The sequence below is a fragment of the Ovis canadensis genome, chromosome 20 (genome assembly GCF_042477335.2).
Source record: "Ovis canadensis isolate MfBH-ARS-UI-01 breed Bighorn chromosome 20, ARS-UI_OviCan_v2, whole genome shotgun sequence".
Taxonomy (NCBI): domain Eukaryota; kingdom Metazoa; phylum Chordata; class Mammalia; order Artiodactyla; family Bovidae; genus Ovis; species Ovis canadensis.
The window spans coordinates 65,057,801-65,179,696 of NC_091264.1; the positions used below are offsets into that span (position 1 = coordinate 65,057,801).

The 121,896-nt window shown below is 51.7% G+C and overlaps 4 protein-coding genes and 9 long non-coding RNA genes across 48 annotated transcripts; 5 read left to right on the top strand and 8 right to left on the bottom strand.

The window, feature by feature from the left end:
• The first annotated feature begins 11,145 nt into the window (after window positions 1-11,145).
• LOC138425285 (uncharacterized) lies at window positions 11,146-13,890 on the top strand. Its single transcript, XR_011251150.1, has 2 exons — window positions 11,146-11,445; window positions 12,393-13,890. It is a non-coding gene; the product is annotated as an uncharacterized lncRNA (long non-coding RNA).
• LOC138425284 (uncharacterized) lies at window positions 12,513-13,097 on the bottom strand. The gene is made up of 2 exons (XR_011251149.1): window positions 12,984-13,097; window positions 12,513-12,828 (listed from the first exon to the last, which is right to left on the bottom strand). It is a non-coding gene; the product is annotated as an uncharacterized lncRNA (long non-coding RNA).
• Window positions 13,891-18,583: 4,693 nt separating the features above from the next.
• Window positions 18,584-39,201, bottom strand: NQO2 (N-ribosyldihydronicotinamide:quinone dehydrogenase 2). 35 transcript variants are annotated; one of them, XM_069562965.1, is made up of 10 exons: window positions 29,513-29,742; window positions 28,816-28,865; window positions 28,679-28,717; window positions 28,257-28,387; window positions 27,025-27,186; window positions 26,129-26,293; window positions 21,708-21,838; window positions 20,986-21,099; window positions 20,091-20,192; window positions 18,584-18,847 (listed from the first exon to the last, which is right to left on the bottom strand). In XM_069562965.1, exons 6-10 carry the CDS (start codon window positions 26,166-26,168, stop codon window positions 18,671-18,673), a joined length of 564 nt encoding a protein of 187 aa, XP_069419066.1. In that variant the 5' UTR covers window positions 26,169-26,293; window positions 27,025-27,186; window positions 28,257-28,387; window positions 28,679-28,717; window positions 28,816-28,865; window positions 29,513-29,742; the 3' UTR covers window positions 18,584-18,670. The 35 variants fall into 35 exon arrangements, with proteins under 35 accessions (XP_069419066.1, XP_069419068.1, XP_069419069.1 ...); XM_069562967.1 differs by having other exon boundaries at window positions 28,526-28,735; window positions 28,816-28,979; window positions 29,513-29,727; XM_069562968.1 differs by having other exon boundaries at window positions 28,526-28,717; window positions 29,513-29,697.
• A 4,671-nt stretch (window positions 39,202-43,872) lies between these two features.
• On the bottom strand, window positions 43,873-46,397 carry LOC138929793 (serpin B6-like). Its single transcript, XM_070289418.1, has 2 exons — window positions 46,149-46,397; window positions 43,873-45,966 (listed from the first exon to the last, which is right to left on the bottom strand). Exons 1-2 carry the CDS (start codon window positions 46,281-46,283, stop codon window positions 45,562-45,564), a joined length of 540 nt encoding a protein of 179 aa, XP_070145519.1. The 5' UTR covers window positions 46,284-46,397; the 3' UTR covers window positions 43,873-45,561.
• A 1,835-nt stretch (window positions 46,398-48,232) lies between these two features.
• On the bottom strand, window positions 48,233-53,369 carry HMSD (histocompatibility minor serpin domain containing). Its single transcript, XM_069562782.2, has 3 exons — window positions 53,205-53,369; window positions 52,890-53,039; window positions 48,233-48,899 (listed from the first exon to the last, which is right to left on the bottom strand). The coding sequence occupies exons 1-3, from the start codon at window positions 53,367-53,369 to the stop codon at window positions 48,696-48,698; spliced, it is 519 nt and encodes a 172-aa protein (XP_069418883.2). The 3' UTR covers window positions 48,233-48,695.
• A 15,609-nt stretch (window positions 53,370-68,978) lies between these two features.
• On the bottom strand, window positions 68,979-75,795 carry LOC138425087 (serpin B6-like). 2 transcript variants are annotated; one of them, XM_069562709.1, is made up of 6 exons: window positions 75,631-75,795; window positions 75,320-75,469; window positions 72,503-72,617; window positions 71,406-71,548; window positions 69,862-70,017; window positions 68,979-69,687 (listed from the first exon to the last, which is right to left on the bottom strand). In XM_069562709.1, exons 1-6 carry the CDS (start codon window positions 75,793-75,795, stop codon window positions 69,283-69,285), a joined length of 1,134 nt encoding a protein of 377 aa, XP_069418810.1. In that variant the 3' UTR covers window positions 68,979-69,282. The 2 variants fall into 2 exon arrangements, with proteins under 2 accessions (XP_069418810.1, XP_069418811.1); XM_069562710.1 differs by having other exon boundaries at window positions 69,862-70,004; window positions 71,396-71,548.
• A 6,211-nt stretch (window positions 75,796-82,006) lies between these two features.
• On the top strand, window positions 82,007-83,088 carry LOC138425118 (uncharacterized). Its single transcript, XR_011251106.1, has 2 exons — window positions 82,007-82,460; window positions 82,815-83,088. It is a non-coding gene; the product is annotated as an uncharacterized lncRNA (long non-coding RNA).
• Window positions 83,089-88,221: 5,133 nt separating this feature from the next.
• LOC138425119 (uncharacterized) lies at window positions 88,222-89,458 on the bottom strand. The gene is made up of 3 exons (XR_011251107.1): window positions 89,360-89,458; window positions 89,180-89,270; window positions 88,222-88,634 (listed from the first exon to the last, which is right to left on the bottom strand). It is a non-coding gene; the product is annotated as an uncharacterized lncRNA (long non-coding RNA).
• A 5,457-nt stretch (window positions 89,459-94,915) lies between these two features.
• On the top strand, window positions 94,916-95,995 carry LOC138425089 (uncharacterized). The gene is made up of 2 exons (XR_011251097.1): window positions 94,916-95,367; window positions 95,722-95,995. It is a non-coding gene; the product is annotated as an uncharacterized lncRNA (long non-coding RNA).
• A 5,133-nt stretch (window positions 95,996-101,128) lies between these two features.
• On the bottom strand, window positions 101,129-102,398 carry LOC138425091 (uncharacterized). The gene is made up of 3 exons (XR_011251098.1): window positions 102,267-102,398; window positions 102,087-102,177; window positions 101,129-101,541 (listed from the first exon to the last, which is right to left on the bottom strand). It is a non-coding gene; the product is annotated as an uncharacterized lncRNA (long non-coding RNA).
• A 5,309-nt stretch (window positions 102,399-107,707) lies between these two features.
• Window positions 107,708-108,787, top strand: LOC138425094 (uncharacterized). Its single transcript, XR_011251099.1, has 2 exons — window positions 107,708-108,159; window positions 108,514-108,787. It is a non-coding gene; the product is annotated as an uncharacterized lncRNA (long non-coding RNA).
• A 5,133-nt stretch (window positions 108,788-113,920) lies between these two features.
• Window positions 113,921-115,190, bottom strand: LOC138425095 (uncharacterized). Its single transcript, XR_011251100.1, has 3 exons — window positions 115,059-115,190; window positions 114,879-114,969; window positions 113,921-114,333 (listed from the first exon to the last, which is right to left on the bottom strand). It is a non-coding gene; the product is annotated as an uncharacterized lncRNA (long non-coding RNA).
• Window positions 115,191-120,609: 5,419 nt separating this feature from the next.
• Window positions 120,610-121,689, top strand: LOC138425111 (uncharacterized). The gene is made up of 2 exons (XR_011251104.1): window positions 120,610-121,061; window positions 121,416-121,689. It is a non-coding gene; the product is annotated as an uncharacterized lncRNA (long non-coding RNA).
• Window positions 121,690-121,896: the final 207 nt, after the last annotated feature.

Sequence of the window (121,896 nt, forward strand, 5' to 3'; positions counted from 1 at the left end):
TCATTATTAGTGTATAGAAATGCAAGGGATTTCTGTGTGTTGACTTCATATCCTGCAACTTTGCTATAGGCATTGATTAGCTCTAGTAATTTTCTGGTGGAGTCTTTAGGGTTTTCTATGTAGAGGATCATGTCATCTGCAAGCAGTGAGAGTTTTACTTCTTCTTTTCCAATTTGGATTCCTTTTATTTCTTTTTCTGCTCTGATTGCTGTGGCCAAAACTTCCAGAACTATGTTGAATAGTGGTGGTGAGAGTGGGCACCCTTGTCTTGTTCCTGACTTTAGGGGAAATGCTTTCAATTTTTCACCATTGAGGATAATGTTTGCTGTGGGTTTGTCATATATAGCTTTTATTGTGTTGAGGTATGTTCCTTCTATTCCTCCTTTCTGGAGAGTTTTTTTTTTTTTTTATCATAAATGGATGTTGAATTTTGTCAAAGGCCTTCTCTGCATCTATTGAGATAATCATATGGCTTTTATTTTTCAATTTGTTAATGCGGTGAATTGCATTGATTGATTTGCGGATATTGAAGAATCCTTGCATCCCTGGGATAAAGCCCACTTGGTCATGGTGTATGATCTTTTAAATGTGTTGTTGGATTCTGATTGCTAGAATTTTGTTAAGGATTTTTGCATCTATGTTCATCAGTGATATTGGCCTGTAGTTTTCTTTTTTTGTGGCATCTTTGTGAGGGAACCACCTTGGAAGTGACAGGTGCAGTAGATTAAAATCCTGTCATTAGTACCCACTACATAGGAAGGGGCCTATAGATCTTGAGAAATATAAGCCGGACCAAGGAACTATCCAAAAATGAACTGACCCCACACTGCCCACAATACCACCAGAGAAAGTCCTAGATATATCTTTACCATTTTTACGATCACTTTTTTTTTTGATGTTTGTGTTTTCTTCTTTTCTTTTTCTTCTTTTTTTTTTAACACTTTTTAATTTTTAAGTCCTCTATTTCTCCTTTAGTTTTCATTTTTATAACCTACTATTAATTTTTAAAATGCTAAAGAAGATCAGTTGGCTGTACTTGTGTGGGTCTATCCCTCTCTCTTCTTTAGTTGATCTTGTGTTCATTACTGCAGCTTTAGGGTCAGTCTTCAAGCTGGGCAGTGTGAATCCAAATGTATGCTTTCTCAAAACTGTTATAACTATCCCAGCTTTTTTGCCTTTTTCTATCAGCATACATTTGAGCATCAGCTTCTCTGTATTTACCAAAAATCCTCTAGGATTTTGACTGGAACTGTATTAAATGGATGTATAAGGGAATGTGTAAGGTGGGGGGTGGCTGGGGAGAATTGACTTACTATTGATTCTTCCAATCCACAGTTACGGTGTGTTTCTATATTTAAGGATCTACTCTAATTTTTTGTTATTGGTGTGTAGTTTTCAGCATAGAGACAGTGTATGTGTTTTGTTAGATTATTTCATTTTTCTCTCATAAATATTTTAGTTTCAGTTTCCAACTGTACATTGCTAGTATATAGAAATACAGCTTGCTGTTGTATCTCGTGACCTCACTAAACTCTCTAATTTGTTCTAGAAGTTTTTTTTGTATATTCTTCAAAATTTTTTATGCAAGCAATCATATAATCTGCAAACAGGGACAGTTTTAGATTTTCCTTTGCTGTGTGTGTAACTTCCATGTCCCTTCCTTGTTGCCTGACTAGGTCTTCCAGTGTGATGTGGAATAGGAGTGATGGGTGGACATCCTTGCCCTAGTCTTTATAGAAAAAGTTTAACATTAGCTGTAGGTTTTTGTGAAAGTGAAAGTCACCCAGTCATGACTCTTTGCAACCCCATGGACTATACATATACAGTCCATGGAATTCTCCAGGCCAGAGTACTGGAGTGGGTAGCCTTTCCCTTCTCCAGGGGATCTTCCCAAACCAGGGATCGAACCCAGGTATCCTGAATGCTCTGTATCAGCTTAGGGACGTTTCTTTCTATCCAAATTTGCTGAGAAAGTTTTGTTTTTGTTTGTCATGAAGGCTTCTATTGTATAATTAACATGATTATTTACTTTGTCTGCATTAATGTATAATGGATTACATTGATTTTTAATTACTAAACTGCCTTGCATGCCTGAGATGTATACCCACATTGTCATGCCATTTATAAATTTGGCCTTGGAGTACAAAATGAAGCAGGTCAAAGGCTAACAGAGCTTTGCAAAGAGAATGCACTGGTCATAGCAAACACCCTCTTCCAACACAAGAGAAGACTCTACACATGGACATCACCAGACGGTCAATACTGAAATCAGATTGATTATATTCTCTGCAGCCAAAGATGGAGAAGCTCTATACAGTTAGCAAAAACAAAACCGGGAGCTGACTGTGGTTCAGATTATGAACTCCTTATTGCCAAATTCAGACTTCACTGAAGAAAGTAGGGAAAACCACTAGACCATTCAGGTATGACCTAAATCAAATCCCTCATGATTATACAATGGAAGTGACAAATAGATTCATGGGATTAGATCTGATAAACAGAGTGCCTGAAGAACTATGGATGGAGGTTCGTGACATTGTACAGGAGGCAGGGATCAAGACCATTCCCAAGAAAAAGAAATGCAAAAAGGTGAAATGGTTGTCTGAGGAGGCCTTACAAATAGCTGAGAAAAGAAGAGATGCAAAAGGCAAAGGAGAAAAGGAAAGATATACCCATTTAAATGAAGAGTTCCAAAGAATAGCAAGGAGAGATAAGAAAGCCTTCCTCAGTGATCAGTGCAAAGAAATAGAGGAAAACAATAGAATGGGAAAGACTAGAAATCTCCTCAAGAAAATTAGAGATACCAAGGGAACATTTCATGCAAAGATGAGCACAATAAAGGACAGAAATGGTATGGACCTGACAGAAGCAGAGGATATTAAGAAGTGGCAAGAATACACAGAACTATACAAAAAAGATCTTCATGACCCAGATAACCATGATGGTCACCTAGAGCCAGACATCCTGGAATTCAAAGTCAAGTGAGCCTTAGGAAGCATCACTACCAACAAAGCTAGTGAAGGTGATGGAATTCCAGTGGAGCTGTTTCAGATCTTAAGAGATGATGCTGTGAAAGTGCTGCACTCAATGCCAGCAAATCTGGAAAACTCAGCAGCAGCCACAGGACTGGAAAAGGCCAGTTTTCATTCCAATCCCAAAGAAAGGCAGTGCCAAAAAATGTTCAGACTACTGCACAATTGCACTCATCTCACACTCTAGCAAAGTAATGTTCAAAATTCTCCATGCCAGACTTCAACAGTATTTGAACTGTGAACTTCCAGATGTTCAAGCTGGATTTAGAAAAGGTAAAGGAACTAGAGATCAAATTGCTAACATCCATTGGGTCATCGAAAAAGCAAGAGTTCCAGAAAAACATGAACTTCTGCTTTATTGACTATGTCAAAGCCTTTGACTGTGGATCACAACAACTGTGGAAAATTCTTTAAGAGATGGGAATACCAGACCACCTGACCTGCCCCTTAAGAAATCTGTATGCAGGTCAAGAAGCAACAGTTAGAATTGGACATGAAACAACAGACTGGTTCCAAATAGGAAAAGGAGTATGTCAAGGCTGTATATTGTCACCCTGCTTATTTAACTTACATGCAGAATACATCATGAAAAACACTGGTCTGGATGAAACAAGCTGGAATCAGGATTGCTGGGAGAAACAGCAATAACCTCAGATATGCCAGGAGAAGGATATGGCCACCCCATTATTCTTGCCTGGAGAATGCCATGGGCAGAGGAGCCTGGCAGGCCATGGTCCATAGGGTCACAGAGAGTCAGACACGACTGAAGCGACTAAGCATGCCCGCAGACATGCAGATTACGGCACCCCATGGCAGAAAGCGAAGAACTAAGTCTCCTAATGAAGGCGAAAGAGGAGAGTGAAAAAGTTGGCTTAAAGCTCAACATTCAGAAAACTAAGATCATGGCATCCGGTCCCATCACTTTATGGCAAATGGATGGGGAAACAGTGGAAACAGTGACAGACTATTTTCTTGGGCTCCAAAATCTCTGCAGATGGTGACTGCAGCTACAAAATTAAAAGACACTTGCTCCTTGGAAGGAAAGTTATGACCAACCTAGACAGCATATTAAAAAGCAGAGACATTACTTTGCTAACAAATGTCGGTCTAGTCAAAGCTATGATTTTTCCAGTAGTCATGTATGGATGTGAGAGTTGGACTATAAAAAAGCTGAGCAGTGAAGAATTGATACTTTTGAACTGTGGTGTTGGAGAAGACTCTCGAGAGTCCCTTGGACTGCAAGGAGATCCAACCAGTCCATCCTAAAGGAAATCAGCACTGAGTGTTCTTTGGAAGGACTGATGCTGAAGCTGAAACTCCAGTACTTTGGCTTCCTGATGCGAAGAGCTGACTCATTTGAAAAGATCCTGATGCTGGAAAAGATTGAAGGCAGGAGGAGAAGGGGACGACAGAGGATGAGATGGTTGGATGGCATCACTGACTCGATGGACATGAGTTTGAGTAAGCTCTGGAAGTTGGTGATGGACAGGGAAGCCTGGTGTGCTACAGTCCATGAGGTGGCAAAGAGTTGGACATGACTGAGAGACTGAACTGATAAGTCACTGGGTCTGATTTGCAAACTTTTTGCTGAGAATTTTTGCTTTTATGTTAAAAACACACAGGGGTATAGTGATATGCCACAGGTATCATGAGATAGAATTATTATTTATTTACTTAATTGCTGTTATGGTAACGTTAGCTTTGTAAAAGGAGTTGGGAAATATTCTGTCTTTTATTTTCTGGATCAGATTGTGTAGAATTGATTTTTTCCTCATTTAAATAGTTGGTGGAGTTCACCAGTAAAACTATATGGACTTAGAGACGTCTTTTTTGAAAGGTTGTAAATTCAGTTTCTTCAGTAATCATAGGACTATTAATTCTGTCTATTGCAACTTGGGCACATTTTAGTGGTTTGTAGTTTTCAAGGAACTGGCCCATTTCATCTAAAGTTTATGTGTGTAAAGATGTTTGTAGTATTATTGGCAGCTTAGGTTTTTTATTGTTTGCAGGTTTGTAGTGATAGCCTGTCTCTAATAATTATATCAATAATCTGTGTCTTTTCCTGTGTTGCTTTCTCAGTCTTTCTAGAGGTTTATCAACCTCACTATTGCTGTAGAGAACCAGCTCTGAGTTTAGTTGATTTTCTCCACTGTGTTTGGTTTTTTATGTCACTTCTATCTCTATTATTTCCTTCTTTTGTTTCTGCTGGGTGTGTGTAGCTCTTTTCACTATTGCTTCTTAAGGTGGACGCTTAGATTGATTCAAGACCTTCTTTTCTAATATAAGCACTGAGTGCTATGAATTTCTCTCTAGGCACTTCTCTAGCCGGATCTCACAGGTCTTCATGTTGTATTTTCATTTTCATTTAGTTCAAAATACTTTCTAATTTCCCTCAAGTCTTCCTCTTTGGCCCATGAATTATGACTGTCTTTATCTATTTTTGGCTGTTCTGGGTCTCTTGCTTTGCACGGCCTTTCTCGAGCTGTGTCGCGCGGGGCCTGCTCTTCTTCGCAGTCTGCAGGCTTCTCACTGTGGCAGCTTCTCTTGCTGCGGAGCACAGGCTCTGGGCTGGGGGGCTTCAGCAGCTGTGGCTTCCGGGCTCCAGCGCAGAGGCTCAGGAGTTGCGGCACATGGGTTTAGCCTGCAGCGTGTGGGATCTTCCCCAAGTGAAGTCTCTGTGTCCGCTCATCCTCACATCTGTGTCCTCTTGGTGTTAGCATCTCTTGATTTTCTTTTCCATGCAATTTGAGATCTTCCTGGTTCTTTGAACGCCAAGCAGTTAGTTTTGAACTGTGTTCTAGCTATGTTTCATATTACGTCAGGAAACCCTGGGTCTTACTGAAATCCCATGGAGAATTCTGTTAGTTTTTTGGGTTTTTTTTTAAGCAGGTAACAACCTGCAATGAGGGAGACCTGGGTTTGATCCCTGGATTGGGAAGATCACTTGGAGAAGGGAAAGGCTACCCACTCCGGTACTCTCGCCTGGAGAAGTCGGTGGACTGTGTAGTCCATGGGGTTGCAAAGAGTCAGACACGACTGAGCGACTTTCACTTTCCCTTTAAACCTGGTTAGGTTCAGCCCTGTAGTCCCGGTGGGCTGTGGTTCCAGGCCTGCGGGTCTTAAAATCTCGGCCGGGCTGTTCCGACCCAGCGCGTGGGCGCCACCTAGTGTCCAGTCTGGAACCCGAGCCGTGCTCGACTCTCAGCCCTGGGTCAGCGGTCGGGAGTCAGAGCTACAGGGTGGTAGCTTGCAGGTGAGCCCAGGAGTTCACAGGCAGCCTGAGGGTATGAATTTCCCGTGCTCCTCTCTCTGCCTCTCCATGGTCTCCCCAGGACTCTGTGGTACTCTGGGACCTTATTTCCAGTTGCAGACAGGAAGCTGGGACTTTAATTCTCACAGACTCTGACACGTGCCCCACTAAGTGCGCCCCTGGCTGGAGTCAAGAGATGGGAGGAGACCAATGGAAAGAGTCAGGATCTGATCCCAGCGTCTCGGGGCTGTGGTGTCACTGACTGGAGAGGAAGGCTTTGGGATATCACAGGCTTCATTAATTGCCAAGGCAGGACTGCTTGCAAGCTGGATTGCCAAAGAGAAAGAACAGAATATTTCACACTTTCCCTGAAAAGGAGCAGTTCTCATTCTTGCCATTCAAACCAGAACCAGAGGGCTTTTCCTGGAGATGTTCTGTCTTCAACCTACGCCTACTTCAGGGTCTGGGGCTGCGGTGAGTTCAGGGGGATTCTGGAAGGAAGCAATGGTAAACCCATTGCCAGGCTGGTAGGACTTCGAGCGCTGGCCGTCCCCAGTCCGTCTGCAACTTCACTTGCTACACTCCTGTAATAGTTTCTTTAAGCATCTCTCCCTGGTGGCTCAGTGGTTAAAGCGTCTGCCTGCAATGTGGGAGACCTGGGTTCAATTCCTGGGTCAGGAAGATCCCCTGGAGAAGGAAATGGCAACCCACTCCAGTATTCTTGCCTGGAGAATCCCATGGTTGGAGAAGCCTGGTGGGCTACAGTCCACGGAGTCCCAAACAGTTGGACACAACTGAGCGACTTGACTTCACTTCAAGCATCTCTCCAGGCTTTACAGCTGCACTCAGCAGGAGAGACTGGGTGAAAGGCTGTGCCTTCCTCACCTAATTCAGAGGCATACAGTCAGGTCAGAACTTCCCATCCAGATGGCTCTACAGGACAGCTCTACCAGACATTCAAGGAACAAACAATTTCACTCTCAATCAAGTTAATCCAGGATACAGAGAAAGAGGCTGCACTCCCAACTCATTTTTTGAGGTTAAGTTTCATGTTAAAATCTGACAAGGAACGAGGAAAGAAAATTACAGGCTAATCTTAACTCATCAACATAAATGCAAAATCCACTATTAGCAAACATAATTCATGGAGATACAAAAAAGCTAATACACGATGGCCCAAGTAGGTTTCCCAAGAAAGCCTGGTTAGTTTACAATCAGGAAAGCAATCCCTAAAATTTACTGAGTCAACAGATTGAAGTTTAAAACATGCTTACCTTAATACATACATACAAATAATGGAGAAATTCATCAATGATTCCTCATACTAATGGTGAATCCGTAAAAGCATTCACATTAAAATTAGTAATGAGATAAGGATGTCCAGCTGTGGTATAGGAAGTTCCCCTAAAAACACAAGAAGGCAAAAGCGGACAAGAGTTGGAAAAGAAGAAACAAAGCCATCCCATCCGCGGATGAATGATGCCTCGGGGCGGGGGCGGGGGCAGCTCGGAGCTGGCGCTCACAGGGTGCCCCCGGGAGGTGCCGAGCTGTGCACCACGGGGGACGAGGGGAGACGATGTGTCCTCCCGGTGGCCTGCAGCGAGGACAGCGACGCCCGCGCGCACCTCGGGCAGAGGAGACTGGCAGAGGCGGCGGTGGCAGGAAGAGCTCTCTTGCCTGGTTTTCTGAAAACAGACGGACAGCGCTTGTTGCCCAGTCCTCGTACACAAATACGCTTACACACACGTGCACACGTATCTGTAGGCAGCAAGCCCAAGGAACAATGCCAAAGGAAACAGGACCACGTCAACAAAACTAGTTTTTCGTGCCTTTTTCATTCTGACTCCGTGCTTCACGCCTGCTTTTCACTCTGCTGTTGGGAAGGGCGAGGCCCCAGGCACTGAGCCTGCCGAGCGCTCCCCGCGCTCGAGTCCCTTCTCTTCACCCAGGGGCTTCCCAGGGCCGCGTCTGCAGTGGGCGGCCGCAGGAGGTGCTAGCATCCCTGTCCAGGAAACGGCAGGCTCGCCTTGGCTTCCTCTAAACGCAGTGACTTCTCTCTTTTTTTTCTTTCCTGTTCAGGAAGCATAAGCTAGGGTTCTGCTCCTGTAGAGCTGCCCTCTGCCGGTGGAGGCACCCGCGGGGGGGCCTTGGGGGAGGGGAGGGGGCCCACCACAAAGGAAGGGTTAGCCCTAGCACGGCTCTCTCGCTGTGGGTCACAGGGTACTGTGTCTCGCCCAGAGTCTCACGACTCCTGCCGAAAGAGGATGTGACAGGCTGGCTTGTCAGCCCTAGGAGCTGCCCCTTCTTATGGGGGGGGAAAAAAAAGGTGAAAATGTTAGCCACTCAGTTGCGTCTGACTCTCTGTAATCCCATGGACTGTAGCCCGTGAGGCGTCTCTGTCCATGGAATTTTCCAGGCAAGAATACTTGAGTGCGGTGCCGTTCCTTTACTCCAGGGGATCTTCCTGACCCAGGGATTGAACCTGGGTCTCCTGCATTGTAGGCGGGTTCTTTACTGTCTGAGACACCAGGGAAGCCCATTCTTCTTCATCTTTTTTCTTTTTTAATATATTTCTTTTTCACTGAAGGATAATTGCTTTACAATATTGTGTTGGTTCCTACAACAACATGAAGCCCATTCTTAATGATTGCATAATCCTGCTTCACCTGATTCCAACTCACAGTGAGCAGATTTCTAGGCCATGAGTAGCACCATGTATTTTTCCTCTCAGTTTATGCCGTTATATCAGTGTAATACAGTGAAACTTGCTTCATCAAATAATACTTAGAATTTTCTTCATTAAAAAAAGTGTAACTTGGTGATTTTTAAACAATTTTCTTCAGATAAGTCCTCAAGAATGAAGTTAAAATATTAAATGTAAGCAATATTTTCTTCATAAATTCTCATTACTTCCAGAAAGGAGAAACAGCAAGGGTAGAAGAAAACACGGCTCCGTACACGCATCTGTGACCAAAACTCTCCGTAGCGGAGAATGAGCCCCACGAAAGCAGCAGACAGCGTCACGGGACGCGCATCCAGGGGCCTCTGGAACAGCTTCTGAAGACGTGGGGAGGTTCGGCTTCACTGGAGATCAGTCACCCTAATTCATGGAAGCTCCTGGCCATGTGAAGCCTTTACGTGCACCATGAAATGGAGCTGTCCCGGTGCTACCAGGAGAGCTGGACCATAGAGAAGGCTGAGCGCCGAAGAGTCGAGGCTTCTGAGCTGTGGTGCCGGAGAAGACTTGAGAGCCCCTTGGACTGCAAGGAGATCCAACCAGTCCATCTAAAGGAGATCAGTCTTGAATATTCGTTGAAAGGACTGATGCTGACGCTGAAACTCCAATACTTTGGCCACCTGATGTGAAGAGCTGACTCATTAGAAAAGATCCTGATGCTGGGAAAGATTGAAGGCAGGAAAAGGAGGTGACAGAGGATGAGATGGTTGGATGGCATCACTGACTCGATGGACATGAGTTTGAGGAAACTCTGAGAGTTGGTGAAGGACAGGGGGTCTGGCGTGCTACAGTCCATAGAGTTGCAAAGAGTTGGACGAGACTGAGCGACTGAACTGAACTGAACTGAGGAGTCAGAAGGCACGTAGCAGGTTAAATAGGAGTTTAACATGAGGAATATATCAGAGGAGCGATGAAAGAGTGCATGGGAGACCTCAGCAACTCTCCAGGCGCCCCCGGGCTGAGGGACCCAGCCCGCCAGAGCACAGCTGGCGGGGGGTTCAGGCCCGGTGGAGAAGGCATGCCTCAGGCCGGCGTGGGTCTGGAGCTGCTGGGCAAGCAAGAGGCCACCCTGGGGAGCAGCCCCCAACACCCCAAGTGAGCAGGGCCAAGGCCTCCAAGCACGGGCTACATAGGCCCTCCCCCTCCCAGCCGCAGATGGCTGGGTGCTACCGAGGGTCTGGTTCCCCTGCAGAGGGGGCTGTGCTGGTGGCGGGTTCAACCTCCTGCTGGCTAGGATGCAGTGGGGGTCCTGACCCCATGCTGTGGACCCCTGGCCTCCTTGGAGACTGCCCCAGAGCCAGTGGCCCCCTCTGTGGGCTGAGTGCCTGGCTGGTTACTGCCCAGCTTATTGGTTATTGTCCTCAGAGGACTGCCAGCCCCTGGGCCCATAGTGCCTGTCACTTTCCTTTCTCTGAGGCGGCCTTGGGAGCAAAACTCATGTAATGGCAAGGACCTCAGATGCACAAATGTGCAGCCCACAGCACAGACATCACACAGGACTGTCAGCTGGAACCCACCCCCCGCATTCACTCAGAGAAACGAGCATCCCAAAGCCCCTTCAAGACAGACTAAATGCCCCTAAGCTCAAAGCAGACACCCTTATGCGGCCTCACCAAGCAGACCCCGAGCGGGGTCAGGCCCGGTGCACAGGATGTGCCGGAGTGATGCTGCGGTTTTTCTGCCTTCTGCCTGCGGCTGAGGCCAGCTGCGGTCCAGGGCCCACGGAGCGAGAAGGCAGTTTCCCGTGGTGGCCATCACACTTCAGAATTCCGCTCTCAGAGCCTTCAGCCACCCCCTTTCTGAGCAGACACGCTTCCTCCTGGAGACACGCTTCCTCCTCTCTTCGGCCTTTGCTCCACGTAGACATCCTGCATCTTGCAGGAAGCAGCATGAGACAGCTGCGCTTGGTGCCAGATGCCCTGGGGGCACCATGCTGTGCGTGTCATCCCGCCGCAGCCTCAGCCTGGGGGTGCCTGGTGCACCGCACGACAGAGAACGTGACCCGAAGGGCTGCCCTGGGCTCTGTGCCGAGGATTCAGGGGGTCAGCGCTCAGTGGGCATTGCTGGAAGGTGCTGTCCTTTATTAACACAGCGGTCCCCAGCCTTGCTGGCACCAGGGACTGCTTTCGTGGAAGACAACTTCTCCATGCGTAGCCGGGGGATGGTTTCCGGATGATTCACATGTATTATACTTATTGTGCAGTTTATTACTACATCAGCTCCACCTCCGATCATCAGGCATTGGACCCCGGAGGTTGGGGACCCCTGCTTTAGCACAAAGCGTCACACAGCGCCAGAGAGGGGGCCACGAGGGCAAAGTAGGTGATCACGTCCCAACTGGAGTTTCGTCTCTATGTTCAGATTCAGCTCTTCAAGCTGATGACTGTCCAGGCTGACTGATCGCCAGGGCTGATGGAGGAGGGCAGGTCAGGACCAGATGCGGACGCGTGCGCTCGGGGAGGGCTGGCTCACACCCCTGCTGCGGGGAGCAGGGGCGGGAGGAGGTGAGCTCAGTGGGACCCGCTTGGGCAGGGGCGTCTGCTGTGCTGCACCCTGGGAATGAAGGAGCAGAGGGAACCGGCTGGGTGAAGAGCTGTGGTGACACCCAGCACAGGGTGTTCATGACAGACTGGGCTGGGAGGAACGCGGGGGGCAGGGGAGAGTCACGGAGCCCCTCCAGGGAGGCCACCTGGTCCCTGCTCCCTCCAGCACCCGCCACCAGAGGGAAGCAAACGCCCAGCCCAGCCCGTCCCCCTCGGTACTGGGGAGCGGGTCAGAGGGCCAGGCTTGGGGCTTCCTTCCCTCTGAGTCACTGGAGACCCAGACGCCCTGGGGCTCGTCTGCTCTTCCACAGGCCCAAGGCCAGGAAGTGCGGTAAGGGGCTTACCGTGGGGGGCTCCACGGCTCGGGGTGGCTGCACCTCAGATGAGAATCGATCTGTGGGCCGGTGTTGACTCTCAGGCCAGTGTCCATGTGTGAAGATCACAAGTAGGGGACAAGCATCAGGGTGCACAGAGACAAGGGGTCTCTCCTCCAACCCTCCAGCCTTGTTGGGCAGGGGTCCTGGGATCCCAGGGACCAGGACAATGGTGGCAAGGCCGGGTCCAAGCTGGCCGCAGCGGGGTGAAAGGAATGCGGTTGACTGAGGAGCCCCAGCTGTGTTTGGCCTGGGGACTCAGAACATCAACTTTGTGGTCCTTGTGGTTCTGACTGAGTCCCCAGGACCACCCTCCCGTGGACTTGGACGTCAGTACCAACTAAGTGTGGAACACGTGTCAAGTACCAGGTGCTGTACGACACGGACTGCCTGTGGCATAGAGACATTTTTTCTGTAAAATACACAGGCTTGAAGCTTGTTATCTCCATCCTACAGATGCTGACACCAAGCTGCCGAGAAGATGGCCCACTCAACATCCCAGACTCAGCATCTGGCAGGAGCATTTTTTTTTTTTTTGGACCTGTTATTTGGATAGGAAAGAGAGGGAGAATGACGGAGCATGAGGTCTTGTATTTATGAGAAAACCTTCCCCTGTGAGAGCGTCCAGTCACGTGTGGCTTACAGGCTCATGATACCAGGTAGTGCAGTGTTAATGAACCACGTCGTGTGCGCACAGACTCCATGCAGATGTCTGCGCTAGGTGCTCCATCTTCTGAGGACAGCAAACAGAACCAGTACAAGCTGTCGGGTCAGATGGGCCTGGTCTAGTCCAGCAGCGCCGAAAGCCCGTCTCAGGCCCGTGAGCTTGGTCAGTCGGCAGCTCAAAACACTCGTCTGTCTGCACTTTGACTGGAGGTGGGTGTTCATGGCTCTGAAATGATGAAGGGGTGCCACCAGCTCCTCCCTAAACCCCACTCCTGGGCCTTGTTTCGCTGTTCAACACGTGGTCACAGCTGGATAATTTCTTATGAAGAAAAAGAAGGGAAACCTTTAGAGAATGGGTGTAAATATCAACCGTAAACTCACCGGAGGCATCTTCCCTGAGGCCCTCAGCTCAACGTTCATCACACAGAGATGGCACGGTACGGCCGCGGCTCTGCCGGCTCAGTTCAGCCACTTCCGGGGCACTTCAGGGATCCACTGAAAGACACAGACAGTGACCACCTTCTTACCTAAATCTGGACAAGAAAAAAATCCTGGGGAGAAAACTCCTCTCGGTGGTAATTCAAGGAAGAAGAAAAGCAGCAGCATCACTGCAGCCCAGCTGAGCAGGAAGGCTTGCTCAGTGCACACTCTGTACGCACAGAGATCACTCACACTCAGCGGCAACTTGCTCGGTTCACTGCCACTCGACTTCACAACGCGTACAGCTGGAAAGTAGGACAGGGCGAACCATGGCCTCGCACGATGAGACAAGCAGACCACTAGAAATCGCGTCTGACTGTGTTATTTCAGGTGATCAGTTTTGTGCTCCTCTGAAGATAAAAGAAGTTCACATTGTAGACCCAGGCTGATGGGATACTGATTCTGCCCTCACCCACAGCCACACCCCGACAAGTATCGACCTGATTGTAAGAATGGAATTTTATTTCCTCTCCTCCAGTCCTCGACTCAACCCACAGCGGGAAGGACTGGCCTAAGCTCCTCAGACTGAGACCCATTACCCTCCGATGGCAGGGTGACCAGAGAGGCACAGGACGTGGGAAGGCCTGCAGGCTCGCCCGACCTGTGCCTCACTGTCCCAGGCCAGGAGCTCTGGCCTCTCGGACACCCCGTGAGGATGTTCGTCCTCCCGGGAGGTGGAATGGGAAATACCCCTCATGCCAGGGGGCAGCGCCAAAGGCCAAACGCTGGGCCAGGGGACAGAGCAATGCAATTACATCATCAATTCTTGTTCTGCATCAGACCTTAAAAAGATAATACATAACACAAATATGTTTTAGGTCATTCTTCCAAGGAGTCTGAGAATCAGGTAAAGTTCTTGTCAAGGCTTTTCATCCTCATCTCCGACAACCCATGCTTCTAAACTTGCCACCTCTTGGAAAGATGGTTTTCTTCTTCCTGAAGAATTTATTCAGGGCTCCCATATGGATGTTGCAAAAGGGGGGCCTCTGTAAGCTCTGGGCTGTCTGCCAGCCCTGAACCCTCCTCTCTGAGGGGCCGTGGGCCGGGAGAGGACAGTCCTCAGAGGAGGGGCGGACAGAAAGGCCCAGGTTGGCAGGGCCCTGCTCCAGCAGCAGCTCGGGCCACCTGCAGCACCAACTTCGGGCACGAATCCTTCGTGTTCCTCCAGTCAATCCCTTGGGTCCTTAAATGCCCTTATTCACTGGGCTTCCCACTTCTACCGAAACTGCACAAAATTCTTGGTGGTTTTCTCGGGGTTTTCACTTATGACCCCTAAGAGGTCAGGGGCTTAGGAAGTCTGAACTGCCTATCAGCATTGTGCCTCTGACCCAGCCATCTGGGGGTTACTGTCAGATTTGGACTTAGCACGGCCTCTGGGCTTAGTCCACTGACATAGTCATGTCTTAGATGGTTCAGAGCCCACCCGACCCCTGGGGCCCCCATGGCAGGCTCTGAAAAAGCAACTCTCTCAGCTCATTCCCTCAGAAGGCTTCATAACAGTAAATACCTAGACTGACGCTATTGTTACTTTCTTAAATGATTTCGAATATATAGCTGTCATAGACTGATTTCCCAAAGGTCAGTAAAGACCTGTGTGCCCCTCCCATCACACTCCTATTCTGAACATTCCATTACCATCCTACCACCTCAGTAGAGTCTCCAGATAAGCTTGCATTTGCGTGTTTGTGCACTTAGTCAAGTGGTCTTCTGCGACAGTCAGCATTATGACTGAAGTGCATGCACCCATCCTCTGTATCCGTTTCTAACCTACTGTTTCACCTATTCGCTGAGTGATTTTTTCAGATCCATTTGGTCACTTCTGAGTGTCTCTTGTCTGCTGCTCAGGTTTGATTCCATTTCCATTTCTTTAAATACTTTATACGCTGTTACTTTGTGTTATCTATCTCATAGCAGCGATATCTGAAACTCCTGGGTGGTAAAATCTACCACCTGGTGTTTCTGCTGATTCTTATCTCGTGCAGTCTCTGCATGTATTTGGCCATTTGGGGGTTTCTGTGAGGCAGACTTGCTCAGGGAGCATCCTCACAGGCGTAAGATGACGTTTTTTTCTCTGGAGCAAATCTGTTGACTTCTTACTCTACTGAGGACATTGTGAAGTGAAAGTTGCTCAGTTGTGTCTCTGTGAGCCCATTTGATTGTACAATCCATGGGATTCTCCAGACCAGAAGACTGGAGTGCGTAGACTTCCCCTTCTCCAGGGAATCTTCCCCGACCCAAGGATCAAATCCAGGTCTGCCGCATTGCAGGCAGATTCTTTCCCAGCTGAGGCTCAAGGGAAGCCCAAGAATACTGGAGTGGGTAGGCTGTCCCTTCTCCAGGGGATCTTCCCAATCCAGGAATCGAACTGGGGTCTCCTGCATTGCAGGTGGATTCTTTACCAGCTGAGCCACAAGGGAAGCCCAGGATACTGGAATGGGTAGGCTTTCCCTTCTCCAGGGGATCTTCCCTACCCAGGAATCGAATCGGGGTCTCCCTCATTGCAGGCAAATTCTTTACCAACTGAGCTATCATTTGGGGCCACTTAATTTCTTTAGATTTCCCCTTGCTCCGTAGATGCCACCAGAATCAGTCCCACTCCAGGACCCCACAGTGCGGGAGAGAGACTCTTCTACCCAGAGATGAGACGGAGACAGCTCAGCTTCCTGTCTTCCTGTGAGAAGGGCCTCCTTCTGACAGGAAGCCCTCTCTATGCAAGGTCTCAACTGAGCTGCCCACAGTGCACAAACCCAGGGTCTGGTCTCTTGCTTCTTTTCGTGTTGGAATACTGGTATCATACTGGGGCTTCCCTGGTGGCTCAGAGGGTAAAGCGTCCGCCTGTAATGCAGGAGACCTGGGTTTGATCCCTGGGTCAGGAAGATCCCCTGGAGAAGGAAATGGCAACACACTCCAGTACTCTTGCCTGGAAAATCCCATGGACAGAGAAGCCTGGTAGACTACAGGCCATGGGATCGCAACGAGTCGGACACGACTGGGCGACTTGTCGCTCACTTTCACTGGTGTTAGAGCGCTGGTGACAGAGTGCTCACAACACAGGGTACTGGCATCAGCATGTGGCCGGGGAGGCCCGGATTTCTGTCCATTCTGCTGCCAGCAGCTCGTTAGGTGTTTGTTGTTATGGGACGAGGCTGCTGTGTGCGTTGGTGGGGGGACACTTGGACATTTCCCCGTATCCCACGATGTGTTTTTAGAAGTGTGTTTCTTGTGACTTAAATAGCCTCTGGGGGCAGTGCCGCAGGAGGCCTTTAGAGAAATCTCATCTGCCATCTGCCAGAAGGAACTGGAAGTCTCAGTAGGGTTTCAGTCTCAGCCAGAAACTCTGCAGAAGCACCCGTGTGACCCACAAATGGGACCCTTGCTGGGCCGAGCACTCGGCTCAGATTCCTCTTTCCCCACGATGACCTCGCTGTGGGGTCTCTGCACGTCATGTCTCAAAAAGGGCCTCTGTTCACTGCTGCCCCGACCTCTGCCAGGTTTCTGAACCTGAGTGGCTGTAAGCCTAGGAGATCCCAGCAGAGAAACCCATCTCCTGGGCAGCAGCCAATAACACCCCCGGAAAGAAGGCTGGTTCCCCGACACTGCTGAAGATGTCAGCTCCGCACATCAGGCTACCTGGCTTCTCCGTGATGGCACGTCGGTCAGGTTCCTCTGCAGACACACACGATGGTGCTAGCAAAGCCGAGACACCTCTGCAGAGAAAACCCCAAACCCCCAACCTCAGAAGCAGGGGAGCAGGGGAGAAAGGCCTCGGGCTGATGACTGGCTTGTCCCCAGACATCGCAGCGAAGCCTTCCACACCCTTTCTATCCAATGCAGCACGATCACCAAGGAGATGATCTTAGGAGATGGCGCTGCCGTTTTCTGAAGCGGGGATCTGTGGATCATGAGTGAGTATCTCTGCATGGAGAAGAAATCAGAAGCGAGGGCCTGGATACTGAAGGGCAGAACGAGGCTCAGGGGAGGTGCAAGCTCCCCAGGAAGTGGTCTCTTGATAAAAGCCGAAGGACTGTCCCGAGTGAGATGTGACTGAGCTGTGACCAAGCCAGCGTCACCAGAGATGCTTTGTGGTGCAGATTTTGAGGACGGTGCACAGGCGCGAAGGGGCAGAGGAAATCTCCGAGGGGTGTGTCCACGCTCTGGGCCAGCTAGGAAGCGCCTCCTCGTGGACAGATGTCCAGACACAACCTGTGTCCCAAGGACACAGAGGAGGCTGGTGGCTAGATTCAAACCCTCCACGGGAAGGACGTTTGGTCATTCTCACACCTCTGTCCCAGGATGGGACCAGGCTGAGGAGACCCCCAAGAGAACGAGGGTCACTTCAGTGTCCTGAGGCCACAAGGGCAGTCAGTGTTCAAGCCCCATCTTTCGAGCACACCAGGATGAAGGCTGAAGAAGCCGCAGCAAGCACAGCATTTAAAGAGCTGACACGTGAAAGATACAGAACGTAGGAGATGGGGGAGGTTTTGAAGAAGGTGTGTCTGAAAAAGTTGCTCAGGAAGAGGGCCCAAACTGCGCCTGAAGAAGCCAGTTCCAACGGTCGAAGGAGAGCGATCTCGAGAGAACTGAGGCTCAAAAGGGATGATGAAGAGTCTGGAGGGGACCCTGAGCAGGCACCTGGGGGGACGGCCCCGGAGAGGGTCTGGGATGGTGGCGCTGAAAGAGAACGTGGGGACGCTCTGAAAAAGCCTGAAGAAAATGGTGTCGAGAAAGTCAGAAAGAAATGACCCTGAAAAATCAATCTGATTCGAAGATGGCAGCTCTGAGAGAGGGATGAAGATTCGAGGGAAGCTAAGAACAGGGAACGCGATCTGGCGGTGGATCAGGTGAAGAGGAAGATAATGAGGGTGGAGGAGGGTCTGAAGACGCCTGGGGGGCCGGGGGGCGGACAGGGAGGAGGCAGGTGAGGGCGTGTGAACGGAGGCGCAGCTGCGAGCGTGATGGGGGTGGGGGGGCTGCTGAGGAGAAGGGCCCGTCCTGGGCAGTGACGACGACCACGAAGAGGAGGGGCGGGCGGCGGGGAGACTCTCCCGCTACACGTGCCCGCAGCCCGGGGCCACGGCCAGGCCCGCTCCCGAGACTCTGCACGCTGACGGGACGCCTTCTCACTAAGGCCGGCGCCCTCACTGTGACCGGCCCTCAGGGATTGGAAAGATACGCTGGGTCGTGCTCAGTTAAAACCTAACACTCAAGACAGAAAAAGAAAAAGACACAAGAAGTGTGAACAGAGCGCTGCAACACAGGCTGTGAACAGATGACGTTTCCTCGACTTTCCAGAAAGTCCAGTCGCGCTGCAGAAAAACAAATACCTAACATCCAGTTTTGTGCCAAAACTACAACCATGACCCGCGAAAGCTGAATAAAGGGGAATGAAAGGCATGAGAAACGAACGCAGGGCTGGGAGAAGGACCTGCCAGAGACCCGGGGACAGCCAGCGGGGGACGGGAGCCGGCCCGCAGGACCCGGAGACACAGTCACACCCTGGCTGTTGTGACGTCCTTTATTACAAGCGCCTGCACAGCATTACACGTCTCACACCTCCTGCGTGGCCCCTGCAGTGTGGCGTGGCCCCGTCACTGCCCGAAGTACCACGGGGGCGAGCACGGGATGGGCTCCTCCTCCCAGATGGTCTTCAGCCTCTGCGCCCAGGAGGCCACCATCCTCTTTCTTTCTTCTTCGGACGCCATTTCAGGACCAAAACTGATCTGAGGGGCAAGGACTTTAAATCCGCAGAAGTGCAGTGTGCCGTGCTACAGTGCAAAGAGGGGAGCGCGGTGAGAAGCCACCCGCTGCTCAGTCACCCGGGGAACGCACGCAGCTGGCCTGCAGGGAGCTCAGAGAACCTCCCACCACCAGCGAGCCGAGAATGCGGGCGCTGCCCTGCAGCCTCAGGACCTGGCCGCTCCTGGGGGGCAGAGCGCGCTGGGAGGCTCCGACACAGCTCTCTAATCTCTGCTGCTGAGTCACACACTAAGTTTTATGGTTTTGATTGCTTAGGTAAATTGTGGCAATTCATGAAAGTGAAAGTCGCTCAGTCGTGCCAGACTCTGCGACCCCATGGACTATACAGGCCGGAATACTGGAGTGGGTAGCCTATTCCTTCTCCAGGGGATCTTCCCGACCCAGGAATCAAACTAGGGTCTCCTGCACTGCAGGCGGATTCTTTACCAACTGAGCCACCAGGGAGCCCTGAATGAGTTTATTCCAGCTACGTGTGCCACCATGGAAGGCTGCTCAAGACACGCATTAGGTGTAAACAACAAGGAATGTGAAGCGGGATTTGTGGCGCACTGTTCACGTAAAAAAAGAAATAGATACGGCAAGCTGAGTCATAACATGTGCATGTGTGAGAACACAGGGCCCTCCCTGGTGCAGCCAGTCCAGTGGCCGGCACTGCGTGCCCCCGTGCAGGGCGCCTGGGTTCGAGCCCTGCGCAGGCACCTGGGTCCCATGTGCTGCAGCTAAGGGTGAGCACGCCACAGCTGAGGAGACTGCATGCTCTGGTGGAGACCTGGCTCAGCCAAATAAATACGTGGATAGTTTTTTAAAAAAGAATATACATGGGCTGTAAGGAAATACATTAAATCATTGAAAGTGATTGTTTTCAAGGGCATTAAGAGAACTGAATTTCTATTTTTCATAGTCTCTGTGTTCCCATATGTACTTTTGCAAACTGAAACAAAGGTGAAGAATTTTTAAAAGCAGGAAGAACTGAAGCTCATGACGCACAGAGCCACCTCAGGGCTCCCGTTTACCCAGAGCGGACATCGGCCAACCGGGCTCGGCTTGGCCTCTGGCCAAGCAGCATCAAAGGTTCTCATAATCACAGCGTTTTCTCCATCAGCCAGCCTCTCCAGGGCTGCCAAGTAAAACATCCAAAAGGCTAAGAGCTTATGATATCCTGTTTCCGGGGGAGTCAGCACGGCCTGGCCTTCAGGCCCCCCTCACACCTGGGAGGAGCTGGGAGAGCTGTGTGTGTGTTGGGGGGCATACCTGGAGGGGCCACAGGAAGTACCGGAAGTCTCCGTTGACCCCAGTCTTGGAGAACATGCTGGCTGTGCCGCCTGTGGTTAAGGACAGGATGGCCAGCTTACCCTGTGGAGGACAGCATGGGATTGGGCGTGGACCCCAGGGAGGGTCGTCAATAGTGACTAGAGGGAAACCGAGGCCAGCTCCCCTGCCCCTCCCCTAACGGACAGACACACACTCCCATCTCTGTCCGGCCCAGCGGCAGGTGACAGCGACATCCGACGGGGCGGGGGAGGGACAGCCAGAGGGAGTGGGCCGGATGGACAGCACTGACGGGCCTGATGCTGGGGGAGCGGGCTTCGGAGGCGTGGGTGCAAGGGGTTGGCTGGGAGGGTGCACGACGCCCGCGGCCAGCAGGGCCGGGCTCCCGGGGCTGGTCAGCAAAGGGCGGCGTCTCTTCGCAGCCTGAGACGCCTCTCACGTCTCAGCGCTTTGTTTGTGCACACTTGTTTTCTGAGGCTTTTGGAACTTGACCGTCGTCTGCTCGCACGGGAAACCCACAGCTACGACATGCTGCACAGCGGCTGGGTCCACCATCCGCTCAGGTTATCCTGCTTTCAAGGTGGGTCCAGGCACTCAGAGGCGAACAGGTGCGCGGCCAGGCACGAGTCCACGCTGTGGAGCAGGCGTCCCCGGACCCCTGGCCGAGCACGCCGCCGGATGTGGACACCCTGCACCCTTTGCTGGAGGAAAGAGCCGTGACCCCAGGAACCATGCTTTCTCACCCGTGTAAGCCTTGCACACGGATGGTGCTCTGTGGGAGTTTGGTTAACAAAGGTAAACCAGAGATGACTTGCTGAGATGCCCCTTCCTTCTCTGGTGGACAAGGGTCCCTCATCCTGGGGGGTGGGGGTTGTACCTTGAGGAAGCCGTCATCGTAGGAGCCAGGGAAGTCGAAGGCAAAGCCCTGGCACAGCACCCTGTCCATCCAGCCCTTCAGCACGGCGGGCACGCTGAACCAGTACAGCGGGAACTGCGGGGGAGCAGGAGGGGGCGCTGGGGTGTCCGTCCACCTGGGGATTCGGGGGTGCCGCCTCCTCCCTGGCCTGGGCAGGCGGGTTCCCCCTGGGGCCGCAGGTGTGGGCAGCTTCTCCCCCTGCTCTGAGGTGTACGGAGTGGCGGTGGCAGTGGGCTGGGCGGGCAGGGCTGACAGCATCCTGGTGGCTGTCGAAGGTGGCTTTGGGTCCCTGTGACGTTGTGACTGTGGGCCCCTGACTGAGCCCGCTCTGGGGCAGCAGAACTGTGACCCCAGCCATGGGACCAGGGGGAGGGTGCGGGAAGGAGCCTGCCCCTCTCCCTGCCTGGGGTGAGACGCGGCGTCTGGGAGTCGGGCCTGGAGGTTCCGAGGAGCTGAGCCCGACTCCACACAGCAGCAGGGAGGTCTCCCTGGAGCCGCTGTGGCCCCCACAGAGGCCCCAAGACCACGTGCAATGCTAGTGTCAGGGAAAAGGGACGGGCACAGGCAGCGATCCGTCCCCAGAGCGGGAAGGGAGCCCGCGCTGGGGGCCGCACACTGCGGCTAGCAGCGTCTCGGGAGAGGGTCTGCGCACAGCCAGCACCGCAACGAGAGGGAAAACCAACCTGGAATATCACCAGGTCGGCCTCCTGAAGCTTCTTCTGCTCCTCAATGATGTCGCTGCTCAGAGACCGCTTCTCGTAAGCCTTGTGGGTCTCCACGCCGTAGTTGAAGAAGCCAGGGTTGGAGAGGGTGCCTGGGGGAGCAGGACAAAGGCTCTCGCTCAGGGGAACGTCCATGGCTCGCCAGCCCTGCAAGGTCACTGAGACCTGACTGGGGCGCGGGCCCTGGGGTCAGACTGCGGACACAGAGGAACAGCTAGGGTCCTCAGCTTCGAGGAGCCAGAGTCCAGGAGGGACAAACAACCACACGGTTAACATGGAGCATGAGAGGGCAGCGAGCTCAGGGCAGCCCCGTGGCACACAAACCCCACAGCCCCGACGCGGCGGCCTCGCCCACGTGGGCAGCAGGCGAGCAAAGCGCCCTGGGGATTTGACGGCGGAGCAGGAGTCCCACCGGCGGTCTAGAGGACTGGAGGGGAGGGGCTCCAGTGGGTGAGGCAGAGGCACCGCCGCGCTGGCCAGAGGAGGGCCTCGGGGAGCTGCCGAGGGCCAGGGCGGGAGGCCGGGGGCCGCACATGGCCCGGCTGCAGGGCTGCAGCTCGGCCACGGGGGCTCAGCTCTGCGTGCACATGGGTTGCGGTGGGGGCACATGGTTTATGCAGGAAACAGCCGTTTTCTCAATTTGGCTCTGAAAAGGCTGTGGCCTCAGCGATTATGGAGCAGGCCTGGTTGAGGCGGTGGGTTCAGGCAGCAGCAGGGCTGGGCCCTGAGGCAGGACCCCCGCAGTTAAACGGAAAGACGAGGCCTCGGTGCCCAGTGTTAACAGCGGTCACCAGTGGTTGAGGGTCTCCTTGTACCTCGCTGGGCTCTAACCTCATCATAACAGGCTGTTTCTACCTTTCATAACAACACGAGGGGCCAGGTAATTCCCAAGCGACCAGAGAGGAGTGGGGGGCTCAGGGTGGCCCCCCAGCACACAGACCTGCAGGGTGGCCCGAGTAGAGCCGGCCCCACCCTTGGGCGCCACGGCCGAGAGCATCCCGGGGCCCAGACTCCCCGGGGGCTTGCCTTCACTCAGAAGCTCGGCTGGGACCCTTCTGTGCGCGAGGCTGTGTGCTGAGCAGAGAGCCCGAGGAGGAGAGCCTGTGTCTCAGGCAGGCTGCCGCCCCCAGGTGTGGCGCCCACGGTGGACTCTGCTCCCGAGAGTGGTGAACAGATAGTGTGTGTGTGGGGGGGCACATGTACTCCAGGTAAAATATAAAAGAACAGAGCAAAGCAAAGGTCTGCAAATATCGGGGAAATGGGAATATTTTTATCTGTGTGGGTGTGGACGCACTTTCTTAGTAAGGCAGGAAACCCACAGTCATGCAGACACACCGACTCAGAGACTGAGACAGAAGATGGAGACAGCTGAGTCAACACGGGAACTGGTAAGTTACAACATGCGCCACAACGCAACAGTTGCTAACAAGACTCCTGAAAGCTCCAGAGAACAGAGCGCATCCCCATTCGTCCCTGTATCTACAGGGCTCCCGAGCTCTACAGGAACGCGTGCTTTGTTAACATCTGGAGGAGGACCTACCATGAGCCACACCGAAGAGCTCTGCCTGCTTGACCCTGGGGCCGCAGGCCAAGGAGGGTGTGTGAAGGGGCTCTTAAGAGTTCACCCTCTGCCCACTGTTCACCACACTTGAAATGCTGTTTCCGCAGAGCCCGTGTCTCACCTGATTCCCTGAACGCCAGTGGCCCCATCACACAGTACTCTCTGCCTCCCCAGACCCTGCTCTGTTGCTTTTCAGTGAAAAGAGCTGTTTGGTTTATTAAAAGAGAAAGACAAGGAGAGGCAAGGATACAACCATTACCACCAGTACTAAATGCTAAATCTGGGGTCTTGTTAACACAATTGCAAACAGGAGGGACCTAAAGGCATTTAATTTACTGGGAATTACTGGAAAGGCACAGGTGAAATTATTAGTTGCAGATGGTTTGACTGTGTATCAGGAAAGACCCAGAGAATCGGCTTAAAACTACGAACAGTGAGAAAGCCGTAGTGGCTGCACGCACGCGTGCACACAGACATGCACAGACCAGTCCTCTTCACGCAGAGAACAAAACCCAGTGAGAAAGATTTACGCAAGATCTGCATGAGGGAAACTCGTAAATGCACCTGGAGGATCGTAGAAGAACGTGGACACATGAGGAACCACGCCTGTTGCTGGAACAGCAGGGAGTGGCACTGAGAGTTCCGCTGTAAACAATCCGTTACCTTCAGAATCTTGCCAACTAAAGGCTGGAGCTTGCCATCTGCTCTACAGGGATTAAGTCACAAGCTGCTGTAGCCACTGATCTTCAGCACCCCCGGAAAGGAGTTCAGGGTGGAGATCAGGAATGAGACGCTCTATGCTCCAGGAAAAGGTAGAAAAACATGCCTTCAGATAGGTATTTTCAGAAGATTTTATGAGCCCAATTCTTGCAAGTCCTCATGTCTCTAAAGCACTGAAGTCACTAATGGTGACACCTGCTCCTCACGGCTAGCAGCAGCCTTCCGCCAAAATGTGGGCCTGACGACCACATGCCCCCCTCACCTGAATCCCACCCATCCTGACCTTCCCTCCAGCTCTCTGGAGCAGTTCCAGAGATAGCTGAGAGGCTGTCTCCCAGGCCACAGTCCTCACTTTATCCCGAACAAAACTTAATCACAACTGTCTTTCCTGGTGGTTCAGCCAATAAAGAATCTGCCCACAGTGCGGGAGGCCTGGATTTGATCCCTGGGTTGGGAGCACCCCCTGGAGGAGGGCATGGCAACCCACTCCAGTCTTCTTGCCTGGCGAAGGCCATGGACAGAGGAGCCTGGTGGGCTACAGTCCCTGGGGTCACAGAGAGTTGGACACGACTGAGCGACTCAGCACAGCACAGCTGGCGTGCTGTGCTTTTTATTTTTTCAGTCCACAATCTGGGAAGCTAATTCAAAAAATCTTTATGGGAAAGTCCAAGTAGCTGTAAAAACAATAAGGCAAATGAAGGTGCCCTGACTCTCGGAGATGGTACACGATGCGCCGAAATAGCGAGAGCCATGCGGTCCTGAGTCAGGGCCAGGAAGACAACACCGGAAGACAAAGTGCAGGAGACTCTGAGACGCGTGGGATTCAGGGCTCGACAAAGGCGGCTTTCTAAGGCAGACAGCTAGATAATGTAATAAGTGGGGATGAGAGCTGAGCGCGCACTTGGGAAAACCTGGATCTACACCTCACATCACACACTGAAATAAACTCTGAGTAGAGAACGTGCTTACTTGTAAAAAGGGGAACCTGCCAAACACTATAGCACCTTCCAAAAATAAGCATAGAGTTTGTATGGCACAAAACGCAAGGTCTAAATTAGCAACTAAGCAAAAGTAAACAGAAGCCAGCACAGCAAAGCCGAAACTACAAATAAACTGGGTAAAAATGCGTTTACAATTCATGCTTCAAACTCTACACCAGAGGCCGTTTCCCACCTGTCAATTGGCAGTTATCAAAAACTCCGTAAAACAAGGAAACGAGCACTTGCGAACACTGTGGGTTGGAGAGTGAACTGGTACAGCACTCACGGAAAGCAGCTCAATATTGTCGATGAAAATTCAAAACACACGTTCCCTCTGCCCAGCAACTCCATTCTAGATACACTCGCACGCGTGGGAAAGCATGCGGCCGCCACTTTTGCTGCGGTCCTGTTATCACAGCAAAAGTGAGAAGCAGCCGGAACTGCACGAGCGGGCACTACTGAAGCCTCGGTACCTCCAGACAACGGCAGAAAGAGGGAAAGCACCACGCAAGGCGGCATACAGGAGCGCGTGCTCCCATTTTTAAAAAGCGGAGAGAAAAGCCGTTATTCTGTTAACTGCTTTAGGTGCCCCCAGAGATGGCACAAACTGGCCCCAGAAAGATGCAGAGGCAGTGGGAGACCCCGGTTCCTGTGGGAGCCGGGAAGCTGGCTGGCTGGGGCTGCGGGAAAAGCCGTGCGCTGCAGACCTTTTCGACATGAGAATTGTACACCACCTCCAATGATGAGTTTTGTTTACAAACTTTTTTTTAACTAAAAAAAAAAAAAAAATTCCAAGAAGACAAAAAATACTCCTAACAATCTGATTTAAAAATGGGCAGAGGATTTGAACAGGTATCTTTCTGAGGAAAACACAGATGGCCAACAGGCATGTGAAAAGAAGCTCAACATCACTGATTATCAGGGACACAAAGCAAAATCATGGTGAGACACCACCTCTTGCCGGTCACAATGGCTGTCAGCAAGACAAGACACCCAGTGCTGCCGAGGACGTGGAGGAAAGCGGACCCTCGTGCGGCCAGTGTCCAGTGAAGCCACCGTGCGGAACAGTGTGGAGAGTCCCCAAGAAAGTTTAAAAAAAACCCAGAGCATTTATGACTCACCAGTGATATCCTTCCCTGTGGCCCTGGGCTCAAAGTTCATGGCATAGAGGTCAGAAACGGTGACGGCGCAGCCCTGCTGGCTCAGCTCAGCCACCGCCACGTCCTTCAGGGACCCGTTCAAAGACCTGGGCTCTTGGTGTGCGTAGACGATGAGCACTTTCTTACCTAAATCCAGACAAGAAACCATTTCTCTTGAAGAATACTTCCTCTGTCAAAGCTCCACAAGGACCAAGCTGATAGGAGGACACACACAACGGCTGAAGCTAAGTGAGAAAGACCGACGCTTTTTGCGGGAGACGGCGGTAAACCAAGGAGCATTTTCAGAACCTGGCTGTATCAGTTCACCACTGCTCGAGTTTACCAACATAGGAGTCAAGTTACAGTTCCCCAGGAATAACACGACTGCATTCTTTTAAAGCCCAATCTCTTCTGGTTATCCACTACGAGATGTTTCAGCCATGTGGCCTAAGCTCAGAATAAGAAACTACTGTGACTCATCTTTCCTGCTAACCCCTTGTTGGCAGGTCAGTCGCTGACACACAGCTCTGCTTCCTTCCTCTCCACTGAAAACTGACACATACATATATTAAAAAAAAAAAAAAATCAGATCCTGAGTCCCATGGGGAGGCAGGGCCTGCATGAAGCCCGGCTTCGGTGGAAAGCCTAACAACAGAGGCTCCACCCACTGCCTGGCGGTTGTCATTCATACCAACAGTCTCTGAAGCTGCACGGAGAAGGCAATGGCACCCCACTCCAGTACTCTTGCCTGGAAAATCCCATGGACAGAAGAGCCTAGGAGGCTGCAGCCCACGGGGTCACAAAGAGTCAGACACGACTGAGCGACTTCACTTTCACGCAGTGGGGAAGGAAATGGCAGCCCACTCCAGTGTTCTTGCCTGGACAATCCCAGGGACGGCAGAGCCTGGGGGCTTCCCGTCTATGGGGTCGCACAGGGTCGGACACGACTGAGGCGACTCAGCAGCAGCAGCAGCTGGAGCCGCACTGTCCTCCTTCAGGACATTCTCCAAGGTCGCGTGCCAGTTCCTTCTAGAAGGCAGCTGTAGGGATGTGTTTAAATTTTCTGTGGGAACCTCTTAAGACTAAAATATTTAAACTCTTGATCCATATTATTCTGTTTAGGCCCTTAAGGAGAAAATATAAATGTTAGTTTGAAGCAAAGAGCTTTGGGGCACTCAGCAGAGTGTAAAGGTTGAAATGCACGAGTGAAATTATACAAATGAAATATCCACAGTGATGGTTCTCAACCAGGGAGTGTTACCTCCCAGGGAGTGTTTCACAACATCTGGAGACATGTCTTGCTTGTGGCATCTGGAGGGAGGCGCTGCTGCGGAACACAGCTCGGGTCAGGACCCCCCGGCAGAGCACTCTCTGGCCCCAGATGTCAGCAGTGCCACAGTTCCCTGGTGGCTCAGATGGTAAAGTGTCTGACTACAATTTAGGAGACCTGGGTTCGATCCCTGGGTCGGGAAGTTCCCTGGAGAAGGAAAAGGCAACCCACTCCAGTACTCTTGCCTACAAAATCCCTTGGATGGAGGAGCCTGGTGTCCATGGGATTGCAAAGAGTCAGACATGACTGAACGACTTCACTTTCAACGTACAACATATGCGTAAAATAACGTGAATTTTTATGTTATGAAATGCAAGGATTTTCATGCTATGGTGCTGAACAAAAAGATGTCACAATGTTTCCACGTACAACATATGCATAAAATAACGTGAATTTTTATGTTATGAAATGCAAGGGTTTTCATGCTATGGTGCTGAACAAAAAGATGTCACAATGGGATGCATGCGTCATGCGGCATTTCTAACCATGGTCACTCCCGGGGCTCAGTCACTCAATATCTATTGATTGAGCAGCTATTATGTCCCAGGGGGTCATCCCAGAGGCTGGAGGCAAAGCAAAGACAAGATAAGCATTCTATTTTGGTGGGGCTGAAACGAACAATAAAACAAGAAAATACAAAACAAGATAATTCCAGGTAGCAGTCCACATTATAAACAACTTTTATACACGAGTGTTGTCTGGAGTTTTAATAACAAAGTATTCAATTTCTAATAAATTTTTCATTTAACAAAGTTTAACTCCCCCACAGCTAATAGTCACCTGCCATGTCCCAGGAAGATGGATATTCTTCTCTCTGAATCCTGCCGAGAGGAGGGTGTGCTGTTTTGTTAGTCCTGGGTGCAGGGGGCCCTGAGCTCTCAGGCACGGTCACTCTCAGTGATGCCAGTGACCTAGAAGAGGAAACAAATGCTGAGGGAGGTGGGGAGACATGGTGGGCAGCTCGACGTGCAGCCGTGGGCAGGCTGAGGCAGGGGAACAGCAAGCGTGAGGCAGCGTTGGGACTGGCCTGGGGAGCTCAGAGAGCCTACACGGGACATGCGGTTACAACAGAGCTGGGTGGTGGGAGATTCCGTCCAAGGGCTGGGCGGGTCAGAAGTGCACGAGTGAAGACTTTATCCTGAGCCTGGCAGAAGCCCCGGGAGCATGTCCGGAGAGTGATGGGCTGCAGACTCAGGGAGCACCTTCTCCTGAGGTCCCCGGGGTCAGGGCCCAAAGACAGTCTAGTTTAGGAAGAAAAGCTTTCATTTCAGTGCTGACAGCAGGGGAGGCATCCCCTTATCTCTCTGCCTGGTCCAGTGTACCTAGTTACATCACCTACCAGGCCGCTGGAGGCCTCGGAGTTCTGACTCCTCGTGGGGTCCAATTCTCCTAGTTGTACAGAATGAGAAACTGAGGCCCAAGAAGCAGGCCACTTGTCCAGCACTTCCCTACTGACCTTGCGCCACAGCAGGGAGAGCCGTCTCCTTCCGTGAAGAGGGCGCCCTTATCAGGCAGACAGGAAAACAGAAGCGTGCCGCTGTTAAACTACATACATCACCCCACACCAAACGGACTCACACCCTTTATGCACTCTATTTCGTTCCAGCCTCCTCGACCGCTCCTCTCCCGGGCTCCCTCCATCCCCCCTGGAACCGTAAAGAGCGGCGCAGGAAGCACACACCACATACATGTCCCACTTCTTGGATTTTCTGGCTGAGATTCTCAGGGAACTAAGGTTGGAGAAGCTGAGTTTCGGGTCCTGGCACCCGGGGCAAAGGCCGAGCCGGAACCCCGAGAGCCCAGGCCAGGCCTCCGAGCCGCCTGCTCGCGGACCCCAGGCGGCCCCTTGCCGTCCGCGCGTGGCGTCAGCGCGGGCCGAGTCCAGGGCCGAGGGCAGCGGCTGGGGGCAGCGACGGGCCTGCGCACACCTGCGCCCCAGGCCTCGCAAGTGCAGGGGGAAGCTCGGGCACGCGGGGGTGGAAGCCCGCGGAGACCCTGGCCCCGGGAAGCGGCCCCCGGAGAGCGCGGACACTCACCTCGGCCAAAACGCCCGAGTACGACCGGCAGGACGAGACTTCCCTCTGGGAGAACGTCCAGCGTCCACGCCACGATCCGGCCGCGCGGACTACGCACTCACAGGCGTCGCGAGCGGACAATGAGGGCGCGCTCCGCAGGCCTGGACGCGGGGCCCTGCCGGCGGAGCCCCGCCCATGCCCCGCCCACGAGCGCCGAGGCCACGCCCCCCGCCTCTGTCCGGAGCGCAGCCCCGCCCCCGACCTGTCCGGACCTCTCGTCGCGCTCGGCGTCCCGCCCCGGCATAAGCCCCGCCCACACGCCCTTCGCCCCGCCCCTGCCCTGTCCTCGCCCCTGGGAGCCGGACCGGGCTCCGCTCCGAGGCAGCTGAAGGGATGGCAGTTCTGGAAAGGGGGTGCGCCGTGTCCGCCCCTCCCGCCGCCTCCGCCCCTAGGCCCACTCAGGGTCAGAGCACTCAGCCGTAAAAAGGGTGAACGATCGGGGCCTCAGCAGCCGGGGCAAATTTGCAGAGAAATACGCTGCAGGAAAATCGCCAATCCCTGAGGGTCCCCCCTGAAAGATCACGTTTATGTATCATTCTCGAGATGAGATTCTAGAAACGGAGAGCAGGTTGGTGGTTGCCGGGTTTCTGGTGGGCAGGTGTGATTCTAAGGGGCCTTGTGCTGATGGGAATGCGCCGTGTGTGACCGTTCAGGCGGTGGCGCTGTTCTGTGGTCTGGCCTGACGTTCTTATTGGGGAGGCTGGGGGTAAAGGGCGCACAGGCAGGTTCAAGGCCAAGGAGATCCCCGGAAGGCAGAGAGACACCGAACTGGAGCCTGCAGACGTGTGCGGGAGGGCTTCTGGTGGGCACTTTGGGCCAATTGTCTCTTTTCTCTCTCTCTAGCACTTTCTGGCCTGCACCACCTCATTTGTAGACCCCCTGCCATTGGGACTCACTGGAGGACCCTCCCAAACTCTGCCTTGATTTCTGGTGTCCCGGGATGGCCCTTGGGGCTCTCCTGGTGGCTCAGACGGTAAAGAGCCTGCTTGCAATGCAGGAGACCCAGGTCTGATCCCTGCGTCGGGAAGATGCTCTGGAGATGTTCATGGCAACTCACTCCAGTACACTTACCTGGAGAATTCCATGGACAGAGGGTCCATGGGGTTGCAAAGAGTTGGACACCACTGAGTGACTAACTCTTTCACCTTCAGGATGGGCTGAGAGAGCGAAGGCTGGTTCCCCTTCGAGCATAACATTCCTGATGCAAACAACTGCAGCGTCTGCAGCGTCTGGGCGGTCTGTCCGAGGCTGCCGTCTTTCTTGGGTTCATAGTGAGGACGTGGTCTCTCTATGCGTGACATGCCTTCATGCCAGCAGCAGACAGGCCACCTTATCTTGTGAGCCTGGGAGGTGCTGGGGGCCGTTTTCATTTTAGAATGACCTTTGCCTGAGGGAAAAGCTGTGGAGGCATTTCCAAATGTACCAGAATGTCCTCAAAGACGAGATCTGGCTTAGTTTTCTTCCCTCTTTCTCGTCAGACTGAGATGATGTCCCCAAATCCTCTTTGAGTCACATGAGATGATTGCAACTAAGAAAGGAGGATGCAGGGACTCCGGGGTAACCTTCCAAGGGGGGGGGTGACTGACCCTGTTATCCCTTGGGAGGGGGTTGTTCACATCTTTGGTGTCATGAGGTTGTGGTTGTTTATGCAAAGTCATGTTCAACTCTTGCGACCTCATGGACTGTATAACCTGCCAGCCTTCTCTGGGATTTCCCAGGCAAGAATACTGGATTGGTTTGCCATTTCCTCCTCCAGGGGATCTTCCCAACCCAGAGATGGAACCTGCATCTCCCACTTGACAGGCAGATTCTTTACCACTGAGCCACCAGGGTGCTGTGAGGACCAATAGGGAAAACAGCCGGGCCTCCCGGTGACTGTGGAGCCGCAGGCAACCAGGCTGGGAGCCGTCCAGACCCTGGTGTGGAGTGGAAGTGCTGGGCCGGAAGGGAGATCAAGATGCGACCCCGCCTCTGAAAACTCGCAGGTCGGGGGAGCTTCTGGGTCCAGCCGCGCTTTGATCCTAGTCCGCGAAGAGGCAGCACCATCTGGCGGCCGCGCGCGGGAATCGCAGGTGCGGAGGGGACGTCGCCCTCTGGACAAGGTCAGCTGGCCGGCGCTCCCCTGGGTCTTCAGGATGGTGAAAGCGCCAGCGGTGGATTGGATAGGGGCCCGTCTGGCGAAGAGAAATGTGATTCCCTGCTAATCTGGCGTTTACTGCACACAGGACATTGCTACTGTGAGCCTACGGAGGAGGCGGTGCTATTAAAACGAGATACAGCATCGACAGCAAGCATGACCTCTAAGGGTCGTGAGTGGAGTGTTCACCCCTTGCAGAGGAGAAAGAGGCTTAGGCTTCCGGCGGGTGTCGGGGGGGAGGGGGGAGGCAGTTAAGCCAGCTGCATACTTCTTTGCCTCAGTTCAGTTCAGTTCAGTTCAGTCCAGTTCAGTTCAGTTCAGTCGCTCAGTCGTGTCCGACTCTTTGCGACCCCATGAATCGCAGCACGCCAGGCCTCCCTGTCCATCACCAACTCCCGGAGTTCACTCAGACTCACGTGCATCGAGTCGGTGATGCCATCCAGCCATCTCATCCTGGGTCGTCCCCTTCTCCTCCTGCCCCCAATCCCTCCCAGCATCAGAGTCTTTTCCAGTGAGTCAACTCTTCTCATGAGGTGGCCAAAGTACTGGAGTTTCAGCTTTAGCATCATTCCTTCCAAAGAAATCCCAGGGTTGATCTCCTTCAAAATGGACTGGTTGGATCTCCTTGCAGTCCAAAGGACTCTCAAGAGTCAGCTGCCCCTTATTTTGTGTTTCAGATGAAAATTAATATTGAGGGTTACCTCAAGACTAATCGAAGTAGCTTGAACGTTTTCCTAGAGAAGTAGTTCCTTTTGGTTTTATTTAACGGCTTTTCTTTCCTCTACGAACATCATCCACCTTCTTTTGGGAAACAAACTTCCTGAGAACTCAGGTTGTGTTTGTAAATATATTTATCCACCTCTCTGCCTGGCCGCACTGGGTCTCGGCTGGGCGTATGGGATCTAATTCTCCCACCAGGGATCAAACCCCGGGCCCCTGCATTGGGAATGTGGAATCCTATCTCCTGATCACCAGGGAAGTCCCTCTAGTTAATCTTTTTTTTTTTTTTTTATGGTGGTAAAATCTCTGTAACAAAAGATCTGTCGTTTCAACCATTGTAAGTACACAACGGTATTAATTATATTCAGTGGCATTAATTACATTCAGAATGCCATGCAATGTCACTATTTTTACTTCTGAAAATTTGTCATCATCCCAAACAGAAACTCACTAATCCTTAAGCAGAAACTCCAAACTCCCCACTCCACCCAGGCTCTGTACCGATAATCTTTCTGCTTTCCATGAACTTGCCTGTTCTCGATGTTTCATACAACTGGGATCATGCAACAGGCGGCCTTTTGCTCTGGGTTTCTTCACTGAGCGCAATGTTTTCAAGGCTCATCCGTATCATGACATGCATCAGAACTTCACTCCTTTTTGCTGCTGAATAATATTCTACTTCATGCACATACCACAGTTTATCCTTCCATATGTTGTTTTAACCTTGCATAGGTTGATGGACACTTGGGTCATTTGGCTGTTGTGAATAATGCTGAAATAATTATTGGGGCACAAGTGTCTGAGCCCCTTTTAAAAAAATCTTCTGGGTGTATACCAAGGAGTGAAATTGCAGCATCGTGTAGTAACTGTTTTGCTTTTTAAGGAACTGCCAAACTGGTTTCCACAGTGGTTCCACTGTTTTGGAGTAGGATATGGCAATCCCCTCCAGTTTCTTGCCTGGAGAATTCCATGGGCTGGCTACAGTCCATGAAGTTGCAAAGAGTCAGACACGGCTGAGAGACTAACACGCCACGTCCACTGCTTTACGTTCCGACTGATTTCTCTACATTTCTCATCATCTGCTATGTTGCTTTTCTTTGTATTATTGTTTTAGCTGCGCTGATGTTTTTCCTAATGTCTCACTGTGGTTTTGTTCAGCATTTCCCTGGTGACTAATGATGTTCAGAATCGTTTCTTGTGCTCACTGGCCATTTGTTTACCTTTGATGAAATAGCTATACAAATCCTTTGTCCATTACGTAATTGGGTTGTTTGTCTATTTGTGGTTGAATAATAGGAGTTCTGTATATACTGTGGATGTTATCAGATTTATAATTTGCAAGCATTTTCTCCCGTTCTGTAGGTTGTCTTTCACTTTTGGGGGGAGGGTCCTATTTCTCTAAAAGCAATTAGCCAGAGTTTCCCTTAGTTCTCTCCCATAGTTACTCCTTGCTTGCTGCTGCGTTCCCGAGGAAGAGTTGGAAGATGGTTTGGAGGCATTGTCTTTGCTCAGGGAATAGGCTGGTTGTCTGAGTCTTTTCAGGTTTCTTTGGACATTTCAGGACGAGCAGATGTCTCATGTTTTCAGGGTGTCCCTTGTCTCCCTTTGAAGATCATCCAACCCCGGAAATCTCAAGAAGCAACACAGCGGCTTTTCTCAAATGTAACTAGAAGAGATCGACCTGGCCAGTTTCGTTAGGAAATTAGCTATTATGATGATTCCCATACAAAACCCCTGGTTTCTGAGAACTTTCACTTCCTGTGGTATTTTGGGAAGACCTGCTGCTTGTCAAGAGTGATTGAGCTAGATTCCTCAAATGCTGTGGCTGGAATTCTAATGGCAACATGTCGTGAACTGGCTATTTCATTAATAAATCGGAAATGGATAATGTGCCCACAAAATGGGAATCTGGAGACCAGATTCAAGTAAAAAACTCCATGACTAAATAGGTTTTCGATGTTAAGTGGCCAGTCAGGCCATGAATAATCGACTCATTAAAAACGAGAATGCAGGCATCTCGTATTTTAACTTATTTTAAATCATCGACTCAATGGACATGAGTTTGAGCAAACTCCAGGGAAGTCTGGCATGCTGCAGTCCATGGGGTCGCAAAGAGTGAGATGTGACTGAGCGACTGAACAACAATTCAGCAGTTAGTTGACAATCCAATACTGGCAAATTCAACATGCTTTCTGAAATTACTTTTGCATGTACTTACTTGGACCCAAGCAAACCTATAACTCCGTTTCTACCCCAAACCAATAAGAGTGTTTTGGCAACTGTGGGAATACAGATATTAAGCTCTCACGGCACACAGTGACCTATGGTGGGTGAAAGTTTGATTAAAAATTAGAAGTAAAGGGTACTTTCAAGACTGTACTACTGGAATTGCAAATATATTTTAGCAAAATTCTGTTCTATGACTTATCTTCCTACTTCATGATAAGTGTTGGATGAGAGGATATGAACTGAGTAAGTCTCGCTGCTATTCAAGGACAAGCTAGAATGGCACTTGCTATTTCTGGGTAATTACCAGAAATAAGAATAGTGTGGGTTTGTGCCGTTAGCACTAACCCAGCGCTTACTGAGTGCCCGCAGTGTGCTATGTTCCTTATGTGGATGAGCTGACTTAGTCCCAACGGCAGCACCGTAATGCAGTTTCTATTGCTATTTCCATTTCACAGATGAGAAAACTGAGGTCCAAAGAGTCTAGTAAAGATGCAAAGCACCCTGGCTCCAGAGCCCACCTTAAACTATGATACTGAATTGAAGATAAGTGTCCCCAGTGATAGGGCTGAAAGGGGGTGCAGGGACGTAGGAGGTTGTTCACTTCTCATAAGGTTAAGAAAAAGAACATAAGCCGAAACCACATTCCCTGCAACAGTAGAGTCTGTTTCTGAAGGAGCTGAGAATCGAAGGTGTGCTGAGACGTGCGGTTCTCTGACTGCTCAGCGCTGCACACAGCAGCGGACAGCAGCGAGAACCCCAGGAAGAAGTCCGCCCCCTCGTAGGGGCGGAAGCAGCCTCTGGCGCACGTGTACGCGGCTCAGAGCGGTGAGTACGCAGAGCAGTGAGTATGCAGCACTCCTGAGCCTGTGTGCATTGTGGGTGGCCCTTAATCCAAGCTTGGTTTCCGGTGTTTCTTTCTTGATAATGTCCTTAGACACATACAGTTTTTCAATTTTGATGAAATCCAATTCATCTATTTTTTTTTGTTTTTATCTTGAACTTTTGGTGTCATATCTAAGAGCCCATTGCCAAGTCCAAAGATCCTGGACATTTACTCCTGTGTTTTCTTCTAACAGTTTTATAGTTTAGTTCTTATATTTAGGTTTTTGATCAATTTTGAGTTATTTTTGTAAGGGGAGAACTTCATCCTTGAGTATGGAAATCCAGTTGTCCAGGATCACCTAGGGAGAGAACATCTGTCCCCCGTTGAATGAAATCAGTTGACCATCGATGTTTTAAATGAGGTTTCTTTTATTTGTTTTCACAAAATGATCGTGTGTGGTTTTTTTCCTCTTCATACTATTCATGTGATGGGCGACAGGGATAGACTCTCTTATGTTGAGTCACCATTGTATATCCTTGAACTAAGGCCCTCTTGGTCATGATGTGTAATCCTTTTGATATCTTGTTGGATGCAATTTGCCAGTATCTTGCTGAGGCTTTTGCATCAATATTCATACGGAATATTGTTCTATAATTGTATTTTCCCGTGGTGTCTGTGTCTTGCTTTGGTGTTGGCCTATGAGTTCACAAGTCCCCCCCTCCAACTCCCCCCCCCCCACCAGTTTCCTGTAAGAATTTGAGAAGGGTTAGTGTGAGAATTTGCCAGGGGGCTACCTGGTCCTGGAATCTGCTGGGAGGTTTTCCTTTTCCTTTTTAAAAAAACTTAACATTAAAGTGAGATATTTGGTTTGTGGGGAGTCAGTGAGGGAACTTGAGGAGTTAAGAATTATGTATAATTTAATTCAGGCCCATACGACCTCATGACGATGTAACAGTTTCTTAATTCATTTCTTGCAATAGACTTTCCCATATTCTGGTCATTCCAAATATTATGGTAATTATGTTTCCTAAATCATTGCTTTTCCTTGTCACACAATACTCAAAAAGTGCGAATGTCTTCCTGTTGCTTGTAGAATTATTCATAATTTTTAAAAATTCACGAATTTTAAACTGATAACTTAATTTAAATTAATAATTTTAAAAGTGTAAATAATTGTAGAATTATTAATAATTTCAAAAAATTTTAGCATTCTACTCAATCTTCCTTTTGACTCTTTCTCACCTAAGCTCTAAATCAGCTGCTTCTCCTGCGCTTATGGGAATTGTGTTCCAGGGAGACTGGTTCATTCATTCTCATTTCTATAACTGCTTCTTTCTGGCTAAACCTGAAATGAGTGTTTAAGAGCAAAGCCCTACCGATGATAAGCCATGATCTTGAGCAGTCATCCCAAAGATACATATGTGTGCATTTTCAATTCATGTTGGGCTTTTAAATAAAGAGGCTTTAAGTGGAGACTCGCATGCTGATGTGGCACGTTCTGCCTCAGTGCAGATGTACATGGCCCGTGTTTTTCCCAGGCCTTAGGAGCAGAAGCTAATGATCAGGCTCTGTGAACGCCTTTTGTTCCAGGGAGAAGTGAAACAAATTTAGTGTAGTGTCTCTGCTGTTCATCTCTGAAAGTCCCGCTGGAGCCTCCTTCCCCTCCCTCCTTCCAGCAACCCCGGGGCCTGACCAGGTCGCCCTCATCAGCTCTTCCTTCCAGGCCCCAGCCCCAGGCACGGCCCTGCCCACCGCCTGCCGCCTTTCCTCTGGAGCACCGCTGCACGGACACCCCGCGCCAGGGAGCAAACCTCCGCCTCCCACCCCTGCGCTGCTGCAGAGCCATCTTCCCGGTGCACCGCTCTGCTGTGTGACCCCGGCGCTCGGAATCCTCCAGGGACTCCCGCAGCCCGTCAGATAACACCCACACGTGGAGGCCTGACAGACGAGGCCCTTCGTAGGCGTCCGGCCCGAACGGCCTCGTGTCTGTGGCCCAGCAGCAGTAACTTGTGTGTCTCCCCGGCCATGCCCAGGTTTTCGTTTTCCCATCGCTGGTTTGGAAGCCCCTCCTCCCGCGGTCCTCTGGGCTCATCCTCCTCTTCTCATCTCCGCCGAGGGCAGTGGGTTCGGGACCCCCTCTCCGAGTCTCCAGCCAGGCTTCTTGCTGTGTCTACTCACGCTGCCCCTCAAACGCAGCGTCACCACAGCACTGTGGTTCAGTTGCTAAGCCACACCACGTCAAACGCCATTTATTTGCATGTCTGTGCGGGAAGAAACCTCAGTTCTGTCTTTCCCCAAATGGGGAAGAACCCAGTTCCTCCCTCCCGGGGTCTCTCTTCCTTATTCCTCACACAAAGCATTTCCCTGCTGACTCTTCTGGTGGTGAAATGTGTGGGAGGCTTTCCCACACCAGTCAGTTCTCACGACACCAGCTAGGTGTCCTACAGTTTAAGTTGATTCCGACGCTTTGTACCTGGAGACAGGGTCAGATCCCAGAGGCTAAGGGCTCAGCCCCGCAAGGCCGCTCGCTTGTCCCCCAAGTACCAGTCTGTCACAAGTGACCCAGAGCTCCTGTCTGGTATGACGACAAATCGGAGGTTCCCAGGACCCCCTCCTCAGGTTTGATTAACTTGCTAGAATGGCTCCTAGAACTCAGTGAAAGGCTTACTCATCTTCACCTATTTACTAAAGGATGTGATAAAGGACACTAATATAAAGAGCCGTGCAGGGCGAGGTCTGGGTGTGTCCCGAGAGTCTCTGTCCCCATGGACTTAGGGTGCGTCCCCTCCCCGCACATCCACCCGGAAGCTCTCCAGGCCCCACACTATTCGGATTTTATGTACAGAGGCTTGATCAATTATTAACTCCATTTCCAGACCTTCTCCCTTCTCAAGAGAATGCAGGGGTGAGGCTGAAGTTTCCAAGCTTCTCATCATGGCTTGGCCTTTCTGGGGGGGAGCCCTCATGCAGGAGCTCCACCCAGAGTCAGCCCATGCGAACCGAAGACACCCCATTTCCTGTCACCCAGGAAATGACACAGGGTCCAGGAGCTCCATGTCAGCAGCTGGGGTCAGAGGCCAAATTCTAGAACAAAAGACTCCCAGTGTTCTTATCACTTAGAAAATCAGCAGAGTTTCAGGGACTCTGTGCCAGGGGCCGGTGGCAGACACGAGTCGCATTTTTTTCTACTCTCTCACAATATCTATCAGGTATCCCGAGGCCGGGACTCTGTCTCCTACCGTGACGTCCCCAGACCCCAGTGCAGCTTCTGGCCTACAGCCGGTGCTCAATAGCAGGCTGTGGAAGGGGGCCTTCCCTGGGGGTCCAGTGGTGAAGAATCTGCCTTCCAAATGCAGAGAATGCGGGTGCAATCCCCGGTTGGGGACCTAAGATCCCACCCACCCCGGGGCAACCCTGCACACAGCAACTAAGACTCCATGTGGCCGAAGACATAATAAATGAAAAAGAATAAAAGAGAAGTTCTGTAAGTTACACATAAAAAAAAAAAAGTTTCTGGAACGAATGAAATAATTAGTCATCTCACTGGCTGGTGTTGTCACCGTGGGCATTTCATGAATTCTGGGTGTTCAGGTAAAAAGCCATTCAGGGCGATCGCAGTCATCACGTCATCTGAGAATGCTCTGTAGACGAGCCCAGGGCTTGCCCGGCCGCGCGGCCCAGATGGCTCACAGGAGGAGCGGCCCCAGGTCCTTGTGCAGGTCTCCCGTTGCCTTTGGAGTCAGGGGCGCCCCGGAAGGGCGGGCAGTGTGTGCGCTGCTGCGACCTGGCGGGGAGGGCAGGGCGGAACGGAGGCCGAAGGCAGAGTGCTTCCCTCCCCCCGCGTGCGCTCTGCCCCCTCCTGATGAGGGGCTCGGGTGGGCGACCTATGGGCGGATGGACACCTAGAATGTGCTGAAACTGCTTGCTTTCTTTAGAAGAAGGAAAATGTTCTGAGCACGCTCCCCAAGCAGGAACAAGGGAAAATGCATATCTCATGTCCCTTTTGGCTTTCGTCCAGACGCCTGTGGGACATTAATGAATGGAAACCCTGGGTAAACAGACAGGGGACCGGCAGGGGGCGCTCTCGCCCTGCAGCCACAGCGGAGCCCCACGGTGGAAGGGAGAGGCCCCTTCCTTCCCGCCAGGACTCGGCCGTGAGAAGCCCAGGCTCTGTGTACCCAGCCGGCCGGGCCCGTGTCCCCTCTATGAAAGCTGCTCCTTCCCTTGCCGGGTGGGGTCTTGCATGTGGCCGCCACGGCAGAGAGCCTTAACTGCAATTCCCTGCTGATCCCGAATTGAATAAACCCAACTTTGGTGATTGATAGGGAGGCCTGGCGTGCTGCGATTCATGGGGTCACAAAGAATCGGTTGCAACTGAGCAACTGAACTGAACTGAACTGAACTGAACTTTGAGGCAGAAACACCTGCAGTCTGTTTGCTTCAGGTCAACAGACGCAAGCTTGCATTTTGGAAGGTAACCTCCTACCCTTCGTGAGAAACCCAGCACGTCGTCAAGGCCATCTGGCTCCCGGAACACTAGGCCTGGCCAAGAAGGCACCCTCCTAAACCTCCAAGGCCATGCCCTACAGAGCAGGTCCTATTTCAGGCCCCGTCCCCCAGGCACCACCTGCCAGGGTGGCAGCATCTGGGCGGTCTTGGCGCGACCCGGGCAGGACAGACCAGCGGAAATCGGCTGCGTAACAGCTGAGCCCTGCTTGCCACAGTTTTTGTTTGTCTCGTTTTGGCAGCTTCGTTGCCACAGGGCCCAGTGAGGACTGACTGCTCTGATCAAGCCACTAGGACTCTCTCGGCATTTGAGGAGGCAGTTCCTGGGGCTTCTCACGAAGATTCACCCAGCTCCCTTCCAGGACGCTGCACGGTGGCGGGCCCGGACAACAGGCCCTGGCTCATCTTGCTCTTCACTTCTTGAGACATGAGTCACCCAGATGATTCCAGAGAAAGTGAGTATCTCTAGATGAGAAAAAAGTAAGGCTGGGGGAACTTCTATTCAGTTATTTCACTATTTCTTAAAATTTTATGATCAGCAATGTTAAAAAATTTTGAGTAACAAGATTCCCTTAATTTAACTCAGATTTTAAGTGAGAGCATAACTGCAAAATAAATAACAACTAACTAACTGGGTCCAGTAAAATGACTGAGACCCATATTCTGAAGAACGTCTTCCAGGTTTCAGGTGATTCAAGCTTAGACGGAGCCCCTCCATGCCTCACAGACCTCACCTGTAGGCACCTGTCTTCCAGGTGCTGGGTTGACATGTGCAGCTGGAAAGAACAAATTTCATTGGAGCCACTAGACTAAAGACCTAAAATAATAACAAACACTTACCAAGCTAGAAAAAGCAGTGTTACTTTGCTTCGCTCTTGTGAACGTGGAAGTTGCTCAGTCGTGTCTGACTCTTTGTGACCCCATGCATTGTAGCCAGCCAGGCTCCTCTGTCCACGGAAATCTGCAGGCCAGAATACTGGAGTGGGTAGCCATTCCCTTCTCCAGGGGATCTTCCCAGCCCAGGAATATCAGGGTCTGCTGCATTGCAGGCAGATTCTTTACCAGCTAAGCTACCAAGGAGCCCTCACTCTTGTACTCTTGACAAAATAATCGTTTTCCGGTTTAGATTTTCCTAATATTTTACAGTTGTTTCTGATTGCCACCATTCAGAAGGCATGCGACACGCTCATCTCCATTCTGTCCTCAGAACACAAACTGCCTTCCAGTTCTTGCGGCTCGGGCCAGCACCCCGCCCTCCTCCCTGTCCCTCTGATTCCCTCGACTCAGGCTTGTTAGGGCAGTGTTGATCTGCGGGGAGGAGCAGCTCCTCACCCTCCTAACTCTCCACTTCCTCGTCAATCAAAGCAGACAGTACCGGCCCCTTCTGGACACTCCAGTCGGCTTCCACCTGCCCTTCTCCTCCTCAGTCTTCCTGCCTAGGAGCCCTTTTCATTTTGTTAGTGCTGATTAGCTCAGCTGATAAAGAATCCGCCTGCAGTGAGGAAGACCTGGGTTCAATCCCTGGGTTGGGAAGATCCCCTGTAGAAGGGAAAGGCTACCCACTCCAGCATTCTGGCCTGCAGGATTCTATACATGAACCATACAGTCCTTGGGGTCGCAGAGTCGGACACGACGGAGCGACTTTCACTCTCCCTCTGGCGGGGCCTCAGCCTCTGGCCCCAGCTATGACTGACACACAGGCGCAGCTGGGCCGGTGAATCCGCCTGCGGCTCCTGCGCCTACGTCCCCCATCCTGCTCTGTTCCTACTTGTCTCCTGGGCACCTTCACTTCATGCTCCGCAAGCACCCGAGTCCTCTTCGACAGGAGATGCGGGTTTGATCCCCGGGTCAGCAGTTTCCCCTGGAGCAGGAAATGAACATCCTATGAGTGGATTTCCAGTCCATGGTGGGCGACAGTCTGTGGGGCCTCAAGGAGTCCGGCACGACTGACCACTAAGCGCAGCAATGCTGCATTAGACCCCTGACCCTCCCCTTCCCCAGCAGGCTCTCTTTCAGTTAATCACATCACAATGAGTACAGTTACCCGAGCTAGACTAGGAAATGGCTCCTGCATCTCCACTCCTTTCCTGGCCCCTTGCCCCCAGTCCGCCTGGTTCTCACATCCTGTGATGCCCGCCCTCATCAGCTCTGGGCAGCATCCCATCACTGCTGCACTGCCCAGGCTCAGGCTGGCCTGGCTGTGCCCTGGTCCCCAGAGCCGAGTCCTAGGGGCCCCTGGGGCCTCTCCCCCTGCACCCAGTCCATCCTAAGGGCCGGTGCTGGAGTCAGAAAGGAAACGGGAGGCAAGGAGGGGAGGAAATGGATGAATGAAGGAATCCTGTTACTCGCCCAGTTTCAGTCTTAGAATGGTTCCCCCGTTCTTGTTCAGTCCCTCAGTCCTGTCTGACTCTTGAGACCCCGTGGACTGCAGCAGGCTAGGCTTCCCTGTCCATCACCATCTCCTGGAGTCTGCTCAAACTCATGTCCATTGAGTCGATGATGAATCCAACCATCTCATCCTCCGTGGTCCCCTTCTCCTCCTGCCTGCAATCTTTCCCAGCATCAGGGTCTTTGCCAATGAGTCAGCTCTTCACATCAGGTGACTAAAGTTTAGAGCTTCAGCTTCAGCATCAGTCCTTCCAATGAATATTCAGGCTTTATTTCCTTTGGGATTGTCTGGTTTGAGTGCCTTGCAGTTCAAGGGCAAGAGTCTTTTCCGACACCACAGCGCCATGACTGACAGATAAAACCCCAATTCCTCAGAGCGGCCTCCAGGTTCTTACCAGTCCAGCCCTGCCCCATCCTTCCAGCCCTGCCTGCCTCACCTTGGCCGCTCCCCGGCCCACACCCCCTGCCCGGTCCTGAGTGTACCTCCCGGGAGCGGGAGCCCTTTCCCACCAGTGACTCCGCCTGGTTGTTCCTCCTCCAGCCACCCCTGGACCTACCCCTCCGTCGAGCCCGGCTCCGCTGTCACCCCGGGAGCCCTGCCCAAGCCCCACCGCATCACTAGCTCCGACCTTCTGGCCCCATCCGGCCCGTTACGTGCCCATCAGAGCCGCCACCCGCTGCACCCAGACACAGCCTCTTTCCCGTCCCTCTGAACCCACAGAAGAGGAAGAGCGTGTTTGATCCGTTTTATCCCTCACCTCCTTTGTGACCTTAGAGTCCTCCGTGCAATCAGTTTCCAACCCATAGAGCTTGGGGGTTTCAGCTCTGCTACGGAGTGGGGCTTCGGGGTAGGAAGATGCTGTTGCCCCCTGGGCGGGTCTAACTGTTGCCCCGCCCCCCGGCATGCCCGGTCCGCCCCGCCCCTCCCGCTCTGCCCCGCCCTCCGGTCGTCCCGCCCCGCCCCGCCCCGCCCCTCCAGCCCAGGTATTTGGGCCCCAGCACCGGGGTCCCTGCCCAGCCAGCTCCTAAGGGGGGGGGGGGGGGGGCGGCTCCGTACATGTGGGGCTGTGGGGCCGAGGCTCCGGCCTGCGCAAGGCGGAAGGCGGGCGGGCCGGGGCGGGAACTCGCGCCGGGCTGGGTTTCCTTTCGGACCCGGTGGCAGCGGCGGACGTCAGGACGCTGTGAGTGTGGATCCTGGTCCCCCGCGCCCGTTCGGGGTCCTGTGAAATGTGTATGCTTCTTACTGGCATGGGCATTGAATGGAGAAGCGCTGTCCCTTAATGTGAAAGGCCCGCTAGATTGTTGATCGTTTTCTTTGATACCTGCAATGTGTTTATGATAAACTGCTTAAATTTGGTCCCATGTTTTTTTCAAGATTAAGACTTCTTTAATCTTTATGATTGACTGGTAAGGATTTTTATGTTATTACAAAGTGATCATGAAAGTCAGCTTATGATTATGTGACAGGTTATTTTCAAAGTCACGGCTCAGGACAAATAAGGAGGATCTTAGTAAGTGGTACTCAGTGTTTGGACATTTATTTCACAGTTGACGGAGGAACCAGGTAATAAGCGAAGAAGTGGTTTTTAAACATGAACCTATCGTTTTGCTCTGCTCATAACAGTAGTTTGCAGACGTGTGACCGTGTGTTTAGCTTCTGTCTTTCGTGTTGTCCATTCGCTCAGTCGCATCCGACTCTTTGTGACCCTATGGACTGCAGCCTGCCAGGCCTCCCTGTCCTTCACACACTCCCGGAGTTCATCCAAACCCAAGTCCATTGAGTCGGTGATGCCACCCAACCATCTCATCCTCCGTCGTCCCCTTCTTCTCCCGCCTTCAATCTTTCCCAGCATGAGGGTCTTTTCAAATGAGTCAGCTCTTTGCATCAGGTGGCCAAAGTTGGAGCTTCAGCTTCACCATCAGTCCTTCCAACGAATATTCAGGTCTGATCTCCTTTAGAATGAAACCTTAGCCGCCTCTTTTATTCCAGAACCAGCGGCACGATGGAAAGTCACCCGGCGTGCCTCCATGACGTGGTCTGAAATGCCCCCATCTCGTGAACAGGGCCTGTCTGCTCATCTCTGACCCCGGGGGCAACTGAACATGCTCAGGGAGTGTGGATGGTCAAGCACTTGAACAGGCCTCTGACCACAGACCCTCTAATGCAGACACAGTGGCTCGGGGATGGACTTCTCCCGGTCTGGGTCCACGGCCCTCCCTTCTTCTCCTGGTTTCTGGAGGGCTCACGTTCGGGGGTCTCTGAGGCCCGCTCCCCCTCCCCGGGGCTGCTGTAGCCTCTGCTTCACTCTGGTCTCAGGAGCAGGGCCACTGAGCAGAGGAGACAGGGAAGCCCGCTCATCCTTCCAGGCCCGGAGCAGAGCGCGCTCCCCGAGGACCTGGACGGGGCAGGCGGAGGGAGCACCCAGAGAGCAGGAGCCAGTGCTCCCCACCGGCAGGACCACTGAGCGCCTGCCTCCGATGGCAGCTGCAGTTCCGAGAAGGCAGGGGACACGAAAACACACACACACAGACACACACACACACAAACACAGACACACAGAGACACACAGACACACACAGAGACACACAGACACACACAGAGAGACACAGACACACACAGAGACCCACACACACACAGAGACACACAGACACAGACACACACAGTCCCACACACAGAGACACACACACACACACAGACACACACAGACCCACACACACACAGAGACACACAGACACAGACACACAGACACAGACACACACAGACACACACACACAGACACACAGACACACACAGAGACACACACAGACATACACACACAGAGACACACACACAGAGACACACAGGCACACAGACACAGACCAAGACACACACACAGACCCACCCGCACACACAGTCCCCCACACACACACAGACCCACAGACCCACACACACACAGTCCCACACACAAACAGAGACACACACACACAGACACACACATATACAGACACACACAGCTGCGCGCACACACACACAGACACACATACACACACACACAGACACACACACACAGTCCCACACACAAACAGAGACACACACACACAGACACACACACAGGTGGTCTCGTTCAGCCCTTTATTTGTGGACCTTCACCAAGGTCACATGGGGTTTCAGCTCTTCGCAGAGATCAGGGAGAGCAGAGAGGAGCACCAGGGGGCCCCCACACCTCGTCATGGCGAGCAGAAGCGGCCGCAGAACAGGACTGCCCCGGTCTTGCCATGCTGGATGAAGAAGAGGAAGGGGCGGTCGGCACAGAACCGGGGCAGGATCCTCAGGATTCTCGGGGTGATCCTGGCCACTGTGGCAGCCGCAGCTACTGTGCCCTCCTCAGTGACCTCCACGAAGGACTTGTGCACGATCTTGGACAGGTGCAAGTCTTGCTGGCACGACATCCCGCTGAAGTCGGCCTGGGCCGGCTCAAATGCGTCTGTCATGCCCAGGTCTCGGAGGACGCCTTCCATATCGTAACTCTCCTCCAGCGAGAAACGGGGCAGGAACACCTCCACCTCATCCTCGTCCATCGTATCTGGCTTCGTCCAAGTGACGAATTTCTCATAGGTCAGGGCCTTTTCCACCTGGAGGAGAAGGTAGAAGATCTCAGGGTCTGCAGCTGCCCTGGGGACCTTCTGCTGTGACCCACACACTGCGCCCTGTGGGCCAAGGGTGGCCTGCCAACTGCACACGAGTTCCCAGAGTCCTGTGCCCAGCAGGGATCCCAACAAGAACCCAGGCCTCGGGGCCACGGCTGCCTGGTTACCGTGTTCAAGTCAGTGCTTTCACTGGGCAGCAGGATGACCATGTTCAGCTCTTTGCCGACATAGGGAAGCACCAGAATCTGGGTGCTTATTTCTTCAATGTAGGTCATTTTAAAGGTGGACTTCTTGAACATCATCTGCACAGTTTTCTCCACATTCTATAAAGGAAATGGATAAACGTTAACTGAAACAAGACCCGTGGACACGCGGGACGAGTCATCAGAGCCGGGCCCCTGCGCCCACACACTGTCTTGTCTCCAGACCCCGCCAGCTCCGCGTCGTCAGCTCGTCTGCGCGGCTCCAATTCCCACCCCTGGTTCCCAGCGCTCAGGCCTCAGGCTGCTGTTCTCCTGCTGACCCAGGAGGGCTCCACTCGGACGTTCCCGGCAGGACCTCGCCCCCGGCGCCTACCTGCCTGACATCCTCATCTGGATGCAAAGGAGCCTCCAGCTCGGCTCGCACACTGGCGGCTTGTGTCCCTTCCACCTGCTCCGTCTGTACGTTCCCACCTCTGCTCATGGCGACACCACTCATCCCGCCGTCAGACCCTGCCGTGTCCTGGGCGCCTGGCCTTCCCGCCCACAGCTGACCATCAACAACCATGTGGGCTCTGGTTTTAAAGACAACAGGTGGCTCAGGAGTAAATAATCTGCCTTCCAATGCAGGAGACACAGGCTCCAGCCCTGGTCTGGGAAGACCCCACAGCCCAGGGGCTTCTAAGCCCACGGGCCACAGCTACTGAGCCTGGGCTGAGAGCCTGGGAGCCACAGCTCCTGCGGTCACGGGCCCGGAGCCTGAGCTCCGCACCAGGAGAAGCACCAGCAGGAGAAGCCCGAGCCCCGAGCCCAGAGGGCCTCCGCCTCGGCAGCTGCAGGAAAGGCTGAGTGGCAAGGAGCCCCGCACAGCCGAGTAAATAGATACAAGGATCAGAAAACCACAAGGCAAGCTCACTTGTGCTTCCTACCCCCGCCACTGTCAGCCCAGCCACCGTCCTCAGGAAAACTTCCAAGTAACCTCCCGGGTCCTGCACACGGGCCCGAGGGGTTCTGGGGATCAGAGCCACTGTGAGGGGCCACGGGCTCTGTGAGAGTCAGAGGAGGGACACGGGAACCAGGAACCCGGGCCGTGGAGACCGCTAGGGAGGCTCCTGGACGCCCTGCAGAGAAAGGCGTCTGTGTAGGTAGCACCTGACTGGAGGGGTCAGCCGGTAGGATCCAGGCCCATGAGCGTCACAGCCACGGTCTGGAGTTTGAACTGGGTCTCGGGGGCTCTAGCAGGCCCAGAGACCTGCGAGCTGCCCCGTGGGATGTGCTATACAAGACAGAAAACCCGCCGCACGGACCGCCCCTGATGATACCTCAGAGGAGGAGCAGGGGGAGAGGAAACCAGGGTTTTCCCGGATCCACATCTGGGCCACCAAGGCCACAAGAGGCTCAAGTTCCTTGAGGTCAGCCTCCTCGCCTGTTCTGAAAATGAAGGGGACCCCAGGGACCAATTCTAAGAACCTTCGCTTTATGAAACATTCTTGTTCACCTCGCTGACTTTGAATGGCCTTTCCCTGGTGTTTTCTTTGTTAAACTGTTTTTCCCAGTTTCCTTTGAAGTAGATGGCATTCACGAGGACCAGACGTGTCATGGGATTAACCGAATTTGCAGAGAGCAAGTCTCTAATTTTATCTGCAAAGAAGATTTAAAGGACCAGTTAGCTAACAAGGTTTCCTGGTGGAGGTGCTGGGCACAGTAATTCCTGGCGCATCTCCTGGAGGAGTCAGTGCCCAGACCAGAGGGTTCACTGTCCCCCAGACAACCACGTGCAGAGAGTTGTCTGTTTACTCAATAAGTTGGGTAGCATTCTTTGTGACCCCATGGACTGTAGCCCACCAGGCTCCTGCATCCATGGGATTCCCCAGGCAAGAATACTGGAGCAGGTTGCCATATCCTTCTCCAGGGCATCTTTCTGACCCAGGGATCCAACCCGTCTCTCTTGCATTGGCAGGTGGATTCTTTACCATCTGAGCCACCAGGGAGACCCATGCAGGGAGCCTGGCCCCTAAAGCAAAATCAGGAACAAAAACCTTAAAGTCTCTGCTCAGAAAAATACCATGAGTTGCATAAAACACATAAAATGAACAAATAATAAAGGCAGAATTATTCACAGGGACAGAAAAAGGAATGTTTGGTCTATAGCGTGAGGGGACCCTCCTGAAGGGGAGAGGTCGAAGCCAGTGTGGAGAGCACGGAAACGAAGAAGCGCAGGTGGCCCAGGGCCTGACCGCATGTCCTGCAGTGATGCTCAGCGACCCGCAGAGCACGCGCTCTGCTGGACAGGCAGGGAGGTGGCGCCGCATCCAGAGTCTGCCTTCCGCCCTTTGTGAAAAGGCAGACTATAGGAACATTAACAGCAACAGCCAAAAGTCAGAGTGTGATTGCTCTGGGAGAGGTGCACCGAAGATTGATGAGGAGGGGGAAAGCTAGAGAAATTGGTTGCTGATTAAATTTCAGAAGTGGATTTGAAAGTTCCAGGTCTTTAGAGAAAAAAGCCATTTTTGTTTACATTCGATGGTCTTGAGAAGGAACTGATGGAAAATAAGACCAATTCAAATACTGTGCAAACAGAAGTAGTGACACGTCCTCACCTTCTGTCTTTTCAGCTACCCAGGTATTTATGTGGTTCCTAGACTCCTCTGAAGCGCTGACAAAGTCCAGCTCTTCCATCCCTGCTTGGTAGAACACGCGGCAGGCATCTTTGAAAGACTAGGAGAGACGGAATGACAGAATCACATGGCTACAGAAACAGACAACGCCAACGGCTGACTGCTTCACCACGCATAACCTCGACACTGATCATTTGACAGTTACTTGTATAACGTACAAACGAATGTTAGCAATTAACCTTCAATCCGGATTCTCAGTTTTCAGCTACACTGAATAAATAACTGAGTAAAGCTCAGGCTTCCCAGGTGGCACAGTGGTAAAGAATCCGCCTGCAAATGTTGGAGATGAGGGTTTGATCTCTGCATTGGGAAGATCCCTTGGAGAAGGAAATGGTAACCCACTCCAGTATCCTTGCCTGGACAATCCCATGGACAGAGGAGCCTGGTGGGCTACAGTCCCTGGGGCCACAAAGAGTCAGACACAACTGAGCGACTAGGCAACAACAACACAGCCATTCAGGGCAACGTGGCAACACTGCCGCCAGCACGCGTCCCGGGCTTCCCTCCTGTGTGACCCTGGAAAGGTCGCTGCGTCTCTCTGGTTCCTTGCCCCCTGGAAGCAAGGACGCAGCAGTAGCTACGTCTCAGAGGTGCTCTGAGGACCAGGAGAATTGTCTCTGTCCGATGTCACGTGGCTGAGTTCTCCCCACACCGTGGACCCTGCATCTCGTGGTCCTGGTGCCTCATTTCATAGAACCCTCACGTCATTCAGGCTCTGCCAACCTACTGTTCCACTCTTAATCGGGGCTTTTGGAAAGATGTCAGCGTCTCACTCTAAGAAAATAGTATGGAAGCAAAGTGGTCTCCTCCAAGTCGATACCCCATCATACCCTGGGTGATTTCAACAGCTTTTAAACACATCTGAAAACAACTGCCTGCTTCTTTAATTACTATTTAGTAACTAATGACCAGTCAAAAAAAAACTAAAGGAATATCTAATTATGCATTGCGATTGGTATTGGATCCTTGGAACACTCAATCACTATGAAATAACTGACAAATATTTCTCATCTTTTGATTTTATATTCCATATCAAAATAACGTTTTAAATATCAATGCTTTTCTTGGGGCTTCCTAAGATGGCAGAGGGATAGGATGGGGAGACCACTTTGTCCCCCACAAATTCATCAGAAGAACAATGAGTGCTCTCTCAGCAGCACAGAGACTACAGTCAGACCCGTACAGAGAGGGTCGCGCGGCCCCTGCGCACGGAGGATGCGCAAACTCCCGAGGCCCTCCGTACTTTACCCAAAGCAATCTACAGATTCAGTGCAGTCCAATCAAGCTACCAACGGTATTTTTCACAAAGCTATGACAAATAATTTCACAATTTCTATGGAAATACAAAACACCTCGCATAGTCAAAGCAATCTTGAGAAAGAAGAATGGGACTGGAGGAATCAACCTGCCTGACTTCAGGCTCTGCTACAAAGCCACAGTCATCAAGAAAGTATGGTACTGGCACAAAGACAGAAATATAGATCAATGGAACAAAATAGAAAGCCCAGGGATAAATCCACACACCTACGGACACCTCATAAAGGAGGCAAGAATATATAGTGGAGAAAGGACAATGTCTTTAAAAAGTGGTGCTGGGAAAACTGGTCAACCACTTGTAAAAGAATGAAACTAGAACACTTTCTAACACCATACACAAAAATAAACTCAAAATGGATTAAAGGTCTAAACGTAAGACCAGAAACTATAAATCTCCTAGAGGAAAACATAGGCAACACTCTCCGACATAAATCACAGCAGGATCCTCTACGACCCACCTCCCAGAATTTGGAAATAAAAGAAAAAATAAACAAATGGGACCTGATTAGAATGAAAAGCTTCTGCACAATAAAGGACACTCTAAGCGAAGTGAAAAGACAGCCTTCTGAACGGGAGAAAATAACAGCAAATGAAGCAACTGACAAACAACTAACCTCAAAAATATACAAGCAGCTCCTGCAGCTCAATTCCAGAAAAATAAACGACCCAATCAGAACACGGGCCAAAGAACTAAATAGACATTTCTCCAAAGAAGACATACAGATGGCTAACAAACACATGAACAGATGCTCAACATCACTCATTATCAGAGTAATGCAAACCAAAACCACAATGAGGACCATCTCAGGCCAGTCAGAATGGCTGCTACCCAAAAGTCTACAAGCAATAAATGCTGGAGAGGGTGTGGAGAAAAGGGAACCCTCTTACACTGTTGGTGGGAATGCAAACTAGTACAGCCACTATGCAGAACAGTATGGAGATTCCTTAAAAAACTGGAAATAGAACTGCCATACGACCCAGCAATCCCACTGCTGGGCATACACACCAAGGAAACCAGAATTGAAAGAGACACGTGTTCCCCAGTGTTCATCGCAGCACTGTTTATAATAGCCAGGACATGGAAGCAACCTAGATGTCCATCAGCAGATGAATGGATAAGAAAGCCGTGGTACATATACACAATAGAGTATTACTCAGCCATTAAAAAGAATACATTTGAATCAGTTCTAATGAGGGGGATGAAACTGAGCCTATTATACAGAGTGAAGTAAGCCAGAAAGAAAAACACCGATACAGTATACTAATGCATATATATGGAATTTAGAAAGATGGTAATGATAACCCTGTATGTGAGACAGCAAAAGAGACATAGATGTACAGAACAGACTTTTGGACTCTGTGGGAGAGGGCGAGGGTGGGATGATTTGGGAGAATGGCCTTGAAACATGGATAATATCATATATGAAATGAATCACCAGTCCAGGTTCAATGCATGACACGGGATGCTCGGGGCTGGGGCACTGGAATGATGAGAGGGATGGTGTGGGGAGGGAGGAGGGAGGGGGTTCAGGATGGGGAACACATGTACACCCGGGGCAGATTCATAGCCATGTATGGCAAAACCAGTACAATATTGTAAGTAATTAGCCTCCAATTAAAATAAATAAATAAATATCAATCCTTGTCTTCAAATTTCCACCAGAAAAGAAAGAAGTTAAGGAAAATTAGCCAATTCATTGTGTTTATTGGAAATTTTGCTTTTCTGTATATCTAAGTCTTATACAAAGAAGACAATAAATTAGCATGTAGCTAAGACTGATCAAAACAAGCAAACCAAGTTGTAAAAAAATTCACACCAAACTGTACAAACCCACAAATATTTGACCTCATGCTGACTACGGTCACTTGACACCACCTGTTTTAAAACAGTTAATTTAGAGGCTGAAACAAGTATGAAAAACAATGAAAAAAGTCATGTAACAGAATAGGATCGCTATCCTAAACAAAGAGCTAATTAAAAAAAAAACAGACATTAAACCTAAAAGTAAAACCACCCAGAGGACACATAGATAGGCAATTTTCAGAAAAGATACAAATGTTTGATCCACATGCAAAGCTGCTCAGTCTCATGAACAATCAGAATGTTAAAGGCACAGGCCTGGAGCGCTGAGCAGAGGGTGGACTGCCCACCCGCTACCCTTCCGGGGACGACGGGAAGGGCTGTAGCCATCGGGGCGGGAATGAGGCAGAATTCACTGAGATCTGAGAGCCTCCCTCTGTCGCTTCCTTCTAAAGTCCATCTGAGTAGGACGCACACGCAGGACAGAACCACACACATGGTCCCTGCCGGCTCGGCCCGGGCTGGGCCCCACCCCACGCCTCCCCAGGGGCCGGCGGCTGCATCTCACGATACACGGAAGACTTCAACGTGTGAAAAACAACACCAGAAATGTTGGATTCGATCACTCCCCTGTTTGGGCCAGCTCACCTGCAAGTGTGGTCTGGTCTGTGTTAGTTCTCTGACAATCAACTCATCGAAGCTTCAGGAACACATGAACAGGGCTGTTACAGGGCTCCTCTTACAGGCAACGACCGAACGGTTCCAGGAAGCGTGAGGTCGTGACTGGGGTCCCACACCCTGCCCACCGTGTGGGTCTCAGCCCACAAGGCCTCTCTGCACCACAAGGCCTGCCTCCCGTCTCCACACAACCTCGGTCTCTTTCTGCTTCGGGCAATCGAGAGTGTGACTTACCGAGAGGAAATCGTAAGTCTTCTCTCCAAAAAGCCGGTTGGCCGTTCTGAGCAAGTACTGTGTGTCCGTCCTATTAACTTCACTGAGAAGGTTCTGGAAATCCTGGTGGACATTTTCACCTCCCCCACTGCTCTTATTTAGAGAAAGCGTCTAAAAAAAAGAAACAGATAAAAATCCACAACTGCAGTACACCCTGACTACAGGAGAGCGAGGCCTCTCTGTCAGCACGGCCTGTGGGATTCGAATCACAGACAGCAGCTCACGGGCCAAAGAAAGAGCGTCGGCTGCCACCCAGAACCGGCTTCCCGAACATACCTGGCACATCTGGGCTGCGGTGTTGCCCTTTGCCCCCATGAGGACCATGGCCAGGGCAGAGGAGAGGCTTAGGGGCGAGATAAACACATTTTTCGAGTTGTCCTCACCCAGCTTTTTCAGAAGGGTCAAGGCAAAGGTGCCATTTGATGCTGACAGCTCATCCATGGTAGCGAGGCTGAAAGGATGGATTTAAAATCAGTGTCACGCAAATTCAGGCCACAGGTCGACCGCGTCTCACGCTGCTCTTAACTGTTGTTAGCACTGACGCTCTGCTTTGATGGGCAAACAGGTACACCCACAAAACTCGGTTTCCTCAGGGCCTCAGACCCCACTGTGGGCTTCTGACATGTGAACATGGCTGAGAGACAGCGCTGATACAGAGAGGGCTCTGGGACACGGCCTGGGAGGGTCGGGAAGGCGCTGTTGGCTTTTGGTCCGATTTCTAGACTGTTTGCTGTGTTTGGGCCTCTAGGTACGATTTTATAACAAGAATCATCAAAATGATCAATCCAAACACACAGTTACACAAGTTGAATATTATGTAAAGAGAGAGAAAGACCCCGCTTAGCATAAGCTGAAGCCTTGAGATAAAAGAGAAGTAAATCCCATACAAAGAAGCATGAAAGCCTCGAAGACAAGCCCCCTGATGCCAAGGTCTCCTCCTCTGGGAGCTCCAACTGTGCCAAAGCTCGAATCCAGGGCCTCTTGCTGAGCTCCTGCGGCCCCAGGCCCAGGCCCTGTCACCCCGCTCAGGTCAAGGGCTTGGGACGCGTCCACGTCCACCTCCAGGGCCCGGCCTCGGAGGTGAACAGCCCCGACAAGGGAGGCGTTTGGTCCAGAACAGGACACTGTGGGGACGGGCGGGGGTGTGCAAAGGTTCAGGGCCTCTCTGCCAGGTGAGCAGGGATGACAGCTGAGAGATCCCCAGTTCTTCAACAGAAAGCAGCATCAGTCCTAGATACCGACCTGGGAGAAACAAGCAAGTGAGCCTGAGGACAGGGCCCGAAGCCGCAGGGCGTTGCAGGCTGGCAGCCCCGCTCCGGGCCCTGCGTCAGCTCCCTGATTTCTGCTCCCTGCATGAGGACGGGGACGCACCAGGTAATCTGCGCTCCTGATGGGTGCAGGGCAGCTCACCCCAGAACACTCCACTGCAGCACACTGACTGCTCTGAAGTAAAGCGACTTGAGAAACAGCTGGTGCAGAAAGCATATGCTGCTCTTCTTCTGCTCCCCCTGGAGCTGAAAATACATCTCCCCGTGGAAATACCCTCCTGTACCAGGAGGCAGAGAGACATCTTTACAGCCAAAGAGGGGAACGAAAGGCTGAAAAGGCTGTTCAAGAGACCAGCAAACCCTGTTACTTCACGACCTTGCTGCCCCAGGCAAACCCCTTGTCTCGTCAAATCTTCACACACACAAAGCTGCCTGCCTGGTCACTTCTTGAGCCTTGTATCTTCGAGGTTCGCACAAAATTCAATGGGCTTGGTTTTCTGCTATTGATTTGTCTGAGGTCCATTTAATTCCTAGACCAGCCCGGAAGAACCTAGAGGAGAGGAAACACCCCCCTACCCCCCCCCCCACCCCCCAACAAACACACACACATTGTCTTCCATCTTTAATATCCAGTTTCTTGCTCAGTAGCTGGGTCACGTCTGACTCTTTCGTGACTCCGTGGACTACAGCCTACCTGGCCCCTCTGTCCATGGATTTTCCAGGCAAGAAACTGGAGTGGGTTGCCATTTCCTCCTCCAGGGGATCTTTCCGACCCAGGGATGAACCCGAGGCTCCTGCCTTGCAGAAGCGTCTTTCCACTGAGCCCCCAGGACAGGCCTTAGTATCCAATAGCTTAACACTAATACAGAGGAAAGCAGAAGGTCACTGGTCTTCAAAGGCCACAGCGAGGCTGGTAATAGTTGTTTTTTGCCACTGACAACAGTTGCTGATGGTCATTAAAGGCGAGAGCATACCCACTCCCTGTAAAATCACTAAACTGAAAAGGAAGGAATGAAGCAGTGAGGCCGAGAGGTTTGCTCAGGATACTCTGACCACAGAAAATACATCAATCGTGAGATAAGTGAACAGCCCATGCTGATACAGGGCCCGAAATCAAACAGGAAACGCCGCTTCGTGCACTGCCCAGGGCACTGACACAGAACACCAGAGGCAGCACCGAGCCCCCCAGGCAGGGACTTGGGAGGGTCCTGGTCCCCAGCGCTGGTGGGAATTGCTCTGATAGTTCAGGCCCTGCGGACTCAACTCAGGAACAAGGCACAGAAAAGCTATCAGAAACAACACAAAATGAGCATAATTAGCAAACTCTGTGACGGCTGACCTGCAGAGCAGCCAGAATCAAGGAAGTAGTCCAACATGGGAAAGAATGGAGCAAAAGCAGCTCCCGAAAGAGCTGATTTAAAAAGCAGCTTAGTTCTGCTGGGCTCCAAGGAGCAGAGTGAGAGCTGAGCAGCAGGTCATGGATCTGCAGTCCACCCTTCATCACTATGGCAGTGCCCCTTCCCCGAAAACGAGACAGAGAGAGAGGGGGGAGGACAGACAACTAAAACCTCCTTTTTCAAATAGAAACTTGAACAGTTCGAGAACCATTCATTTCCAATAGGGACAAAGTAAGACAGGAATTTCTTCTCACACTGTGCAAATGATGCTACAAAGTGGTGCCCCAGTGTTTCCAGTGTAATTAAGAATAGCTGTTGCTGTTTAGTCACTAAGTCATGTCCGACTCTTTGATGACCCCGTGGACTATAGCCCACCAGGCTCCTCTGTCCACGGGATTCTTCAGGCAGGATCCTCTGTCCATGGGATTCTTCAGGCAGGAATTTTGGACTGGATTGCCATGCCCTCCTCCAGGGGATCTTCTGGACCCAGAGATCAAACCTGAGTTTCCTGTACTGGCAGGTGGATTCTTTCCCACTGAGCCACCTAGGAAGCCTCAAATACATTTCTCAGTGCACAGAACAGGACAATGGCTGTGAAAAGTATTTCTGCAGCTGTACTCAAGTTAAGCACAAAGGTATTTATGAAAGTGAAGGTGAATGCCGCTCAGACTCTTTCGACTCCATGGACCATCAGTTCAGCTCAGTTCAGTTCAGGCTCTCAGTCGTGTCCGACTCTTTGCGACCCCATGAATTGCAGCACGCCAGGCCTCCCTGTCCATCACCAAATCCCGGAGTTCACTCAGACTCACGTCCATCGAGTCAGTGATGCCATCCAGCCATCTCATCCTCTGTCATCCCCTTCTCCTCCTGACCCCAATCCCTCCCAGCATCAGAGTCTTTTCCAATGAGTCAACTCTTCGCATGAGGTGGCCAAAGTACTGGAGTTTCCGCTTCAGCATCATTCCTTCCAAAGAAATCCCAGGGCTGATCTCCTTCAGAATGGACTGGTTGGATCTCCTTGCAGTCCAAGGGACTCTCAAGAGTCTTCTCCAACACCACAGTTCAAAAGCATCAGTTCTTCGGCATTCAGCTTTCTTCACTCTCCCATCCATACATAACCACAGGAAAAACCATAGCCTCGACTAGACAGACCTTTGCTGGCAATACAGTCCATGGAATTCTCCAGGCCAGAATACTGGCGTGGGTAACCTTTCCCTTCTCCAGGGGATTTTCCCAACCGAAGGATCCAACCCAGGTCTCCCACATTGGAGGCGGATTCTTTACCAGCTGAGCCACAAGGAAGCCTGGAGTGGGTAGTCTATCCATTCTCCAAGGGATCTTACCGACCCAGGAATCAAACCAGGGTCTCTTGCATTGCAGGCAGATTCTTTACTAAGCGAGCTGTCAGGAAAGCTCACTATCACCTTTAGGAAAGGTGTAAGAAGATATAACAAAGAGAAGATAGACCCATGGACTTCCCTAGTTGCTCAGTTGGTAGAGAATCTGCCTGCACTGTAGGAGCCCCCGCTTTGATTCCTGGGTTGGAAAGCTGTGCTGGAGAAGGGAGAGGCTGCCCACTCCAGTATTCTTGGGCTTCCCTCTGGTTCAGCTGGTGAAGAATCCGCCTGCTTATTACCAGTCTCACGACTTCTTACAAACGAAGTGTTTCAATGAGCTTCGATAGATACTGAAATTGGACTTCCCTGGTGGCTGAGATAGTAAAGAACCCCCCTGCAGTGCAGGAGACCCAGCTTCGAGCCATGGGAGGGGAAGATCCCCATTAAGGGACAGCTCTTCTCCATTCAGTGCCCACGCCAGTAAGAAGCATATACGTTTCACAGGACCCCAAGAGCACGCGGGGCGCCCGGATCCACACTCACAGCGTCGTCATGTCCGCCGCTGCCACCGGGTCAGAAAGGAAACTCAGCTCGGCGCACTAGCTACACGGCCCGCCACTTTCCGCCTCGCGCAGGCCGGTGCCTCGGCCCCACTGCCCAACGCCTACCAAACAAGGTAGGAGCGGACTGGGCAGGGACCACGGTGCTGGAGCCCAAATACCTGGGCTGGAGGGGCGGGGCGGGGCGGGGCAGGACGACCGGAGGGCGGGGCAGAGCGGGAGGGGCGGGGCGGACCGGGCATGCCGGGGGGCGGGGCAACAGTTAGACCCGCCCAGGGGGCAACAGCATCTTCCTACCCCGAAGCCCCACTCCGTAGCAGAGCTGAAACCCCCAAGCTCTATGGGTTGGAAACTGATTGCACGGAGGACTCTAAGGTCACAAAGGAGGCGAGGGATAAAACGGATCAAACACGCTCTTCCTCTTCTGTGGGTTCAAGGGACGGGAAAGAGGCTGTGTCTGGGTGCAGCGGGTGGCGGCTCTGATGGGCACGTAACGGGCCGGATGGGGCCAGAAGGTCGGAGCTAGTGATGCGGTGGGGCTTGGGCAGGGCTCCCGGGGTGACAGAGGAGCCGGGCTCGACGGAGGGGTAGGTCCAGGGGTGGCTGGAGGAGGAACAACCAGGCGGAGTCACTGGTGGGAAAGGGCTCCCGCTCCCGGGAGGTACACTCAGGACCGGGCAGGGGGTGTGGGCCGGGGAGCGGCCAAGGTGAGGCAGGCAGGGCTGGAAGGATGGGGCAGGGCTGGACTGGTAAGAACCTGGAGGCCGCTCTGAGGAATTGGGGTTTTATCTGTCAGTCATGGCGCTGTGGTGTCGGAAAAGACTCTTGCCCTTGAACTGCAAGGCACTCAAACCAGACAATCCCAAAGGAAATAAAGCCTGAATATTCATTGGAAGGACTGATGCTGAAGCTGAAGCTCTAAACTTTAGTCACCTGATGTGAAGAGCTGACTCATTGGCAAAGACCCTGATGCTGGGAAAGATTGCAGGCAGGAGGAGAAGGGGACCACGGAGGATGAGATGGTTGGATTCATCATCGACTCAATGGACATGAGTTTGAGCAGACTCCAGGAGATGGTGATGGACAGGGAAGCCTAGCCTGCTGCAGTCCACGGGGTCTCAAGAGTCAGACAGGACTGAGGGACTGAACAAGAACGGGGGAACCATTCTAAGACTGAAACTGGGCGAGTAACAGGATTCCTTCATTCATCCATTTCCTCCCCTCCTTGCCTCCCATTTCCTTTCTGACTCCAGCACCGGCCCTTAGGATGGACTGGGTGCAGGGGGAGAGGCCCCAGGGGCCCCTAGGACTCGGCTCTGGGGACCAGGGCACAGCCAGGCCAGCCTGAGCCTGGGCAGTGCAGCAGTGATGGGATGCTGCCCAGAGCTGATGAGGGCGGGCATCACAGGATGTGAGAACCAGGCGGACTGGGGGCAAGGGGCCAGGAAAGGAGTGGAGATGCAGGAGCCATTTCCTAGTCTAGCTTGGGTAACTGTACTCATTGTGATGTGATTAACTGAAAGAGAGCCTGCCGGGGAAGGGGAGGGTCAGGGGTCTAATGCAGCATTGCTGCGCTTAGTGGTCAGTCGTGCCGGACTCCTTGAGGCCCCACAGACTGTCGCCCACCATGGACTGGAAATCCACTCGTAGGATGTTCATTTCCTGCTCCAGGGGAAACTGCTGACCCGGGGATCAAACCCGCATCTCCTGTCGAAGAGGACTCGGGTGCTTGCGGAGCATGAAGTGAAGGTGCCCAGGAGACAAGTAGGAACAGAGCAGGATGGGGGACGTAGGCGCAGGAGCCGCAGGCGGATTCACCGGCCCAGCTGCGCCTGTGTGTCAGTCATAGCTGGGGCCAGAGGCGGAGGCCCCGCCAGAGGGAGAGTGAAGTCGCTCCGTCGTGTCCGACTCTGCGACCCCAAGGACTGTATGGTTCATGTATAGAATCCTGCAGGCCAGAATGCTGGAGTGGGTAGCCTTTCCCTTCTACAGGGGATTTTCCCAACCCAGGGATTGAACCTGGGTATCCGCCATCGCAGTCCAATTCTTTACCATCTGAGCCACCAGAGGAGCCCGAAAGAGATAAATAGGGGACGTGACATCCTTCTAACTGTCAATCAAACTCAAAGGATCTTGACATGTTACCTTTTCCAACTAAATTTTCCACATTGATTACTTTTAAGAAAGTAGCATTTTGTCTGAAAAATATTTCCCTATCTAGTTGAATCTGAAGGATCCTGCCAAAAACAAAGAAAAAGAAGGCACTGATATTCCCGACCCAGGAATGCAATGAGTATCACCATAGTGTCCGTGCAATCACGCTTACCTTATGTTTTCTGGAAGCTATTTCACAAGTTTTCCAACACTGTCCAGAAGGAAGGAGGTGTCCATGGTTTTCAAAGTCTTTACTTCCTAATCTGCCTTTCAGCTCTAGAGAAGAAACCGAGTTGGTCCTGGCAAGCAAACCCCAACAGGTCTGGGTCACCCGTCAGAGCACCATCTTCCACCACCACCACGTCAGTCCCCCTTGGCCTCCTAACTCTCAGCCCAGGGAGCCCTGTGCAGGTATTGTTAGCAAAAGACCATGCCTGCAGCTCTGCCTGCGGGCACTCAGATGCCATTTCTCAGCAGCCTACAAAGAGCAATGCTGAGCATGGCCCTGTTCTGCAAAGCTTTCCGGAACTTTGAAGGCCTTTCTCCCTCTAAGCTTGTTTCTTCCCTAACTTTGAAAAACCTTTCTTTAAACTTTATTCTTCCTTAGCTTTGAAGACCTTCTCCCTCTAAACTTGTTTCCCCCATGAGTGCTCCATCCTTGCATAATGAAGATTGTCAACTCAAATAGCAGGGACGTCTCAGCCTCTCCCACGAGCGTGGCACTGGGCTGGGCGCTGGGCACCTGGCTGAGAACATGACCTCTGACCTGAGATGCCTCAGAGGTGATGAGAACACCAGAAGTGCTCAGAGGTACTTCCTAGATGTTATAGAAAACATCTAGATGGTGGCAGCCACACACAAATTCCCCAAGAAAGTCCCTGGCAGACATTTAACTCTGGATGGACTTTATGGAGGAGCTTCCGTGTTCCCCACTAGGTGACCGGCCTAAGGACAGCCTCATTCCCCTTGATTTGATTTTGTGTCCATACCATCAACCGCAGTGTCTGGACAGATTTCTAAAGGAATGGTGAGGCTTCCTGGGGGAAGCTATTATGCACAAATGTTAAAGCTCTTCAGCCAGAGGCAGAGGGAAACAGCATTTTAGATCTGGGTCTTCCCGGTGATGTCAGAGAACAGGTTCTCTGAGAATGACCTGGGAGGTCCCTGGAGGTGGCAGTGAGGGGTGTGGCGTGTGTCCCGGATTGGATTGGGGAGAAGACAGGGGCAGTAAAGAGCCTTGAAATCCAAGCCAGATCAGGAAGGGCCTGCACCCAGCACACAGAACCCAGGGAAGGGCGCCTATTGGTTCTGGGTTCCAAACATGAAGTGCTGGGCAGTTGGCTCCCCTGCTCCCTGCAGCCTGGGCCTCAAGTGTTTTAGCTTCTGTAAAGAAACAAGAGGTGCCCGGGAGGAGGGACCCTGAGCCAGGAAGGTGTCCCACTTTTGGCAACACAGAAAGACAGAGCAGGCTGTGGTTAGAAATGAACGTTGATTAAGCAGGAGATTCCTAGATCACGAGGCTGACCCAGCACCACCCCCAGTGAGGTCAAGACCCTGAAATGGCACCAGGAGCTGAGATGAGGTTGTGTGAGTCACAGAGGCGCCCTTGGCTCTGCAGCACAGTCAGAGAGCCGGGACCCCTCCTCCTGCTCACTAATCTCACCCCACCGCCACCCTGCGTGTCACATGGCAGAAAAGCCGGACTTCAAGTATGGCTGTACGGAGGGTTTTTTCCAGACGAAGGAATTTTATGAAACCTACACAGATCTTCAGTTTCACAAAGAGGATTCTCTCTAAAATCCTGGTTCAGTCCTAATGTGGATTTATGACGCAGAGGAGAGGACCAGGTTGGACCTAAAGAGACACTCAAGAAGAAGTCAAATGATAGGGGTAAGATTCCCTGAGACTCAGAACTGAAGCAATCGCAGTGTGCCTCAGAAAGGGGTAAGAGGTCCTGGGTGGGGCGGTGAGGGTGGCGATGACCTGCCCAGGAAGGGAGAGCTGGGAAGGGAGGACCCAGGGTGGTCCCCCTACAGGACAGTGGGAACAGGGAGTCAGGGGGACGCACAGGCTGGGGTACAAGGGGTGGGCATATGGGAGTGACGCCAAGGAGGGGGGCCACAGAAACAAGAAGGGAGGCAGACATAATTCAGAAGCAATATTCAAATTCAAAATCAGAGTTTCAGACGTGTATCTCTCAGCCCGCGTTTAAGACATGTGCCAGCGTTGCTCGTATTTCCTTTCCATGCATGTCTGAACCTGACTTCCTGACAGCAGTTACACCTATTAGCTCCACAGAGTTGGTGGGCAGTTTCCAGAAGACAGTGCGTGTCACGTTTGTTAACTTCAGTGAGAAGTGATGGGAAGCTTGGTACACATCTGTCTCCACCACTGTTGACGGGAAATACCACCACGGACTTTGCACGTCACCCACTAGGCCCCCAAAGGGAAACCTCCAGACACATCGCTGTGCTGGAGATGGGGTGGGTTCCGACGTGAAAGGGGCCCGATTACGTGTCCAGCCAGCATTGCTCACAGGCAGCACCGCTGACAAGTGGGGTCAGATGACCATTCCTGACGTGGCTCCTGTGCCCCTCCACTAGAGGCCAGCTGCACCTCCCTCCATTAGGACAACAGAAATGCCTCCGGGCGTGGCACCTGTCTTCAAGGGGGACAGTGCCCACCAGCTGATAATGATGTCACAGACTCATTCAGCCCAGGAGGGCACAAACCACGATAACCGGAGGAAGACAGGAAAAGTCTCTTTGGGCTGAATCTAACCTGGCCTGGGGAATACAGGGAAGGGCATATACAGAAACGAACGTGAAAATGCTTCACCAGCAATTTCACAGAATTTTCCAGACCCAGCAGAGACTTTGTCACGATGAGAGTTTAGGTGATTCCTGTATCCCCCACCAGCCCGACCCCCACCCCGGCCAGAGATTACCTGCTCCATGAGCAGAACCAGGACCCTGGGGAAGCCCAGTTCGGATCCCTGGACACATCTCAGGCGAACGTGCACACACCCTGGTGCTAAGTGCTGTTGTGATCACATTACATGTGAATTACATACATGATATGGAGCGTATGTTAATGTCCTGCGTACGGCGAGGTTCCAGGACACATTCACCCTGAGTTTGTGGTGATCGGTTATCGGAAACCAAGACACCTGGTTACTCACCTGTGTACTCACAAGCAGTCAGTCCTGGGTGCCCGGGCTCATAACCGGTGACTCTGGGCAACAGGCCCCGGTGGGCGAGAGCCCCTTGCCCTCAGCACCTGCCGCCAACACTTCTCTGAGCTGGAACCACGCACACTCAGCTCTCAGAGCCTCAGAGCCGCACGCCGGGGGCAGGGCAGGCGTGACCCAGCTCTAAGCAGGGGAGATGTGGCTGAGGAATTGTGTAGTCTGAGCCGAGAACCGCAGAGAGCCCCCGACTGCTGCTGGGTTGCCTTCAGGTTGCTGTCTGCACCACCATCCAAAACAGAGTTCCACAGAAAAACATGCAATTCTCGGCGAAGAAGAGCCATGTGTAAGCCCCCATGTCCTGAACTGGTTTGCCAGAAGTTTTACCTTCATTTTCCGTTCAAAGGATTCCTTAACAAAAGAAACCCCTTGTTCAGTTCAGCAGGGACCCTCAGTCATGTCCAAGTCTTTGTGACCCCATGGAGTGCAGCACGCCAGGCCTCCCTGTCCATCACCAATTCTCGGAGCCTGGTCAAACTCATCGAGTCGGTGATGCCATGCAACCATCTCATCCTCTGTCACCCCCTTCTCCTCCAGCCCTCAGTCTTTCCCAGCATCAGGGTCTTGTCCAATGAGTCAGGTGTTTGCATCTAGTGGCCAAAATATTGGAGCTTCAGCTTCAACATCAGTCCTTCCAATATTTAGGACTGATTTCCTTTAGGATCGACTGGTTTGATTTCCTCATAGTCATAGGGACTGTCGAGAGTCTCTCCAGCCCCACAGTTCAGAAGCATCAATCCTTTGACGCTCAGTCTTTTTTATGATCCGACCCTCACATCCATACGTGACTACTGGGAAAACCAAAGCTTTCCCTGGATGAACCTTTGTCAGTAAAGAAATGTCTCTGCTTTTTAATATGCTGTCTAGGTTGGTCATAAGTTGTCATCCAAGGGGCAAGCATCTTTAATTTCACAGCTTCAGTCACCATTTGCCGTGATTTTCGAGCCCAAGAAAATGAAGTCTCTCACTGCTTCCACTGTTTTCCCATCTATGTGCCATGAAGTGATGGGACCAGATGCCATGACCTTCCCTTTTTGAATGTTGAGTTTTCAGCCAACTTTCTCCTTCCTCTCTTTCACTTTCATCAAAGGCTGTTTAGTTCCTCCTCGCTTTCTGCCATAAAGGTGGTGTCATCTGCGTATCTGAGGTTATTGGTGTTTCTGCCGGCAGTCCTGATTCCAGCTTGTTACACACAAATATAGAGGTTTCATTGTCGATAGCTCCCTGAACTTAATTTCAGCATGCAGGTCTCAAAAGAAAAGAAATAGAAACAACAGAGAGAAGTAAGAGCACACACATCACCCAGGTGCGTTCCCAGCTGACACCCAGACGTTTCCATCCCTGGGAAATCCCGAAGAGTCAGTCTGGCCCCCAGCTGGGAAAGGATGCCGGGCTGTGCGTCCACCACAAGGGTGCGACGTCCCACTGCGGTCATGGGGGCTGCGGTTAATAACCCCAGACTGCACGCTGACATCAGCATCGGCGCTGTGAACAAACGCAGCTCTGGTTTCTTCCTTCAACTGTTACAATGCTGTTTGTCTCACCATGTGAGTCAGAAGGTTCCTTAGACTGGGGCCTAATATCAGGAGCTAGAAATTCCAAACCCAATGCTTTGGTACCTAAAGTGCCCCTTACTTGTTGGTAACGATTGTCACGCTTGCAGGCAGGTATGAGGTACAGGCAGGGTCCAGGGTCTGAAGTCGGTCAGAGGTATGCTGCCCTTTCTCTGAAGCGTGACCCAGGCTACCTCCACTTTCATTTCCCAAAAGTGTCAAACTCGGGAGATCAAGGAAGACAGGGAGTACAGATTTTGGCAAGAATGTGGGTTGGATCACACAGGATTTGTCGTTTTGTGAGTGGTGTGTTTCACTTGGCGTCCTATCCTCAAGGGTCATCCACGTCAGAGCCTGTGTCCCGCTTACCTTCCTCTTTTAAAGGCTGGATGTGTCTCCGTTGTGTGTAGAGACTACACTTTGTTACCATTTGTCTCCGCACGGACATGTGGGAGGCTTGCACTCTCAGTTGTTGTGAATAATCTTGCTAAACACACGGGGCTGCAAGTGTGTGTCTGAGGCGCTGCTCTCAGTTCCTCTGGGCCACAGCCAGAAGTGGAGCTGTGCCTCACGCGGGCCTTCTGTGTCGAGGATTTGAGGAATGGCCATTTTGTTTCAGACCCATTTTCATAAGCAGATGGATCATCATGGGATCTTTCTTCCAGATTGCCAGTGATGGCAAAGAGCTTGGATCTGAGGTCGTGAGACCACGCCAAGAAGCAGGGGAAGGGCTGTCTGTGCCTCTGGGGGCTCCTCGGGACAAAAGCAGGGCTGGGTGGGTAAGGTGGGGGTGGGGTCATGACCGTGTCCACCAGCAGCTCTGCTGCTCCAGGATTTATTTCACTTGCTTTGCTCAGTCGCTAATTTGTGTCCAACACTGCGGCCCCATGGACTGTAGCCCACCAGGCTCCTCTGTCCACAGGGTTTCCCAGGCAAGAATCCTGGATGGGTAACCATTTCCTCCTCCAGGGGACCTTCCCGACCCAGGGGTCACCCTTCATCTGCTGCACTGGCAGACGGATTCCTCACCCGGGAAGCCCAAGGAGCACTGAGGGTGAGCCAAAGGCCAGAGGGACACTGACCCGAGGACGCTGGCTCGGAAGAGGAGGATAACTATTCCTCCCCAGGAGGGCGGGACATGCCACCTGCACCTGTGACCTCAGATAGGCAAGGAATGTTGCAAGTACAGGCAGAGCGGGCTGCCAGGACCATCAGGCCCTCCTTCCGGGAGGCTGAGAGTGAGGAGTGGACTACAGGGCTGGGCAGTGCAGGCGCTAAAGCAGACAGCCACCACTTTCTGGCGGTTTCTGAGGTTTGAACAGAGAGAGAGAGGAAGGGAGGGGAGCCTGTGCCTGCTGCAGGAGGTGGGGGAAGGGAAGCGCTCTGTGCAGCTGAGTCCACAGGCCTCTGGAGGAAAGCGCCTCCTCCTTAGGGGACCTCAGTCACTGTCAGCTGACTAGACCAGGCCCCCCCACGTGCTGGCGGCCAGTCTGCCTTACTCAGAGTTGACTCATGTAATCCTCATCTCCTGTAAAAACTACCTTCATGGCAACATCTCGATGGGTGTTTGTTAGACCAATTAACTGGTCCTCTGAGCCAGTCAAGGCGACACACAAAATTAACTGTCACACTGGGCTACCTTGTTTTTCTGGTGGTCATGTATGGATGGGAGAGCTGGACATAAAGAAAGCTGAGCACCGAATAGTGATGCTTTTGAACTGTGGTGGTGGGAAAGACTCTTGAGTGTCCCTTCGACTGCAAGGAGATCCAACCAATCCATCCTAAAGTATATCAGTGCTGAATGTTCATTGGAAGGATTGATGCTGAAGCTGAAACGCCAATACTTTGGCCACCTGATGCGAAGATCTGTCTCACTGGAAAAGACCCTGATGCTGGGAAACACTCAAGGGAAGAGGGGAAGGGACGGCAGAGGATGAGACGCTTGGATGGCATCACCGACTCGCTAGACATGAGTTTAAGTAAGCGCCGAGAGTTGGTGATGGACAGGGAGGCCTGGCGTGCTGCAGTCCATGGGCGTGCAAAGAGTCAGACACGACTGAGCAACTGAACTGTGCTATCTGTTTTTCTCATGGAAACACATGGTGTGTGGATTTCAAAAGCCAACTATAGAAATATCCCGACCAAAATGTGTATATATTTTAATGTGAAAAGACTGGATTGAGAAGATCTTCCATTTCTCAGGATTTGCTTTGCGCTTACCTGGTACTCAGCATCTGAAAAAAGACTATTTTTCTCCATAAAAAATTCTGTAGTCCACCTCAGGACTGGCTCCGTAATCTGCAGGGCTGGTGCAAAATGAGAATGCAGGACCCTCTGCTCAAAAGCTGTAAAGACTCTGAAGACAATGAAAACAGAGCACTGAGCCGGGGGTCCTTCTGGGGGGCCCAGGGAGGCCCACCGGCCACCCCTCCTTGAAGCCAGAGCTGGTCACAGACAAGATCAACCGGGAGGACAGTAAGTGACGGCGAGCGTGGCTCGGTCACGTCTGACTCTCTGCAACCCCGAGTTTGTGGGATTCTCCAGGCTGGAATCCTGGAGTGGGGAGCCAGTATCTCCCGGGGACCTTCCCAACCCAGGGATCGAAGCCCGGTCTCCCGCACTGCAGGCGATTCTTCCCGGCCTGAGCCACCAGGGAAGGACTATGACGAGGACAGGAATTCCGAGTTTATTGATGACAAACGCACGGGAGATTGTAAGGCAATTCTATTAAAAATTTTAATAAGATCAAATTGAAAAATCCAGTTTTGAGGAAACTGCCAATGACATGTAACACAGCATATCCAGCTAAGAGAGACGGGCAGAGGCCGAGATGTGTGACAGGTTCTGTAACACCTGGGACCACTCACAGGTCCCTGCTGACCTGTGGCCTGATGGGGACGAAGGACAGATGCCTCGGACCCTGGCTGGACAGACAGCTCATTTCAGGCGAGAGTGGGCACAGGCTGGGGGTAGGCGGGCGCTGAAGCCGTTGGCCCCACTGCCTGCTCCCAAGGGCAGCGTCTCTGCAGCCTGTGTCTCCTCACGGCTCGGGTGCTGACTTGGGCACAGCAGAGACAGCGGACTACAGACAGGCTGGGAATGTGGGCCACACCATCAGGTTAGAGGGAGCCCAGCTCCTGATGATGCCGCAGGGAGGCCAGTGGACCCCGCACCGCTCTCCACCCGAACCTCAGCATCGGCTGGGCGCGGGCCCCACGTCTCAGCAGGGAACACGGGCAGCTGCAGAAAGCTTCGTGCAGTTCAGTCGCTCAGTTGTGTCCGACTGTTTGCGAGCCGGTAGACTGCTGCATTCCAGGCCTCCCTGCGCATCACCAACTCCCAGTGTGTTCTCAAACTCATGTCCAGTTGAGTCCGTGATGCCATTCAACCATCTCATCCTCTGTCATCCCTTTCTCCTCCTGCTTTCAATCTTTCCCAGCATCAAGGTTTTTTCATATGAGTCAGCTCTTTGCATCAGAAGGCCAAAGTATTGGAGCTTCAGCTTCAGCATCACTCTTTCCAATGAACCTTCAGGACTGATTTCCTTTAGGATGCACTGGTTGAAACCTTAGCCGCCTCTTTCTCTCCAGTACCCGCGGGAGGATGGAATGTCACCCGGCGTGCCTCCATGACGTGGTCTGAAATGCCCCCATCTCGTGAACAGGGCCTGTCTGCTCATCTCTGACCCCGGGGGCAACTGAACATGCTCAGGGAGTGTGGATGGTCAAGCACTTGAACAGGCCTCTGACCACAGACCCTCTAATGCAGACACAGTGGCTCGGGGATGGACTTCTCCCGGTCTGGGTTCACGGCCCTCCCCTCTTCTCCTGCTTTCTGGAGAGCTCACATTCGGGGGTCTCTGAGGCCCGCTCCCCCTCCCCGTGTCTGCCGTAGCCTCTGCTTCACTCTGGTCTCAGGAGCAGGGCCACCGAGCAGAGGAGACAGGGAAGCCCCGCTCATCCTTCCAGGCCCGGAGCAGAGCGCGCTCCCCGAGGACCTGGACGGGGCAGGCGGAGGGAGCACCCAGAGAGCAGGAGCCAGTGCTCCCCACCAGCAGGACCACCGAGTGCCCATCTCCAATGGCAGCTGCAGCTCCGAGAAGGCACGGGACATGAAAACACACAACACAGACACACACACACACAAACACAGACACACAGAGACACACACACACAGAGACACACACACACAGACACACACACACAGGTGCACACACACACATACAAACACAGACACACACACACAAACACACACACACGGAGACACACGGTCCCACACAGAGACACACACACACACAGACACACACACAGAGACACACACAGGTGCACACACATACATACAAACACAGACACACACACAAACACACACACACGGAGACACACACACACAGACACACACACAGAGACACACACACAGGTGCACGCACACACACACATACACAGACACACACACACGCAAACCCACACACACACAGAGACACAGACACACAGACACACATACATAGTCCCACACACAGACACACACACAGACACAGAGATACACAGACACACACACAGACATAGACACACACACACACAGACACAGAGATACACAGACACACACACAGACACACACACACACAGACACACAGACACAGACCCACACACACACACAGACCCACACACACACAGACACACAAACAGAGACACACACACACAGACATACACACAGACACACATATACAAGGTGGTCCCAATCAGCCTTTTATTTGTGGACCTTCACCAAGGTCACATGGGGTTTCAGGCTCTTTGCAGAGATTGGGAAGAGCTGTGAGGAGCACCGGGGGCCCCCACACCTCGTCACGGCGAGCAGAAGCGACCGCAGAACAGGATGGCCCCGGTCTTGCCGTGCTGGATGAAGAAGAGGAAGGGGCGGTCGGCACAGAACTTGTACACCTTCCTCAGACTTCTCGTCATGATCGTGGCCCCTGTGGCGGCTGCAGCTTCTGTGCCCTCCTCAGTGACCTCCACGAAGGACTTGTGCACGATCTTGGACAGGTACAGGTCTCGGCTGGATGACATCCTGCTGAAGTCGGCCTGGGCCACGTCAAAGGCGTCGGTCATGCCCAGGTCTCGGAGGACGCCTTCCATATCGTAGCTCTCCTCCAGCGTGAAGCGGGGCAGGAACACCTCCAACTCCTCATCGGACAGCGTGTCCGGCTTCGTCCACGCGACGAGTTTCTCGTAGGTCAGGGCCTTTTCCACCTGGAGGAGAAGGTAGAAGATTCAGGGTCTGCAGCTGCCCTGCGGACCATTTGCTGCGACCCACACACCACGCCCTGCGGGCCTGGGGCGGCCTGCCGGCTGCACACAAGTTCCCAGTGCCAGGCAGGGATCCGGACGAGACCCCGGGCCACAGGGCCACGGTGGCCTGGTTACCGTGTACACGTCAGTGTTTTCACTGGGCAGCACAATGACCATGTTCAGCTCTTGGCCGACGTAGGGAAGCACCAGAATCTCGGTGCTTATTTCTTCAATGTAGGTTATTTTAAAGGTGGACTTATTGTACATCATCTGCACAGGTTTCTCCACGTTCTGTAAAGGAAATGGATAAACGTTAACTGAAACAAGACCCGTGGACACGCGGGACGAGTCATCAGAGCCGGGCCCCTGCGCCCACACACTCTGTCTTGTCTCCAGACCCCCCCCAGCTCCGCCTCGTCAGCTCGTCTGCACGGCTCCAGCTCCCACCCCTGGTTCCCGGCGCTCAGGCCTCAGGATGCTGTTCTCCTGCTGACCCAGGAGGGCTCCACTCGGACGTTCCCGGCAGGACCTCGCCCCCGGCTCCTGCCTGCCTGACATCCTCATCTGGACACAAAGGAGCCTCCAGCTCGGCTCGCACACTGGCGGCTCGTGTCCCCTCTGCCTGCTCCGTCTGTACGTTCCCACCCCTGCTCATGGCGACACCACTCCTCCCGCCGTCAAACCCTGCCGTGTCCTGGGCGCCTGGCCTTCCCGCCCACAGCTGACCATCAACAACCATGTGGGCTCTGGTTTTAAAGACAACAGGGCCGCCTGGTGGCTCAGGGGCAAATAACCCGCCTTCTAATGCAGGAGACACAGGCTCCAGCCCTGGTCTGGGAAGACCCCACAGCCCAGGGGCTTCTAAGCCCACGGGCCACAGCTACTGAGCCTGGGCTGAGAGCCCGGGAGCCACAGCTCCTGCGGTCACGGGCCTGGAGCCCGAGCTCTGCACCAGGAGAAGCACCAGCAGGAGAATCCTGAGCCCCAAGCCCAGAGGGCCTCCGCCTCGGCAGCTGCAGGAAAGGCTGAGCGGCAAGGAGCCCCGCACAGCCGAGTAAATAGATACAAGGATCAGAAAACCACAAGGCAAGCTCACTTGTGCTTCCTATCCCTGCCACTCTCAGCCCAGCCACCGTCCTCAGGAAAACTTCCAAGTAACCTCCCGGGTCCTGCACACGGGCCGAGGGGCTCTGGGGATCAGAGCCACTGTGAGGGGCCACGGGCTCTGTGAGAGTCAGAGGAGGGACACGGGAACCAGGAACCCGGGCCGTGGAGACCGCTAGGGAGGCTCCTGGACGCCCCGCAGAGAAAGGCGTCTGTGTAGGTAGCTCCTGATGGGAGGGCTCAGCCGGTAGGATCCAGGCCCATGAGCATCACAGCCACAGTCTGGAGTTTAAACTGGGTCTCGGGGGCTCTAGCAGGCCCAGAGACCTGCAAGCTGCCCCATGGATGTGGGATAGAAGATGGAACACCCGCCACACGGACCGCCCCTGATGACACAGCAGAGGAGGAGCAGGGGGAGAGGAAGCCAGGGTTTGCCCAGATCCACATCTGGGCCGCCAACGCCACAAGAGGCTCAAGTTCCTTGAGGTCAGCCTCCTTGCCCACTCCATAAACCAAGGCGACCCCAGGGACCGTTTCCAAGAACCTCCTTTGCTTAATGAAACATTCTTGTTCACCTCGCTGACTCTGAATGGCCTTTCCCTGGTGTTTTCTTTGTTAAACTGTTTTTCCCAGTTTCCTTTGAAGTAGATCGCATTCACGAGAACCAGACGTGTCAAGGCATTAACTGAATTTGCAGAGAGCAAGTCTTTAATTTTACCTGCAAAGAAGAATTAAAGAACCATTTAGCTAACAGGGTTTCCTGGCGAGGTGCTGGGCACAGTAATTACTGGTCTGTCTCCTGGAGGAGTCAGTGCCCAGTCCAGAGGGTTCACTGTCCCCCAGACAACCATGTGCAGCCAGTTGTCCATCTACTCGCTAAGTAGGGTCCCACATTTGTGATCCCATGGACTGTAGCCCATCAGGATACTGCGTCCATGGAGTTCCCCAGGCAAGAATATGGGAGCAGGTTGCCATTTCCTCCTCCAGGGGATCTTTCTGACCCAGGGATCCAACCCGCCTATCCTGCTCTGGCAGGTGATTCTTTGCCATCTGAGCCACCAGGGAAACCCATGCAGGGAGCCTGGCCTGAAAGCAAAATCAGGGACAAAAACCTTCAAGTCTCTGCTCAGAAAAATACAATGAGTTGCATAAAACACATAAATGAACAAATAATAAGGGCAGAATTATTCACAGGGACAGAAAAAGGAATGTTCGGTCTACAGCGTGAGGGGACCCTCCTGAAGGGGAGAGGTCGAAGGCAGTGTGGAGGGCACGGAAACGGATAAGCGCAGGTGGCCCAGGGCCTGACCGCGTGTCCTGCAGTGATGCTCAGCGACCCGCAGAGCACGTGCTCTGCTGGACGGGCAGGGAGGTGGCACCGCATCCAGAGTCTGCCTTCCGCCCTTTGTGAAAAGGCAGACTATAGGAACATTAACAGCAACAGCCAAAAGTCAGAGTGTGATTGCTCTGGAAGAGGTGCACCGAAGATTGATGAGGAGGGGGAAAGCTGGAGAAATTGGTTGCTGATTAAATTTCAGAAGTGGATTTGAAAGTTTCCAGTTCTTTAGAGAAAAAGCCATTTCTGTTTACAATTGATGGTCTTGAGAAGGAACTGATGGAAAATAAGACCAATTCAAATACTGTGCAAACAGAAGTAGTGACACGTCCTCACCTTCTGTCTGTTCGGCTACCCAGGTGTTTATGCGCTTCCTGGACTCCTCCGAAGCGCTGACAAAGTCCAGCTCTTCCATCCGTCCGTAGTGTGCGCGGCAGGCATCTTTGAAATACTAGGAAGGATGGAATGACAGAGTCACGTGGCTACCGAAACAGACAAGCCAACAGTCTGCTTCTTCACTGCACCAAATCTCAACACTGATCATTTGACAGTTACTTGTATAATGTACAAACGAATGTTAGCAATTAACCTTCAATCCGGATTCTCAGTTTTCAGCTACACTGAATAAATAACTGAGTAAAGCACAGGCTTCCCAGGTGGCACAGTGGTAAAGAATCCGCCTGCAAATGTTGGAGATGAGGGTTTGATCTCTGCATTGGGAAGATCCCTTGGAGAAGGAAATGGTAACCCACTCCAGTATCCTTGCCTGGACAATCCCATGGACAGAGGAGCCTGGTGGGCTACAGTCCCTGGGGTCGCAGAGTCAGACACAACTGAGAGACTAAGCAACAACAACACAGCCATTCAGGGCAACGTGGCAACACTGCCGCCAGCACGCGTCCCGGGCTTCCCTCCTGTGTGACCCTGGAAAGGTCGCTGCGTCTCTCTTGTTCCTTGCCGCCTGGAAGCAAGGACGCAGTGGTAGCTACGTCTCAGAGGTGCTCTGAGGACCAGGAAAATTGGCTCTGTCCGATGTCACGTGGCTGAGTTCTCCCCACACCGTGGACCCTGCATCTCGTGGTCCGGGAGCCTCATTTCACAGTACCCTCACGTCGTTCAGGCTCTGCCAACCTACTGTTCCACTCTTTATCGGGGCTTTTGAAAAAGACGTCAGTGTCTCAGTCTAAGAAAATAGTCTGGAAGCAAAGTGGTCTCCTCCAAGTTGATACCTCATCTTACCCTCGGTGATTTCAACAGCTTTTAAACACATCTGAAAACAAGGGCCTGCTTCTTAAATTACTGTTTAGTAATAATGACCAGTCAAAGAGCAAACTAAAGGAACATCTAATTATACACTGTGATTGGTATTGGATCCTTGGAACACTCGATCACTGTGAAATAACTGACAAATATTTCTCATCGTTTGATTTTATAGTCCATATCAAAATAACGTTTTAAATATTAATGCTGCTCTAAAATATCCACCAGAAAAGAAAGAAATAAAGAAAATTATGTAATTCATTGTTTTTATTGGAAATTTTGCTTTTCTGTATGTCTAAGGCTCCTACAAAGATGGCAATAAACTAGCATGTAGCTGAGACGGATAAAAACAAGTGAATCAGGTTGTGAAAACATTCACACCAAGCCGTACAAACCTACAAAAATATTTGACCTCATGCTGAGCACATTCACTTTACACCACCTGTTTTAAAAGAGTGAATTTAGAGTCTGAAACAAGTGTAAAAAATAATGAAAAAAGTCATATAACAGAATAAGATCGCTATCCTAAATATACAAAGAGCTAATTTAAAAAAAAAAAAAAAACCTAAAGCCCAAAAGTGAAACCACACAAAGGACACATAAATAGGCAATTTTCAGAAAAGATACAAATGTTTGATCCTCATGAAAAGCTGCTCAGTCTCATGAACAATCAGAATGTTAAAGGCTCAGGCCTGTAGCATTGACCAGAGGGTGGTTACCCACCTGCTACTGTTCCTGAGAACGATGGGAAGGGCTGAAGCCAACGGGGCGGGAATGAGGCAGAATTCACTGAGATCTGAGAGTCTCCTCTGTCCCTTCCTTCTAAAGTCCATCTGAGTAGCACACACAGGACAGAACCATACACACACAGTCCCTGCCGGCTCGGCCCGGGCTGGGCCCCACCCCATGCCCACCCGGGGGCTGGCGGCTGCGTCTCAGTACAGCCACCCCTGAGCACGCTGCCCACCACTGTGAAAAATGGTGAGGCGGACACACACTGCTGCTGAGACTGAAGCTCAATCACTGTGGCCACCAGATATGAAGAGCCGACCCATCGGAAAAGAACCTGATCCTGGGAAAGAGCGAAGGCAAAGGAGAAGGGACCGACAGAGGATGAGGGGTTGGATGCATCACCAACTCAATGGACATGACTCTGGGCAAACTCGGGGACGTAGAGAGGACAGAGGAGCCTGGCCTGCTGCAGCCCACGGACTCAGAAAGAGTCGGACACGGCTTAGCAACTGAACAGCAGCAGGCACACATGCACTGAGATGCAAAGACTTTCTCTGTGTACAGGGCACAAGCCGTGATACAGGGCGTGGGGGCAGGGCGGGGGTGAGAGTGGGAGGACTCTGGCCTTGTCTGCATTTTATACAATAAGAACATACTCACAGATGACTTGAGGTGCGTATGAAAAAATTTTAAAACCATGAAAGCATTGTAGTTAGATAGAACCAGAGTAAAAAAGACAAAATCTTAAAAAAATATTCTGTATAGGAAAAGAGCATCAAAATATTTACATGTATAAAACAATTGAACAAGTCTCACAATGCACAAAAAACTTCCAACGTGCAAAAAACAACACCAGAAATATTCTATTCGATCACTTCCCTGTTTGGGCCAACTCATCTGCAAGTGTGGTATGGTCTGTGTTAGTTCTCTGACAATCAACTCATCGAAGCTTCAGGAACACGTGAATAGGGCTGTTACAGGGCTCCTCTTACAGGCAATGACCGAACAGTTCCAGGAAGCGTGAGGTCATGACTGGGGTCCAACACCCCGCCCACCATGTGGCTCTCAGCCCACAAGGCCTCTCTGCACCACAAGGCCCGCCTCCCGTCTACACAGGACTTCTGTCTCTATCTGCTTCGGGCAATCGGGAGTATGACTTACCAAGAAGAAATCGGAAGTCTTCTCTCCAAAAAGCCTGTTGGCCGTTCTGAGCAAGTACTGTGTGTCCGTCCTATTAACTTCACTGAGAAGCTTCTGGAAACCCAGGTGGATGTTAAAAGTTCCACAACTGCTATTGCTTAGAGAAAGGGTCTGAAATCAAAAACATAAAAACCCACAACTGCAGTAAGCTCTGACTATAGGAGAGTGAGGCCTGTCTGTTGTGCAAGGCCTTAAGGATTCGGATCTCAGACAACAGCTCACAGGCCAAAGAACTGGATCCACCGTCACCCAAACTGGCTTCCCGAACGTACCTGGCACATCTGGGCTGCGGTGTTGCCCTTGGCCCCCATGAGGACCATGGCCAGGGTAGACGAGAGGCTTAGGGGCGCGATAAACACATTTTTCGAGTTGTCCTCACCCAGCTTTTTCAGAAGGGTCAAGGCAAAGGTGCCATTTGATGCTAACAGCGCAAACATGCTGGCGAGGCTGAAAGGATGGATTTAAAATCAGTGTCACGCAAATTCAGGCCACAGGTCGACCGCGTCTCACGCTGCTCTTAACTGTTGTTAGCACTGGCCCTCCGCTTCAATGGGCAAACAGGTACACCCACAAAACTTGGTTTCCTCAGGGCCTCAGACCCCGCTGTGGGCTTCTGACATGTGAACACGGCTGAGAGACAGCGCTGATACAGAGAGGGCGCTGGGACACGGCCTGGGAGGGTCGGGAAGGAGCTACCGGTTTTTGCTCCCATTTCTAGACTGTTCGCTGTGTTTGGGCCTCTAGGTACGATTTTATAACAAGAATCATCAAAATGATCAATCCAAACACACAGTCACACAAGTTGTAAAGAGAGAGAAAGACCCCGCTTAGCATAAGCTGAAGCCTTGAGATAAAAGAGAAGTAAATCCCATACAAAGAAGCATGAAAGCCTCGAAGACAAGCCCCCTGACGCCAAGGTCTCCTCCTCTGAGAACTCCACCTGTGCCAAAGCCCGAATCCAGGGCCTCTTGCTGAGCTCCTGCGGCCCCAGGCCCAGGCCCTGTCACCCTGCTCAGGTCAAGGGCTTGGGACGCGTCCACGTCCACCTCCAGGGCCCGGCCTCAGAGGTGAACAGCCCTGACAAGGGAGGCATTTGGTCCAGAACAGGACACTGTAGGGATGGGTGGGGGTGCGCGAGGGTTCAGGGCCTCTCTGCATACTCTTATTCTGTTCCCCATGAAAGCTGAAAATACATCTCCCCGTGGAAATACCCTCCCTGTACCAGGAGGCAGAGAGACATCTCTACGGCCAAAGAGGGGAACGAAAGGCTGAAAAGGCTGTTCAAGAGACCAGCAAACCCTGTTACTTCACGACCTTGCTGCCCCAGGCAGACCCCTTGTTTCGTCAAATCACACACACAAGGCTGCCTGCCTTGTCACTTCTTGAGCCTTATATATTCGATTTTCGCACAAAATTCAGCAGGGTTGGATTTCTGCTATTGATTTGTATTAGGTCAATTCAATTTCCAGTCCAGCAGGGAAGAACCTAGAGGAGAGGAAACACCCCCCACCACCGCACACACACATTCTCTTCCATCTTTAATACCCAGTTTCTTGCTCAGTAGCTGGGTCACGTCTGACTCTTTTGTGACTCCGTGGACTACAGCCTACCTGGCCCCTCTGTCCATGGATTTTCCAGGCAAGAAACTGGAGTGGGTTGCCATTTCCTCCTCCAGGGGATCTTTCCGACCCAGGGATGAACCCGAGGCTCCTGCCTGGCAAAAGGATTCTTTCCACTGAGCCCGCAGGACAGGCCTTAGTATCCAGTAGCTTAACACTAATACAGAGGAAAGCAGAAGGTCACTGGTCTTCAAAGGCCACAGCGAGGCTGGTAATAGTTCTTTTTCTGTACTGACAACAGTTGCTGATGGTCATTAAAGGCGAGAGCATACCCACTCCCTGTAAAATCACTAAACTGAAAAGGAAGGAATGAAGAGGTGAGGCCCAGAGGTTTGTTCAGGATACTCTGATGGCAGAAAATGCACGAATCGCGAGATAAGTGAACAGCCCACGCTGATGCAGGCCCCGAAATCAATCAATCAATCAATCAATCAATCAGTGCCCGGGGCACTGACACAGAACACCAGAGGCAGCACCGAGCTCCCCAGGCAGGGACATGGTGTCCGGTTCTTGGAATTCTCCAGGCCAGAATCCTGGAGTGGGGAGCCTTTCCCTTCTCCAGGGGATCTTCCCAACCGAAGGATCCAACCCAGGTCTCCCACATTGGAGGCGGATTCTTTACCAGCTGAGCCACAAGGGAGCCCAAGAATCCTGGAGTGGGTAGTCTATCCATTCTCCAGGCTATCTTACCGACCCAGGAATTGAATCAGGGTCTCTTGCATTGCAGGCAGATTCTTTACTAAGCGAGCTGTCAGGAAAGCTCACTATCACCTTTAGGAAAGGTGTAAGAAGATATAACAAAGAGAAGATAGACCCATGGACTTCCCTAGTTGCTCAGTTGGTAGAGAATCTGCCTGCACTGTAGGAGCCCCCGCTTTGATTCCTGGGTTGGAAAGCTGTGCTGGAGAAGGGAGAGGCTGCCCACTCCAGTATTCTTGGGCTTCCCTATGGTTCAGCTGGTGAAGAATCCGCCTGCTTATTACCAGTCTCACGACTTCTTACAAACGAAGTGTTTCAATGAGCTTCGATAGATACTGAAATTGGACTTCCCTGGTGGCTGAGATGGTAAAGAACCCCCCTGCAGTGCAGGAGACCCAGCTTCGAGCCATGGGAGGGGAAGATCCCCATTAAGGGACAGCTCTTCTCCATTCAGTGCCCACGCCAGTAAGAAGCATACACGTTTCACAGGACCCCAAGAGCGCGCAGGGGGCCGGGACCCACACTCACAGTGTCGTGACGTCCGCCGCTGCCACCTGGTCCGAAGGGAAACCCAGCCCGGTGCTAGCCACCGCCTGGCCCACCCGGCTTCTGCATTGCGCAGGCCGATGCCTCGGCCCCACTGCCCCACAGGTACCAAGCCCGGTAGGAGCTGGCTGGGCCGGGAAGGAGGCGCTGGGGCCCAAATACCTGGGCTGGAGGGGCGGGGCGGGGCGGGGCGGGGCAGGACGACCGGAGGGCGGGGCAGAGCGGGAGGGGCGGGGCGGGTCGACTGGAGGGCGGGGCGAAAGCATCTTGCTAGCCCTGAAGCCCCACTTCGTAGCAGAGCTGAAACCCCCAAGCTCTATGGGTTGGAACCTGATTGTACAGAAGCCTCTATCAGGTCACAAAGGAAGCAAGGGATAAAAATGATCAAATACGCTCTTCCTCTTCTGTGGGTTCAGAGGGACGGGAAAGAGGCTGTGTCTGGGTGCAGCGGGTGGCGGCTCTGATGGGCACGTAACGGGCCGGATGGGGCCAGAAGGTCGGAGCTAGTGATGCGGTGGGGCTTGGGCAGGGCTCCCGGGGTGACAGAGGAGCCGGGCTCGACGGAGGGGTAGGTCCAGGGGTGGCTGGAGGAGGAACAACCAGGCGGAGTCACTGGTGGGAAAGGGCTCCCGCTCCCGGGAGGTACACTCAGGACTGGGCAGGAGGTGTTGGCCGAGGAGCGGCCAAGGTGAGGCAGGCAGGGCTGGAAGGATGGGGCAGGGCTGGACTGGTAAGAACCTGGAGGCCGCTCTGAGGAATTGGGGTTTTATCGGTCAGTCAGAGAAGGCAAAGGCACCCAACTCCAGTACTCTTGCCTGGAAAATCTCAGGGACGGGGGAGCCTGGTGGGCTTCCATCTATGGGGCTGCACAGAGTCGGACACGACTGAAGCAACTTAGCAGCAGCAGTAGCAGCATGGAGCTATGGTGTTGGAAAAGACTCTTGAGAGTCCCTTGAACTGCAAGGCAATCAATCCTAACAGACAATCCTAACAGACAATCCTAAAGGAAATAAATCCTGAATATTCATTGGAAGGACTGATGCTGAAGCTGAAGCTCTAATACTTTACTTACCTGATGTGAAGAGCTAACTCATTGGAAAAGACCCGGATGCTGGGAATGATTGCAGGCAGGAGGAGAAGGGGACCGCAGAGGATGAGATGGTTGGATTCATCATTGACTCAACCGACAAGAGTTTGAGCAGACTCCAGGAGATGGTGATGGACAGGGAAGCCTAGCCTGCTGCAGTCCACGGGGTCTCAAGAGTCAGACAGGACTGAGGGACTGAACAAGAACGGGGGAACCATTCTAAGACTGAAACTGGGCGAGTAACAGGATTCCTTCATTCATCCATTTCCTCCCCTCCTTGCCTCCCGTTTCCTTTCTGACTCCAGCACCAGCCCTTAGGATGGACTGGGTGCAGGGGGAGAGGCCCCAGGGGCCCCTAGGACTCGGCTCTGGGGACCAGGGCACAGCCAGGCCAGCCTGAGCCTGGGCAGTGCAGCAGTGATGGGATGCTGCCCAGAGCTGATGAGGGCGGGCATCACAGGATGTGAGAACCAGGCGGACTGGGGGCAAGGGGCCAGGAAAGGAGTGGAGATGCAGGAGCCATTTCCTAGTCTAGCTCGGGTAACTGTACTCATTGTGATGTGATTAACTGAAAGAGAGCCTGCCGGGAAAGGGGAGGGTCAGGGGTCTAATGCAGCATTGCTGCGCTTAGTGGTCAGTCGTGCCGGACTCCTTGAGGCCCCACAGACTGTCGCCCACCATGGACTGAATATCCCCCCAGAGGATGTTCATTTCCTGCTCCAGGGGAAACTGCTGACCCGGGGATCAAACCCGCATCTCCTGTCGAAGAGGACTCGGGTGCTTGCGGAGCATGAAGTGAAGGTGCCCAGGAGACAAGTAGGAACAGAGCAGGATGGGGGACGTAGGCGCAGGAGCCGCAGGCGGATTCACCGGCCCAGCTGCGCCTGTGTGTCAGTCATAGCTGGGGCCAGAGGCGGAGGCCCCGCCAGAGGGAGAGTGAAGTCGCTCCGTCGTGTCCGACTCTGCGACCCCAAGGACTGTATGGTTCATGTATAGAATCCTGCAGGCCAGAATGCTGGAGTGGGTAGCCTTTCCCTTCTACAGGGGATTTTCCCAACCCAGGGATTGAACCTGGGTATCCGCCATCGCAGTCCAATTCTTTACCATCTGAGCCACCAGAGGAGCCCGAAAGAGATAAATAGGGGATGTGACATCCTTCTAAGCGTCAATCAAAACTCAAAGGATCTTGACATGTTACCTTTTCCAACTAAATTTTCCACATTGATTACTTTTAAGAAAGTAGCATTTTGTCTGAAAAATATTTCCCTATCTAGTTGAATCTGAAGGATCCTGCCAAAAACAAAGAAAAAGAAGGCACTGATCTTCCCGACCCAGGAATGCAATGAGTATCACCATAGTGTCCGTGCAATCACGCTTACCTTATGTTTTCTGGAAGCTATTTCACAAGTTTTCCAATACTGTCCAGAAGGGAGGAGGTGTCCGTGGTTTTCAAAGTCTTTATTTCCTGATCTGACTTTCAGCTCTAGAGAAGACACTGAGTTGGTCCTGGCAATCGCACCCCAACAGGTCTGGGTCACTCGTCAGAGCACCATCTCCCACCACCACCACGTCAGTCCCCCTTGGCCTCCTAACTCTCAGCCCAGGGAGCCCTGTGCAGGTATTGTTAGCAAAAGACCATGCCTGCAGCTCTGCCTGCGGGCACTCAGATGCCATTTCTCAGCAGCCTACAAAGAGCAATGCTGAGCATGGCCCTGTTCTGCAAAGCTTTCTGGAACTTTGAAGGCCTTTCTCCCTCTAAGCTTGTTTCTTCCCTAACTTTGAAAAACCTTTCTTTAAACTTTATTCTTCCTTAGCTTTGAAGACCTTCTCCCTCTAAACTTGTTTCCCCCATGAGTGCTCCATCCTTGCATAATGAAGATTGTCAACTCAAATAGCAGGGACGTCTCGGCCTCTCCCACGAGTGTGGCACTGGGCTGGGCGCTGGGCACCTGGCTGAGAACATGACCTTGACGTTAGGTGCATTGCAGGTGATGAGAACACCAGAAGTGCTCAGAGGTACTTCCTAGATGTTATAGAAAACATCTAGATGGTGGCAGCCACACACAAATTCCCCAAGAAAGTCCCAGGCAGACACTTCACTCTGGACAGACTTTATGGAGGAGCTTCCGTGTTCCCCACTAGGTGACCGGCCTTAGGACAGCCTCATTCTCCTTGACTTGATTTTGTGTCCCTACCGTCAACTGCAGTGTCTGGACAGATTTCTAAAGGGACGGTGAGGCTTCCTGGGGGATGCGATTATGTACAAATGTTAAAGCTCTTCAGCCAGATGCAGAGGGAAACAGCATTTTAGATCCAGGTCTGTCTGGTGATGTCAGAGAACAGGTCCTCTGAGAATGGCCTGGGAGGTCCCTGGAGGTGGCCGTGGGGGGGAAGGTACATGTGTCCCGGAGGGGATTGAGGAGAAGACAGTGGCAGGAAGGGGCCTTGAAATCCAGGCCAGATCGGGAAGGGCCTGCACCCAGCACACGGAGCCCAGAGAAGGGCGCCCGGTGGGTCTGGGTTCCGCACATGAAGTGCTGGGCAGTCAGCTCCCTTGCTCCCTGCAGCCCGGTCCTCAAGTGTTTTAGCTTCTGTAAAGAAACAGGAGGTGGCCAGGAGGAGGAGCCCCAAGTCCCAGTGTTTGGCAACACGGAAAGACAGATCAGGTTGATGGTTAAAAATGAATGTTGATTAACCAGGCCATTCCTGGATCACGAGGCTGACCCAGCACCGCCCCAGTGATGTCAAGCCCCCGAAATGGCACCAGGAGCTGAGATGAAGGACGTGTGAGTCACAGAGGCGCCCTTGGGGTCTGCAGCCCAGTCAGAGAGCCGGGACCCCTCCTCCCGCTCACTAATCTCACCCCACCGCTACCCTGCGTGTCACATGGCAGAAAAGCCGGACTTCAAGTATGGCTGTACAGAGGGTTTTTTCCAGACCAAGGAATTTTATGAAAAGTACAGAGATCGAAAGCTTCAGTTTCACGAAGAAGTTTTTCTCTAAAATCCCTGTTCCGTCCTAATGTGGATTTATGACGCAGAGGAAAGGACCAGGTTAGACCTAAAGAGACACTCAAGAAGCCAGTCAAATGATAGGGGTAAAATTTCCTGAGACTCAGAAATGATGCAATCGCAGTGTGCCTCAGAAAGGGGTAAGAGGTCCTGGGTGGGGCGGCGAGGGTGGCGGTGACCTGCCCAGGAACGGAGAGCTGGGAAGGGAGGACCCAGGGTGGTCCCCCTACAGGACAGCGGGAACAGGGAGTCAGGGGGACGCACAGGCTGGGGTACAAGGGGTGGGCGTATGGGAGTGACGCCAAGGAGGGGGGCCGCAGAAACAAGAAGGGAGGCAGACATAATTCAGAGGCAATATTCAAATTCAAAATCAGAGTTTCAGACGTGTATCTCTCAGCCCGCGTTTAAGACATGTGCCAGCGTTGCTCGTATTTCCTTTCCATGCATGTCTGAACCTGACTTCCTGACAGCAGTTACACCTATTTGCTCCACAGAGTTGGTGGGCAGTTTCCAGAAGACAGTGCGTGTCACGTTTGTTAACCTCAGCGAGAAGTGATGGGAAGTGCCAGGGTCCAGCCTCGGTGGATCCCGGGTAATTCGAAGCAGAGATGGAGTCGGCGTCCTAGGAAAAAGCTATTTAATTAGAAGTATAAAGAGAGATTAGAAAAGAATAGTGTAGTAGGAAAATTAGTGGAGAAAAAGATCCTGAATAACTTTGTTTACGTGGGAGTCCAATAAAACCTCAAGACAAGAGGCTTGCACCACCTACATAGGCCAGCGGCGCCTGCTTGAGTAGCGGAGGGTGCCCCGCCTTGGGCCCCCTCGCGCGTGGGCCTTAGAGACCAGGGCAAAATTAGCAGGCTTGGCAAGCACTCACGCTCCAGATGGGAATTCAGCCAGAAAAACGGAGAACAAGAAAGAACGACTTGGGGGAATCAGTCTTTCCAGAGACTGATCCGTTTCCTTTATTTTCAGGTTTGCTTATATACCTTTTGTTACACATAGAGACAAATGGAAATTTTAAAGTCACGCGGGGGTCAGCAGTCCTGACCTCTATCAAAATCAGGTGCTTCACATAAATGTATACAAAAAGGTCTTAGGGGTTTTTACATCATCTTCTGGCCAAGGGGCCTGCTAACATTTTATGATCCTTTCTTTCTGATAACGATCAGTCAACCAGAAAACTTATTTTCCAGGGGTGATTTTTCTTATACCAGGCACCACCCTCTGAAGGTACCAGATAAAATTGCATTCCTATAGGGTGAGGGTGTAGTGGGTCACAGTTAAGAGAAGAATTTACTTACCTTAAGGTTAATATGATTAATCTTAAAGGTTAATATTTATTTCTCCTATATGCTAGTTATATTCATTATAAGGGCAGGGAATATGGAGACTTAGCAGCAAATATTGGCCCAACTAATGAAAACCCTTCACCAGTATAATTTCTAACCAACCCACTATACTAATAATTTCTAACTTCCTAAAAATATCTGCCTTTAGTAAGTTTAAAATATCTCATGCCTCTCACAGTTGGGAGGCTGTAAACAATCACATGTGGCCAGACGACCATGTTCAGGCAGGCTAGATAATCTTCAGAGGAGTTTGTAAGTTGAAACACTCTTGTCACGCCCAGGAATTTTTATCGACTGGAGCTGCAAGCTAACTCCTTCTCCAAAAGAGGTGCTGGGGGACAGCCCCCCGTAAAGTCAGAAGTGTAGATGAGAGCATGAAACAGTAAAGTAGGCAGATTCTGGTTTGGGGGGTAGATGCTCGGGAACAGGGGGTTTCCAGAGGCTCAATCCCACCTTTGCGTATGCTGAAGCCTCCTTCCTCATGACCTTTGCCACGGACGGAGGTCCTCACACCGGCTCCAGGCAGGGAAGCTTGGTAAATATCTGTCTCCACCTCTGTTGATGCGAAATACTAAAAGGGACTTTGCATGTCACCCACTAGGCCCCCAAAAAGAGACCTCCAGACACATCGCTGTGCTGGAGATGTGGTGGGTTCCGACGTGAAATGGGCCCGATTACGGGTCCAGCCAGCATTGCTCACAGGCAGCACCGCTGACAAGTGGGGTCTGATGACCATTCCTGACGTGGCTCCTGTGCCCCTCCACTAGAGGCCAGCTGCGCCTCCCTCCATTAGGACAACAGAAACACCTCCGGGCGTACCACCTGTCTTCAAGGGGGACAGTGCCCACCAGCTGATAATGATGTCACAGACTCATTCAGCCCAGGAGGGCACAAACCACGATAACCGGAGGAAGACAGGAAAAGTCTCTTTGGGCTGAATCTAACCTGGCCTGGGGAATACAGGGAAGGGCATATACAGAAACGAACGTGAAAATGCTTCACCAGCAATTTCACAGAATTTTCCAGACCCAGCGGAGACTTTGTCACGATGAGAGTTTAGGTGATTCCTGTATCCCCCACCACCCCGACCCCCACCCCAGCCAGCGATTACCTGCTCCATGAGCAGAACCAGGACCCTGGGGAAGCCCAGTTGGGATCCCTGGATGCATCTCAGGTGAACGTGCACACACCCTGGCGCTAAGTGCTGTTGTTGATCACATTACATGTGAATTACATACATGATATGGAGCGTATGTTAATGTCCTGCGTACGGCGAGGTTCCAGGACACATTCTCCCTGAGTTTGTGGTGATTGGTTATCGGAAAACAAGACACCTGTTTACTCACAAGCAGTCAGTCCTGGGTGCCCGGGCTCATAACCGGTGACTCTGAGCAACAGGCCCCACGGGGCCCGAGCCCGTTTCCCTCAGCACCCGCCACCAACACTTCTCTGACCCGGAACCACGCACACTCAGCTCTCAGAGCCCAGAGCGGCACGCCGGGGGCAGGGCAGGCGTGACCCAGCTCTAAGCAGGGGGAGACGTGGCTGAGGAATCAGGTGAGTCTGAGACAAGAACCGCGGAAAGCCCCCGACTGCTGCTGGCTCTCCTTCAGGCTGCTGTTTGCACCACCATCCAGAACAGATTTCTGCAGATAAAGAGTGCAGTTCTCAGTGAAGAAAAGCCAATTTAAGTCCCCATGTCCTGAATTGGTTTGCCAGAAGTTTTACCTTCATTTTCTGTTCAAAGGATTCCTTAACAAAAGAAACCCCTTGTTCAGTTCAGCAGGAACCCTCAGTCATGTCCAAGTCTTTGTGACCCCATGGAGTGCAACACGCCAGGCCTCCCTGTCCATCACCGATTCCCAGAGTCTGCTCAAACTCATCGAGTCGGTGATGCCATGCAACCATCTCATCCTCTGTCACCCCCTTCTCCTCCAGCCCTCAGTCTTTCCCAGCATCAAGGTCTTGTCCAATGAGTCAGGTGTTTGCATCTGGTGGCCAAAATATTGGAGCTTCAGCTTCAACATCAGTCCTTCCAATATTCAGGACTGATTTCCTTTAGCATCGACTGGTTTGATTTCCTTGCAGTCAAAGGGACTTTCCAGAACCTTCTCCAACCCCGCAGTTCAGAAGCATCAATCCTCTGACGCTCAGTCTTCATTATGGTCCAACCCTCCTACCCATATATGACTCCTGGGAAACCAGAGCTTAACCTTTGTCAGAGATTACCTGCTCCCTGGATTAACCTTTGTCAGTAAAGAAAACTACCTTCATGGCAACATCTTGTTTGAGGTCAGACCAATTAACTGGTCCTCTGACCCAGTCAAGTTGACGCACAAAATTAACTGTCACACTGGGCTACCTCGTTTTTCTGGTGGTCAAGTATGGATGGGAGATCTGGACCATAAAGAAAGCTGAGCACTGACGAATTGGTGCTTTTGACCTGTGCTGTTGGAAAAGACTCTTGAGAGTCCCTTGCACTGCAAGGGGATCCAACCAATCCATCCTAAAGGAAATCAGTGCTGAATATTCACTGGAAGGACTGATGCTGAAGCTGAAACTCTGATAGTTTGGCCACCTGATACAAAGATCTGACTCACTGGAAAAGACCCTGATGCTGTGAGAGATTGAAGGCAGGAGGGGCAGGGACGGCACAGGTGAGATGGATGGATGGCATCACCGACTCGATGGACATGAGGTTGAGTAAGCTCCGGGAGCTAGTGATGGACAGGGAGGCCTGGCGTGCTGCAGTCAATGGGCTTGCAAAGAGTCAGACACGACTGAGCAACTGAACTGGGTTACCTGTTTCTCTCATGGAAACACAGGCTGTGTGGAGTTGAAAAGCCAATTATGGAAATATCCCAACCAAAATGTGTATATATTTTAATGTGAAAAGACTGGATTGAGAAGATCTTCCATTTCTCAGGATTTGCTTTGCGCTTGCCTGGTACTCGGCATCTGAAAAAAGACTATTTTTCTCCATAAAAAATTCTGTAGTCCACGGCAGGACTGGCTCCGTAATCTGCAGCGCTGGTGCAAAATGAGAATGCAGGACCCTCTGCTCAAAAGCTGTAAAGACTCTGAAGACAATGAAAGCAGAGCACTGAGCCGGGGGTCCTTCTCGGGGGCCCAGAAAGGCCCACCGGCCACCCCTCCTTGAAGCCAGAGCTGGTCACAGACAAGATCAACCGGGAGGACGGTAAGTGACGGCGAGGGTGGCTCGGTCACGTCTGACTCTCTGCGACCCCGAGTTTGTGGGATTCTCCAGGCCGGAATCCTGGAGTGGGGAGCCAGTATCTCCCGGGGACCTTCCCAAACCAGGCATCGAAGCCTGGTCTCCTGTGCTGCGCGGCTCCAGCTCCCACCCCTGGTTCCTGGCGCTCAGGCCTCAGGATCTCTTCTCCTGCTGACCCAGGAGGGCTCCACTCGGACGTTCCCGGCAGGACCTCGCCCCCGGCTCCTGCCTGCCTGCCTGACATCCTCATCTGGACGCAAAGGAGCCTCCAGCTCGGCTCGCACACTGGCGGCTCGTGTCCCCTCCGCCTGCTCCGTCTGTACGTTCCCACCTCTGCTCATGGCGACACCACTCCTCCCACCGTCAAACCCTGCCGTGTCCTGGGCGCCTGGCCTTCCCGCCCACAGCTGACCATCAACAACCATGTGGGCTCTGGTTTTAAAGACAACAGGGCCGCCTGGTGGCTCAGGGGCAAATAACCCGCCTTCCAATGCAGGAGACACAGGCTCCAGCCCTGGTCTGGGAAGACCCCACAGCCCAGGGGCTTCTAAGCCCACGGGCCACAGCTACTGAGCCTGGGCTGAGAGCCTGGGAGCCACAGCTCCTGCGGTCACGGGCCCGGAGCCCGAGCTCCGCACCAGGAGAAGCACCAGCAGGAGAATCCTGAGCCCCAAGCCCAGAGGGCCTCCGCCTCGGCAGCGGCAGGAAAGGCTGAGCGGCAAGGAGCCCCGCACAGCCGAGTAAATAGATACAAGGATCAGAAAACCACAAGGCAAGCTCACTTGTGCTTCCTACCCCTGCCACTCTCAGCCCAGCCACCGTCCTCAGGAAAACTTCCAAGTAACCTCCCGGGTCCTGCACACGGGCCGAGGGGCTCTGGGGCATCAGAGCCACTGTGAGGGGCCACAGGCTCTGTGAGAGTCAGAGGAGGGACACAGGAACCAGGAACCCGGGCCGTGGAGACCGCTAGGGAGGCTCCTGGACGCCCTGCAGAGAAAGGCATCTGTGTAGGTAGTGCCTGACGGGAGGGGTCAGACGGTAGGATCCAGGCCCATGAGCGCCACAGCCACGGTCTGGAGTTTGAACTGGGTCTCGGGAGTTCTATGAGGCCCAGAGACCTACAAGCTGTCCCATAGGATGTGTGATACAAGACGGAAGGAAGACCCGCCACACGGACTGCCCCTGATGATACAGCAGAGGGGAGCATGGGGAGAGGAAGCCAGGGTTTGCCCAGATCCACATCGGCCACCAAGGCCACAAGAGGCTCACGTTCCTTAAGGTCAGCCATACATGACCACTGCAAAAACCATAGCCTTAAGTAGATGGACCTTTGTTGGCAAAGTAATGTCTCTGCTTTTCAATATGCTATCTAGGTTGGTCATAACTTTCCTTCCAAGGAGTAAGCGTCTTTTAATTTCATGGCTGCAATCACCACATGCAGTGATTTTGGAGCCCCCAAAATAAAGTCTGACACCATTTCCACTGTTTCCCCATCTATTTGCCATGAAGTGATGGGACCAGACGCCATGATCTTCGTTTTCTGAATGTTGAGTTTTAAGCCATCCTTTTCACTCTCCTCTTTCACTTTCATCAAGAGGCTTTTGAGTTCCTCTTCACTTTCTGCCATAGGGTGGTGTCATCTGCATATCTGAGGTTATTGCTATTTCTCCCAGCAATCTTGATTCCAGCTTGTGCTTCTTCCAGCCCAGCATTTCTCATGATGTACTCTGCAAATAAGTTAAATAAGCAGAGTGACAATATACAGCCTTGACACACTCCTTTTCCTATTTGAAACCAGTCTGCAGAAAGGCAATGCCAAAGAATGCTCAACTACCACACAATTGCACTCATCTCACACGCTAGTAAAGTAATGCTCAAAATTCTCCAAGCCAGGCTTCAGCAACACGTAATCGTGAACTTCCAGATGTTCAAGCTGGTTTTAGAAAAGGCAGAGGAACCAGAGATCAAATTGCCAACATCCGCTGGATCATGGAAAAAGCAAGAGTATTCCAGAAAAACATCTATTTCTGTTTTATTGACTATGCCAAAGCCTTTGACTGTGTGGATCACAATAAACTGTGGAAAATTCTGAAAGAGATGGGAATGCCAGAGCACCTGACCTGCCTCTTGAGAAACCTATATGCAGGTCAGGAAGCAAGAGTTAGAACTGGACATGGAACAACAGACTGGTTCCAAATAGGAAAAGGAGACACATAGGGGACATGAAATCCTTCTAAAGTCAATTAAAACTCAAAAGATTTTGAAATGTTACCTTTTCCAACTAGTTTTCCATATTGATTACTTTTAAGAAAGTAGCATTTCATCTGAAGAATATTTCCCTATCTAGTTGAATCTGAAGGATCCTGCCAAAAACAAAGAAAAAGAAGGCAATGATCGTCCCGACCCAGGAATGCAATGAGTATCAGCATAGTGTCAGCGCAATCACACTTACCTTATAAGAGGTTTTCTGGAAGCTATTTCAGAAGTTTTCCAACACTGTCCAGAAGGGAGGAGGTGTCCATGGTTTTCAAAGTGTTTATTTCCTAATCTGCCTTTCAGCTCTAGAGAAGAAACCGAGTTGGTCCTGGAAAGCAAACCCCAACAGGTCTGGGTCACCCGTCAGAGCACCATCTCCACCACCACCACGTCAGTCCCCCTTGGCCTCCTAACTCTCAGCCCAGGGAGCCCTGTCCGGGTATTGTTAGCAAAAGACCATGCCTGCAGCTCTGCCTGCGGGCACTCAGATGCCATTTCTCAGCAGCCTACAAAGAGCAATGCTGAGCATGGCCCTGTTCTGCAAAGCTTTCTGGAACTTTGAAGGCCTTTCTGCCTCTAAACTTGTTTCCCCCATGAGTGCTCCACCCTTGCATAATGAAGATTGTCAACTCAAATAGCAGGAATCTCTCGGCCTCTCCCACGAGCGTGGCACTGGGCTGGGTGCTGGGCACCTGGCTGAGGACACGATCTCTGATCTGAGGTGCCTCACAGGTGATGAGAACACCAGAAGTGCTCAGAAGTAATTCCTAGGTGTTATGAGAAAACATCTAGATGGTGGCAGCCACACACAAATTCCCCAAGAAAGTCCCAGGCAGACACTTTACTCCAGACAGACTTTATGTAGGAGCTTCCATGTTCCCCACTAGGTGACCGGCCTTAGGACAACCTCATTCTCGTTGACTTGGTTTTGTGTCCATACCTCAACTGCAGCGTCAGGACAGATTTCCAAAGGGATGGTGAGGCTTCCTGGGGGATGCGATTATGCACAAATGTTAAAGCTCTTCAGGGAGACGCAGAGGGAAACAGCATTTTAGATCCGGGTCTGCCTGGTGATGTCAGAGAACAGGTCCTCTGAGAATGGCCTGGGAGGTCCCTGGAGGTGGCCGTGGGGGGAAGGTACATGTGTCCCGGAGGGGATTGAGGAGAAGACAGTGGCAGGAAGGAGCCTTGAAATCGGAGCCAGGCCAGATCGGGAAGGGCCTGTACCCAGCACACGGAACCCAGAGAAGGGCGCCCGGTGGTTCCGGGTTCCGCACAGGAAGTGCTGGGCAGTCGGCTCCCTGCTCCCTCACCTCCTGAACGTGACTTCAGGTTCCGGATTTGTCCCAGCTCACAACCTCTCACATGTGAGTGGCTTTTCCACCTGGAATACCGGTCAGATCCTAAATCCAGAAGACCTCGTCTGTCCCGCACACCTGTCTTAGCACCCCTCACCCCAGCTCTCACCCCAGCTCAGAGCACGTGCGTGGTGGGCTCTGCTTCAAGACGATCCACAGACTGTTTTCTCTGCAGAAACACTGCAGGACCCATCCCAGAGTCTCGGGTGTTCCTGCCCTACGAACACAAGGGTGAGACAGAAACCCCCAGGGCAAGCAGAGACTTTAAAAGAGCGATTTTCCCTAAACTCGTTTAATATGGTTTTTCAAGTATCAGTTCAGCTCAGTCGCTCAGTCGTGTCCGACTCTTTGCAACCCCATGAATTGCAGCACGTCAGGCCTCTCTGTCCATCACCAACTCCTGGAGTTCACTCAGACTCACGTCCATCAAGTCGGTGATGCCATCCAGCCATCTCATCCTGGGTCGTCCCCTTCCCCTCCTGCCCCCAATCCCTCCCAGCATCAGAGTCTTTTCCAATGAGTCAACTCTTCCCATGAGGTGGCCAAAGTACTGGAGTTTCAGCTTTAGCATCATTCCTTCCAAAGAACACCCAGGGCTGATCTCCTTCAGAATGGACTGGTTGGATCTCCTTGCAGTCCAAGGGACTCTCAAGAGTCTTCTCCAACACCACAGTTCAAACGCATCGATTCTTTGGCACTCAGCCTTCTTCACAGTCCAACTCTCACATCCATAAATGACCACTGGAAAAACCATAGCCTCGACTAGATGGACCTTTGTTGGCAAAGTAATGTCTCTGCTTTTCAATATGCTGTCCAGGTTGGTCATAACTTTTCTTCCAAGGAGTAAGCGTCTTTTAATTTCATGGCTGCAGTCACCATCTGCAGTGATTTCAATTGGCTCCTAGCCAGTGGCTGGATTTACTGTGCTTACTTGTTTGTGTCATGCACAACCCTCCGAGCCAGAAGGTGTTGTGTGAGAGCAGAGCCAGACGTCTCGGCTCAGCACGCTGAAGTGGAAGAGAAGGGTGTCGGGGTCCCCCAGTCCCCTGAATGGGGTGCTTCTTCCCAGAGAGGCTCGCAGCTTTGGGCATCCCTGGGCCCCCGCTCCAGCTGTCCGCCTGCCCAGGAGTTAGCGTCCAGCCATCTGGAGCCAGGCCTTGTTCGATGTGTCCAAAGGAAGGACAGGAGGTGGGGGGCCTCGTCCTGCTGCTGGCCTCTCCATGGGAGTCCAGGTGAGCCCTGATCCAGGAGCAGCTGCCTGGACGCAGTGCCGGCCCCAGGCTCCTGTGATGTTCGCAGCCGTCAGGGCAGACGCCCGGGAACGCCTCTGTCCCCAGGAGGAGAGGCAGGAGGCCCACAGGCCCACCGGGAGGCGTGCTGCCCTCTGCCTGCTCTCAGAGATGCTGCTTTAGGGCCCAGGCGTTGCAGGCCTGGCTGAGGGCGTTTCACTGGGAGCCAGCAGGACGCTCACCCCCACTGTGCACGGAGCCAGGGCCTCTGCCCACTCGTCGTCAGCTCTGGGCCTTCACGCTCCTGACAAGAGGGCTCTCTCCTCTACCGTGGATGCAGGCCGCCCCTGTGTGCCAAGGCCTGAGGGACTTCCCTCTGTCCAGCTTGTATCCCCGTGGTAGGAGATGGCTTTAACCAAGGATGAAAAAACTGAGCTCGAAATGAGAAAAAAGCTTTTCATTTTTTCCTCCCTCTTCTCCCAACAATAGCTACATGGACTTAATCCCACCAGGCTCCTCTGTCCATGGGATTCTCCAGGCAGGAATACTGGAGTGGGTGATTGTTTTCTTCTCCAGGGGATCCTCTCGACCCAGGGATCAAACCGGTGTCTCCTGTACTGGCAGGTGGGTTCTTTACCATCTGAGCCACCAGAGAACTCCCAAAACGATACATAGGGGACATGAAATCTTTTTAAGAATCAATTAAAAATCAAGAGATTTTGAAATGCTATCTTTTCCATCTGAATTTTCCCTATCTGATTACTTTCAAGAAACTAGCATTGTATCTGAAAAATATTTTCCTATCTGGTTGAATCTGAGGGATCCTGCCAAAAAAAAAGAAAAATAAGGGCCCTAGAAGGAAGCATTTTCAGAAGTTTTCCAACACTGTCCAGAAGGGAGGAGGTTTCCATGTTTTTCAAACTCTTTATTTCACGATCTGACTTTCAGCTCTAGAGAAGAAACAGAGTTGGTCCTGGCAAGCACACTCCAGCAGGTCTGGGTCACCCGGCAGAGCACCATCTCCCACCACCACCAAGGTCAGTCCCTCTTGACCTCCTAACTCAGCCCAGTGAGCCCTGTGTGGGTATTGTTAGTAAAAGACCGTGCCTGCAGCTCTGCCTGCGGGCACTCAGATGCCATTTCTTAGCAGCCTACAAAGAGCAATGCTGAGCATGGCCCTGTTCTGCAAAGCTTTCCGGAACTTTGAAGGCCTTTCTCCTAAACTTGTTTCTTCCAAAACTTTGAAGACCTCCTAAACTTGTTTCTTCCATAACTTTGAAGGCCTTTCTCCTAAACTTGTTTCTTCCATAACTTTGAAGGCCTCCTTAACTTGTTTCTTCCATAACTTTGAAGGCCTCCTAAACTTGTTTCTTCCATAACCTTGAAGGCCTCCTAAACTTGTTTCTTCCATAACTTTCAAGGCCTTTCTCCTAAACTTGTTTCTTCCATAAGTTTGAAGGCCTTTCTCCTAAACTTGTTTCTTCCATAAGTTTGAAGGCGTTTCTCCTAAACTTGTTTCTTTCATAAGTTTGAAAGCCACCTAAACTTGTTTCTTCCATAACTTTGAAGGCCTTGCTCCTAAACTTGTTTCTTCCATAACTCTGAAGGCCTTTCTCCTAAACTTGTTTCTTCCAAAACTTTGAAGACCTCCTAAACTTGTTTCTTCCATGACTTTGAAGGCCTTTCTCCTAAACTTGTTTCTTCCATAACTTTGAAGGCCTTTCCACTAAACTTGTTTCTTCCATAACTTTGAAGGCCTTTCTCCTAAACTTGTTTCTTCCATAACTTTGAAGGCATCCTAAACTTGTTTCTTCTATAACTTTGAAGGCCTTTCTCCTAAACTTGTTTCTTCCATAACTTTGAAGGCCTTTCCCCTAAACTTGTTTCTTCCATGACTTTGAAGGCCTTTCTCCTAAACTTGTTTCTTCCATGACTTTGAAGGCCTTTCCCCTAAACTTGTTTCTTCTGTAACTTTGAAGGCCTTTCCCCTAAACTTGTTTCTTCCATGACTTTGAAGGCCTTTCTCCTAAACTTGTTTCTTCCATAACTTTGAAGGCCTTTCCCCTAAACTTGTTTCTTCCATAACTTTGAAGGCCTTTCCCCTAAACTTGTTTCTTCCATGACTTTGAAGGCCTTTCTCCTAAACTTGTTTCTTCCATAACTTTGAAGGCCTTTCCCCTAAACTTGTTTCTTCCATGACTTTGAAGGCCTTTCTCCTAAACTTGTTTCTTCCCTAACTTTGAAAAACCTTTCTTTAAACTTTTTTCTTCCTGACCTTTGAGGACCTTCTCCCTCTAAACTTGTTTCCCCCATGAGTGCTCCATCCCTCCATAATGAAGATTGTCAACTCAAATAGCAGGGACATCTCGGCCTCTCCCACGAGTGTGGCACTGGGCTGGGCGCTGGGCACCTGGCTGAGAACATGACCTTGACGTTAGGTGCATTGCAGGTGATGAGAACACCAGAAGTGCTCAGAGGTACTTCCTAGATGTTATAGAAAACATCTAGATGGTGGCAGCCACACACAAATTCCCCAAGAAAGTCCCAGGCAGACACTTCACTCTGGACAGACTTTATGGAGGAGCTTCCGTGTTCCCCACTAGGTGACCGGCCTTAGGACAGCCTCATTCTCCTTGACTTGATTTTGTGTCCCTACCGCCAACTGCAGTGTCTGGACAGATTTCTAAAGGGACGGTGAGGCTTCCTGGGGGATGCGATTATGTACAAATGTTAAAGCTCTTCAGCCAGATGCAGAGGGAAACAGCATTTTAGATCCAGGTCTGTCTGGTGATGTCAGAGAACAGGTCCTCTGAGAATGGCCTGGGAGGTCCCTGGAGGTGGCCGTGGGGGGGAAGGTACATGTGTCCCGGAGGGGATTGAGGAGAAGACAGTGGCAGGAAGGAGCCTTGAAATCGGAGCCAGGCCAGATCGGGAAGGGCCTGTACCCAGCACACGGAACCCAGAGAAGGGCGCCCGGTGGGTCTGGGTTCCGCACATGAAGTGCTGGGCAGTCAGCTCCCTTGCTCCCTGCAGCCCGGTCCTCAAGTGTTTTAGCTTCTGTAAAGAAACAGGAGGTGGCCAGGAGGAGGAGCCCCAAGTCCCAGTGTTTGGCAACACGGAAAGACAGATCAGGTTGATGGTTAAAAATGAATGTTGATTAACCAGGCCATTCCTGGATCACGAGGCTGACCCAGCACCGCCCCAGTGATGTCAAGCCCCCGAAATGGCACCAGGAGCTGAGATGAAGGACGTGTGAGTCACAGAGGCGCCCTTGGGGTCTGCAGCCCAGTCAGAGAGCCGGGACCCCTCCTCCCGCTCACTAATCTCACCCCACCGCTACCCTGCGTGTCACATGGCAGAAAAGCCGGACTTCAAGTATGGCTGTACAGAGGGTTTTTTCCAGACCAAGGAATTTTATGAAAAGTACAGAGATCGAAAGCTTCAGTTTCACGAAGAAGTTTTTCTCTAAAATCCCTGTTCCGTCCTAATGTGGATTTATGACGCAGAGGAAAGGACCAGGTTAGACCTAAAGAGACACTCAAGAAGCCAGTCAAATGATAGGGGTAAAATTTCCTGAGACTCAGAAATGATGCAATCGCAGTGTGCCTCAGAAAGGGGTAAGAGGTCCTGGGTGGGGCGGCGAGGGTGGCGGTGACCTGCCCAGGAACGGAGAGCTGGGAAGGGAGGACCCAGGGTGGTCCCCCTACAGGACAGCGGGAACAGGGAGTCAGGGGGACGCACAGGCTGGGGTACAAGGGGTGGGCGTATGGGAGTGACGCCAAGGAGGGGGGCCGCAGAAACAAGAAGGGAGGCAGACATAATTCAGAGGCAATATTCAAATTCAAAATCAGAGTTTCAGACGTGTATCTCTCAGCCCGCGTTTAAGACATGTGCCAGCGTTGCTCGTATTTCCTTTCCATGCATGTCTGAACCTGACTTCCTGACAGCAGTTACACCTATTTGCTCCACAGAGTTGGTGGGCAGTTTCCAGAAGACAGTGCGTGTCACGTTTGTTAACCTCAGCGAGAAGTGATGGGAAGTGCCAGGGTCCAGCCTCGGTGGATCCCGGGTAATTCGAAGCAGAGATGGAGTCGGCGTCCTAGGAAAAAGCTATTTAATTAGAAGTATAAAGAGAGATTAGAAAAGAATAGTGTAGTAGGAAAATTAGTGGAGAAAAAGATCCTGAATAACTTTGTTTACGTGGGAGTCCAATAAAACCTCAAGACAAGAGGCTTGCACCACCTACATAGGCCAGCGGCGCCTGCTTGAGTAGCGGAGGGTGCCCCGCCTTGGGCCCCCTCGCGCGTGGGCCTTAGAGACCAGGGCAAAATTAGCAGGCTTGGCAAGCACTCACGCTCCAGATGGGAATTCAGCCAGAAAAACGGAGAACAAGAAAGAACGACTTGGGGGAATCAGTCTTTCCAGAGACTGATCCGTTTCCTTTATTTTCAGGTTTGCTTATATACCTTTTGTTACACATAGAGACAAATGGAAATTTTAAAGTCACGCGGGGGTCAGCAGTCCTGACCTCTATCAAAATCAGGTGCTTCACATAAATGTATACAAAAAGGTCTTAGGGGTTTTTACATCATCTTCTGGCCAAGGGGCCTGCTAACATTTTATGATCCTTTCTTTCTGATAACGATCAGTCAACCAGAAAACTTATTTTCCAGGGGTGATTTTTCTTATACCAGGCACCACCCTCTGAAGGTACCAGATAAAATTGCATTCCTATAGGGTGAGGGTGTAGTGGGTCACAGTTAAGAGAAGAATTTACTTACCTTAAGGTTAATATGATTAATCTTAAAGGTTAATATTTATTTCTCCTATATGCTAGTTATATTCATTATAAGGGCAGGGAATATGGAGACTTAGCAGCAAATATTGGCCCAACTAATGAAAACCCTTCACCAGTATAATTTCTAACCAACCCACTATACTAATAATTTCTAACTTCCTAAAAATATCTGCCTTTAGTAAGTTTAAAATATCTCATGCCTCTCACAGTTGGGAGGCTGTAAACAATCACATGTGGCCAGACGACCATGTTCAGGCAGGCTAGATAATCTTCAGAGGAGTTTGTAAGTTGAAACACTCTTGTCACGCCCAGGAATTTTTATCGACTGGAGCTGCAAGCTAACTCCTTCTCCAAAAGAGGTGCTGGGGGACAGCCCCCCGTAAAGTCAGAAGTGTAGATGAGAGCATGAAACAGTAAAGTAGGCAGATTCTGGTTTGGGGGGTAGATGCTCGGGAACAGGGGGTTTCCAGAGGCTCAATCCCACCTTTGCGTATGCTGAAGCCTCCTTCCTCATGACCTTTGCCACGGACGGAGGTCCTCACACCGGCTCCAGGCAGGGAAGCTTGGTAAATATCTGTCTCCACCTCTGTTGATGCGAAATACTAAAAGGGACTTTGCATGTCACCCACTAGGCCCCCAAAAAGAGACCTCCAGACACATCGCTGTGCTGGAGATGTGGTGGGTTCCGACGTGAAATGGGCCCGATTACGGGTCCAGCCAGCATTGCTCACAGGCAGCACCGCTGACAAGTGGGGTCTGATGACCATTCCTGACGTGGCTCCTGTGCCCCTCCACTAGAGGCCAGCTGCGCCTCCCTCCATTAGGACAACAGAAACACCTCCGGGCGTACCACCTGTCTTCAAGGGGGACAGTGCCCACCAGCTGATAATGATGTCACAGACTCATTCAGCCCAGGAGGGCACAAACCACGATAACCGGAGGAAGACAGGAAAAGTCTCTTTGGGCTGAATCTAACCTGGCCTGGGGAATACAGGGAAGGGCATATACAGAAACGAACGTGAAAATGCTTCACCAGCAATTTCACAGAATTTTCCAGACCCAGCGGAGACTTTGTCACGATGAGAGTTTAGGTGATTCCTGTATCCCCCACCACCCCGACCCCCACCCCAGCCAGCGATTACCTGCTCCATGAGCAGAACCAGGACCCTGGGGAAGCCCAGTTGGGATCCCTGGATGCATCTCAGGTGAACGTGCACACACCCTGGCGCTAAGTGCTGTTGTTGATCACATTACATGTGAATTACATACATGATATGGAGCGTATGTTAATGTCCTGCGTACGGCGAGGTTCCAGGACACATTCTCCCTGAGTTTGTGGTGATTGGTTATCGGAAAACAAGACACCTGTTTACTCACAAGCAGTCAGTCCTGGGTGCCCGGGCTCATAACCGGTGACTCTGAGCAACAGGCCCCACGGGGCCCGAGCCCGTTTCCCTCAGCACCCGCCACCAACACTTCTCTGACCCGGAACCACGCACACTCAGCTCTCAGAGCCCAGAGCGGCACGCCGGGGGCAGGGCAGGCGTGACCCAGCTCTAAGCAGGGGGAGACGTGGCTGAGGAATCAGGTGAGTCTGAGACAAGAACCGCGGAAAGCCCCCGACTGCTGCTGGCTCTCCTTCAGGCTGCTGTTTGCACCACCATCCAGAACAGATTTCTGCAGATAAAGAGTGCAGTTCTCAGTGAAGAAAAGCCAATTTAAGTCCCCATGTCCTGAATTGGTTTGCCAGAAGTTTTACCTTCATTTTCTGTTCAAAGGATTCCTTAACAAAAGAAACCCCTTGTTCAGTTCAGCAGGAACCCTCAGTCATGTCCAAGTCTTTGTGACCCCATGGAGTGCAACACGCCAGGCCTCCCTGTCCATCACCGATTCCCAGAGTCTGCTCAAACTCATCGAGTCGGTGATGCCATGCAACCATCTCATCCTCTGTCACCCCCTTCTCCTCCAGCCCTCAGTCTTTCCCAGCATCAAGGTCTTGTCCAATGAGTCAGGTGTTTGCATCTGGTGGCCAAAATATTGGAGCTTCAGCTTCAACATCAGTCCTTCCAATATTCAGGACTGATTTCCTTTAGCATCGACTGGTTTGATTTCCTTGCAGTCAAAGGGACTTTCCAGAACCTTCTCCAACCCCGCAGTTCAGAAGCATCAATCCTCTGACGCTCAGTCTTCATTATGGTCCAACCCTCCTACCCATATATGACTCCTGGGAAACCAGAGCTTAACCTTTGTCAGAGATTACCTGCTCCCTGGATTAACCTTTGTCAGTAAAGAAAACTACCTTCATGGCAACATCTTGTTTGAGGTCAGACCAATTAACTGGTCCTCTGACCCAGTCAAGTTGACGCACAAAATTAACTGTCACACTGGGCTACCTCGTTTTTCTGGTGGTCAAGTATGGATGGGAGATCTGGACCATAAAGAAAGCTGAGCACTGACGAATTGGTGCTTTTGACCTGTGCTGTTGGAAAAGACTCTTGAGAGTCCCTTGCACTGCAAGGGGATCCAACCAATCCATCCTAAAGGAAATCAGTGCTGAATATTCACTGGAAGGACTGATGCTGAAGCTGAAACTCTGATAGTTTGGCCACCTGATACAAAGATCTGACTCACTGGAAAAGACCCTGATGCTGTGAGAGATTGAAGGCAGGAGGGGCAGGGACGGCACAGGTGAGATGGATGGATGGCATCACCGACTCGATGGACATGAGGTTGAGTAAGCTCCGGGAGCTAGTGATGGACAGGGAGGCCTGGCGTGCTGCAGTCAATGGGCTTGCAAAGAGTCAGACACGACTGAGCAACTGAACTGGGTTACCTGTTTCTCTCATGGAAACACAGGCTGTGTGGAGTTGAAAAGCCAATTATGGAAATATCCCAACCAAAATGTGTATATATTTTAATGTGAAAAGACTGGATTGAGAAGATCTTCCATTTCTCAGGATTTGCTTTGCGCTTGCCTGGTACTCGGCATCTGAAAAAAGACTATTTTTCTCCATAAAAAATTCTGTAGTCCACGGCAGGACTGGCTCCGTAATCTGCAGCGCTGGTGCAAAATGAGAATGCAGGACCCTCTGCTCAAAAGCTGTAAAGACTCTGAAGACAATGAAAGCAGAGCACTGAGCCGGGGGTCCTTCTCGGGGGCCCAGAAAGGCCCACCGGCCACCCCTCCTTGAAGCCAGAGCTGGTCACAGACAAGATCAACCGGGAGGACGGTAAGTGACGGCGAGGGTGGCTCGGTCACGTCTGACTCTCTGCGACCCCGAGTTTGTGGGATTCTCCAGGCCGGAATCCTGGAGTGGGGAGCCAGTATCTCCCGGGGACCTTCCCAAACCAGGCATCGAAGCCTGGTCTCCTGTGCTGCGCGGCTCCAGCTCCCACCCCTGGTTCCTGGCGCTCAGGCCTCAGGATCTCTTCTCCTGCTGACCCAGGAGGGCTCCACTCGGACGTTCCCGGCAGGACCTCGCCCCCGGCTCCTGCCTGCCTGCCTGACATCCTCATCTGGACGCAAAGGAGCCTCCAGCTCGGCTCGCACACTGGCGGCTCGTGTCCCCTCCGCCTGCTCCGTCTGTACGTTCCCACCTCTGCTCATGGCGACACCACTCCTCCCACCGTCAAACCCTGCCGTGTCCTGGGCGCCTGGCCTTCCCGCCCACAGCTGACCATCAACAACCATGTGGGCTCTGGTTTTAAAGACAACAGGGCCGCCTGGTGGCTCAGGGGCAAATAACCCGCCTTCCAATGCAGGAGACACAGGCTCCAGCCCTGGTCTGGGAAGACCCCACAGCCCAGGGGCTTCTAAGCCCACGGGCCACAGCTACTGAGCCTGGGCTGAGAGCCTGGGAGCCACAGCTCCTGCGGTCACGGGCCCGGAGCCCGAGCTCCGCACCAGGAGAAGCACCAGCAGGAGAATCCTGAGCCCCAAGCCCAGAGGGCCTCCGCCTCGGCAGCGGCAGGAAAGGCTGAGCGGCAAGGAGCCCCGCACAGCCGAGTAAATAGATACAAGGATCAGAAAACCACAAGGCAAGCTCACTTGTGCTTCCTACCCCTGCCACTCTCAGCCCAGCCACCGTCCTCAGGAAAACTTCCAAGTAACCTCCCGGGTCCTGCACACGGGCCGAGGGGCTCTGGGGCATCAGAGCCACTGTGAGGGGCCACGGGCTCTGTGAGAGTCAGAGGAGGGACACAGGAACCAGGAACCCGGGCCGTGGAGACCGCTAGGGAGGCTCCTGGACGCCCTGCAGAGAAAGGCGTCTGTGTAGGTAGTGCCTGACGGGAGGGGTCAGACGGTAGGATCCAGGCCCATGAGCGCCACAGCCACGGTCTGGAGTTTGAACTGGGTCTCGGGAGTTCTATGAGGCCCAGAGACCTACAAGCTGTCCCATAGGATGTGTGATACAAGACGGAAGGAAGACCCGCCACACGGACTGCCCCTGATGATACAGCAGAGGGGAGCATGGGGAGAGGAAGCCAGGGTTTGCCCAGATCCACATCGGCCACCAAGGCCACAAGAGGCTCACGTTCCTTAAGGTCAGCCATACATGACCACTGCAAAAACCATAGCCTTAAGTAGATGGACCTTTGTTGGCAAAGTAATGTCTCTGCTTTTCAATATGCTATCTAGGTTGGTCATAACTTTCCTTCCAAGGAGTAAGCGTCTTTTAATTTCATGGCTGCAATCACCACATGCAGTGATTTTGGAGCCCCCAAAATAAAGTCTGACACCATTTCCACTGTTTCCCCATCTATTTGCCATGAAGTGATGGGACCAGACGCCATGATCTTCGTTTTCTGAATGTTGAGTTTTAAGCCATCCTTTTCACTCTCCTCTTTCACTTTCATCAAGAGGCTTTTGAGTTCCTCTTCACTTTCTGCCATAGGGTGGTGTCATCTGCATATCTGAGGTTATTGCTATTTCTCCCAGCAATCTTGATTCCAGCTTGTGCTTCTTCCAGCCCAGCATTTCTCATGATGTACTCTGCAAATAAGTTAAATAAGCAGAGTGACAATATACAGCCTTGACACACTCCTTTTCCTATTTGAAACCAGTCTGCAGAAAGGCAATGCCAAAGAATGCTCAACTACCACACAATTGCACTCATCTCACACGCTAGTAAAGTAATGCTCAAAATTCTCCAAGCCAGGCTTCAGCAACACGTAATCGTGAACTTCCAGATGTTCAAGCTGGTTTTAGAAAAGGCAGAGGAACCAGAGATCAAATTGCCAACATCCGCTGGATCATGGAAAAAGCAAGAGTATTCCAGAAAAACATCTATTTCTGTTTTATTGACTATGCCAAAGCCTTTGACTGTGTGGATCACAATAAACTGTGGAAAATTCTGAAAGAGATGGGAATGCCAGAGCACCTGACCTGCCTCTTGAGAAACCTATATGCAGGTCAGGAAGCAAGAGTTAGAACTGGACATGGAACAACAGACTGGTTCCAAATAGGAAAAGGAGACACATAGGGGACATGAAATCCTTCTAAAGTCAATTAAAACTCAAAAGATTTTGAAATGTTACCTTTTCCAACTAGTTTTCCATATTGATTACTTTTAAGAAAGTAGCATTTCATCTGAAGAATATTTCCCTATCTAGTTGAATCTGAAGGATCCTGCCAAAAACAAAGAAAAAGAAGGCAATGATCGTCCCGACCCAGGAATGCAATGAGTATCAGCATAGTGTCAGCGCAATCACACTTACCTTATAAGAGGTTTTCTGGAAGCTATTTCAGAAGTTTTCCAACACTGTCCAGAAGGGAGGAGGTGTCCATGGTTTTCAAAGTGTTTATTTCCTAATCTGCCTTTCAGCTCTAGAGAAGAAACCGAGTTGGTCCTGGAAAGCAAACCCCAACAGGTCTGGGTCACCCGTCAGAGCACCATCTCCACCACCACCACGTCAGTCCCCCTTGGCCTCCTAACTCTCAGCCCAGGGAGCCCTGTCCGGGTATTGTTAGCAAAAGACCATGCCTGCAGCTCTGCCTGCGGGCACTCAGATGCCATTTCTCAGCAGCCTACAAAGAGCAATGCTGAGCATGGCCCTGTTCTGCAAAGCTTTCTGGAACTTTGAAGGCCTTTCTGCCTCTAAACTTGTTTCCCCCATGAGTGCTCCACCCTTGCATAATGAAGATTGTCAACTCAAATAGCAGGAATCTCTCGGCCTCTCCCACGAGCGTGGCACTGGGCTGGGTGCTGGGCACCTGGCTGAGGACACGATCTCTGATCTGAGGTGCCTCACAGGTGATGAGAACACCAGAAGTGCTCAGAAGTAATTCCTAGGTGTTATGAGAAAACATCTAGATGGTGGCAGCCACACACAAATTCCCCAAGAAAGTCCCAGGCAGACACTTTACTCCAGACAGACTTTATGTAGGAGCTTCCATGTTCCCCACTAGGTGACCGGCCTTAGGACAACCTCATTCTCGTTGACTTGGTTTTGTGTCCATACCTCAACTGCAGCGTCAGGACAGATTTCCAAAGGGATGGTGAGGCTTCCTGGGGGATGCGATTATGCACAAATGTTAAAGCTCTTCAGGGAGACGCAGAGGGAAACAGCATTTTAGATCCGGGTCTGCCTGGTGATGTCAGAGAACAGGTCCTCTGAGAATGGCCTGGGAGGTCCCTGGAGGTGGCCGTGGGGGGAAGGTACATGTGTCCCGGAGGGGATTGAGGAGAAGACAGTGGCAGGAAGGAGCCTTGAAATCGGAGCCAGGCCAGATCGGGAAGGGCCTGTACCCAGCACACGGAACCCAGAGAAGGGCGCCCGGTGGTTCCGGGTTCCGCACAGGAAGTGCTGGGCAGTCGGCTCCCTGCTCCCTCACCTCCTGAACGTGACTTCAGGTTCCGGATTTGTCCCAGCTCACAACCTCTCACATGTGAGTGGCTTTTCCACCTGGAATACCGGTCAGATCCTAAATCCAGAAGACCTCGTCTGTCCCGCACACCTGTCTTAGCACCCCTCACCCCAGCTCTCACCCCAGCTCAGAGCACGTGCGTGGTGGGCTCTGCTTCAAGACGATCCACAGACTGTTTTCTCTGCAGAAACACTGCAGGACCCATCCCAGAGTCTCGGGTGTTCCTGCCCTACGAACACAAGGGTGAGACAGAAACCCCCAGGGCAAGCAGAGACTTTAAAAGAGCGATTTTCCCTAAACTCGTTTAATATGGTTTTTCAAGTATCAGTTCAGCTCAGTCGCTCAGTCGTGTCCGACTCTTTGCAACCCCATGAATTGCAGCACGTCAGGCCTCTCTGTCCATCACCAACTCCTGGAGTTCACTCAGACTCACGTCCATCAAGTCGGTGATGCCATCCAGCCATCTCATCCTGGGTCGTCCCCTTCCCCTCCTGCCCCCAATCCCTCCCAGCATCAGAGTCTTTTCCAATGAGTCAACTCTTCCCATGAGGTGGCCAAAGTACTGGAGTTTCAGCTTTAGCATCATTCCTTCCAAAGAACACCCAGGGCTGATCTCCTTCAGAATGGACTGGTTGGATCTCCTTGCAGTCCAAGGGACTCTCAAGAGTCTTCTCCAACACCACAGTTCAAACGCATCGATTCTTTGGCACTCAGCCTTCTTCACAGTCCAACTCTCACATCCATAAATGACCACTGGAAAAACCATAGCCTCGACTAGATGGACCTTTGTTGGCAAAGTAATGTCTCTGCTTTTCAATATGCTGTCCAGGTTGGTCATAACTTTTCTTCCAAGGAGTAAGCGTCTTTTAATTTCATGGCTGCAGTCACCATCTGCAGTGATTTCAATTGGCTCCTAGCCAGTGGCTGGATTTACTGTGCTTACTTGTTTGTGTCATGCACAACCCTCCGAGCCAGAAGGTGTTGTGTGAGAGCAGAGCCAGACGTCTCGGCTCAGCACGCTGAAGTGGAAGAGAAGGGTGTCGGGGTCCCCCAGTCCCCTGAATGGGGTGCTTCTTCCCAGAGAGGCTCGCAGCTTTGGGCATCCCTGGGCCCCCGCTCCAGCTGTCCGCCTGCCCAGGAGTTAGCGTCCAGCCATCTGGAGCCAGGCCTTGTTCGATGTGTCCAAAGGAAGGACAGGAGGTGGGGGGCCTCGTCCTGCTGCTGGCCTCTCCATGGGAGTCCAGGTGAGCCCTGATCCAGGAGCAGCTGCCTGGACGCAGTGCCGGCCCCAGGCTCCTGTGATGTTCGCAGCCGTCAGGGCAGACGCCCGGGAACGCCTCTGTCCCCAGGAGGAGAGGCAGGAGGCCCACAGGCCCACCGGGAGGCGTGCTGCCCTCTGCCTGCTCTCAGAGATGCTGCTTTAGGGCCCAGGCGTTGCAGGCCTGGCTGAGGGCGTTTCACTGGGAGCCAGCAGGACGCTCACCCCCACTGTGCACGGAGCCAGGGCCTCTGCCCACTCGTCGTCAGCTCTGGGCCTTCACGCTCCTGACAAGAGGGCTCTCTCCTCTACCGTGGATGCAGGCCGCCCCTGTGTGCCAAGGCCTGAGGGACTTCCCTCTGTCCAGCTTGTATCCCCGTGGTAGGAGATGGCTTTAACCAAGGATGAAAAAACTGAGCTCGAAATGAGAAAAAAGCTTTTCATTTTTTCCTCCCTCTTCTCCCAACAATAGCTACATGGACTTAATCCCACCAGGCTCCTCTGTCCATGGGATTCTCCAGGCAGGAATACTGGAGTGGGTGATTGTTTTCTTCTCCAGGGGATCCTCTCGACCCAGGGATCAAACCGGTGTCTCCTGTACTGGCAGGTGGGTTCTTTACCATCTGAGCCACCAGAGAACTCCCAAAACGATACATAGGGGACATGAAATCTTTTTAAGAATCAATTAAAAATCAAGAGATTTTGAAATGCTATCTTTTCCATCTGAATTTTCCCTATCTGATTACTTTCAAGAAACTAGCATTGTATCTGAAAAATATTTTCCTATCTGGTTGAATCTGAAGGATCCTGCCAAAAAAAAAGAAAAATAAGGGCCCTAGAAGGAAGCATTTTCAGAAGTTTTCCAACACTGTCCAGAAGGGAGGAGGTTTCCATGTTTTTCAAACTCTTTATTTCACGATCTGACTTTCAGCTCTAGAGAAGAAACAGAGTTGGTCCTGGCAAGCACACTCCAGCAGGTCTGGGTCACCCGGCAGAGCACCATCTCCCACCACCACCAAGGTCAGTCCCTCTTGACCTCCTAACTCAGCCCAGTGAGCCCTGTGTGGGTATTGTTAGTAAAAGACCGTGCCTGCAGCTCTGCCTGCGGGCACTCAGATGCCATTTCTTAGCAGCCTACAAAGAGCAATGCTGAGCATGGCCCTGTTCTGCAAAGCTTTCCGGAACTTTGAAGGCCTTTCTCCTAAACTTGTTTCTTCCAAAACTTTGAAGACCTCCTAAACTTGTTTCTTCCATAACTTTGAAGGCCTTTCTCCTAAACTTGTTTCTTCCATAACTTTGAAGGCCTCCTTAACTTGTTTCTTCCATAACTTTGAAGGCCTCCTAAACTTGTTTCTTCCATAACCTTGAAGGCCTCCTAAACTTGTTTCTTCCATAACTTTCAAGGCCTTTCTCCTAAACTTGTTTCTTCCATAAGTTTGAAGGCCTTTCTCCTAAACTTGTTTCTTCCATAAGTTTGAAGGCGTTTCTCCTAAACTTGTTTCTTTCATAAGTTTGAAAGCCACCTAAACTTGTTTCTTCCATGACTTTGAAGGCCTTTCTCCTAAACTTGTTTCTTCCATAACTTTGAAGGCCTTTCCACTAAACTTGTTTCTTCCATAACTTTGAAGGCCTTTCTCCTAAACTTGTTTCTTCCATAACTTTGAAGGCATCCTAAACTTGTTTCTTCTATAACTTTGAAGGCCTTTCTCCTAAACTTGTTTCTTCCATAACTTTGAAGGCCTTTCCCCTAAACTTGTTTCTTCCATGACTTTGAAGGCCTTTCTCCTAAACTTGTTTCTTCCATGACTTTGAAGGCCTTTCCCCTAAACTTGTTTCTTCTGTAACTTTGAAGGCCTTTCCCCTAAACTTGTTTCTTCCATGACTTTGAAGGCCTTTCTCCTAAACTTGTTTCTTCCATAACTTTGAAGGCCTTTCCCCTAAACTTGTTTCTTCCATAACTTTGAAGGCCTTTCCCCTAAACTTGTTTCTTCCATGACTTTGAAGGCCTTTCTCCTAAACTTGTTTCTTCCATAACTTTGAAGGCCTTTCCCCTAAACTTGTTTCTTCCATGACTTTGAAGGCCTTTCTCCTAAACTTGTTTCTTCCCTAACTTTGAAAAACCTTTCTTTAAACTTTTTTCTTCCTGACCTTTGAGGACCTTCTCCCTCTAAACTTGTTTCCCCCATGAGTGCTCCATCCCTCCATAATGAAGATTGTCAACTCAAATAGCAGGGACATCTCGGCCTCTCCCACGAGTGTGGCACTGGGCTGGGCGCTGGGCACCTGGCTGAGAACATGACCTTGACGTTAGGTGCATTGCAGGTGATGAGAACACCAGAAGTGCTCAGAGGTACTTCCTAGATGTTATAGAAAACATCTAGATGGTGGCAGCCACACACAAATTCCCCAAGAAAGTCCCAGGCAGACACTTCACTCTGGACAGACTTTATGGAGGAGCTTCCGTGTTCCCCACTAGGTGACCGGCCTTAGGACAGCCTCATTCTCCTTGACTTGATTTTGTGTCCCTACCGTCAACTGCAGTGTCTGGACAGATTTCTAAAGGGACGGTGAGGCTTCCTGGGGGATGCGATTATGTACAAATGTTAAAGCTCTTCAGCCAGATGCAGAGGGAAACAGCATTTTAGATCCAGGTCTGTCTGGTGATGTCAGAGAACAGGTCCTCTGAGAATGGCCTGGGAGGTCCCTGGAGGTGGCCGTGGGGGGGAAGGTACATGTGTCCCGGAGGGGATTGAGGAGAAGACAGTGGCAGGAAGGGGCCTTGAAATCCAGGCCAGATCGGGAAGGGCCTGCACCCAGCACACGGAGCCCAGAGAAGGGCGCCCGGTGGGTCTGGGTTCCGCACATGAAGTGCTGGGCAGTCAGCTCCCTTGCTCCCTGCAGCCCGGTCCTCAAGTGTTTTAGCTTCTGTAAAGAAACAGGAGGTGGCCAGGAGGAGGAGCCCCAAGTCCCAGTGTTTGGCAACACGGAAAGACAGATCAGGTTGATGGTTAAAAATGAATGTTGATTAACCAGGCCATTCCTGGATCACGAGGCTGACCCAGCACCGCCCCAGTGATGTCAAGCCCCCGAAATGGCACCAGGAGCTGAGATGAAGGACGTGTGAGTCACAGAGGCGCCCTTGGGGTCTGCAGCCCAGTCAGAGAGCCGGGACCCCTCCTCCCGCTCACTAATCTCACCCCACCGCTACCCTGCGTGTCACATGGCAGAAAAGCCGGACTTCAAGTATGGCTGTACAGAGGGTTTTTTCCAGACCAAGGAATTTTATGAAAAGTACAGAGATCGAAAGCTTCAGTTTCACGAAGAAGTTTTTCTCTAAAATCCCTGTTCCGTCCTAATGTGGATTTATGACGCAGAGGAAAGGACCAGGTTAGACCTAAAGAGACACTCAAGAAGCCAGTCAAATGATAGGGGTAAAATTTCCTGAGACTCAGAAATGATGCAATCGCAGTGTGCCTCAGAAAGGGGTAAGAGGTCCTGGGTGGGGCGGCGAGGGTGGCGGTGACCTGCCCAGGAACGGAGAGCTGGGAAGGGAGGACCCAGGGTGGTCCCCCTACAGGACAGCGGGAACAGGGAGTCAGGGGGACGCACAGGCTGGGGTACAAGGGGTGGGCGTATGGGAGTGACGCCAAGGAGGGGGGCCGCAGAAACAAGAAGGGAGGCAGACATAATTCAGAGGCAATATTCAAATTCAAAATCAGAGTTTCAGACGTGTATCTCTCAGCCCGCGTTTAAGACATGTGCCAGCGTTGCTCGTATTTCCTTTCCATGCATGTCTGAACCTGACTTCCTGACAGCAGTTACACCTATTTGCTCCACAGAGTTGGTGGGCAGTTTCCAGAAGACAGTGCGTGTCACGTTTGTTAACCTCAGCGAGAAGTGATGGGAAGTGCCAGGGTCCAGCCTCGGTGGATCCCGGGTAATTCGAAGCAGAGATGGAGTCGGCGTCCTAGGAAAAAGCTATTTAATTAGAAGTATAAAGAGAGATTAGAAAAGAATAGTGTAGTAGGAAAATTAGTGGAGAAAAAGATCCTGAATAACTTTGTTTACGTGGGAGTCCAATAAAACCTCAAGACAAGAGGCTTGCACCACCTACATAGGCCAGCGGCGCCTGCTTGAGTAGCGGAGGGTGCCCCGCCTTGGGCCCCCTCGCGCGTGGGCCTTAGAGACCAGGGCAAAATTAGCAGGCTTGGCAAGCACTCACGCTCCAGATGGGAATTCAGCCAGAAAAACGGAGAACAAGAAAGAACGACTTGGGGGAATCAGTCTTTCCAGAGACTGATCCGTTTCCTTTATTTTCAGGTTTGCTTATATACCTTTTGTTACACATAGAGACAAATGGAAATTTTAAAGTCACGCGGGGGTCAGCAGTCCTGACCTCTATCAAAATCAGGTGCTTCACATAAATGTATACAAAAAGGTCTTAGGGGTTTTTACATCATCTTCTGGCCAAGGGGCCTGCTAACATTTTATGATCCTTTCTTTCTGATAACGATCAGTCAACCAGAAAACTTATTTTCCAGGGGTGATTTTTCTTATACCAGGCACCACCCTCTGAAGGTACCAGATAAAATTGCATTCCTATAGGGTGAGGGTGTAGTGGGTCACAGTTAAGAGAAGAATTTACTTACCTTAAGGTTAATATGATTAATCTTAAAGGTTAATATTTATTTCTCCTATATGCTAGTTATATTCATTATAAGGGCAGGGAATATGGAGACTTAGCAGCAAATATTGGCCCAACTAATGAAAACCCTTCACCAGTATAATTTCTAACCAACCCACTATACTAATAATTTCTAACTTCCTAAAAATATCTGCCTTTAGTAAGTTTAAAATATCTCATGCCTCTCACAGTTGGGAGGCTGTAAACAATCACATGTGGCCAGACGACCATGTTCAGGCAGGCTAGATAATCTTCAGAGGAGTTTGTAAGTTGAAACACTCTTGTCACGCCCAGGAATTTTTATCGACTGGAGCTGCAAGCTAACTCCTTCTCCAAAAGAGGTGCTGGGGGACAGCCCCCCGTAAAGTCAGAAGTGTAGATGAGAGCATGAAACAGTAAAGTAGGCAGATTCTGGTTTGGGGGGTAGATGCTCGGGAACAGGGGGTTTCCAGAGGCTCAATCCCACCTTTGCGTATGCTGAAGCCTCCTTCCTCATGACCTTTGCCACGGACGGAGGTCCTCACACCGGCTCCAGGCAGGGAAGCTTGGTAAATATCTGTCTCCACCTCTGTTGATGCGAAATACTAAAAGGGACTTTGCATGTCACCCACTAGGCCCCCAAAAAGAGACCTCCAGACACATCGCTGTGCTGGAGATGTGGTGGGTTCCGACGTGAAATGGGCCCGATTACGGGTCCAGCCAGCATTGCTCACAGGCAGCACCGCTGACAAGTGGGGTCTGATGACCATTCCTGACGTGGCTCCTGTGCCCCTCCACTAGAGGCCAGCTGCGCCTCCCTCCATTAGGACAACAGAAACACCTCCGGGCGTACCACCTGTCTTCAAGGGGGACAGTGCCCACCAGCTGATAATGATGTCACAGACTCATTCAGCCCAGGAGGGCACAAACCACGATAACCGGAGGAAGACAGGAAAAGTCTCTTTGGGCTGAATCTAACCTGGCCTGGGGAATACAGGGAAGGGCATATACAGAAACGAACGTGAAAATGCTTCACCAGCAATTTCACAGAATTTTCCAGACCCAGCGGAGACTTTGTCACGATGAGAGTTTAGGTGATTCCTGTATCCCCCACCACCCCGACCCCCACCCCAGCCAGCGATTACCTGCTCCATGAGCAGAACCAGGACCCTGGGGAAGCCCAGTTGGGATCCCTGGATGCATCTCAGGTGAACGTGCACACACCCTGGCGCTAAGTGCTGTTGTTGATCACATTACATGTGAATTACATACATGATATGGAGCGTATGTTAATGTCCTGCGTACGGCGAGGTTCCAGGACACATTCTCCCTGAGTTTGTGGTGATTGGTTATCGGAAAACAAGACACCTGTTTACTCACAAGCAGTCAGTCCTGGGTGCCCGGGCTCATAACCGGTGACTCTGAGCAACAGGCCCCACGGGGCCCGAGCCCGTTTCCCTCAGCACCCGCCACCAACACTTCTCTGACCCGGAACCACGCACACTCAGCTCTCAGAGCCCAGAGCGGCACGCCGGGGGCAGGGCAGGCGTGACCCAGCTCTAAGCAGGGGGAGACGTGGCTGAGGAATCAGGTGAGTCTGAGACAAGAACCGCGGAAAGCCCCCGACTGCTGCTGGCTCTCCTTCAGGCTGCTGTTTGCACCACCATCCAGAACAGATTTCTGCAGATAAAGAGTGCAGTTCTCAGTGAAGAAAAGCCAATTTAAGTCCCCATGTCCTGAATTGGTTTGCCAGAAGTTTTACCTTCATTTTCTGTTCAAAGGATTCCTTAACAAAAGAAACCCCTTGTTCAGTTCAGCAGGAACCCTCAGTCATGTCCAAGTCTTTGTGACCCCATGGAGTGCAACACGCCAGGCCTCCCTGTCCATCACCGATTCCCAGAGTCTGCTCAAACTCATCGAGTCGGTGATGCCATGCAACCATCTCATCCTCTGTCACCCCCTTCTCCTCCAGCCCTCAGTCTTTCCCAGCATCAAGGTCTTGTCCAATGAGTCAGGTGTTTGCATCTGGTGGCCAAAATATTGGAGCTTCAGCTTCAACATCAGTCCTTCCAATATTCAGGACTGATTTCCTTTAGCATCGACTGGTTTGATTTCCTTGCAGTCAAAGGGACTTTCCAGAACCTTCTCCAACCCCGCAGTTCAGAAGCATCAATCCTCTGACGCTCAGTCTTCATTATGGTCCAACCCTCCTACCCATATATGACTCCTGGGAAACCAGAGCTTAACCTTTGTCAGAGATTACCTGCTCCCTGGATTAACCTTTGTCAGTAAAGAAAACTACCTTCATGGCAACATCTTGTTTGAGGTCAGACCAATTAACTGGTCCTCTGACCCAGTCAAGTTGACGCACAAAATTAACTGTCACACTGGGCTACCTCGTTTTTCTGGTGGTCAAGTATGGATGGGAGATCTGGACCATAAAGAAAGCTGAGCACTGACGAATTGGTGCTTTTGACCTGTGCTGTTGGAAAAGACTCTTGAGAGTCCCTTGCACTGCAAGGGGATCCAACCAATCCATCCTAAAGGAAATCAGTGCTGAATATTCACTGGAAGGACTGATGCTGAAGCTGAAACTCTGATAGTTTGGCCACCTGATACAAAGATCTGACTCACTGGAAAAGACCCTGATGCTGTGAGAGATTGAAGGCAGGAGGGGCAGGGACGGCACAGGTGAGATGGATGGATGGCATCACCGACTCGATGGACATGAGGTTGAGTAAGCTCCGGGAGCTAGTGATGGACAGGGAGGCCTGGCGTGCTGCAGTCAATGGGCTTGCAAAGAGTCAGACACGACTGAGCAACTGAACTGGGTTACCTGTTTCTCTCATGGAAACACAGGCTGTGTGGAGTTGAAAAGCCAATTATGGAAATATCCCAACCAAAATGTGTATATATTTTAATGTGAAAAGACTGGATTGAGAAGATCTTCCATTTCTCAGGATTTGCTTTGCGCTTGCCTGGTACTCGGCATCTGAAAAAAGACTATTTTTCTCCATAAAAAATTCTGTAGTCCACGGCAGGACTGGCTCCGTAATCTGCAGCGCTGGTGCAAAATGAGAATGCAGGACCCTCTGCTCAAAAGCTGTAAAGACTCTGAAGACAATGAAAGCAGAGCACTGAGCCGGGGGTCCTTCTCGGGGGCCCAGAAAGGCCCACCGGCCACCCCTCCTTGAAGCCAGAGCTGGTCACAGACAAGATCAACCGGGAGGACGGTAAGTGACGGCGAGGGTGGCTCGGTCACGTCTGACTCTCTGCGACCCCGAGTTTGTGGGATTCTCCAGGCCGGAATCCTGGAGTGGGGAGCCAGTATCTCCCGGGGACCTTCCCAAACCAGGCATCGAAGCCTGGTCTCCTGTGCTGCGCGGCTCCAGCTCCCACCCCTGGTTCCTGGCGCTCAGGCCTCAGGATCTCTTCTCCTGCTGACCCAGGAGGGCTCCACTCGGACGTTCCCGGCAGGACCTCGCCCCCGGCTCCTGCCTGCCTGCCTGACATCCTCATCTGGACGCAAAGGAGCCTCCAGCTCGGCTCGCACACTGGCGGCTCGTGTCCCCTCCGCCTGCTCCGTCTGTACGTTCCCACCTCTGCTCATGGCGACACCACTCCTCCCACCGTCAAACCCTGCCGTGTCCTGGGCGCCTGGCCTTCCCGCCCACAGCTGACCATCAACAACCATGTGGGCTCTGGTTTTAAAGACAACAGGGCCGCCTGGTGGCTCAGGGGCAAATAACCCGCCTTCCAATGCAGGAGACACAGGCTCCAGCCCTGGTCTGGGAAGACCCCACAGCCCAGGGGCTTCTAAGCCCACGGGCCACAGCTACTGAGCCTGGGCTGAGAGCCTGGGAGCCACAGCTCCTGCGGTCACGGGCCCGGAGCCCGAGCTCCGCACCAGGAGAAGCACCAGCAGGAGAATCCTGAGCCCCAAGCCCAGAGGGCCTCCGCCTCGGCAGCGGCAGGAAAGGCTGAGCGGCAAGGAGCCCCGCACAGCCGAGTAAATAGATACAAGGATCAGAAAACCACAAGGCAAGCTCACTTGTGCTTCCTACCCCTGCCACTCTCAGCCCAGCCACCGTCCTCAGGAAAACTTCCAAGTAACCTCCCGGGTCCTGCACACGGGCCGAGGGGCTCTGGGGCATCAGAGCCACTGTGAGGGGCCACGGGCTCTGTGAGAGTCAGAGGAGGGACACAGGAACCAGGAACCCGGGCCGTGGAGACCGCTAGGGAGGCTCCTGGACGCCCTGCAGAGAAAGGCGTCTGTGTAGGTAGTGCCTGACGGGAGGGGTCAGACGGTAGGATCCAGGCCCATGAGCGCCACAGCCACGGTCTGGAGTTTGAACTGGGTCTCGGGAGTTCTATGAGGCCCAGAGACCTACAAGCTGTCCCATAGGATGTGTGATACAAGACGGAAGGAAGACCCGCCACACGGACTGCCCCTGATGATACAGCAGAGGGGAGCATGGGGAGAGGAAGCCAGGGTTTGCCCAGATCCACATCGGCCACCAAGGCCACAAGAGGCTCACGTTCCTTAAGGTCAGCCATACATGACCACTGCAAAAACCATAGCCTTAAGTAGATGGACCTTTGTTGGCAAAGTAATGTCTCTGCTTTTCAATATGCTATCTAGGTTGGTCATAACTTTCCTTCCAAGGAGTAAGCGTCTTTTAATTTCATGGCTGCAATCACCACATGCAGTGATTTTGGAGCCCCCAAAATAAAGTCTGACACCATTTCCACTGTTTCCCCATCTATTTGCCATGAAGTGATGGGACCAGACGCCATGATCTTCGTTTTCTGAATGTTGAGTTTTAAGCCATCCTTTTCACTCTCCTCTTTCACTTTCATCAAGAGGCTTTTGAGTTCCTCTTCACTTTCTGCCATAGGGTGGTGTCATCTGCATATCTGAGGTTATTGCTATTTCTCCCAGCAATCTTGATTCCAGCTTGTGCTTCTTCCAGCCCAGCATTTCTCATGATGTACTCTGCAAATAAGTTAAATAAGCAGAGTGACAATATACAGCCTTGACACACTCCTTTTCCTATTTGAAACCAGTCTGCAGAAAGGCAATGCCAAAGAATGCTCAACTACCACACAATTGCACTCATCTCACACGCTAGTAAAGTAATGCTCAAAATTCTCCAAGCCAGGCTTCAGCAACACGTAATCGTGAACTTCCAGATGTTCAAGCTGGTTTTAGAAAAGGCAGAGGAACCAGAGATCAAATTGCCAACATCCGCTGGATCATGGAAAAAGCAAGAGTATTCCAGAAAAACATCTATTTCTGTTTTATTGACTATGCCAAAGCCTTTGACTATGTGGATCACAATAAACTGTGGAAAATTCTGAAAGAGATGGGAATGCCAGAGCACCTGACCTGCCTCTTGAGAAACCTATATGCAGGTCAGGAAGCAAGAGTTAGAACTGGACATGGAACAACAGACTGGTTCCAAATAGGAAAAGGAGACACATAGGGGACATGAAATCCTTCTAAAGTCAATTAAAACTCAAAAGATTTTGAAATGTTACCTTTTCCAACTAGTTTTCCATATTGATTACTTTTAAGAAAGTAGCATTTCATCTGAAGAATATTTCCCTATCTAGTTGAATCTGAAGGATCCTGCCAAAAACAAAGAAAAAGAAGGCAATGATCGTCCCGACCCAGGAATGCAATGAGTATCAGCATAGTGTCAGCGCAATCACACTTACCTTATAAGAGGTTTTCTGGAAGCTATTTCAGAAGTTTTCCAACACTGTCCAGAAGGGAGGAGGTGTCCATGGTTTTCAAAGTGTTTATTTCCTAATCTGCCTTTCAGCTCTAGAGAAGAAACCGAGTTGGTCCTGGAAAGCAAACCCCAACAGGTCTGGGTCACCCGTCAGAGCACCATCTCCACCACCACCACGTCAGTCCCCCTTGGCCTCCTAACTCTCAGCCCAGGGAGCCCTGTCCGGGTATTGTTAGCAAAAGACCATGCCTGCAGCTCTGCCTGCGGGCACTCAGATGCCATTTCTCAGCAGCCTACAAAGAGCAATGCTGAGCATGGCCCTGTTCTGCAAAGCTTTCTGGAACTTTGAAGGCCTTTCTGCCTCTAAACTTGTTTCCCCCATGAGTGCTCCACCCTTGCATAATGAAGATTGTCAACTCAAATAGCAGGAATCTCTCGGCCTCTCCCACGAGCGTGGCACTGGGCTGGGTGCTGGGCACCTGGCTGAGGACACGATCTCTGATCTGAGGTGCCTCACAGGTGATGAGAACACCAGAAGTGCTCAGAAGTAATTCCTAGGTGTTATGAGAAAACATCTAGATGGTGGCAGCCACACACAAATTCCCCAAGAAAGTCCCAGGCAGACACTTTACTCCAGACAGACTTTATGTAGGAGCTTCCATGTTCCCCACTAGGTGACCGGCCTTAGGACAACCTCATTCTCGTTGACTTGGTTTTGTGTCCATACCTCAACTGCAGCGTCAGGACAGATTTCCAAAGGGATGGTGAGGCTTCCTGGGGGATGCGATTATGCACAAATGTTAAAGCTCTTCAGGGAGACGCAGAGGGAAACAGCATTTTAGATCCGGGTCTGCCTGGTGATGTCAGAGAACAGGTCCTCTGAGAATGGCCTGGGAGGTCCCTGGAGGTGGCCGTGGGGGGAAGGTACATGTGTCCCGGAGGGGATTGAGGAGAAGACAGTGGCAGGAAGGAGCCTTGAAATCGGAGCCAGGCCAGATCGGGAAGGGCCTGTACCCAGCACACGGAACCCAGAGAAGGGCGCCCGGTGGTTCCGGGTTCCGCACAGGAAGTGCTGGGCAGTCGGCTCCCTGCTCCCTCACCTCCTGAACGTGACTTCAGGTTCCGGATTTGTCCCAGCTCACAACCTCTCACATGTGAGTGGCTTTTCCACCTGGAATACCGGTCAGATCCTAAATCCAGAAGACCTCGTCTGTCCCGCACACCTGTCTTAGCACCCCTCACCCCAGCTCTCACCCCAGCTCAGAGCACGTGCGTGGTGGGCTCTGCTTCAAGACGATCCACAGACTGTTTTCTCTGCAGAAACACTGCAGGACCCATCCCAGAGTCTCGGGTGTTCCTGCCCTACGAACACAAGGGTGAGACAGAAACCCCCAGGGCAAGCAGAGACTTTAAAAGAGCGATTTTCCCTAAACTCGTTTAATATGGTTTTTCAAGTATCAGTTCAGCTCAGTCGCTCAGTCGTGTCCGACTCTTTGCAACCCCATGAATTGCAGCACGTCAGGCCTCTCTGTCCATCACCAACTCCTGGAGTTCACTCAGACTCACGTCCATCAAGTCGGTGATGCCATCCAGCCATCTCATCCTGGGTCGTCCCCTTCCCCTCCTGCCCCCAATCCCTCCCAGCATCAGAGTCTTTTCCAATGAGTCAACTCTTCCCATGAGGTGGCCAAAGTACTGGAGTTTCAGCTTTAGCATCATTCCTTCCAAAGAACACCCAGGGCTGATCTCCTTCAGAATGGACTGGTTGGATCTCCTTGCAGTCCAAGGGACTCTCAAGAGTCTTCTCCAACACCACAGTTCAAACGCATCGATTCTTTGGCACTCAGCCTTCTTCACAGTCCAACTCTCACATCCATAAATGACCACTGGAAAAACCATAGCCTCGACTAGATGGACCTTTGTTGGCAAAGTAATGTCTCTGCTTTTCAATATGCTGTCCAGGTTGGTCATAACTTTTCTTCCAAGGAGTAAGCGTCTTTTAATTTCATGGCTGCAGTCACCATCTGCAGTGATTTCAATTGGCTCCTAGCCAGTGGCTGGATTTACTGTGCTTACTTGTTTGTGTCATGCACAACCCTCCGAGCCAGAAGGTGTTGTGTGAGAGCAGAGCCAGACGTCTCGGCTCAGCACGCTGAAGTGGAAGAGAAGGGTGTCGGGGTCCCCCAGTCCCCTGAATGGGGTGCTTCTTCCCAGAGAGGCTCGCAGCTTTGGGCATCCCTGGGCCCCCGCTCCAGCTGTCCGCCTGCCCAGGAGTTAGCGTCCAGCCATCTGGAGCCAGGCCTTGTTCGATGTGTCCAAAGGAAGGACAGGAGGTGGGGGGCCTCGTCCTGCTGCTGGCCTCTCCATGGGAGTCCAGGTGAGCCCTGATCCAGGAGCAGCTGCCTGGACGCAGTGCCGGCCCCAGGCTCCTGTGATGTTCGCAGCCGTCAGGGCAGACGCCCGGGAACGCCTCTGTCCCCAGGAGGAGAGGCAGGAGGCCCACAGGCCCACCGGGAGGCGTGCTGCCCTCTGCCTGCTCTCAGAGATGCTGCTTTAGGGCCCAGGCGTTGCAGGCCTGGCTGAGGGCGTTTCACTGGGAGCCAGCAGGACGCTCACCCCCACTGTGCACGGAGCCAGGGCCTCTGCCCACTCGTCGTCAGCTCTGGGCCTTCACGCTCCTGACAAGAGGGCTCTCTCCTCTACCGTGGATGCAGGCCGCCCCTGTGTGCCAAGGCCTGAGGGACTTCCCTCTGTCCAGCTTGTATCCCCGTGGTAGGAGATGGCTTTAACCAAGGATGAAAAAACTGAGCTCGAAATGAGAAAAAAGCTTTTCATTTTTTCCTCCCTCTTCTCCCAACAATAGCTACATGGACTTAATCCCACCAGGCTCCTCTGTCCATGGGATTCTCCAGGCAGGAATACTGGAGTGGGTGATTGTTTTCTTCTCCAGGGGATCCTCTCGACCCAGGGATCAAACCGGTGTCTCCTGTACTGGCAGGTGGGTTCTTTACCATCTGAGCCACCAGAGAACTCCCAAAACGATACATAGGGGACATGAAATCTTTTTAAGAATCAATTAAAAATCAAGAGATTTTGAAATGCTATCTTTTCCATCTGAATTTTCCCTATCTGATTACTTTCAAGAAACTAGCATTGTATCTGAAAAATATTTTCCTATCTGGTTGAATCTGAAGGATCCTGCCAAAAAAAAAGAAAAATAAGGGCCCTAGAAGGAAGCATTTTCAGAAGTTTTCCAACACTGTCCAGAAGGGAGGAGGTTTCCATGTTTTTCAAACTCTTTATTTCACGATCTGACTTTCAGCTCTAGAGAAGAAACAGAGTTGGTCCTGGCAAGCACACTCCAGCAGGTCTGGGTCACCCGGCAGAGCACCATCTCCCACCACCACCAAGGTCAGTCCCTCTTGACCTCCTAACTCAGCCCAGTGAGCCCTGTGTGGGTATTGTTAGTAAAAGACCGTGCCTGCAGCTCTGCCTGCGGGCACTCAGATGCCATTTCTTAGCAGCCTACAAAGAGCAATGCTGAGCATGGCCCTGTTCTGCAAAGCTTTCCGGAACTTTGAAGGCCTTTCTCCTAAACTTGTTTCTTCCAAAACTTTGAAGACCTCCTAAACTTGTTTCTTCCATAACTTTGAAGGCCTTTCTCCTAAACTTGTTTCTTCCATAACTTTGAAGGCCTCCTTAACTTGTTTCTTCCATAACTTTGAAGGCCTCCTAAACTTGTTTCTTCCATAACCTTGAAGGCCTCCTAAACTTGTTTCTTCCATAACTTTCAAGGCCTTTCTCCTAAACTTGTTTCTTCCATAAGTTTGAAGGCCTTTCTCCTAAACTTGTTTCTTCCATAAGTTTGAAGGCGTTTCTCCTAAACTTGTTTCTTTCATAAGTTTGAAAGCCACCTAAACTTGTTTCTTCCATAACTTTGAAGGCCTTTCTCCTAAACTTGTTTCTTCCATAACTCTGAAGGCCTTTCTCCTAAACTTGTTTCTTCCAAAACTTTGAAGACCTCCTAAACTTGTTTCTTCCATGACTTTGAAGGCCTTTCTCCTAAACTTGTTTCTTCCATAACTTTGAAGGCCTTTCCACTAAACTTGTTTCTTCCATAACTTTGAAGGCCTTTCTCCTAAACTTGTTTCTTCCATAACTTTGAAGGCATCCTAAACTTGTTTCTTCTATAACTTTGAAGGCCTTTCTCCTAAACTTGTTTCTTCCATAACTTTGAAGGCCTTTCCCCTAAACTTGTTTCTTCCATGACTTTGAAGGCCTTTCTCCTAAACTTGTTTCTTCCATGACTTTGAAGGCCTTTCCCCTAAACTTGTTTCTTCTGTAACTTTGAAGGCCTTTCCCCTAAACTTGTTTCTTCCATGACTTTGAAGGCCTTTCTCCTAAACTTGTTTCTTCCATAACTTTGAAGGCCTTTCCCCTAAACTTGTTTCTTCCATAACTTTGAAGGCCTTTCCCCTAAACTTGTTTCTTCCATGACTTTGAAGGCCTTTCTCCTAAACTTGTTTCTTCCATAACTTTGAAGGCCTTTCCCCTAAACTTGTTTCTTCCATGACTTTGAAGGCCTTTCTCCTAAACTTGTTTCTTCCCTAACTTTGAAAAACCTTTCTTTAAACTTTTTTCTTCCTGACCTTTGAGGACCTTCTCCCTCTAAACTTGTTTCCCCCATGAGTGCTCCATCCCTCCATAATGAAGATTGTCAACTCAAATAGCAGGGACATCTCGGCCTCTCCCACGAGTGTGGCACTGGGCTGGGCGCTGGGCACCTGGCTGAGAACATGACCTTGACGTTAGGTGCATTGCAGGTGATGAGAACACCAGAAGTGCTCAGAGGTACTTCCTAGATGTTATAGAAAACATCTAGATGGTGGCAGCCACACACAAATTCCCCAAGAAAGTCCCAGGCAGACACTTCACTCTGGACAGACTTTATGGAGGAGCTTCCGTGTTCCCCACTAGGTGACCGGCCTTAGGACAGCCTCATTCTCCTTGACTTGATTTTGTGTCCCTACCGTCAACTGCAGTGTCTGGACAGATTTCTAAAGGGACGGTGAGGCTTCCTGGGGGATGCGATTATGTACAAATGTTAAAGCTCTTCAGCCAGATGCAGAGGGAAACAGCATTTTAGATCCAGGTCTGTCTGGTGATGTCAGAGAACAGGTCCTCTGAGAATGGCCTGGGAGGTCCCTGGAGGTGGCCGTGGGGGGGAAGGTACATGTGTCCCGGAGGGGATTGAGGAGAAGACAGTGGCAGGAAGGGGCCTTGAAATCCAGGCCAGATCGGGAAGGGCCTGCACCCAGCACACGGAGCCCAGAGAAGGGCGCCCGGTGGGTCTGGGTTCCGCACATGAAGTGCTGGGCAGTCAGCTCCCTTGCTCCCTGCAGCCCGGTCCTCAAGTGTTTTAGCTTCTGTAAAGAAACAGGAGGTGGCCAGGAGGAGGAGCCCCAAGTCCCAGTGTTTGGCAACACGGAAAGACAGATCAGGTTGATGGTTAAAAATGAATGTTGATTAACCAGGCCATTCCTGGATCACGAGGCTGACCCAGCACCGCCCCAGTGATGTCAAGCCCCCGAAATGGCACCAGGAGCTGAGATGAAGGACGTGTGAGTCACAGAGGCGCCCTTGGGGTCTGCAGCCCAGTCAGAGAGCCGGGACCCCTCCTCCCGCTCACTAATCTCACCCCACCGCTACCCTGCGTGTCACATGGCAGAAAAGCCGGACTTCAAGTATGGCTGTACAGAGGGTTTTTTCCAGACCAAGGAATTTTATGAAAAGTACAGAGATCGAAAGCTTCAGTTTCACGAAGAAGTTTTTCTCTAAAATCCCTGTTCCGTCCTAATGTGGATTTATGACGCAGAGGAAAGGACCAGGTTAGACCTAAAGAGACACTCAAGAAGCCAGTCAAATGATAGGGGTAAAATTTCCTGAGACTCAGAAATGATGCAATCGCAGTGTGCCTCAGAAAGGGGTAAGAGGTCCTGGGTGGGGTGGCGAGGGTGGCGGTGACCTGCCCAGGAACGGAGAGCTGGGAAGGGAGGACCCAGGGTGGTCCCCCTACAGGACAGCGGGAACAGGGAGTCAGGGGGACGCACAGGCTGGGGTACAAGGGGTGGGCGTATGGGAGTGACGCCAAGGAGGGGGGCCGCAGAAACAAGAAGGGAGGCAGACATAATTCAGAGGCAATATTCAAATTCAAAATCAGAGTTTCAGACGTGTATCTCTCAGCCCGCGTTTAAGACATGTGCCAGCGTTGCTCGTATTTCCTTTCCATGCATGTCTGAACCTGACTTCCTGACAGCAGTTACACCTATTTGCTCCACAGAGTTGGTGGGCAGTTTCCAGAAGACAGTGCGTGTCACGTTTGTTAACCTCAGCGAGAAGTGATGGGAAGTGCCAGGGTCCAGCCTCGGTGGATCCCGGGTAATTCGAAGCAGAGATGGAGTCGGCGTCCTAGGAAAAAGCTATTTAATTAGAAGTATAAAGAGAGATTAGAAAAGAATAGTGTAGTAGGAAAATTAGTGGAGAAAAAGATCCTGAATAACTTTGTTTACGTGGGAGTCCAATAAAACCTCAAGACAAGAGGCTTGCACCACCTACATAGGCCAGCGGCGCCTGCTTGAGTAGCGGAGGGTGCCCCGCCTTGGGCCCCCTCGCGCGTGGGCCTTAGAGACCAGGGCAAAATTAGCAGGCTTGGCAAGCACTCACGCTCCAGATGGGAATTCAGCCAGAAAAACGGAGAACAAGAAAGAACGACTTGGGGGAATCAGTCTTTCCAGAGACTGATCCGTTTCCTTTATTTTCAG

What these genes read in the sequence shown, in the direction of transcription:
- NQO2 (XM_069562954.1), bottom strand. An exon ending in ACGATGACGGCTTCCTCAAG is followed by an intron (nt 20,193 to 20,985) that starts GTACAACCCCCA and finishes TGTCCTCCACAG; the next exon opens with GGTAAGCTGGCCATCCTGTC. An exon ending in ACTTCCTGTGGCCCCTCCAG is followed by an intron (nt 18,848 to 20,090) that starts GTATGCCCCCCA and finishes TTTGCACTGTAG; the next exon opens with CACGGCACACTGCACTTCTG.
- LOC138929793 (XM_070289418.1), bottom strand. Translation starts at nt 46,283, where the DNA reads ATGATGTTCAAGAAGTCCACCTTTAAAATGACCTACATTGAAGAAATA. An exon ending in AAAGCACTGACTTGAACACG is followed by an intron (nt 45,967 to 46,148) that starts GTAACCAGGCAG and finishes CTTCTCCTCCAG; the next exon opens with GTGGAAAAGGCCCTGACCTA.
- HMSD (XM_069562782.2), bottom strand. Translation starts at nt 53,369, where the DNA reads ATGGATGAGCTGTCAGCATCAAATGGCACCTTTGCCTTGACCCTTCTG. An exon ending in CCGCAGCCCAGATGTGCCAG is followed by an intron (nt 53,040 to 53,204) that starts GTATGTTCGGGA and finishes TCTTTTTTTTAG; the next exon opens with ACGCTTTCTCTAAATAAGAG. An exon ending in AGACTTACGATTTCCTCTCG is followed by an intron (nt 48,900 to 52,889) that starts GTAAGTCACACT and finishes CGTCTCTCCTAG; the next exon opens with TCTTTCAAAGATGCCTGCCG.
- LOC138425087 (XM_069562709.1), bottom strand. Translation starts at nt 75,795, where the DNA reads ATGTTTGCGCTGTTAGCATCAAATGGCACCTTTGCCTTGACCCTTCTG. An exon ending in AGACTTCCGATTTCTTCTTG is followed by an intron (nt 72,618 to 75,319) that starts GTAAGTCATACT and finishes CATCCTTCCTAG; the next exon opens with TATTTCAAAGATGCCTGCCG. An exon ending in GGTAGCCGAACAGACAGAAG is followed by an intron (nt 71,549 to 72,502) that starts GTGAGGACGTGT and finishes TCTTCTTTGCAG; the next exon opens with GTAAAATTAAAGACTTGCTC.